Source organism: Peromyscus maniculatus, chromosome 15 (genome assembly GCF_049852395.1).
Source record: "Peromyscus maniculatus bairdii isolate BWxNUB_F1_BW_parent chromosome 15, HU_Pman_BW_mat_3.1, whole genome shotgun sequence".
Classification (NCBI taxonomy): Eukaryota; Metazoa; Chordata; class Mammalia; order Rodentia; family Cricetidae; genus Peromyscus; species Peromyscus maniculatus.
The window spans coordinates 8,831,690-8,967,500 of NC_134866.1; the positions used below are offsets into that span (position 1 = coordinate 8,831,690).

The window sequence follows — 135,811 nt, forward strand, 5'->3', positions numbered from 1 at the left end:
TATGATTAAGCCACTCCGAGGACAGGTACAGGATTGCCTTTCTCGTAGGCAGTGTGCAGAGACGATCCCAAGGTCAGAGTTTTGGATATGGCACAGGCGTGAATATTCTCTCCACCTGAAACACATTTTAATGAGCTTCATTTCCACCCAAAGCATCCCAAAGGCTGTGCTGTGGCCAAGTGAATGAGTCTGTAGGATGTGTGTAGGAAGGCTGAGAACACATCAGAGCTTCGCAGGTCCAAACCTGCGCCTCCTTATGTCACCCATCTCACGTGGCATCCACGAGCAAGCAGCGGCAGAGACTAGATTATGCTGTGGGTGTGGGTGACTTGTGCCCACCAGTCACGGCCGAAGTAAGTCCTCACCCCATCAGTCTGCACAGGGTTGATCTGTAGGTAATTAACATGAGATCGTCCTGGAATAGAGTGGGCCTGATGCAGTCTGCCTGCTGCCCTGATAGAAAGGGGATGCTTGCACACACACACACACACACACACGATGCAGTGTAAAGGTAGAGACAGAGGTCGGAGAGGACAAACTAATGAGATCAAGTGAAAAAGTAACACTGTTCTAATCTCAACGTGGGATGGATGACAGTGGGATTAATCCAGTTTGAGGTCCAAAAAACAGTTTCAAAGTTTGTATATGGGTAATGAATTCATTAAAGGGCTGAGAGTGGCAGAATGATGCTCCCTCGCGAGCTCGAGAAATCTTCCAGGTAGTGCACTATGCATCCTATAATGATACAGTCATTCAGTTTAAAACACGGTGGCACAGGCTTGGTTATTTGTTTAGACAGGCAAATACTTTTTATCAGGGGAATGGGTCTCAGGGGGTGGACCTAGGGCCTCACCGTACAGCTTGTCCACTGGCACAGCCTCCAGAACTCCGTGGCTTCATCACATCTGGAAGCTGTGAGGGCTGGAGAAGGTCTCCGTGTGCAGGGCTTTGAGGGCATCATCTGCTCAGAACCCAGACCCACTGTGGCTGGGGCTGCCACTGCGCTGGCTGGCTGGTGAAGTCACGCTCCCCAGAGTTTTTCTGTCATCAAGGAGCTGGTCATCCTTGGACAGCCGCTGCTCATCAGCGGCCACTTGAGGATGGCCTTGATGGTGTGCTTCAGCTCGAATGGGATGCTGGAATCCGTGGTGTCTGTGAAGATGGTGATCTTGTGTGCCGGATCATGAGAGACACATCCATCCTGGTGGCTACTTCTGGCTCCAAGCACCTGGTGGTAAAGGCTTGAAATCCTAGCACTCATGAGGCTAAGGCAGGAGCATCATGAGCCAAGAACAATTGGAACTACATGGTGAGACCCTTTATCAAAGAAATAAAAGGAAATGATGAATAAAGACACGCATTCCAGAAGGGAAGCTGTCTCCTGGTTAGGCAGGGACAGGAGATCCCGCTGGGGGAGGAAGCCCCAGGTAGCGCCCCTAGAGGACGCTGTGAAGGGCCTTGTTGGTCTTCATGTTTATGTGGCTCAGTTTCACTCACCTTCTCTTCTTGCTGCCATAAGGGAGGTGCTGCCTGGGCTTAAGCCGCCCAGACACAGGGAGAGGAAATCTGGTAGATCTTTTGTCTGGGCCCGGGATGTGACTGTCACTGTTTCTATGGCATTGAGTAGCATCCCCAGACTTCCTGGCCACTTATAACTGAGAAGATCCTCATTTGGAATAGGGTCTTTGGTTAAAATGAGATTGTACTGGATGAGGGTGGCTTCTAACACAATATGACCAGTGACCTTAAGACATGTCTTGAAGACATCTAGGGGAAGCCACCAACGAATAGAGAGAAAGGGCCCATGATGGCAGAGGCAGGGATGGCAATGACCCAGTCGGTGTGTCCACAGGGAACACAGAGGTGGGCCACTGAGGCCGGCCTTGTGGAAGGAGGCTAGGGATGGGGTCTTCTCGCTCCAATTCTGCAGGGTCCAGCGTCACTGACATTTGGAATTCTGGTGTCCACTACCCAGCTTGTGATATTGTGTTCTGGCATCTGCAGGACAGGAATACACGAGTCAGGGCCAAGAACCTCTGCTTGGTGCCCCCAGCTCAAATAGGCATGTGGGGATGCCATGCTAAAAGAAGCAACCCCCTGCCTCGCACTTGGAGAATGATTCTGTTCTGGCTGCGTTTTGTTAGCTGTTTGTTTGTTTTAAAACAGACTCTTCCAGCTCACCCCACAGGGACCCAGAACAGGAACCATGGCTGAAGGGTCCAAGCCAACTCAGCAGCCTCTTCCCGGGGAAGCGGAGGAAAGGGCCACAGAGCCACAACGTGGTTAGTTCCAGTGCCTGGGTGCGGAGCACAGTCCCCATGGCAGTCAATCCCCAGTCCCACCTGCTTCCCAGCCTCCACCCTTCTCACTGCAGCTCACCCCTTGTGTGGATCCCACACGAGCAGCCTCCCACCCTGGCCGGATGATCTCTCCATGTGCCGAGGAGAGGCCTCCTCTCTGACTGCTTAGTGTCCCCTCAGAACTAGAGCGGAGGGAGATTAAGGGTTGCTAATTTGGGACCAGGACTGATGCGCTAAAAAAAGCAAGGAGGCTTTGGGATCTGCAAGCCATTTTAGAAATGCATCCCACACACAGAAAGGATGAAGTCAGTGGGATTTGTCTCTCTCCTCACCTTTTCCTCTTTAAAGATCCTCCGGGCACCTTCCCTGAACCCTTCGTGCCTTCACTGAGGGCCCTGCCATGGAAGCTCTGGTCAGAGGTGACACACTCAGGCCTCTCAATCCAAGGCCAGCCAGCACCTGACCTGTCCTTCTGGGAATCTGGGGACCCAGAACCATGGGAGGAAATTGGAAGGGGCTTGAACGGGGGTGGCAGGGAAGTGACAGGTGGACGGGGGCTGGCCCTAGTGTGATGTCCCCACCCGGAACACTGGCATGTCAGAAAATCTTTAAGCTTTGTAGGGGAAGAGACACAGTGAGTGTGGTTCTCCAGTGGGACCCCCAAAACATCACCCTGAGTTCTCGCCAAGGGCGTTTTACCAAGCTATGACTTTCAACGCCCCCAGAGAGAGAGAGGGTGGGGCTGGGACGTCATAGATATCTCCTCTCAGTGTCAGAGAAGAGACGTGTAAAGCTGACTTGGCAGGGAACTTCTCTCTGTCCATCAGAGCATCACATGGACTTTGGAGGGACATGAACATCAAACTTTCTGGGGAAGTCTTTTTGTTTCAGCTCCAGGGCTAGCAGGTAGCTTGGGCCCTGGCCTTAACAGAGCCAGTTCCAGGTCTTCTGAAGAAATGCATGTAACATAGTTTTTTCTTTTTTCTTTTTTTTTTCATTTTGTATTTTTTAAATTAACCCCCCAAACTGTGTTTTCTGTTTTCCTGTCAACCATAGGCTACTTGGAATGGATAGCAAGCATTCCTCTCTGGAAGGCTACTCGCTTTAAAGAGACCCCTGTGAGCTCAGTAATAAATCCCAGGAAGTTTGTTTGGGGACATAATATCTGCTGTGTGGCTACTGAGAGCCGTTGTGAAACATACCCAGGATGGCAGGGAGAGAAGCCAGCACTCAGAAGAGACACAACCCTGATCATAGGTCACGACTTGAATCAGCAGGGAACCCCTGGGCTGGGGACCTCGATGTGGTAGGACCAACAGCCTCTGATGGCCCTCCGGAGACCTGAGGCTGCTCCTGGTCCTCTCTGACATAGGCCCAGGAGGGTCCTGGCTACGGGGTGGGTAGCACCAGGGACACTCCTGCACAGGCAGATGCTGTGGGGATGTGCTTATCTAATGCTATTTTATCTTAGGGATAAAGGTAGTGTCAGGCTGCCCATTAGCAAACCCAGTCTTCATGGGGAGTGGTGGGCATGACCAGGGTGAGATGCTTGACTCTGGAAAGGCTGCCCTATGACAGCCTGCTCTCCTGGTCTCTTACACTGAAGTGCAATTACTTTTGTGCTTTACATACTTTGTAGTGTCACACAATACTATACTGCGACAATAAAGTATGGGTAAAGATTTAGTTCAGTGATAGAGCATTTCCCTGGCATGTGTGGGGTCCAATTCTCTGCATCATAGAAACAAAACAAAAGAAATCAAATATGATATGAATAAAATAGTATAATGTCTATATACCTATTGTATATAATGTTAGTGTATAATGGTTGTATGTTTCAATTTATATAGGATAGCATAATTTATGTATTGTATATGTATCTTTATTTCTTTTCTCGTGGCTGTGATAAAATACCCTGATGAAGGTAATTTAAGGGAGAAGAGTTTACTTTGGCGTGTGGTCCCGTATTTCAGAGCATCATGACAGGGAGTTAGAGTGCCAAGAGCCTTAGGAAGCTGGTCTTGTTACATCCACAGTCGAGAACAGAGCAACAGATGCACTCAGTGTTAGTGCTCCACTCAGTTTCTCTACTTTCACACAGACTAGAATTCCTGCCTAGGGAATGCTGCCACTCACAGTGGGCAATTCTTCCTACCTCAGCTAACACAATCAAGATAAACCCCCACAGACATATCTGGAGGCCCATCTCCCAGGTGATTCTAACTACCATCAAGTTGACAATCAGCAACAACGTGACAGTATGGTATAGCAGTCACTGATTTTCTTGGGTTATAATAATTTATTTAATCCAAAATACTGAGAAGATTATCATTTCGATACATGACCAACATAAACTTATTAGCTAACGATACGTATTTTTGTTACTAAGCCTTAAAAATTCTCTCTGCATGTTCAGCGGCCAGTAGCTTTCTACTTAGAACAGCCACATTCCAGGTGAACTGTAGCTCTACATGGAAAGTGGCTGCCACTCAAAGTGTAGGTCCGATGCCTCTGACCTCTGACCTTGGGAAGGTGAATGATCCAAAGCACGTTTTCTATCAGAAATGAGAAAACATGCCCTCCCTCCAAGCATCTCTCCTCAGGATCAAGCAGGAAAGGGGCTGCAGAGGAAAGTCTCCAAAGTCAGGTACCACTTCCGCTTGCTACTTCACAGGGAGCCAATAATTGACTTTCAACCAATACAATCATGTCGCGAGGCTAATGAAGGTTTTAAAACGCGTCTTATGCTTCAAGCTGCCCCTTTGGAGGATCCTGCTCCCAGCACCGCCCCCCCCCCCCACCAAGACCTCTGACCCTATCCCAAGCTCTGGCTCTAGATCTCAAGGACGCAGCTTTTTCTATAATCATTTCCATCCTCCAGGTTTTTTATTTCTTTTTTTTGTTTGTTTGTTTTTCGAGACAGGGTTTCTCTGTGTAGCTTTGCGCCTTTCCTGGAGCTCACTTGGTAGCCCAGGCTGGCCTCGAACTCACAGAGATCCGCCTGCCTCCGCCTCCCGAGTGCTGGGATTAAAGGCGTGCGCCACCAACGCCCGGCGGTTTTTTATTTCTTAAGTTTAAATACATTAGCGTGCCCCAGCCTGACTTCATTATCATTTTGTTTGCCAGCTTTCACTGAGGCTGACCCCACCCTAGCATTTGACCATCCCCTTGCCAGCTGGCGGAGTTTCCTTTGGAAGTATGCGTGTGCCTGTGGTCTGTATGAGGGTATGTGCACATGAGTGCAGCTGCCCTTAGAGGCTAGGAGAGGGGATCATATCCCCTCGAGCTGGAATCAATGGTGGTTGTGAGCTGCCTGATGTGGCTGCTGGGGACTGAACTTGGGTCCTCTGCAAGGGCACTGTGAGCTCTTAGCCTCTGAGCTACCTCTCTCCCCCAGGTGACATCTTAATTCCCACTCATTTCAGCTTCTTGAAATGTGCTTCACAGAACCTTCTGGTGACTGGCATTCTTAACTAAAAAGAGGAGGTCTGCTTCTGATTTTAGATAAGACATTATTCAGCAAAATCCGTGTGTCACTCACCTTGTCCTCCTGAGCCCTGGCAGCCTTCATTGCCTTTGCCTAGGCACTCTGTGAGGCCTGGTGTCGTGATAATCTGAAGGGATGTGGTCTCTTGTCAATCACTGCCTGGTTCATGTGCTGGAGGAACAGAAAACAGGGTATAGCCATCTCTGCCAGGGTTTCTTTCCTTCTCTTTTTACATAAGTTCTTATGTAATCCAGCACCTGCTCTGTACGGGGCCATCGTAGCCTTCCCTACGTTAACTAAGAGTCCTACACGGAATGTCACAGCCACCCACGTTCTCACATCCTTTCTCATATATATATATATATATATATATATATATATATATATATATATATATATATGACCACAATTCCAGGAACACTCATGTGCACAATCATACTCTAACACACACACACACACACACTCACACACACACACACACACACACACACACACAGACTCTGTGTGTGTCTCTCTTTGTCTCTCTGTTCTCTGTCTCTCTCATACACACATCCCTTCCTCCTGGGTTCTTCTATGAAGGACAGTGTCTGAGTATGAATGTGTACAGTGTGTGTGTGTAAAAAAATGTGGGTGTACAAGTGTGGCTGAGTGTGTGTGTTTGAGAAGTGGAGAACAAGGGTGTGTGTGTGTGTGTGTGTGTGTGTGTGTGTGTGTGTGTGTGTGTCTATACAGCAGGGACCAACACCTTTGGATAATCTCTGAGTGTTTAGGTCCCTGGCACCTCTGTGAGGAATCAGCCTCCTTTCTAAGGCTTTTGGGGGCCTCTGATCTTGGTGGTGGCATCTGCAGGTGCCCCATACCCCTAGGGTGACTCTGAGCTACACACATCATCTAGGACACCCTGGTGCTAAGATGGGAACGAACTTCTTGCTAGAAGAACACGCTGTGCAAGATGGGAAAGGAACAAATAGACTCTCCCACGCCTCCCACGCATGGGGCTGCAGCAGGCAGAGGGATGAGTGCTGGCTGAGTCTTAGGCAGATGTGGGAGCACCCCCAGTCAAGGCCCCGCTGCTCCGAGGCTTAATTAAAGCTCTTCCTTATTATTTTATGTCAGTTTCCTTCCAATGAGTCGCTGCAAGCATCGCTGTAGGATCACTCTGGGCTCTCTACCCCCTACACTAACAAACATTCATTTAAAAATAGCCCAGTGGAATCCACCCCAGAACAGGACACATTTGACAATAAGCTTGGGGTGGTTGTATAAAGCATACATATATAGAATTTAAACAGGATGAATGTTGTTCATCCCTTGCACAGAAAGGATCTCATTGGGATGTGGCTGGGGTTGGGGCGATTGTAGTCAAGAATTCAGCGGACTCCACTGTGCTGAGGAGCCCACCATCTTCATACCCCGAGGTGATTCTGCAATCACCCATTCCTCTGCCTCCTGCAATGCCCACAGCCTCATCTCACGGAACTGTCACAGAACCGTCACCATTGCCCCCCCCCGCCCCCGCGCTTGCCTCAGCCAGCTGGGGGTGGGTGGGTGGGCTCCCAAGCTAGAGACCTCTCGTGGTGAGCTGTGAAGCCCTGGCAGAGGGAGCTCCGGCCAGCCAGGGAAGGGCTTTGCTGGCAGCGTCTTGGTTTTGAGGGTTCATGAGGTAGAGACAGAAATGAAAACTGAGACATCATCCAAGGGCAGAGCAGGGGCTGGAAGAAGAGCCCTGGGTTCACCAGGGTTCCACTAGTGGGATCCGAAGTCTCTGGCTTCTGCGGGCTCCATCACTCATGTGCACACCACACACACACACACACACACACACACACACACACACACACACACACACACAAAATAATCTTAAAAAGAAAACCCTCTGGTAATAAGTGTTGGGATGGTCAGCCTATGAACCAGGAGCTCCCGGGACATTCTGCAAGCTATTCAATCTCATCGTAATAATCCATTTTCTGCTTCACTTGGCTACAGTGAGTTTTGTCGCCTGCAACCCAGAACCTGGACGAGTTAATCCTTGCTGTACATGTTCACATCCAACATTTAAATACAAACAGCAAGAGACTCGGTGTCATGTCTATTTGCGTTTCGATTATTTTTGAAAGTCGGGCTAAGACGGGCGCAGTGCCTGGGCACAGGATCAGGATTAGTGAGGTAAGGTCTGCAGCATGGGTGATGCTCCCTGGGGCTGCCGAGAGGTGAGACCTGTGCATCACCATCATCATCATCACCATCATCATCATCACCATCATCATCATCATCACCATCATCATCATCAGCAGCAGCAGCAGCAGCACGATGGGAAGGTGCAGATGAGTGGAAATCAGTTCTATTACTCATTTCTTTCAAAATAGACAAATTCTATAAAAGTTAAAGCCCTTTCCTTTCCCCGCAAATCAAATTCCGGTTTGCTCTCTTTGTCAAGTATTAATATTCTATGACCGTCTGGTTATTTTTGGTTGGGCACCTAAGGCATCCAAATGACTTAGGGTTTCTCTGCTTCTAGATTCCCCAGTAGGACAATCTCAGAGTTCTTAACACCACTGCCCCTCCCCCAGCCCTTCCACACACAATACACCATATTGTAACATGAATCTTAAAAGGCCTTATTAACAGAAAACCCAGAGCCGGATATTGGGGTGAAAGCTGAAAGATCAGAGAAGCAGAACAGGATTTACCTCTCCGAAATCCTCAGCCCCGAGAGAGGGAGTTCCTGTTTCCTCATGCTTTATATACCTTTCTGTGTCCTGTCATCTTACTTCTGGGGATTAAAGATGTGTGTCACCACTGCCTGGTTCTGCTTCTCTCAGGTAGCCCAGTGTGGCCTTGAACTCACAGAGATCCAGACGGAGTGCTAGGATTAAAGGTGTGCGCCACCACGGCCTGACCTCTGTGTCTAACTTAGTGGCTGGCTCTGTCCTCCGATCCCCAGGTAAGCGTTATTGGGGTGCACAGCGTATCACCACATCACATGGTTTCCTTTAATAGTATTTAAAATTGTGATGTAAATGACACTGTGAGCTCAGCAAAGGTACATCTAAGAGCTGGGCCTATGGCACAGGCCTCTAATCCCAGCTACAGCCGTGGGACGCTGATGCAGGAGGATTAGAAGTTTAAGGCCTGCCTACTTACCTTAGTAAGATTCTATCTCAAAGCAAAACTATGCACTAGGAAGCTGAGACAGAAAGATTACTCTGAGTTGTAGGCCAGCCTGGGCTAATGAGTGAGACGCTGTCTCCCAAAACAAACCAAAAAAGTGCAGTGTTTGCATGTAACCTCTTTATATCCTCTTGCAGAGCTCGGATCACCTCTAGGTGATTTATAAAACATACTACAGGTCACTGCTCACAGCGACTGCACTGCATTGCTTAGGGAGCAAGGGCCGTGGCAAGTGTCTCCATGTGCTCAATGCAGACACCGTTTTTTCCTGAACAATATATTTTGATCATTTTCTTTCCCCTCCTCAACTCCTCAGATCCTCCCCACCTCCCTACCCACCCAACTTCATGTTCTTTATCTCTCCTTAAACCCCCCAAAACAAAAACCAAAACACAAAAATCAAAACAAAACTCTAGTTGTCTAGTTGGGGCATTGTCTCCCTCATTATATGTGGACTTCATTTCAATTCCTTTCGTATAGCATATATTTTAGGAAGCGTCTGGAGTAGTAGGTTTCTACATGGGTTTTCAAATGGCCGTTAGTGCTGTTTTCCCTCCCCATGTCCTTCTCTCCCACCCTCTTCCTATCTAATCCTCCAGTCCAGTCTCCCCCTCATCTCTTTATAATGCCAGATTCTATTTCTCCTTCCCTGGAATACCCCCTTTCCCTCAAGTTCTCACCAGCTCCTTAACCTCCTCTGTGGTTATTCGGATTGAAACACACATCTTTAAGTCTTGAAAGAAACAGTTTAATTTTCAATCTTTTCCACCCACGGGGAGTTGAACCCTCACTTGGCGTGAGGTGGATCCACATCCCTTGGGTGCGGAGCAGTCTATGCAGGTGAAATGGACTGGTGGCTGGAAAGGGTTCTCACTTCGAAGGGACCGTCGACCCGACAACCCTCCACAGTCAGATGTACCAGTCACGACTCAGTTATGGCTCACAGAGAGGGTAGGCTGGCTCATTTCACTCGGATCACTGCCAGAGCTGAAGTTACATTTTAAGTTTTAATCACTATGCCGAAGAGATCCATGAAACAAAACTGTCTCTGATCTGCAAGTCTCTTGCTCAAGATCCTGAAGTGCTGGAGGCTGTTGTTTATGGGAGATAACAAGCCACAAGTTTTCACTCCCCTAAACAAGTTTGTTTGACCTATCCATGCCGGATGTGCTTGGTCACACGTGGGTGCGGTTTCACAGGTAGGAAACACACCAGGATATACGCTTGCCCCTGACTAGATGTCGGCTGGAGTTACGTCAGAATGAATGCTTGTCCCTGATTGGACCTGATGGGAAATGCAGTGAATTATGAGTTTTCCTTCTTAAGCTGCTGCAAACCAAGACTCAGGGTCATTTTCCCAGGAACCTGAGTGTGGACCTGGCCAGAGCCCAGTATTTAATGAAAGCTTCCTTCAAATTTGGCTTAAAACTCTGGTAGTGGTCTTATTCTTGGTCGGTGGGATTAACACCACCTTCAGCCCAAGATGGTTCTTCTTCCTCTTATTCTTTTTTAACTTAAAAAATATCTCAAGAATTACCCAGTGTATTCTAGAACATTTCCTACCAAATCCCATAGAGCTATCACAGTGCACATATGGCCTGTTTCCTATGATATAATCAAAGGGAGCTTAATTAACTGTGTTGCAAGAACATAACCAAATATGCCAGTTTCTGAAGTGGAGCCTGATGGCAAACACATGTAATTCTAGCTATTTGGGAGGCTGAGGCAGGAGGATGGGGGTGTAAGGCCTGTCTAGGCTACATAGCTTGGTCAAGACTGCACAATTTAGAGGCGTCGCAGAATAAAAACGATTCTACTGATGTACTCAGTGTAAGTGCTTGACCAGTTCACAAGACTCCAAGTTCAGTGTCCATTACCATTTGAAAAGAACGGGAGGCCAGAAGACGCCATCATTGCTAGTCAAGGGATTTTAGCATTTAATCTAAAATTTATTCCTGGGACACACCCACCTCCTGGCACCAAATTCAGATTCAGCAAAATTCTTCATTTTTTCCCCCCAATGTTTTATTTTTGTTGCATGCGGATTCTTTACGTGGCAAATATTAGAGCCACTGTCAGCCCTGCCTGTCACTCTACTGTCCCTTCTGTACCTACAATCTTATCCCAAGCCCTTCTCCCTCTGAGGTCTGACAGAGTCACAGCCTCTTCCCCGTCTCACACAGTGGGAAAGGGTGGGCTTGTTTGCAGGGGCTGGGTAGAAAGGCTGGTCGACAGCCTCTGGATTGCACACCCTGTTTATCTCGGCAAGGATCCTCTGGAGTCCCGGCCCTGCCTGGGCTCCCCAGGGAGGAGGGTGTGAACTCAAATGGAAATCTAGTTAGGCAGAGGAGGGCAAAGGTCAATAGACACTCTCAGCAGGCCACCAAAGGGGACTTCGCAGTGACCTTCGGGAAGGCCAAACTTGGGAAATTCTCCTTGGAGACTTTTCCTAGCACAGATGGGGTAGCAGGGGAAGTGGGGAGAGTGTTGATGAACCTCAGAGTAGGGTGACAGCTGGAAATGCGCCCCCATATCAGCCTGGATACACATTCAATGAAAGGGCTCCCCCATCCCCCAACAACATTTATTTAAAGAACATTGTCTTTTAAGTTTTGAAGCTGAAAACGTACATAAAAGATAATTTTAGTAACAATTCCCAATATTCATGGCTCAGTGTGGGATCTGAATATGTTAATAGGGGTGTAGTTGTCTGATATAATACGGTGTATTGAAAAATCATGTTCAGGAGTTGCCAGCTGTCTGCCTTTTCTCCAGGATTCCCTGAATAGGGCGCCTGCCTCACGCAGCAGGTAACGATGTCCTTGGCCCTTTAACAACTGTCTGTGGACCAGCATTCTCCTCTGGCTTTCAGATCCCTGCTCAGCAAGGCCAGTCATGGGGGGGGGGGCTGACAGCTGCTCATACAATTGATTAACACAGCCCAGGTTTTGAATGAGAGCACCAAGTCGGATGCAGTGTGGACCAGAGGTGAGCACTTCCTTTTGGTTTTCCTCACTGTCTCTGCAAAGCCCAGCACTTCTGATGCACAGTCAACCAAGACTCCATTAGTGTGTGTGTGTGTGTGTGTGTGTGTGTGTGTGTGTGTGTGTGGTGTCCTTTCTTCCTCCCTCCCGTCCCTGTCCTGTTCCCCCTTCCCTCCCCTCTTCTCTTTCTGAAACTTCCTACTTGGTCAAGTTTATTTGAATAATGTTCACGTCACTTCAAAAACATGAGCTTTTGTGATAATCTCCAAGACCCAAGAAAACCACACTTTCCCCCACAATCCATTATCTGGGGCCACAGCACTTTGTGGAGCTCCTCCGTGTGGTTAACTGTAACAGTTCCCATAACTACAGTAATTTGGGCCCCGGAACTGAAATGACTCATGCGTCTAGTCTCTTGCCCTCCTGCTCCATGGGCCCCAGCAATGGCCAACTGGGAAAGATGCTTGTGGACCATCTAATGTCTAACTGACTGTTTGTTGGTTACCCCTAGCAATGGCAAAACCTGGGGTGAAAGGGAAACTTCAACCCCCTTTCTGCTTCTGCCTATAAGCACCCCAGATGGTGAGCACACAGTGGGCTCTGAATTTTAGGGACCCCCCTCAGCAAGGTTTCCCCCAAATAAAGGCTAGGATTATCCTGTCAACTGCTCTCTAGTCTCTTTTCCCTTCTTGATGACCGTTCACAGCCTCTCTCTGTCTCTATCTCTGTCGTTGTCTCTGTCTCTGTCTCTCTGTTTCTCTATCTCTGTCATTGTGTGTGTGTGTGTGTGTGTGTGTGTGTGTGTGTGTGTGTGTGTGTGTGTGATGGTAGTGGTGGTGCTGGGGTTCAGACCTATGCCCTTGCCATGCCCAGCAGGCCCTTCTCCACTAAGCCGTATCCCAAGTCCCTCTTTTCCAAAAAAAACTTCTGGGCTTTGGTACCAAAACAAATTCAATGCTTAGTTTCCTTTATTGTTTTTTTTCATCCTACATAAGAGAAAAGGAAGAGGAGGTGATTTAATCTTTTGCAAGACCCAAAGCTTCCTGTGGTGAGATAACTGATCGAATAATTATTTGATTGAAAATCTGGACTGGCTAAACACCTGTTTCAGCTTTCCGTCTGATCCCTCTCCAAAGGACTTTGACAGTTGTCAGAATGCAGACTTTCAGAGTTCCTCTGCCAAGACAAATGGCGGCTTTCGTTGTTGGAAACTTGGTGCCGGGAAACAGCTGAATCAAGTAGAACCTTCTACACTTTGCAGGTGACAGATCTCATGTTCCAGTTCTGTCCGACCTCACATGCTGCCGAGAATGTGTGTCTTCAGGAAATACAAACTATAAACACACAAAAATTCTTCTTAAAATATTTTGACTCAAGTATTACTTAAATCAAGAATTTCTGGCATAATTGCACAACATACACTAAGATAATCCATCCTTTTGCATGAATCCATATATGACAAGAAACAGTGTCAAAAATTGTTGATGCTGTCTTCAACGCCCTCCTCATGTTAATTTTTTCCCCAGTGCTATAACAAAATACCTGATGCTGAGCATTTACCAATAAAAGAAGTTTGGGGCTGGAGATGGAGCTGTTGGCGGAGTGCTTGTCTGGCAAGCAAGAGGACAGCAGGGGATGGTGGTCACACTTGTATTCCCGTGACTCAGGAGGAAGAAGTGGGAGGTTCCAAAGCTCGAGTTCAAGGCTATTTATTCTCTGTTACAGAGAAGTTTGTAGTCAGCTTGAGATACCTAACACCTCTAAAAGCAAGAACAAAACAAAAGACAATAAGTTAAAAGAAGGAGGTTTGGGTAGATGGTACAGCTTGGTGGTAGAGTGTAGGGGTGTGGTGCCTGGGTTGGCTCCCCAGAAACACACACACGCATGCATGCACGCATGCACACACACAAGCACACACACATGCACGCGCACACACACACACACACATGCAAGCACACACACGTTTTGATTTGGTTCACAGCATATACATGGGCATCAGTGTGGCTCTGTTAGGAACTAATAGTGGATGGTATCAAGATGATAGGGGATCACTTGAGGGGAAGAGACCACACCACAGACCGGAAGCCATCCAGCTGCTGAGCAGCATGTCGATTCTTTATAACAAAATAGGATAAGAACTAACTGGGGTCCGTGAGAACAACTTCACTCCCTCGAAGGGAGATGCTTCCACAGCTCCCCTGGACTCTGTCTCATCCCTACACCTCTGCAGTGGGACCAAGCCTTTGTGAGACACTCTCAAACCCCACCATCACCCCTGTTCTCGTGTCCTCTCTGAGAAGACCATGAAGATGGTCAGATGCTGGGTCCTACCTACATGTGTGGAATCGTGACAACCTGACGCTAGTTCAATTGGGAGTTTTCAGCACAGCAGCTGTAGGGAACGGATGTGCATTCTTCCCTGGAAATGGCTTGGAATTGCCATCTCTCCATGGGCTGAGCATGAAATGGCCCTCCCTCACGGGGCTGGGAACTGCAGCAGTGAACCAAGACTCAGAAGTGAGCAAGCGAACAAGTGAGCGGTGCTGCTGAGCTGGGTGCTGCTGGGTTAAAGGGCATTTTCACTGTATTTACCTTACCGTGGTGGGTACAGAGGAGCATGGTGACCCCACCGTAAATGGAGGGGCGTGTGTGTATGTTAGTTAGCTAGGGATACTGACTATGCTTCATCGAATTTCTCTTGCTTGTTGTCCATACTCTAGCATGCCCCCTCCACACACACAGGACGTAAGGAAGAAGGCGCATTTGGGACGCAACAGCCTGGCAATGAGTCTCGTGGAAACAAGAGTTAGTCTGTGAATCTCAGTAATGCTGCTTTTCCAAGAAGGAAGTGAAACCAAAAGGTGAACGTCTCTCAGGTTATGAATGAAGGTGCTTATTAACGTATAATTGTGAGACATTTATTTGGAATGTGGAATTGTGTCTCCATCAAACAGTTACAAGCGATGGCTCACCAACCTCCCACATACAAATGAGTTAAGTTCGGAAGTCAGCAGGCTCAGGACATGTACACACTCCTGAGAGAAAAACCGGCCGTTTGAATGCTGGGGACAGGGAAGCCTACTGTGCCTCGGTAAAACTCTGCTTTGGGGGTAAGTTGTGTGCTTCCTTACCACAGCAGAAACGCCCGGTTACCTGACTCCAGGCCCTCAGCCTCACTTCTGAGCTATTTCAGATCTCAGTGAATAATGGGTAATTGTCAGTTTCCCGGGTTACCATACCACAGTGCCAGAAACGATGTTAGATCCCAGATACTACCCATCTCCCAGCTTCAGAGACCACGTGTGTTCCGAAGGCTGAAGGGAGGACCTCCTCGCTTCTCTGACTCCCAGCACACTCTTGCTGGAAAGCATCACGCTAGCCCTGGGCTGTGTTTGCAGGGCTGTGTTGGTGAGGGTGTCTGTTGCTGTGATAAATACCCTGGCCAAAAGCAACTTGGGGAGGAAAGGGTTTCTTTGAAAGCTTGTAGTCCCATGCAGGGAGGTCAGGGCAGGAATGCAAGGCAGGAACGTGGAGGCGGGAGCTGATGCACAGGTCATGGAGGAGTACCATTTACCAGCTCACTGGCTTGCTTCTCAAGGCTTGCTCAGTCTGCTTTTCGATACTACCCAGGACCACCTGCCCAGAGATGGCACTGCCCACAGTGAGCCGGGCCCACCCACATCCATCATTAACCAAGAGAACATCTTGCAGACTCGCCTACAGACAGATCTTATGGGGGTATTTTCTCAGGTGAGAGTCCCACTTCCCAAATGGCTCTAGCGTGTGTCAAGTTGACATAATGCTAAGCAGGGCCAGGACCTTCTCCAACATGTAAGCATCTGTGTGACGTCGTCCAAATGGTCCTCTTCTTGTGAAGACACCAGTAACGGCAGGTTTAGTGCCTGTCCTAGCCCAATCCGCCTCAACCTCAGTATAAAAAGGGATGTTACAGAAGGGGATGGAGCCAGGGCACTGTCACCTCAGGCAGGGAGGACAGGTGACTTTGCTACTTCATTTGTTTGTTTATTCTCTCTTTTCCTTTCCTTTCCTTTCCTTTCCTTTCCTTTCCTTTCCTTTCCTTTCCTTTCCTTTCCTTTCCTTTCCTTTCCTCTCCTCTCCTCTCCTCTCCTCTCCTCTCCTCTCCTCTCCTCTCCTCTCCTCTCCTCTCCTCTCCTCTCCCCTCCCCTCCCCTCCCCCTTCCCCTCCCCCTCCCTCCCCTCCCCCTCCCCTCCCCTCCCCCTTCCCCTCCCCCTCCCTCCCCTCCCCCTCCCCTCCCCTTCCCCTCCCTCCCCTCCCCTCCCCTCCCCTCCCCCTTCCCTTCCCTCCCCTCCCCTCCCCCTCCCCCCTTCCCCTCCCCTCCCCCTCCCCTCCCCTCCCCCTTCCCTTCCCCTCCCCTCCCCCTTCCCCTCCCCTCCCCTCCCCCTTCCCCTCCCCTCCCCTCCCCTCCCCTCCCCTTCCCTTCCCTCCCCTCCCCTCCCCCTTCCCCCTTCCCTTCCCTCCCCTCCCCTCCCCTCCCCCTCCCCTTCCCCTCCCCTCCCCCTCCCCTCCCCTCCCCTTCCCTTCCCTCCCCTCCCCTCCCCCTCCCCCCTTCCTCTCCCCTCCCCTTCCCCTCCCCTCCCCTTCCCCTCCCCTCCCCTCTCCCTCCCCTTCCCTTCCCTCCCCAACCCTCCCCTCCCCTTCCCTCCTCTCCCCTGTACCCAGGCTTCACAGGTCTGTTTCCTCATGGAACAGCTTCACTTTGCCTCTCCAGTTTCCTCCCGCCTCTGGATGCTGTGTCCTGAGGGCTCCGCGCAGATGGAGAAGCCCTCAGGGGCATCTTCATGCCCAGTGCTGTTCTCTGTGCTCAGTGCACTGCAGGGAGTCTGAGGGACACACGGAGTGGGGATTCCTAACCTGGTGTCTGGTTTGAGAAAGGTGAGGGTAGAAAAGCCATGGGTCACAGTTACGGCTCAGACAGTTACGGCTCATTCCTAGAGGAATGACTAGGTGGTCCCATGACAGTTCAGGGAACCCTCTCTGCGGGGGTCAGGGACCTGGAGGGGGTCCTTCTGAACTGCTCGGTGGGATGGAGGCACCATGCTCCCCAGAGGCTGGGGATGCAGGGGGAACAGTATGATGGGGGGCCACGGTGGCTCTTGGAAGGGCAGGCCTCTGGCCATGGAGACTGAAAGAGTTCAGAGTGGGAAGGAGCTTGGCTAAGTACAGCTTAACTGCCCAGATGTTTACTGAGTACTAATTAGTAGCAGCGACTCATCCAGTGCTTAGTGAATTATGGGTTTCACCCTTTACATGCACTGTCCTTCTCAGCCTCCTTTGACAGCTCTGAAAGTAGAGACAGGCATGAAAGACTAAACCTTTAAAAGCTGACTGGAAGTGTCACATACTTCAGAAAAGCCACCAGTGCATAGATTGACAGTTGTCATCCTGAGCTCAGCTGCATGACCGCTGCTCAACAAATCACACATTCTCAGGGTTCCCTAAACATCCCTGTCCCAGTCACTTCTACCTCCTCTGAGGTAGACACTATTGGATTACTAATACTAGGTTTTAGTAATCAGAACTAATTAGTAATCAGAACTATTATACCGAGTATTCGTTCTGATTGAGTCCCTAAGTGCTATGCGAATGAAATCATGCATTGCGTGACTTTCTGTGCTTGGCTTTTTTGGGGATAAACTTAGGATGGTGGCATCCATTCACGTCGTGTGCAGCAGGGCTCATCCATTTCACTGCTGCATAGTGCTCCACTATATGAACAGGCCACAACTACCTCATGTAGTCAATGGTTAAGAAAACATTTGTTCTCTCTCCCCAACCACATTCCTCACCACCACATGATGGAACTTCCATGACTATTCCATTTCTTGTGTTTTATGGGATGCACACAAATCTTGGGCTGGGTATGTGCTGCAGTAGAAACTCCAAGGCCCATGGATGAGAACACGGTTCTGAACCTTGATGTGCTCATGGTGATAAGGTGTAGAAAGGGGTGGGTGGTCACTATGAGCCCCGGGAGGGGGGATCTGTAGGTGGAGCCACTCCCCAAATAACCACACAGAGAGTTATCAATTATAAATGCTCAGCCATCTGTCCCCACAGACCTCTGTGGCTAGATCAAACTGAAGCCCGTCTTTTCCACATCCCCAGGAACATACTGGTGCTGTAGAATACCACCGTCTTCATCTTCAAGTGCTGGCTGCTCTGGGGCAGGCAGATAATTCACTGGCACCAGAGAGATGGATGAGCGGCGGATGTAAAACATCCAGTCTTGACAAAGAGTGTGTGTGGATGCATGTCTGCATAGGTATGTTTTCATGCATGTGCCTGAAAGACCTATTTCTTTCAGATGGTTGGGAGAACTTCACTAAGCTCTTTGGAGACTGGTGGGGGGTAGGGGAGGGACAGCCTGCTGGCCATCTGTGACAATAGTCGTCCTCTTAGCCATCCTCAGCACCAGCATCCCTGGGGCACACATATTAGGCCTCGGTGAAGGTAGAGGAGGCACGGGATTGACTTGCGTATGTTCTGACTCCGATGGTGGCCAACTCAACCAGCCAGCCAGCTGCTGTCCATCTGCCTCGCCTCCTCCTGGAGTAATAAAGCCCCACCCTGCCTGGCTGGTCTTGAGATCGATCTCAGTAACACTAGTTCTCTACAGGGCTTTACTGGGGCCCTGTTCTTTTCAAGAGCATTCTCCCTCTTGAGGAAGACCTGCCAACGCTCCCTGTCTTAGGGATACGAAGGTGCAGTGGTTCTCAGAATTCTAGCTACTTACCTCGGGAGGAGGCTGCAAGCTCAGACAGCTTCCACCCTGAGCAACTGTAAGCAAGGCATGCCGGGGCCACTCTTCCATCCTCCCCTGCCTGCAGTGGACACTGGAAGAAAGACATAGACGATAAATCAGCGCTTAATTAATAAGAGTCGCGAGGTGGCTGCTCAGGAGGGAAAGGAGTATAAAAGGTCTCCCTGTAATGCAGAGCCAAGTCTCAAGGGGAGCCAGTCCCCCAGGCATCCCTGCAGGCTGGGAGGGCCAGGGAGCCAGCTGCCTGCAGGGAATGTGGGAATGAGTCACTGAGGGAGGGAGAGCGAGGAAATCAGCAAGGAAAGAAATGTGCCGGGGAGAGGGGACGGTGCATCTGCTGTGCTCCAAAGCCGGAGTGCTTACAGATTAAGAGATGGGAGAATATAGATCGTGGGCATATTTATCTTTATTGATGGGATATTTTTGGTCCTCAAAATAAAACGCAGGAATGTTCTGGTAAGTTGTTCAAGAGATCTTACGGGCATAAAATGAGAAGCCACTGTGCAAAAACAAAGTTCCAACCCAGAGTTGTGAGTTCTCAGTCTGTCTCCTGTCTCAAGCTAGGACACTGGTTCCTGAGTCCCAAGAATTCTCTTTTTTTTTTTGGGGGGGGGGTTCTGCTGGCCTGCTGGGTAGGAGGGCAGGTTGCTTGAGAAGGTGGAATTGCTCAGCTGTCCCTTCATTACTCATTCATTGGACATTTCTGAGTCGGGGCCACACACACAGTCGGGGCTGTCGACACTCAGGAATCTGGGAAGTCGCTATCTAAGCCAAGATCGGCAGCCATGCTCCTCTGCAGTCCTGTGGGAGGGAATGGACCGGTTCCCCTCTCTGTCAGGCGACCTCAGGACAACAGGAATATTCAGAGCCCCAACAGAACTGGGTGACTGAAGCATGGCCATCGGCCTGAGTCCAGATGACCTGAGTCTGCATTTTTCTCACTGTTCAGAGAGACAAGGGGGGCTCGGTCAGTGTCACACAAGGCTCCAAGCTGGAGATGTGCACAGAACTCACAGAGTTGAACCAAAAAGCAGCTTCGGGCTTCCTGGGGAGCCGTGGAGGGGACAGAGGCGGGCAGCAGGGCGTGAAGCAGCCCCAGGTGCAAAGGGCGAGGGGAAGACTGTTTTTGTTCTCTACAGACCGGGGCACTTGCTAGGGTCCCCCGAGAAGCAGGGAGTACTTTCACAATTTTCAAACATATTTTTAAATAAGCAAATGAGGGACGGGGTGCAGCTTGTGAGGCATACCTGCTCACGTGCTCTGCATGGGGCTGGCTGCATTGGTCTTTGCCTTCAAACCGGACCTGTTTTTCCCCTTCTCAGAACCAATAACAGAGTGGAGCACCAACTGAGCCATAAGGGAGGAGGGAGGAAGAGGAGGAGCAGGCATAGGAAACAATGGTGGTTACAGATACAGGCTAAAAAGAAAATGAGGGGAACCAGACACAGCAGCTCCCTCTGGCAATCCCAACACTTGGGTAGGCCAAGACAGGAGGATTGCCATGAGTTGAGGCTAGTCTAGGGAGGGGATAGGTTAATAAAAGCGAAGGCTAGTCTTGTCTTTCTGGGTGTACGGAGATTTCCTGGAATGAAGGCTCTGCTTCTTTTCTTTTTAATTTCTTTTTTCTCAGCCACAGCCTTGGCTGTTGTCTTGGACCACGGGGTTGAATTGTTTATTATGCAGATGGGATCATCATGAAGTTAAGAGTTTGTCTGGTATCACTCTGGCAAGCCACCAAAGACCCAAGCAGTTTCAGCCAGCCTACCTGAAGAAGGACTTCAGGTCTACAGCCATTCTGTCCTCACAGATAAACAAGATCAGGGAGGTGGACACTCATTTGGGCTTGTCCGTATGCTACTCTGGTTGAGGTAGGGAGAAGGCGGAAGTGGAGGCTGTCTCTGGGCAGTCTGAGTGAGTGGCTGAGGCAAAAGGACCCCGAGGAGGGGTGAGTGAAGCCAGCCAGAATCCTGAGGGATTGGAATTCAAGAAGGGACAAAGGGCAAGGCTTCAGGGGACTGTGGCAGGCCTGAGGGGACTCCAGGTGTTCACACAGGAGGCCAGCCTCCACCCTCTCTACATACCAAGAGGAGGATTCAGGGGAAAGGGAATTAGGTGGGAGGCGAGTGGGACCTTGTGAGAAGGCCACCTTGGGAACCGGCAGCAAGGACAGGCTGTGGGAACCTGTGGTACAGGAGCTGAGGTTGTTTGGGGAAGAGGCCAACAGGCTTGGGGCCAGAGAGAGGGATTAGGAATAACTCTGCCCACCTCCAAGGATGGACTTGAAGACAGGGGTGGGGATGGGTTGGAACTCCTGGGCCAGCATGGCTTGCTCCCATCTTCTTTAGGGTCTTGATTCTAAACTCATCTCCTCCATGGCACCTCCCCTGACTTTCTCATCTAAAGCCTCACCATGGACCTCCTGCTTTCTTTCCCTGCACAATCCTTCCCTGGGCATGTGGCATTACTCAGCACACTGTGTATTTCAACTGGAGTTAGGAGCAAGCTTTGTATAAAGGCAAGGTTACAGGCCCAAGGATAACACATCTACCTCCTGGTGGAACCAGAAGTCATTTCCTAGACCAGGTTTTACCGTAAACTCTGCCTAGTCGATGGGCTCAGAACAGAAATACCAATTGTGTGGATTCGTCACTTCAGGCAAATTTGCTGAACAGCCTTATTAAATAAAAACCCAGAGCCAGATATATGGATGAAAACCTGAGAGTCCAGAGGAATAGGAAAAGCCACAAGCTAACCTCACCTTACCGATACCTCAGTTTCAAAAGAGAGCTACTTCCTGTATACCCACACCTATATGCTTTTCTGTTCTGATCTCCCATTTGCTCTCTCAGCCCAGGTACATCACTTCCTCTTCCTGTCCAGCTCTGTCACTTCCTGTCCGTCTGTACAGACCTCCAGACTTCTTATCGTTAGTGCTGAGATTAAAGGCGTGTGTCACCATGGTTGGCTCTTTTCCCAGTGTGGCCTTGAACTCATAGAGATCCAGACAGATCCCTGTCTCCCAAGTGATAGGATTAAAGGTGTGTGCTACCAATGCCTGACTTCTATGTTTACTATAGTGGCTGGCTTTTTCCTCTGATCCTCAGGTACATTTTATTGGGGAACACAGTATATTGGGGGATATCATACTTCACCACACATCACCATGCCAGCTGATCTCAGCCTTTGCTCTCTTCTTCATTGCCTGGTTCTTCCTCCCTGTTGGAAATTTTCACTGGGCTTCCCTGAGCCTGCGCACTCCCACCAGAGCCAACAGACAATCGGTATTCTCCATCTACATTCACATTAGCCAAAGAAGATCAAATTCATATCAACTCACAATTTACATATGACTGGATCCAGGCTTCTATGAAACACATAAAAGAATGTACTTAAAGCCAAAAGTCAGAAGTCAACCACCCTCAAAGAAAAGGCAACAGCAACCAGCTGCTCGTTTTCAAGTCCCCCTCCTGGCTGCAGGGAACTGCTTTTGTACTTTTCAGTGAACTTCGCAGGCCTGCCTCTCTTCTGCAGTCCTCCCTCGTCATTCATGAGTGTAAGATGTCACACGTGATTCTGACTCAAGAACTCAGCAATTAATGATAGACCATCTTTTTACTTAAAGGTCTCACCAACGCGGGGCCGTAGATGGGGACTGAATGGAAATATCAATATTGACACTCCAGGGGCTGGAGAGAAGATGGGTCCGCAATAAGAGCTTGCTGCTCTGCAGAGGACCCAAGTTTGGTTCCCAGCACCCATATCAAGCAGCTCACAAAAGATTGTAACTCCAACTCCAGGGACTCTGACGCTCTCGGGGCACCTATGCACATGTGTGCATACACACACACACAATACATATACCTGCTGTGTGACAAAACATTTTCCTGGGGAGATGCAATGCACATGTGAACTCACAGATGGGGACCCATGAGAAATCCCCCCCCCCAAAGTCCAACTTGGAGAATCAATAAGTTTTATTGGGGTTCCTTACAGGATATGGATAAAGGAACAGAAATGGATAAAGGGTTAATTACAGGAACAGAAATGTCTCAAAGACAGCGGCATCACCAAGGCCCACCCCGGCATGGGAGACGGCTCACAGAAGCTGGAAACCTGGAACACACTGCATAGTCTACAGGTAGCTCAACAGGTTGGACAGTGTCCTTTCCAGCTGCCTCACTTGGTCTAAGCCTCTTCCTATCAGCTCAGCTGGTTTCTGCTTCTCCCAGGATGCAGCTGGTCTGGTCCCTGAGTCTTCTTTGAAGCTCTTTTTCTATTGCTTACTCGGGCAGGGTGAGGGCCTAGTGAGTTTGGTCAGTTTCAGGAACTTCCTGAAGCTATTGGGATTTGTTTACCTTCCCCGCTTAAGGAACTTCCCTGCAGGATGGAATGTTTCAATCTCAGAGGGAACTGTTACACAGCAACAACAGCCACACGTAAAGTATTACATCTTTAAAAATTAACGTATCAAAGAAGCCAGTTTGCTGAGGAAGACTGAAAGCCTTTCCCTACCTGCGCTTCATCTAATGAACGGAGCTAACACATGGGAAGGTGAGGATTATGGGGCCCTATGGAGTGCTGTTTCCTGAGTGGCCACATGCCTTGTGGGCTCATTCCTCAGCTCACTAGCCCATGTCCATCTTGGGAGTGCTTTTCCTTCCTTCCAGTCTCATTTCTGTTTTCCTAGTGCAATCCTTTGCTCGGGTTTGGCAGTACGCATGCCGTCCCTGACATCCTGGGGTCTTCTAGCGGTTTCTCTGAAAAGCATGACTCTCTCCATGTCCCTCCTCCTGGAGCCTGCCAGGAGTTTTAGTTCACCTGTACTATTGTTTTTCTCTCGAACTCTAATAAAATTGCCCTTGAACTTCCTTCTGGGTCCTATTTTAAATTCTTTTTTAACACAGCCGAGAATACAAAAGGGATCTTCTGGTTTGTCCATTGAACACCAATGGAACGGGAAACCTTCCAAAAGCAGATGCTGTGGGTTCAATTGTAGACTTCCCATAGTCGTGTTCTATCCCAACTTCCTCCTCAGAGTGTGGCCTCACTGGGAGATAAGCCTTGCAGTCACCACTAGAGTGGACCCATCCTGCCTGGCTGGAAGGGGAGATTGGACACAGGCACACAGGAGGAGCCCACATGCAGAAGAAGGGAGAGATTGGGGCGATATTTCCACACAGTCATGGGGCACCAAAGGTGGTCAGCACACTGCTGTGGAGAGAGAGGGTCCAGTCCCTCTCAAAGTTCTCAGAAGGTATAAACTGGGAATGCCCTGATTTTGAACTCTGAGACTCACAAAGAACTACAAGACAGTGGGTTCCTATAGTTTAAGGCACCCGTGTGTGGGTGTGTGGTGTTTCATTAGGGAAACCCCAGACAGAGAATATGGCAGAGAATTTAAATTTTATTTCATATCTTCCAGACAAGATACATTAGGTTATGGAGAGGTCCTGGAAAGGCCAGGAAAGGAGAGTGTACATCCAGCCAAGCATTTCCCATCTTGAGTTTTGTCTCCATGGACACATTTTGATTTGAAACTTACTCAAGAAAGAAGAAGACAAATTTCAGTCCACAGTGGTCAAATTCTGATGAAGCCTGACTTTAGTTACTGAATTTATGCTGTTAAGGGAAAAAGACCCGGGGTGATTTGGAGCGGGTCTCACCCTCCTGGGGTGTTAGCCTCAGCACTGGGTGATGCCCAAAGCCCTTAGGTTTGTCTCCAACAGTGGCAAGATATGAATCTGACTTTATAGGGAGCCGCTGGATTTTAGAAGTGGTCCCACAATCTGGGGTAACCCCAGGGCACTCTCTCTTGCTAGTTATGGTGACAGGTTCTAAAAATATTCCTGAGGATCCAAAGACTTTGAAATGTAAATGGACAAAGAAAGGCTGTGTTCCTAATCAGCTGCTCTGTGCTGCACGGGGTACAAATCTGTGAGGTCCCCAGATGAGGTACAGGGGAGGAAGTGGTAGAATTTAGGAGGCATCGTCTTTTATTTTGTCCAGCTGGGACTTGTGAGTATCCACCAAGATGGCGAATTAAGGGATGGGGAAGCTACTGGGATCGGTTTAACCTTCCCGCTTAAGGAGCTTCACTGCAGGATGGAATGTTTCAATCTCAGAGGAAACTGTTACACAACAACAACACATACAATATTACATCTTTAAAAATTAACACATCAAAGAAGCCAGTTTGATGAGGAAGACTGGAAGCCTTTCCCTACCTGCGCTTCATCTACTGAACTGAGCAAACACATGGATGTGTGAATTTATGCTGTTAGGGGAAAAAGACCAGCGAGTGATTTGGACCGGCTCTCTCACCCTACTGGGGTGTTAACCTCAACACTGGGTGATGCCCTAAGCCCTTGGGTGACGGAATTAAGGGAAACGAGTGAGACCCGGCCACTGTATTCGGTGAAAAGAGAAGACAGTTCTGCACAAAACCATTGAGAAAACGTGTAAAAAGAACTATTACAGAGCTGGACCGAAGCGCGAGGTTGGGAAAGGATGAGGAAAGGGCCGACACCCCGAGCCCCGCCCCCTACCCCATGCCCAACCCCATTCTTGGAGGCGGTCAGGGAGAGTCTCCTGCTGGTCATAACAGGCTCCCACTTTGCTCGAGTCAACCTAAAGTGGTTTTGAAATCCTCCTTGATTCAGACAGAGGCGAACCTTCTGTCTTGAGAGGAGGTGGAATTCTCCGGTTTGGTGCACGGGTGACTGAGGCGCCCTGATCCTCCTGCCTTGTTGCTTCTTTGCAGGCAGCCAGAGCCTGGGGTGCTCGTGGTGGCATCTGGGAGGGTAAGGAGAACCTCCAGCCCCATCTTCTGAGAGCTGAGGGGAGGTGAGTGTGAGAGAGTGGATGACCACCTTCCTGAAACCTAGCTCCAAGGTCGCCTTCTCAGCCAAGTCCCCCTTTTCTTTTTTGATGTCCAGCTTCATAGACTGACCCCTTTTCCTTGCTTTTAAATTAGACCACTGCTCAGTTCATTCCTCTAAGAGCAGGGCTAGGCCTCGCTGCACGCCTGGCTACCAGCCTCCAAAGGCAAGCCAATGGCTCCTTTTCATGTCATTAAAAATTAATTATTAATTTTGCAGCGTGGTGGTGGCAGCAGCGGCGGCGGCGGCGGTGGCGGCGGCGGCGCACGCCTTTAATCCCCGCACTCGGGAGGCAGAGGCAGGCATATTTCTGTGAGTTCAAGGCCAGCTTGGGCTACAGACTGAGTTCCAGGAAAGGACCCATAGCTACACAGAGAAACCTTGTCTCAAAAAACAAACAAAAAAATTATTAATTTAGAAATGAGTTGTGTTTGTGTGTGCACAGGCACGCGTGTGTGCCCACATGCATGTGGGTGCCTACAGAGGCTAGAAGCGGGTATCAAGTTGCCTGGAGCTGGAATTACAGTTGGTTGTGAGTTTATAACGTGGGTCCCGGGTGCTGGGAGCCAAATGTGGGTCCTCTGCAAAGGCAGCAAACGCTCTTAACTCCTGAGCCAGCTGTCCGGCTCCTCTCTCCTCCTGTTTTCATCCTGATACTCATTATTGTAGCCAAGCTGAGCTTGAACTCATGGCAATCCTCCTGTGTCAGCCTCCCAGATTCTGAGATTACACGTGTTGAGAACTCCAAGGTTGGTCCTTTTTGTTTAATTTCCGCTCACCTGGAGGTGGCAGGGTTGACGGAATGAGTAGGCAGGCTCAGCTTTCTCTTGGTCCACAAGCCGTCCGCCTGCATTTGGCTCTGAACCAACTCCCGCTAACATGCCGCACAAGGAATGTTTTTCCAACAATTGTTTTCTTCCCCCATTTGGCTTTTAAAAATCATTGCTAGAAATGGAAAAGCAGCCCTGTCCAACTGAACAACAAAGGAGCGTGTTGGATGTGCATCATCTCACGCGATCTGCTGAGGGCTCACTCTGTCAGGCTTCCTACAGAGTCCTTACTGGAGTCTGGTTACATCATTTCAGAACAGTGTGAAGCACTTATGACGTCACCACCCCCGAGCCTTCCAGTACCCTAGTCTTTGACTCACCATTTCAAATGTAGCAATGAGCAAAATACTAGAGGTAAAGCTAGGCTTGATGGTACACATCTGTAACTCCAGTGTTCCTGAGGCGGAGGCAGGGGGATTGCTAAGAATTCAAGACAAGCCTAGGCTACACAGCAAAACTCGATCTCACAAAACAGATAGCCACTTTCTGGTTGGATTTAAGTCGTGGGGGGCAAGTCCACTACTGTTATTCTGCTAGTTGACATAATGTTAAAACGACATTGTTTTACCTATAGAGCATCTCTCAACCCTCATCAGGGAAGCTTCTATTTGCAGTAGATGGTGATCAGCATGGAGGCCCACAAACAGCCAAGGTGTGGAGAATGAAAGCCTTCAGAGGGCTCAGCCCTAAGAGGAACCTTTACTGCACCCCCTCCTCCTAAGCTTCAGGGATCATTTTGGAATAGGAAGCAGAGACAGGAAGAGCCAGAGGCAGAGAATGAATTCAAGGGAACAGTGTCCTTTGGATAGAGCAGGGCAGCTGCACATCTGAACTCAGCAGTTAGGACAGCATGCACAAGCCCCATGCAATTTTGCACATAACCAAATCCCGCTGGGAGAGGAGAGGTGGACATAAAGTCCTACCCCTCGCTGAGGGACTACTGGTAATTGATAACTGCTGGGAGGTGGAGGGTCAGTTTTCTTGTTGTTTGTTTTTTTCTAGACAGGGTTTCTCTGTGTAGCCCTGGCTGTCCTGGAACTCACTCTGTAGACTAGGCTGGCCTCAAACTCAGAGATCCCCCTGCCTCTGCCTTCTGAGTGCTGGGACCATCGCCTGGCCAGAGAGTCCATTTTCTTTAATACTGTAATCCATCCAAGCTGCATAGAAAGGTCACATATCCATGAATAAAAAATGCAGCACAGATTGGATTTGGTGGATGAGGAAAACAAAGACACGGTTGAGTGGGTAGGGAAGGGGGCATTGATTTGGGAGGAGTTGGTGAACATGGTCAAAAATTTAAAGAACTAATTAAAAAGAAAAAAGAAAACCAACAGTGAAATCCAAACAAACAGATCGGGGTTTAAGGAGCCCGAGCCACTTCAGGTGGGATGTTCTTCAAAAGAAACCCCTGGAGAATCGTGTACACTCTGGAGAACGCTAGCAACACCTTGAATGTCAGCAGTAGGCTCCTTGTTGGTGTGGTGATGCATGCCTGTACAACCAGCCCTTCAGAAATGAAGGCAGGGAGGTCATGAGTTCAAGGTCAGCCTCAGATACCTGAGACCTGGCCCTGCCCCCTGGAATGAGTAGGAGATTTAGCCAAACAAAAGATGCAGACTCACAGTAACAGATGTGCAGAGACTCCACCTACTGCTGAAGGCAGGAAGGTCATGAGTTCAAAGTCAGCCTCAGATACCTGAGACCTGGCCCCGCCCCCTGGAATGAGTAGGAGATTTAGCCAAACAAACGATGCCATTTCACAGTAACAGATGTGCAGAGACTCCACTATTGCGCAGCAGCTTAGCAGTGGCTGGTGCTACCTGGGAGCCAGGCTGTCTGGTGGCGTGATGGGCTCTTGGCCCCAGCCAAGCTGCCTTCTGTAGGACAACATAAAAAAGATTTCTTATTGACTCTAGTGGGATGCTTTTCGTCAAATGAACCAACCGACTTGGAGAATATAAGGAGAAATTCATGGAGTCTGTTTAAAGGGCAAAGAATTTATTAAGGGAAAAAATGCACAGTACAGAACAGAGTTGACACAGGTTCTGGAACGCTGTTCTGGCCGCCTGAATCAGTCCCCCATCCAAGTCCCACAAAGGGACTACATACATCTCAGGTCTTAAGGGTCTCCAAGAGACCACACCCCGGGAGCATGTACTTCAAGGTCATAGCTAGGTACCTGCTGCATCTCTAGGGGTGGTGCTTCAAGGTCATAGGCAGACCAGCTATCCACTACATCAGAAGGCTTCTACAGAGTGACTGCCACCGTCAAGGAGGATGGACATTTTAATCCTCACAACAGCAAAGTGAACCCTTGAAGGTAAGGCTAAATCCAGATTAGGAACAAAACTTTAGAGGCTGGTAAGTGGTCATTATTATTTTTCCATTTTAATTTTTTCTGAGACAGTCTTATTCTGTAGCCCAAGCTGGCCTTGAACTCCCAGCAAGCCTTTCGTCTCAGCTTCCCAACTGCTGGGAATACTGGAGTGTGCCACGATGACCAACCAAGTCTGCTCCACTGTTAGTTTCCTCCCCCCATCCCCCTTCAAAGAAAGGGGTGAAGGGCAGTACAGGGGGTATGTAGCATGCTCAGCATCTTCAGGGATAAAACACATTGCCATTTTAAAGACATTTTAAATTTGAAAAAAGGATTTATTTTTATTTTACATGTATGAATGTTTTATCTGCATGCATGTGTGTGCAGCATGTGCGTGCCTGATGCCTGTGAGGTCGGAATAGGACGCTAGCTTCCCAGGAACTGAAATTACAGGATGACTATAAGCCACCACGTGACCACTAGGGACCAAACCCCAGGTCCTCTGCAAGAGCAGTAAGTGCTCTTAGCCACTGAACCATTTTCAGTCCTAAGGATTTTTTTTTTTTTTTTTGTATTTTGAAGTGTGTGTGAACGTGTGAGTTTGTGCTCATGAGGGCAGCGTCCATGGAGGCAAGAAGATCGTGTCAGATCCCTTGGAAGTGGAGTTACAAATAGTTGTGAGCTATTCAGTACTAGTGCTGGGAACCAAACTTGGGTCCTCTGCTAGACAAGGACATGCTCTTAACTGCTGAGACACTGAGCCATCTCTCTGCCCCCTTTTTTTCTTTTTTGGTTTTGGTGCCTGTCCTGGATCTCACTATGTAGACCAGGCTGGCCTCGAACTCACAGAGATCCACCTGCCTCTGCCTCCTGAGTGCTGGGATTAAAGGGGAGTGCCACCACCACCCAGCTCTTTTTCTTTTTCTTTTCGAGACTGACTTGCAACAATCTCTTAGCCTCGTATGTGGAGGTGCATCGCCATGCCCAGCCTTACCCTACATTTTTGCATTTACTTTTTTGTTTGTGTGTGTGTGTGTGTGTTTGCGTGCAGGCTTGTGTAGGGGTCAGAGGACAGTTTTCTGGAGTTGCTTTTCTCCTTACACCACGTGTTGTAGGAATTAAACCCAGGTTGTTAAGCTCAGAGGCAAGAGCCCTGACTGAGCCGTCTCACCAGCCCTGCATTCTAAGTTTGAAAAGCCTGATAGAGAAGTCTTACTAAGGTCGTGCTGAAAATACTTCAATGTTATAAAGACAAATTATTAAACTACATGGACAAAGTGAATATATATATATGTGTGTGTGTGTATATACATATATATACACTATATATGCTATGATGTGACACCTTTGAAACTCAAAACAATTCATTGAATGAACACAATTCCCCTCAATATTATTGATTTAAAAATGAGCTTATGTCTATCTCGAGTTTTGGTAAGCTGTTCCCTCCTTCTCACATAGATTTTGTTCACATAATATAGAAATGTTGACTTTGCAAAAATTAAAAATAAAATCTCTCTCTCTCTACACACACACACACACACACACACACATATATATGCCTCACTTTGATTTTGTTTCTTTTTCTCCATCTTCTCAAAGATGAAGACTGTCGTCCTTGTGATAAAGGGGTGCGTATATCACACACATACACATAATTGATCTTTGAGACTGAGTCTCAAGTAGTCCAGCCTGGCCTCAAATTTGCGGTGTAGCTGAATATGACCTTAAACTGGTCTCTCTTCACTGGCCTAGTACTGGGATTTCTTATCGACTCCAGTGGGAGGCACAGTGAATTCCAGGCTGAATTCATACAATAAGGATATGCTTTTAATAACAGGGGGAAAGCAATTAAAAAAAATCAGGACTCATTCTTTGGAGTTGTCTTATTTATTCCTCCCACCCTTCAAGTGCTGGGGACCAAACCTATAGCCTCGGGCATGCTAGGCAGGCACCTTACGGCTGCGCTATCCCCCAGTCCCATTCTTGTTTATCTTTATGTGGCAAATGATTCTAGCTCTAGTTGGACCTAAATTTCTGAGAAAGAAAAGAGGAAGTGAAAAACCAACAGTCCCCTTCCCCTTCAGTGGTGATAAGCTGCAGCTGGCTTGAGGGCACCCCCCACCCCCCAAACACACACACAAGGTTGCAGTGCGTTTATCTTCTCCCCCATCCTCAGAAACAGCCCTGTTCCCCCGAAGTGGTCCCATGGGCTTGGGGTGGTGGTGGTGGTGGATTCTGAATTTAAAACCCCTCTGCCAAGCTGGGAGGAGAGTAAGGCCAACAAGCCAGGACCACCAAGCCTCCTGTGGTCCACAAGGGGTTGGGGGGCGGGGTCAACTACCCTTGTAAACCCCCTGAGTCCCTGTAACAAAAGTCGGCCTGGAAAGGGGAAATTCCCAGTGGGAATGTACACAGCTGAGGACAAGTTACAGACACGGAGAAGTGGAGCCGTGATTGGGTGTGTGTGTGTGTGGGGGGTGGTTTTCCGAAAGAAAGTCCCGAGGACACCAGCTCCTCTGACCACGACAGTGTGACTGGCCCCGGTGGGTGCGGGTGGTGCCAGGCACCGCTCTAGTCTAGGACCTCAAGGGGCAAACGTCTCAGTCTACAGTGCCAGCCAGGAGCATACTGCATGTGCTTTTCCACCGTGCCCTTCGACTTGCCCGCCTGCGTCCAGGGGCTGTCTTGTGCCCCATGTCTCAGTTTTGTTCATCTTTCGCCGCCCCCCCCCCCCCGGCTGGTGCACCTGGTGGGCACGCTGCCAGGATCGGTGGAAAGGAAGAGAAGGAGGCAGTGGGGTGAGAGAGAAGTGAGGGGGTCTCTCCTCGCCTGCCTCTTAAGACACAGGCGGGATGTACAGGGTTTCCCCTGGAACAGGGCCACACCACCTTCTTCTCTCCGAAGGGAGGGGCTCCAGGTGACAAATCTTTAACACACGCTTCCCGACAAACAGATGCGCAAGAGCGGTCCGGTGCTACTGGTGCTTGGCGGTCTTATAGGCCAGTGGTCGAAGTTTCCGAAGCGTTTGGTTGCAGCCCTGGGATCAATCCCTTCTCTTTCTCATCTGTCACGATCCATTAGATCCCCCCTAAGTGACAATGGCCAGGGGTGGGGAGAGTGGAGCCCCCCACAGCTCTGGCCTGGTGCCGTAGACGTCCTCCTCAGGTAGGCGTCCTCCCCTGAGGTTCCTGATCACCTTTCCATCCATCTCTCCAAGATCTCTTTTCCGCCAACCAGCCAGGCACAGCCTGCTCAGGTTCTGTCCGACTTGGAGACTGCAGACTCCGCCCCCTCTTTGGGTGAGTCTTCCCAAATCAGTCTCCAGTCCCTATCTGGATCAGGATCGTCGCTAGGGCAGGTTCTCTCCAAGGTGGAGTTTCCTCCAAAGTGGACGGCTCCACCTCCCGCCCCAGAGTGGACGCCCTTTTCGGTGCTCCGAGAGCCTGCCCAGGCCGTCTCCGGAGGGCAAGTGGCCTTTGAGCTCAGGCTGCCCGGGAGGTGACCGGTCCTGCGGCTTCAGGAGAAACTGCCCCTCCTCTCGCTCCGGGGCTGGTTACAGTGGACCGTGGGGAGTGGAAAGGGGGCGGGTCTCCAGGGGCCGGTACTTTCCGACGCTGGAAACGCGCTCGGCCCTTGGCGTCCCGGGACCCCATTAACACCAGGGTCCCCAGGGAGCGGCCCAGGGAGGGGCGGGGCGCCCGCCGTCCCTCACGTTGGCTCTCAGCCTCTCGAGTTACAGCTTCGGGTTCTCCCGCGGGTGCCTTTCCCTGCTCCGGGACAAAGCGGCTCGGTGGCAGTGGCGCGGTCAGGAGAAGACCCCCGCTGCGCTCGGGACTCCTGCTCGCAAGGCGCCCCGCCCGCCGCCCCGCTTCCACCCCTCCCGGCAGCGCAGGGAAAGCCCCCGCGGCTCCTCCCACCCCAGGGGCTTTTCTCCAGTCGCCAGCGACTTTGCTTCGGGAGCGCAGCCGCCTGGCGCCGCTTTCCGCCGGGCTGGAGCGCACGGTGCCCCTGGCTCTTCTGCGGAACGCCAGGGGCAAGAATCGGTGACCTCGGGGCGCGCCCCGCGTCCCGGGTCCCCTAATCGTCACCTCGGCCCCCGGCCCGCGCCTAGGCCTCCAGCATGGTGCTGCTGGCTGGGCCCGGGCCGGAGGGCGGCGGGACGCGCTGCTTGTCCCCGCAGTCGCCGACGCCACCCCGGGGCGCGCAGACAGGGGACGACCCGGGGGACTACGAGGAGTACGAAGACTTCTCGAGTCTGCCGGACACCCGCAGCATAGCTTCAGACGATTCCTTCTACCCTCCCGGAGGCGAGGAGGAGTGCGGCGCGGCGAGCGCGGAGTGCGTCCCGGAGGGCGTCCCGGAAGCGGCGACCCTCCTGCGCGCCGCCTGCACCAACGACGTGGGGCTGCTGCGGGCGCTAGTGCTGCGCGGTCCGAGTTCCGAGGAGGTACAGGAGACTGACCGCAACGGCCGGGTAAGCTCGGGTGTGGGTCCCCTCCGCTCTCCTCCCTCGTCCCGACTCCCGTACCACCCCAAGTCTGGGTCTGCTGCCGCCCAGAGCACCCATTTCATTCCTTCTGTGTGGCGTATGGTAAAGGGACACCATTTGCTCCGCTCAGGTGCGGAGCCGGCGGGAAGGTGGCCCAGCTCGGCTTCCTAATGCATCCCGGTTCCTTTACCGCCCCGGGGATCCCTGGTTGTCCCTGGAGGCTTGCGCTGGAAAAGTGTTGACGTCTTGGGGCGGAGGGGTGTCCTTTCTCTTCACTGCCTCACTGACGGCTTCATTTCCCCAGGCCCCAGGTAGGTGACGGTCTCTACTCCCCTGCAGGGGGGCCACCTTTTCCTACCGTCACTCTCCAGTCCATTTGTCCCCTGGCTCCTTCCGCTGCCCTTGCCTAACACGTTGGTGTCCGAATTAGGATTTGGAAGCTACAGTTCCTTTCCTTACCCAAACCGCTCCGTTTTGCCATGCTTCCCCTAGTGGCCCGCGCTGCGGACCAGCCAGCCTCCTCGGCGGTCACCGCTGTGGGTCGAAGCCTAGGAGCCCTCACAGCCACCCTTCAGGCAGGCCGGGTGTCGCGCCGCACAGTAGCAGCAGCACACACTGGGGGCCGGCACACAGCGAGATAGCGAGGCAGTCTCCGTTAATCGTGCCGAGGCTCAGAGAGAGCAAGGAAGTTTCAGAACAGAAAAGAAAAAAGTTGGAGAGCTGTTCCCCCTGAACACGAACCCGGAAACTGACCTCTGTGCCCGTGTCCCCATTAGTCTCCGCTGGGTGGACAAACAGCCTCACCTGATTTCCATGCTCCCGGAGGCCCCATGGTTTCTGCAGACTCAGCCCTGCACAAATTAGGGCTTCTGCTGGAGAGTCACAGCTGACGGGGTGAGGGGGGAAAAAGCGCTTTACTATAGGGACGTGGTGACCCCCGTGCCTTTGGCTTATCTTGTATGTGTGCCGTAGTTTGCCCCCCGACTGCAGTCTGGGTCAGACTTAGGCCAGTGTGTGGCTTTCTGCTTTCTATAGCCCGGCAGCATTGAACTTGGAGAAATGGTTTGTGCTGGTGATGTGTCAGGGAGACCTATGTGATGAAGGCAGCAGCACCACCCTGGTACCCTGTCGTGGCTGCTCCAGCTGGCGTGCCGGAGGAGGAAAGGCTCAGGGGGCTATTTCTCTGCTCCACATTCAGCTTAACTAAGCGAGCTTTCCGGGTCAGGTGTTCTCAGTAGACACCTCTTCTTCCTGAGCAAGCATAGCCGCCGTGGCTGGAGAGGATCGCCACTGACAAAGGCTTTCGCTCCGTGTTTGGGAGGGTCTTCACTGGAAGCCTTCACCTGTGAGTGGCCGCTGGCCTCCTGGGCTTTATTAAATTTCCGGGGGGTGGGGTGGTGGTGGTGGCGGTGGAGGACGGACGCACAAACAATCCAAGTTGGAAGGCAGCAAGGAAAGCTGAGAAGTTAAACCATCCACCGAGGCTTGAGCTGGACCGCTGTAGAGCCCCTCCCCCCGCACAGAGGCCGGGAAGGGCCCGGTGGGAGCCTCCGGGCAGGTCCTGTTTTCCTCTTGTGGAGCACCCCTGCAGGGACAGTCCCTTCTGCGACGTGTGTGAGCCTGAAGTGGTGTCCTGCCCTGGAGCCGGGAGAAGCCCGGCACACATGGCCCTCATTTGCCATCTTTCTCTCCATTACTCCCTCGGTTGCTCCCATCGTTCTGAAGAGAACGTGGTCCAGCCTTGTGCCCGGTAAAGGTTTCTCTTGCTCTGGTTTCCCCTTCCTTTGATTATGAAGATAGAGACTGACGGACCTTTGTTCTGCTTTGTACCCATCAGATGACCCTGGGGACCCGAAGAAAAAGGGTCCTGGGCTTTTGATCTCTGGATCGGAGGACTAGGCCTATACTTCGCGAGCCCCGAGGGGAGAAAGCAACAGACTACGTTCTGATCCTTAGCTATTAAGGAGAAAGCAAGAGACTTAGGGAGTCAGGTGGCAGGAGACTTCTGGTCAGGCTGGTGGACTCAAGGGGTAGTGGCAGGTGCAGTATGGTTTGGTCATGGCCTGGAGTGGCGAGGAGGGGCTGGGGGAGCCGAGGCTAGAAAGGTCCACTCAGGCCAGGTGACGAGTAGCCAGCCACCCCTAGCTGGCTGAGAAATTCCGGGGATTGGGAGCAAACGAGGAGTGCCAGCTTGCCAGTGACCCTTCTGGTCTCTAGTGCTTCTGGTGCCTTCGCATGGTCACATGACTCACTTCCTCACCACCTGCAGGTTTCTGTCTTAAGAGTACTTTCTCTGGAAGGCCTTTCCGCCTGTCCCTGTCTAAGCCCAGAGCCGGCTAAGGGTGTTGAGACACCGATGGCTGACTGAGGTGGTCCGTAGGATGCTCGGTTCCCAGCTGGCGTCCTTTGAGCACAAGGAAGAGCCTTTAGGCAGGGAGGTGGAAAGTACAAAGGTTCTGAGGCAGGAGCAGTGTCCCGGCCAGGCCACAGGTTGATCATTTGCCCTAATGAAAACCTCGGGGCAGGCAGGACCAAGAGCTTTGGTGGACTAATAGTGAGGTGTTTGCATTAACAGCAGGTGATGGCGGGTGAGCACCTCTGCTTAGGGCCAGCTTCCCAGGAGCCTCTAAAGCAGCATTTCTCAGCCTGTGGGTTAAGACTCCTTTGGGGTCAAAGGACCCTTTCACAGGGGTCACATATCAGCTATTTATAGTATGATTCATAAGAGTAGCAAAATTACAGTTATGAAGTAGCAACTGAAGTTTTTATGGGTGGGTTGGGGGTCACCACAACATGAGGAACTGTATTAAAGGGTCACAGCAGCTTTGGGAAGGTTGGGAACCACATCTGGAGAGGCTTTTGAAGTTGCTGTTACGCTGAATAGCTCACTTCTTAGCAGGTCCAGCCTGAGCCACAGGTAGCTGAGGATCACCCGTGAGACTAGGGGATATGGCTGACCATACAACTTTGCTGCTGAATCAGTGTGTTCTGGAAGGATCTCGGGATTTACTGTGTGACACTTAGATATTTATCACATAATTTTCCAGTAACCCTGACCACATGCTCTCCCCGTGTGTTTGGTTCCTCACATTAAAGGATGTCGAAACCCTCCAGACACCCTTTTCTTCACACCTTAGCATGTAAGTCAGGTTGACTCCTGCAGCCCTGGTGTCTGCTGGAATCTCAGGAACTTTCCCAAAGTCACTGTTCACCCCAGCATGGGCTGCCTCCCCTCATGCAAGTACCCCATTTTACAGTTACTTGGGTGTGAGCAACACATTCCCGAAATACAGTTGAGAAATTTGTGGCATATTTTTTAATGAAAGATTTATTATGAATGTAGGAGTCTCCTCTTCTTAAAGTGAGGGTCATAGTGTTGGAATTCATACACAACCCTCCTAGACCTCGCATATCCTGTGGAACCAAGAAATGGGCTTACTCCAGCAGAGAAGCAGAACTTTCAGGTCTTTGTTAGTTACTATGGAGAATGGGCCCTGGCCTCCAACCTCCAATGCTTGCCAAGGGCCAGTGCCCAGGGAGATGTTGCTTTGCTGTTTAGGAAGATGAGTTCATATGTTTTTTCCCCTCTTCATCTCTCTCTCTCTCTCTCTCTCTCTCTCTCTCTCTCTCTCTCTCTCTCTCTCTCTCTCTCTCTCTCTCTTTCTCTCTCTCTAGGCAGCGAGGGGGGGCAAAGTGGGTGTGTGACTGAAAGACCCCCGGCTGAGATCTTTCTCCGGGAGAGACCCCAAACCCAAGGAACACACCGAAACCACAGATCAGATGCAAAAGCAAGAGGGTTTATTTAGACCAGGTACCTGGGGCGAAGTCTCTTGGAGGACTTGCGCCCTTTCCTAGGGCAAGGGGGACTTTTTATGGGATCCCAGGGGCAGAGGCGCGGTTACAGAAGCGAGAAGCATAGTTACAGGGTCCCTATTGGTTGTTTCAAAGAAGGCCAGGGTGAACTTGGGGTCATATGTGTGTGGCTGATTTGGCCTTGTCCAGGCCAGCTGCTTATTCCTCAAGGCCAGGGGCCCGCCATAAAATATCAACTGTCTTACTCCCAAGGCTGCTGACCACAGTTATCTCTCTCAAGGCTGGCCATAGCTATCTCTGTCAAGGCCGGGTAGCTGGCTATGGCTGTGAACTCCTGTTTTTCTGATTCCTGCAGAATGGCGTTTCTAAGGCCAAGTTATAGGGGGGGGGCGCATTTCATTGGCCCAAAGCCCCATGTCCTCATAATGGAGCGGGGGTCTTTCATTCCCCCATTTTCTTTTGTACCAAATGAAATCTTTCATTTTAGGATGGAGAATAAGGGGTTAGCTCTATCTCTGACTGTCTGAGCCTCTGATATTGCTTGGTTAGGATCAAAGCCTGGGCAACAGAAACCTTATCCTTGATGAATTGTACCAATCTGTTGAGGATGTATGACCCAAACAATAAAATGAGCAGGAGGATGATTAGGGGCCCATAATGGTGGAGACAAGGGTCATAAACCACGGTGACCTTTGGAACTATCTTTTAAATCATTTTTGTTGAGCATGGCTACTTGGAGCTGTCTGAATTGGCCGGTCTCTATAAGGGCTGCAGTCCCTGTATCTACCCCAGCAGCTATTTTGTTTATGGTAATTTTTTTCAGTAACAGGGCCAGCGTCAGGGAAACAGGCTCTCTGGTGATGTCCCTCCTTATGTCAGGAGGACTATTAGGGGGATCAAGGGGACCCCCGGGTGAGTCTTATCTTTAGTGGGTTTGGAGAGCGTTGAACTAGATGTCTCGGTGCCCTCAGCTTCGTCGGGTTTCTTGGCAGCCTTTACATGCGACGTGTGGACCCAAGCCGCTGTCCCGTCAACCTCGGCTCTAGGTTCCTAGATTGAGGGCGTCGGACCCAGACAGAGTCCCCAATCTTGAATGGGTGAGGCACCACCGGGCGGTTCAGTTGTTTTCGGCAGGCAGGGGTTTTTATACCGTCTTTTGCATCAGTTGGAGGGCTAGTGGCAAAAGAGGAGATATCAGAGTAAAGGAAATTTACAATTGGTGGGGGAGCCCCATACATGATCTCGAACGGGGTTAGGCCATGAGGCCCAGGAGTGTTCCGGGCTCGGTAAAGGGCTAGGGGGAGTAGGAGCACCCAATCTCTAGTGCCAGTTGCAAGCGTTAATTTGGTTAAAGTCTCCTTAATGGTTTTATTTGTACGTTCTACCTGTCCTGAGCTCTGGGGGCTGTATGCACAATGAAGTTTCCAATCGATCCCCCGTAGCCTGGCCACCTCCTGACTTACCTGGGAGACGAAGGCGGGCCCATTGTCTGACCCCAATATCTGGGGTATTCCATACCTGGGAAAGATGTCATCTAGGAGTTTTTTGGTTACCACGTTAGCGGTCTTTTTTTCTTGGTAGGCAAGGCCTCTGTCCATCTATGATGTAAGCTTGTCGCTCGGGGCTCCATTCCGCCCCCATTTTCTTTTGTTAGTTCCTGGTCCTCCGGGCTTCCGCCATCTGGAGGGCCTGGGTCAGCGCGATCAGCTCTGCCTTTTGGGCCGATGTTCCAGGTAGCAGTGGTGAGGTCCAAACTATCTCCGATTCGGTGGTGACGGCTGCTCCGGCCCTCCGTTCTCCTTCTTGGAGGAAGCTGCTCCCATCCGTGAGCCAGGCAGCAGGGTTGCGGGGTTGAGGGAGACAACTGGTCTGAACATCACTCGGTCTGGGGGCTGCTGGACCAGAGCTTTCACCGCATGGGAGGATAACACAGTTAATGGCTGTCCCAAAGTCAGTTTCCCTGCATCCTTGAGCAAAACAGCAATGGCTACCACATGTAGACAGGGGGGCGGGCCATCCTGCAGCTACCGGGCTTTCATGGCCCCAGTCTCTGTATCAACATTTCTTTTGCAAAGCCTGAGTTCTCGTCCACGAACAGTTTAAAGGGCTAGGACTTGTAGGGGGCTCCCTTTGGGTCCTGTCCAGATGTCAGCTGAACCTTTTTTTTTTTTTTTTTTTTTCCTCTGTGTCTCTCTAAGTCCTTTTTTTAAAAACGCGCTGCCGGCGTCTCTTTCTGGTAACCTGAGCCCAATCGGTAGGGGGTTAGAGCCCCTGGAGACCCGCTAAGAGCAACTGGCCAGAGATGTAGGTGTTCCCTACCTTCGCTGCTTTGTCCCGCCTTCCTCGTAGGCGACCGGCAATTGGGGAGGAAGCAGGAACTTTATCTTTCGCTGTTTGGGGGCCGCTGCAGGAGCCGCCGGTCCCTCCGGCGCTGTCGGGGGGGTTGTAACACTCGGGGCGGGGTGACTCGGCGTCCATGGGTGACGCCGCCCCCTAGTCACCTTCCCCATATTGGGCCGGAGCCGGTCGTGGCACATCGCTGTGGGTCGCCGGCCAGGGGGCGGTCCCTCGCCGACCCCATCCCCGGCCCCGCCTGCGTGTCCCTGCCACATCCCGTGTCCGCCTGCGCCGCCGCTGCCGACTGTGCCGCTCGGCCGCCCATCGCGCTATCCACCGCCCCTCCAAGCGAGCGGCTGTGGGGCGTTGCCGGGACCGAGGCCGCCTGCGCCGCCGCTGGCTCCCCGCCGCCCGGGTCCGGCTGGTCGCCGGCCCCGCCCCTGGCCCCGCCTGTGTCGCCGCGGGCCTCCGCCGCCCGGGTCCCGGCCAGCCGCGCCGGGGGCCACCGCGCGCGCGCGCGCGCGCCGCCGGAGGGCAGGTCCGAGCCCGAGTAGGCGCGGGTGCGGCCGTTGGCGGCGGGGCCACTCTGCTTGGTGCCCATGTCCGCGCCGCCCCGGGCCTCCGCGATCAGATTCCCCTGGTCTGCACCAGCTCCAAGTCCGCTGTTAGGCGCCACGCGGAAAACCACGGCCCGGCGGGGCAGACTCCTCCGCCCGCACGGGAGACATGGACAGCCGGGGAGAGCGGGGAGTGAGGGGAGCCCCCCCCAGCGCCGTCCCGGACCCCCGCGACCGCGCCGCGGCCGCGCGGACGGGAGGAGGCGCGGGGAAACCCCGGCGCCCTCCGCCGCCGCCATCACCGCTGACGGCCTGCGGGGACTGGGCAGGGGGCGTCCCGGCGCCCTAGCTTCCCGGCGGCCCCGCCTGCGCGTTCTCTTCTCCCGCACCCGCTTGCAAGCCTGCCCGCGCGCCCGCCTGCGCCGGAGCAGCGGCCCGCGGGGAGAGGAAAAGACTCGCTGGTGTGGGGTTAGGGAGGAACAGGGAGTGGGAGGGATCCGCCGATCTGGCTTCCTCGGCCCCGGGATTCGGCGAGCGCTGCTGCCGCCGGGGGGCTGAGGGGAAGAGAAACGGCTTAACCTATGGGGGAGGTTCTGTTGTCAGGAGTCTCCACATGGCAATGTATGGGACCTGGTCCGGGTGGCCATGGGGACTGGAAGCAAAAACTTTTCCCTCCACCTGTGAAATAAGACTGAGGTTAAAGGTTTCCTGACGAGGCCATCCTACATCCATTTTAACCCAATTGGCCTCGCAAAGAGTGATCTATTTTTTTTTTTTTTTTTGATTACGACTCCTTTGTTGTTGGCTCGTGTCTTTCTTTACGTCTGACCAGTGTTTAAGCATGAGGCTCAAGGGGGTGATGACAGTCTGTCCTATGGCTGTTTTTAAGAGGAGAACGGTTAAACAGAAAACAAAAAAAAAAACGACAGACCAATATAAATAAGACTAACACTCGCTGCGCGGCTTCGGTTCCAAACCGAAAGCAAAACCAGAAAAACCGTGCCCCCAGAGGGGTCTTCAGACCGTGCCACAGAGGGCACTTCAGATGAACCGTGGAACGTCTTCCAGGTTCCCAGATTCCCCTAGGACGTCTCCCAGGGTTCAGTGGCGAAGTCCAGACCCGTCGGTCCCCCTTTCAGATCCACTGACACAGACAGATTATCAGACGCAGGCGCGGAGACAAACAAACAACATTTAACACTCAGACAAACAGACAACCCTCAGACTGGACAGGGATGACATAAATCAAGGCCGGCCGGCTTACCTCCTGATGGTGGGTCGGTGGTCCCAGGGAGGGGTCTCAATCCCCGTACGGGCCACCAAATGAAAGACCCCCGGCTGAGATCTTTCTCCGGGAGAGACCCCAAACCCAAGGAACACACCGAAACCACAGATCAGATGCAAAAGCAAGAGGGTTTATTTAGACCAGGTACCTGGGGCGAAGTCTCTTGGAGGACTTGCGCCCTTTCCTAGGGCAAGGGGGACTTTTTATGGGATCCCAGGGGCAGAGGCGCGGTTACAGAAGCGAGAAGCATAGTTACAGGGTCCCTATTGGTTGTTTCAAAGAAGGCCAGGGTGAACTTGGGGTCATATGTGTGTGGCTGATTTGGCCTTGTCCAGGCCAGCTGCTTATTCCTCAAGGCCAGGGGCCCGCCATAAAATATCAACTGTCTTACTCCCAAGGCTGCTGACCACAGTTATCTCTCTCAAGGCTGGCCATAGCTATCTCTGTCAAGGCCGGGTAGCTGGCTATGGCTGTGAACTCCTGTTTTTCTGATTCCTGCAGAATGGCGTTTCTAAGGCCAAGTTATAGGGGGGGGGCGCATTTCATTGGCCCAAAGCCCCATGTCCTCATAATGGAGCGGGGGTCTTTCATGACCTCTGTGTGGGTATGCTTGTGTGTGTGTGTGTGTGTGTGTGTGTGTGTGTGTGTGTGTGTGAATGTGGGCATTCTCACTATGGTGCTTATGTGGGTGTCAAAGGAGAACCTCAGGGGTATCCCTCACCTCCCACCTTGTTTGAGTCAGGGTTTCTTGTTAATCTGCTTCGGCATGTGTCAGGGTGACCCACGGACTTCCAGAGATTTTCCTGTGTCTGCCTTCCATCTTGTCCTAGGAATGTTGGGATTACAGGACTGGGATTATAGGCCTGCAGAATGGAGTTTGGCTTTATGTGAGTCCTAGGGGTTCGAACTTAGGTCCTCATGCTTGTGTGGCAAATGCTTCATCCACTGAGCCACCTCCCTGGTCCACTGTGTTTCTGGTTTCCTCCTCTAGTGTGGGGAGGGAAAGAAGGGTGCATTGAATAGCATTGCCCTGGGAACTCCAGGAATTGTATTCAAAGAGAATCGGCTCGCCTTTTGGAACCTCTTCCCCATGCTGGGATGCCTCGCCCATCTTTGATGCCGGGAGAGGAGCTTGGTCCTGCCTCAACTTGATATGTCATGCTTTGTTGACTCCCAAGGGAGGCCTGCCCTCTTTCTGAGCAGAGGAGGAGAGGATGGGGGAGGAGTAGACAGGAGGTGGAGGGGGAGGGAATGGGAAGAGAAGAGGGGGGGGGGTCTGTGGTTGGTATGTGAAATAAATGAAAAAAAAAAATTAAGTGAGTCAGCTCAAGTGAGCTTGGGAAGACTGGGCCTGTGATAGGGGGCCGGCTTTTCCTCTTCTGCTGACCTTGGGGGTGTGCCCAGGCCTAGCACTGGTAGAGAGGAGCTTATGTTTTAGGTAGGAGGATATCAGTTATCTGGGGCTATGTGGTGTTATGTGTGTTAGTCAGTCCTGTGCACCTACAACAAGAATAATTGAGATAATTGATTTATAAGAATGTATTTGTGTGGGTTCATACTTACGCAGCAGCTTCCCGCCCAGGCCCGAACAGGACTATCAGTTTTTGCCTCTGGGTGCTGGATGGCCGTGGCTGCGTGGGACAGGCAGTTGCTCAGCTTGACGCAGCCGCAGACCCCTCAGTCTTAAAGTCTCCTTTGAGGACACATACATACCTCTTGGGATCTGAGAACCTGGTGCTGGGCCCCATTTTCTAATAGTTTGACCATTTCTTAGGAGTCCTACTTTGGGAACCAAGCTTTTAAGCCAAGGGTCTTACTGGACGTTTACCTGAGCCATACCGTGTTAACTCACACCTAGGCATCCCCGGGGGTTCAGTAGTCGCCTCTCTGCGGAGGGTGGCCAAGTGCAGCCTATGGAGGCTAGATTTTCCATTTGTCTGCACTCAGCTGGTGGTGAGCTGCAGATGGTGAGACCAGGATGGCCTGGGCTGATGACTCATCTCGTGACTGTTCATCCCCCAGCAGGCTGGTCCTGCTGGCTTTCTATGGCACATGCAAGGTTCCAGGAGGGCCATTGTGGCCCAGGTTTAAGTCCACTTCTGCTGAAGTCAGTCACGGGTCAAGTTCAAGTGGAAAAAGCAGGCTTTCCTCTCAGTGGGGGGGCTATGAAGTAGGGGTGGAGTGGGGAGAGATTTCTTTCTGTCAAGTATACCTGAGGGACGATGAGGCGAAGTCTAGGACAGAGACAGGCTCTCCCCTGGGTGTCTCCGTCAAATTCCAGGCCTTTGTATGTTTAGCTGTTGAGGAGTGATAATTTGTGTAGCTGTGTCTGTGGGAGCTCATGGGGAAGTGCTTGGGAGTCAAGGGGTCCTGGTTTGAGGGCAACCCTCTTTGATAGGTTGTGCTGGTGTGGTTTGCTCTCTGTTGTTTTTTCTGAGTTGTTTGAATGATGCACACACACTCAGCCTCCGTGTCTACGGGATGCTTGGGACTTCTAGGTCACTGAAACAGCCTTTGATTCAGAGTTCAGCTCCCGGGAGGCTGTGATGAGAGGGTGGTTATTTCAGAACAGGTGAGGGGGTTGACCAGATGGCTCAGCCGGTAAAGGCGCTTGCTACACAAGGCTAACTACCTAAGTTTAACCCCAGGAACTGTCATAAGAGTGGGAGGAGAGAACTGACTGGAGAACATTGTTGTCCTCTGATCCTCTCCACACACATGCTGTGTGGTGTGTGCACCAGTGAACGGTTTCAAAGGTTTTGGTTCACAGTCACTTGGGCCTGTTGTGTTGGGTCTGTGGCTGCACAGTACAGTGTGGTGGGAACATATGACAGAGGAGACTTCATGGCCGTCAGGAGCAAAGAGAGAAAAAGAGGTTGAGATACTATTATTCATTAAAAATCTTGTCCCTAATGACCGAACTTCCTCCCAGTTGGCCCCACCTCCTAAAGGTTTATCACATCCTCATAGTGATACAGGCCTTCAACACATGGACCTCTGAGCAACACTCAATGTCCATTTTATAATGAGTTACTATATAGACCCTTTTCGTTTTATAGCTGGTGACAGTGGGGCCCATGGGGCAGGCAAGAAGGCTCAGAGGAGAGAGGCACTTGCTGCCAAGCCCAGTTATCTGGGTTGTCCAACATACAAGCTCTGGGTCACACATGTACCAGCACATGAAATGCCAGGTATCAATGCTCTGTTGGATGTGTGGCTGGCAAAGGTTTTCTCTCATTTTGTAGGTTGCTGCTTGACTTGGTTGACTATTTCTTTTGCTGTACAGAAGCCTTTGAGTTTCATGTGGTCCTGTTTTCAATTGTTGGCCTCATTTCCTGAGTAATTAATTGGGTTCCTATTTAGAAATCCTTACCTGGGCTTGTGTGTTACCGTGCACTCTCTGCTGCCTTCTGCAGCAGTTTCAGGTTCTTCATGGAGGTTTTTGATTCACCTGGAGTTGAGTTTCATACAGGGAGAGTTAAGAGTCTAGTTTCTTGCTTCTACATGTGGACATCCGGTTTTCCCAACACCATTTGTTGAAGCTGTTGTCTTCAGTATGTGTATCTTTGGTCTTTGTAAAGAATTAGGTGGCGGTAGCTGTGCAGATGTAAATCTGGGTCCTCTTAGTCTATTTACATGTCTGTTTTTATGCTAGTACCATGTTCTTTTTTATTACTGTAGCTCTGTGGTATTAGAGATCGGGATGCTAAGGCCTTAGTCTTTTTGCTTAGGATTGCCTTTAGCCCTCCCTTGTAATTTCTTGTGGACCACTGTTTCAGCTTATTGGTGTAGCAATTCTAAATCACAGCCATAGGGCATACATAAGTCAAAACAATCCCTTATGCAAAACAATATGTTGTTATATTTTTTTTTATTAAAAAAGAGTAAGAAGAAAATAGAAGTTGTTGAATTGAGTGAAGGCAATATGTTTCATTCAAGAAAGTGGGAAGTAATTCATGTAACCAGTCTGGTGTGTGTGTGTGTGTGTGTGTGTGTGTGTGTGTGTGTGTGTGTGTGTATGTGTACATGTGTGTATACATTCTCACACATATGCACACATATAATTAATGCCATTGTGATATTGCTCTGGCCTTCCCTTAACTTCCTGATCTCCATGGAAAGAATTCCAATGAGGTACACAGAGTATGGTGTAGAGAATAAGTGGAATTTATTACTGAATAAATTGCATCATTCCCAGGGGCTAAGGTTGCCCAGTGGCCGAAGAGACCATTGCAGAGCAGAATACTCTTCAATGGATGAGCATGGGCAATGGCCAAAGACACTACTGTGTAGGGCACTCTTACTGGGTGAGCAGGAAGAGTGGCTAGAGAGGCCGTTTTCCAAACTTACATTTCAGGCAGGTTTTACACTATTTCAAAAGTCTCTGGAACAGCCTTCCCAGTGGTCATTTTCCTGTGAGGTGATTGACAGGCATGTTTGGATTGGCTCTTACAGGAAGGAGCAATGGTATGTAAAGTCTCCTGTTAGATAGCAATCTTGAAGGAGCCAGAATTCCAGGAACCAGGGCTAGCTACTGATCAATTGGTTACCTTCCTTCTAGGAAGTCCAGAATGTCTCCTCCCAGGACCAGAGATAGAACCCAGGTCCCATTCCTTTGACTGGTCATTTGAGTCTTACTGCTCCAGATCTTGGTTTTCCAAGTTATTGATAATGAAGGAGTGGTCCATACACGATACCTGTCAAGCCTGCCGATACCCACCTGGACACCTAGCAATACTAAGAGAAGGAACTGAGCAAGGAGAAGGGTGGTGGGTGGGAGCCACAGTGACCCAAGTAATGGGGAAAGTCAGAGTGTGAATATGACCACAGAGCCTTTTTGTAGCTCTCAGGAGGCTGCATTTTAGATGAGGTAAGATATTAAGAATTTGCAGCTAGAGAGATGGCTTAGAGGTTAAGAGTTCTTTCTGCCCTTCCAGAAGACCCAAGTTTGGTTCCCACAACCCACATCAGGCAGATCACAAATGCCTTTATCTTTGGCTCCAGAGGATTCAGTGCCCTCTTCCGGCCACCATGGGCACTTATACACACACACACACACACACACACACACACACACACACACACACACACACATAATAAAATCTTTAAAAAATGATATTAAGAATCATGGCTGTCATTATGTATATATGTGTGTAAGAATTTGAAACAGTTTTTGGTTTGTTTGTTTTTGAGTCAGGGTCTCTCTGTGTAACTCTAGCTGGTCCTGGAGCTCACGTTGTAGACCATGCTGGCCTCCTACTCAGAGATCTGCTTGCTTTTGGCTCCGAAGTGCTGGGATTAGAGGTGTGTACCACCACTGCCCACTGTCACGGAACAGAAGGTTTGTAAATGGTGTTTTTGAATTTAAAGAACCGTTGAAAGTGGAACTGACTTATTTCCATACAGTCAGAGAGAAGAAGATACGGTGGACATGGACTCCATGTAACGCCTGCCTTCATGGGAAATTGGATTAGAGCGGTGGGATTTGAGAGCAATCCCCAAGTAAGAGCAAAATCAACACAGGCTTCCAAAGGCATATTGATGTCAGAGCCAAATACGCTTGTGCCCAAAGCAGGCACTCGATGAACAGGGGGTCAGCATTTCTGTCCAGCTTCAGCTAGCTCTTCAGCTGGAGGCGACCCCTGTCCTGGGATGTCTCAGCTGAGAGAGGCATAGACGGGTGTGTGGATGAAGAGGTGGTAGTATCCATCTCATTGTGCTGGTGGGAAGTGTCAGCTAAGGGTGTTAAATTTATAGTCCTTATTCCCCCAACAATATGTATTTATTGTTTGTTCATTTATTTAGTTAGTGATGTTGAGGTTGGAACCTCAGGCCTCATATATGCTAGGAAATTGTCCTTCTGTGAAGTTGGTTAAAATAGAGAAGTTGGGCCTCATGGTGCAAACCTATAATCTCGGTTACTGAAAAAAAAAAAACTGAGACAGGAGGATCAAAAGTTCAAGGCCAGCCCGGGCAACTTAGTGAGACCCATCTCAAAATAAGAAGTAAAAAGAGAGGTGTATCTCAGTGGTAGTAGCTCATGTAGTGTGCGTGGGGCCCCGGGTCCAGTGTCCTGTTCTGGGGGTGGGGGAGGAAGACAAGGAAGTTATACTGAGTGAAAGAGTCACCGAGGACGGCAACACTTTGAATAGGGCAGCTGTAGAGACGGAGGGTGACTCAGGGTTGGAGAAAGCAGAGCTGCTGTGGAAAGACAAGAGGAGGAGCCCTGGGGATGGAACAGTTCTGCGCCTTGCTTGCAGTGGCTATGAGACGACATATGTGGGTTAAAGTGCAAGGAATTAAACACAGGCGTGCACATGCCCTCACACACACACGTTTGTGCACGCACCCTCATACACAGGCACGCACACACCCTCATACACAATGCACGCATACATCCTTACACACATGTGTGTGCACACCCTCCCACGGATGCACACACACACTCCAGTACACATATGCATGGACACACCTTCACATACGTGTGTTTGCATGTCACACATGCATGCATACACCCTTAAACACACACACGCTCACCCCCACACGTACGTACGTACGTACTTGCAGTGCAGGTACAATTTGAATGCATCCGTGGTTTGCAGCAGCGTCAGGTTCCTGGTATTGCAGTTGTGTGTCATAAGCAGGGTAGGGACATCAAGGATGAGCGTTGGAGAGTGCCGTTTCCTGTGGGCCTGCTAACTATCTGGAGACCCTGATGGGGTTTCCCCCTCGATGTCACCTTCACTTTCTACTTGAATTTACCTTTGGTGATGCTGTTGCAAGGAACCTGGCTCAGGACTGGGACCGGCCAAACCCCTGGATGTGTGTTTAAAGAGAGCATGGGCAGCAGGAGCTTTCCTATGCACAGGGCCTGCCTCGGCTGCTGACTCAGGAAACGGTCTCCTGAGGTGGGAGGGCCACTCCAGCCCAGACTGCTGGATCCCAATGCCGCTGCTCTAGGTGCCCTCTGCCACTAGGTGCCAGCCCCCTTCGCGTCCTCGCCAGCTGCCATGACTGTTGTCTTTGCTCGATGCTATACTGTGCTATGCGGGCTCAGAGCAGGAGTGAAGAAGCCACGGTTGAGTGCTGGTCTCCATTTTTCCAGTGTATCCTTCTCCTACCCCCTTCCCAGATCTTCCTTCTGGTTGCGTGTGGGGTGGTGCTCAAAGGCAGCTATCTGCTCTTTTAATATATATATATATATATATATATATATATATATATATATATATATTGTTTTTTTCGAGACAGGGTTTCTCTGTGTAGCTTTGTGCCTTTCCTGGATCTCACTCTGTAGCCCAGGCTGGCCTCGGTGCCACCACTGCCTGGCTAAAATATATTTTTAAAGATTGATGTATTTTACTATTTTGTGGGTGTGAGTGCTTTGCCTGCACATGTGTATGTGCACCGTGTGCATGCCTGGTGCCCTTGAAGGTCAGGAGAGGGCTTTGGATTCCTTGGGGCTGGAGTTTCAGGTGGTTGTAAGTCATCATGTGAGTGCTGGGAATCAAGCCCAGTCCTGTGCAGGAGCAACAAGAGCCTCTAATGCCTGAGCCAACTCTCAGGTCGTGAAGAATACTTTTTATACTTACGTATTTGTTTTCTTTGTGTGTGTGTGTGTGTGTGTGTGTGTGTGTGTGTGTGTGTGTGTGTGTACACGTGTACTGTGGTGCCCGTGTGGGGGTCAGAGAGTGGCATGCAGGAGTCAGTTCTCTCCCACTTCTGTGAAGTCCAGAGACGGAACAGGACATCGGGCTCAGCAACAAGCGCCTTCACCCACGGTGCACCTGACCTCCTGATCTTGTTTCCTGTAGGTCTGAAATGGACAGGCCTGTGAGACTAGCAGCACCTTCCCATGCTTCCCCGGGGATGGATGCACGGGTTCCTTAAATCGGAAGCGGTAGACGTTCAGTTGGCAGCCACGGCTTCTTTGGGTGAATGAGTACCAAAGTCACTTCTCAGTGCTGCCAGCTGTGCTCTGGCCATGGAAGAAGGCAGAAGCAAAGCAAATGTTTAAGCAAAAAGGGGTAATTAAGGAAAAGGAGCTGGTTGTGGTGGCTTATACCTGTAATCCCAGCATTCAGGAGGCTGAGGCAGGAGGATTGCCTGCTGTGAATCTGAAGGCTATAGTGTGGGACACTTTCTTTCGAAAGAAAGAAAGAAATTGAAGCTGACGTGGTGTGTGCTGCAGAACCAGCGCTTCGAAGGCAGGAACAGGAGAACCAGGAGTTCGAGGCCACCCTCGGTGACACAGAGTGTGGAGTACACGCACAGCTACACTTCTTCAAGGACTCTCGTCCTCTTAGAAGGGGCCACTGTGGGGAGCGGAGGAATCAGCCGTGGCACGTGTCTGGGTGCACCCCAGCTCGGAGCGAGTGGGCACTGAGGTGTTGCTGTGGTGAGCGGAGGAGAGGCAGGCGGGCCCAGAGGCCGCCAGAAGCATCCGGACCCCCAAGGGAGTATCGCCGAGGGACTGCAGCCATCCTGTCAGTGACAGCCACAGCTTTTCCTCTTCCCTGAGTATAAGTCAGAGCAAAAACTCCTGCTTTGGGGGGCAGTGGTGCCGGCCCATCCTGGGTCTGATGTTGGGGTCAAAAAGCAGCTGTGGCAGATTTCAGAAGGTCCCTTCAACTTCTGAAATTTCACTTCAGTGTGGGCACAGCGCCCACAGTTCTAGAGAACCCTCCCCTCCCACTCTGCTGCTTCCTGCCAAATCTTCAGCACCGCTACTCGCTACTCGACAATTCAGGGGACAATAGTCATCTGCTAAAAATAGCAGGCGCTGACCTGGCTCCCCCTCCACGTCGACTTGGAGTGGCGCTAGCTTCTTTTCTTTGGTTTGAGAACATGGGTGGGTTTCTAGGAAGTGAGTTCCGGGTGCAGGAAAGTCAGGCTCACTCACCGAGTTAATAATTGAACCCCGTTTGCGAAACCGTGGCGACCTTCTTTTCTCTGGAGTACAAATGCCATGAGCAGGCCGGGGGGGCGGGGGGCATGTTTTCACTCTAGCACATTCTGTCATCTGTGTGCCCTCTGCCAGTTCCATGGTGGGCTGGCTGGACCAGACCTTGTGGATTGGTTGGCTGTGATGGTGGGGAGGGCCCCCCAGAAGGAACCAGCTGGCCTGGGCATTCAGCATACACACAAACTTGTGTTTACCTGTGTGCATGTCCATGTGCGTCTGTGAGTGTATGCTTACTGTGTAGGTGTGTGTGGAGACTAGACGTTGATGTTGGACTGCCGCCTCTGATCACTGGATCGCTCTCCACGTTAGCTTTTGAGCCAGGGTCTCTCACTGAACTCAGAGCCCTTCATTTCAGCTAGACTGGCTAGCCAGGGAGCCCAGATCCACCTGCCTCTGTGTGCCCTTCATCCTTCCAGCACCAGCTTACAGATGTGCACACATCATTCCTGATGTTTACGTGAGTGCTGGGGATCCAAACCCAGGTCCTAATGCTTACATAGCCAAAGCTGTATCCCCACTGAGCCATCTTCCAGCCCTACACAGTGCTCTTCATCACCTGAAAGCCATCATGCAGCTGGGGTACACAGAACAGAGGCGTCTTCTTCAGGGGGGCGGGTCTTTGGGAGGTGGAGAGCCCTGGATAGAGTAGGGAAGGAGAGTTAGGGCTTCCAGCTCCCCTGATGTGCAGGAAAAGTAAATAGATTCTCTAAGATACTCAGTTACATAAGACACACTAGAGAAACTGGTGACTTTGTTTTTAATAAAAATAATCATCTTTAGTCAGGCAGTGGTGGCGCACACCTTTAATCCCAGCACTCAGGAAGCAGAGCAGGCAGATCTCTGTGAGTTTGAAGTTAGCTTGGTCTACAAAGCGAGTTCCCGGATAGCCAGAGCTGTTACACGGAGAAAACCTTATCTCAAAAAACAAAACAAAACAAACAAAAAATATCTTTAATATCCTTTTGTGGATAAACGAATCTGAATCCTTTGGGTTCATTTGCAAGGAGGTGTGGAAGTATTTGGGGTGATTCAAGAAAGATCAAGCCTACTTGGCTGTCACTCAAAGAGTCCTATGTCCTGTGGGCGATTTTATTGGGGTCTTCAACACTGAAGACACTCTGTTTCTTCCTTAGCCTTAGCCCAGGCTGGGGACCTTTCAGCCCCTTGTTCATGCTGACTTTGTCTGCTGTGGGTTGGACTGTATGTGGTGTGCAGATCAGCATATGCAGGAAGCCTCTGCCTTTCTCAGTGACATGGAAAAAGTCTCTGCTGAGTGATGCCGTTCCAAAAGAATGGCCATGTTCCCAAGCTTCTGCTATGGGAACAGCATCGAATGCAGAAGGGATAAGGAAAACAGCCTCGTGTGTTTTGAGTGTCTCCTGCAGAAGATGTCTGCAGTCTGAAAATACATGACTAGAATTATATGCTTTCCAAGGCATCTTTCTTTCTTTCTTTCTTTCTTTCTTTCTTTCTTTCTTTCTTTCTTTCTTTCTTTCTTTCTTTCTTTCTTTCTTTCTATCTTTTTTTTTATTTTTTTGAGATGGAGTTTTGCTTTGTAGTACAGACTGGTGTTGAACTTACTCAGTAGTCCCAATGGCCCCAACTTTGAAGTGATCCACTCGCCTCAAGCTCATGAGTGCCAGGATCACAAAAGTGTTCTACTCTGCCCATCTCTGAAAGTCACTTTTACTTAGAACAGAAACAAATAAAACCTAAACCCAAACCAACCCCCAGAAATGGTCTGGGTCAGAAATTCTGTCCCCTGCAGCTTCCGTCTGTCTGACAGCCTCGTGTCTCGCTTGCCTCCCCACTCGCCCGCTTCCTGGCCCTTCCTGGACCACCTGGTCTACAGGCCTTCAGCTCTTCTTCCCACGGAGGCACTTTCCCCAGGCCGGTCTCTCCTTCCTGGGAAGGCGCATTTTCTGAATCAGCTTGGCTATCTGTAGTAGAGATGCAGTTACCCTAACACCAGTCTAGACATTGCTTTACAGGGACTTGGGAGCTGTGGTCAGTATCTGTAGTCAGTTGACTTTAACTCAGAGAAGTCACCCTTCATAACCTGGGCGGGCCTCATCTGATCAGTTGGTGCGTATACACAGAACTAGAGATTTTTCCGAAGAAGAAATTCTGCCTCAAGATGACGGTGCTGGAAGGTATGATGGCTCTAGCCTGTAATCCCAGCCTTTGGGAGGCTGAGGCAGGAGGATTTGGGCAAGTTTATATGGAGTTCTAGGTCAGCCTGAGTTAGAGTAAAACCCTGTCTCAAGAACAGAAACAAGAGCAGGGCTCAGGGGATGGCTGGGTGAGTAGAGGGCTTACCACGCACGCGCGGACACTTGAGTTCAGACCCAGCACCTGTGTGAGAGCTGGGCATGGACGGTGAGTGTCTGTCACCTTGGCAGCTCCCTGCACCTAACTGGCCAGCCAGCCTAGCCAAATCAGCGAGCTCAGTGTTTAATTAGAGAACGACACCTTATATCAACCTCTGACCCCCACCTGCGTGCACACACATACCTCTGTGCACTCTCACCCGCATCCACACATGCCTACGGGAATATGCACACACACCACCCATAACATAACACAGCACAGACGGACAGAAACCCAGCAGCATCCCTGCGTGAACTCCTGCCCATCCTCAGCCTCCAGGGCTGCCCTGTGGATTTTGGACTTGGCGGACCTAACAATCATGTGAGCCAATTTCTTAAAATAAATCGCTCCGTGTCTGAACCCTCTATTGGTTCTGTGTCTCTGGAGAGCCCTGACTGATTTCTGCCTTAGCAGTATGATCTGTTGGCCAAGCCTCTGAGTGTCCAGAAGCTGCCAGCTCAGCCCTGGCTGCTGTCCTGAGGGTCTCACTGGCCGTTGGAGTAGCAGGATTCCTCCTGTCATGTTTCTCCATTTCTATTTCCCACGTTGCGGCTGCCTCTAGGCTGAGGGTGATCTGTGCACACAGGCCTGGGCTCACCAGGACCTCTGGGCTGGTGCTCTGCTGTGACTGTAGACATTCTTTTTTTGTTTGTTTGTTTTGTTTTAAAGATTTATTTATTTATTATGTATACAGTGTTCTGCCCACATGCATGCTTGCAGACCAGAAGAGGCCACCAGATCTCATTATGAATGGTTGTGAGCCACCATGTCGTTGCTAGGAATTGAACTCAGGTCCTCTGGAAGAACAGCCAGTGCTCTTAACCACTGAGCCATCATCTCTCCAGCCCCGACTGCAGACATTCTTCATGATTTTGGCCTGGAACCTCCTTGCTGTCTCCTCTTCCTCTTCCTCCTGTTCCCTCCTTTCTTTTGTAGAGATGGGCCTTCATTGTGTAGTCCGAGTTGACCCCAAACGCACGGTCTTTCTGTTTCAACTTTCCCACATGCTGGGATTACAGACCTGCACCACAGTGCCTGGTGGGGCTGCTGCTTCATCTTGCACCAAAGTGTGCATTTGCATCTGGTTCTGATTACGTCCCTGCTTCTGTCTGAAACCCCGAAGATAGCCCCCCTTTTGTCATGTCCCACAAAGTCATCTCAGCATCTGGACTCCCATGGTTCGATGGGCGCTCACGTACGTACATGCTCTCTCCCTGGTCTTTGATCTGACCTCCCTCCACATCTGGATTCACCTGCACATTCACCTGCAGCCTTTGCCAATGGGACTGTCTTTGGAGTCTCTCCCTTCTAGGCCGTGGTCTAGTGTTCACCCAGCTTCCCTTCCTGCCACAGAAGTCGGGTGGTCTGTCATTCCCCCCATACACGCTTGGTGCCAACTGTTTTCAGCCATGGGACCCATGCCCTTCCTCTGGCTTCTCTTTGCAGGCACCCTCAGATGCCCCCTTTCTGTGAATGCTTCTGGGTCCTTCACCGGACAACTTCCCTCTGACCTTGGACCCTCTGCACTTCGGCTTTCATTATGCTTTGCTTATAAATAGGGGTTGGTCAGTTTCTTTTCCTGGAAAGCACGGCCAGGAATACCCTCGGTCCATTCAACCTGAAGCCCAGCAGAGCTTGGTGCATGCTCTTCCTGCTTCGTATGTGTTGGCCTAAGAAACTTGGGGCCCTGTGTTCTGCTGTCTGTGGTTCTTGCTTTTGCAAAACTCTCCTTAGTATATGATGAGGTCCCGTATGGTTCACCCATCACAACTTTAAAATACCACAGATTCAAGGGGCATTTAAGCCAGGCATGGTGGCTCATGTGATCTCAGCCCTTGGAAGGCAGAGGAGGAGAGGACTGCTGGGTTACATAGAGAGGTCTAGACCTGGGCTACCAATATGACTGTGTCTCAAGACCCCCATCTCCTCCCCCAAGCAAATGTATTTAGTACACCTAGCCTGCCAAGCACCTCAGTGTAGTAGCATGCATTTGAACTGCTAGCCGTTTCTGTCATGGTCCTGACTGTAGCATGCTGCTGCTGCCCAACAATGAAAGGGAAGATATTACTAGCCTGGGAAAAGACTCAACTCAAAACCCAGAATAACTTCTTCTGCACATGTATCACTCTAACATCACCATGACGTCGCAGTCTAAGTCACATCGTTGTAAGTCATGGGCTGTCACTGTTTAACAATAGAATAGGATTTCCCAAGCGTCCACAACTTTGGCGGGAAGACCGTCCTCTGAATTGTAGGATGTTTAGTAGTGTCCTGACACACCCGTGTTAGATGATAGGATAAACTCTCTCCCCAGGGGTGACAGCTGAGACTGTCTGGACACTGTCAAGTGTTCCACAGGGACACAGTTACCCTGGGGTGGAAGTCCCGAAGCTAGAGCAGGTAGGAGGGTGGCTCTCAGGGTGAACTCGGTCTCAGGTGCAGGGGCTCGCTCCCCCCTGCCGCTTCCTCAGCAACGGTTTGGTCAAGTGGTTTTTATTTAGAGATTCGTTCTTTTGGGGACATCCTCCTTGGTGTGCTTTGTTTCTTGAGACATGGTTGTGTGTAGCCCAGGGCGACCTTGAAAGTTAGAGAATGTCCGTGCCCTTGTGGAAACCTGCCTCCTGGCTTCTGAAGGACACTCCAGTCACAAACTCCCACAACCAGGGCTCCTGTAAGCCTTGCTGCCTGCCTTTCTTTTCCTTTTTCTGATTTGCTTTTAAAAGGTGTCTCACTATGTAGCCCTGGATGGCCTAGAACTCTGTGTAGACCAGGCTGCCCTCAAACTCATAGAGATTTGCCTGTCCCCCCCCCCCCCCCCGCCCCCCCAGTTCTGGATTTTAAAGGCATGAGCCACTGCACCTGGCTCACACACCTGCTTTCTATTTGGAATTTTTATTGTTTGAATATTGACACTGGACTGTAGTTTCCTCTTGGGACTGTCACAGAATAAACAATTTGCAAAAAGGAATTAGCTCCAGGAGGCTTAAAACCTCTACTCTTAATTCTGGAAATTGCTCCAGATTTCCTTCTCACCGTTCCATATTTATCCAGTGCTTGCTGGGAGGGACATGAGGACAAATGGAGGCAGCCAGCTTGTGCTCAGTGAGGACACAGCTCACCAGGGAGCTGGCCAGAAGCTGGAGGTGGCCAGATTCATCCCTACTATAATTGTGTGATCTGCAGTTTACCAAGAAAGCTGCAACCTTACCATGCATGTGCGCGCGTGTGTGTGTGTGTGTGTGTGTGTGTGTGTGTGTGTGTCTCACTATGTGTGTGTGTGTGTGTGTGTGTGTGTGTGTGTGTGTGTGTGTGTGTCTCACTATGTAACCCAAACGACCTTTGAAGTTGCGGTCTTCCTCCCTCACCTTCCCAAGTGTTGGGACTACAGACATGCACCACCATCCCCGGCATACATTATTCTTTTTATTTTTTTTTCAAAGGGATTTTTAATAACTAGTAGTACTTGAAGCCAAAAAGGACCTGCATAAACACACTAGAGTTTTCATACAGTTGCCCTTTGGGTTTAACGTATTTATTTTTTTTTTCAAATGCTTTTGAATGTGTGTACCTGCGTTGGGCAGTTCTGGTGGGAAGGGTGCTGAGCAGAGGGGTGCTGGCTGCTCTCACCAAGTCTCTGTGCTGTTGGGAGAGGAGTGACTGCTGAGATGCCTAAGTAAAGCGGGAGAGCTGCTTCCTGGGGGAGGGTGCCGAGTTCTCAGAACAAAAGATAAGCAGGAGGTGACAGGGTCTCACCGTGTTTCGTTCGTGTTGAAACTTCCCCTCTTGGCCGAGGAAGAAACCCTTGATTAAAGACTGAAGCTAGAGAGAAACCTACCATGCTGTTCCAAGTCTAGGGAGAGACCATTTTAGAAGGAGTCGGCGGGAGAGCTTGGGCTTTTCTAGAATGATAAGGAGGTTAGAGGCGCTAGTACGGAGGAACAAAGGCATCTCTCGGTGGTGTGTGTGTGTGTGTGTGTGTGTGTGTGTGTGACTAGGGATTCACCATGATAGCAGCTTCCAGCAATGTGACCATTGCTGTGGGACATATGAGGGTTCGGGTGTGAGTGTGAATGAGGAGGCTTCACTTGTTTTGGGGAAGGGAAACTTGTGGAAACCTGAGACAAGAAAGCCCCGTGTGGATGTCATGCCTTCCTCAGCCCTACAGCCTGCTGCCCCAGGGCCCACCTGGCTGCTGAGTGCACCAGGCCTGCTTCACGAGTGCTTCCGTGGTGTCCCCAGAGAGAGCCTGAGCTGTGGCGTGTGATAGGTGACAGCCGCCTGGGCTAGGTGACCACGGGGGTGTGTAAAGCAGAAAAACAGTTGTAGGTCTAGCCTCACCATGTAGTCCAACAACCCCTCCCCCGTCCTTCCTGGAAGCAGACAGGGCATCCATCTTCCTCCTAGCCCGTCCCTGTGACGACCTCAAGCTCTGTGATAACGTGGCTCTATGTTCAAGTGGCTCTTGGCGTTCCTCCGTCACCTGTGTTCATTGACATGTGTGCCTGCCGTCAGGGGACAATATGGAGTCACATAGTTGGACGAGGAGAAGAAAGGAGGAGGGTGACGTGGGTGCCACAGCCAGGGACCCCTCCTTGCTTAGAAACCACTGTTTGGATTTGATGCCGTGTTAGTTTCCTGTGAGGCACTGGAATGCATAATTCAGAAAACTGCTGTCTGTCTCCTGTAGCCTGAGCCAGATTCAAATGTCAATCTTTTCAGGGTAAATATGGGCCTTTCCCAATACATTTACATTCCCAGGGCATGACTCGCATTTCCTGGTGTTTGACTTAGCAAATGTGTGCCTCTCCCCATACATTTACATGTACCAGGACATCGTCCACGTGGTTGATGGCTTTCAACTCACTAGCAGCACGTGCTTGTCTGAGGACCTGGGAGATGCTCTCTCTTGCTGAAATGTATTTGGGGGTATGTGACGTTTTCATTACAAGAAAAGGCTTCTGATTTTAATGATTTGAAAGGCCTTTCAGTGTGGTAGAGATTCTTTAAGTTGTGACTCCTGAGGGACCTTGTGGGGTCCCAGTCATGACCCCCACCTGAGCTTCATCCAAGCTTATCCCTGTCTTTCCCTTCAGGGTGGGGCATGTAGTGTGAACAAGAAAGAGACGCCTGTCACTCCATTGTCCCCAGCACATACTGACCAAGACAGTACATATGACAGACTGCCTCCCGGGAAAAGGGACCACTGTGCTTATTATCAGGACTCTCATTCAGACCAACACTGCCTCGGTTGTAGATGCAACCAACCGTCTTATTAAATAAGAAACACAGAACCAATGTAAAAGAGAAAGCCGAGAAGTCAGAGCTCAGAGCTAAAATCTCACCCTTCCTCCTGCGGTGGTCCTAGCTCTCCGAAAGAGACCTATTTCCTGTGTGTATGTCTTTTCATAGTCTTTTTGTTCTGCCTTCTCATTGGTTATAAACCCAAACACGTGACTGCCTCGTCACTGCCTGTATGTACAGCCCCCCAGGTCTTAAAGGCGTATGTCTCCAATGCTGGCTGTATCCCTGAACACACAGTGATCTACCTAGCTCTTCTACCAAGTGCTGGGATTAAAGGCGTGCGTCACCACTGCCACACTCTTGCTATGGCTCTAATAGCTCTGACCCCTGGGCAACTTTATTTATTAACATACAATTAAAATCACATTTCACTACAAATAAAATACCACCACACTCGGTATCTGTCCTCTCTCCCGCCCCTGCCTTCCTACCCTTGACCAACATACGTCAAAGCTGAGTTTGTTCAGCTCCTACTTTCATGGTGTAGAAAGAGAAGGTCCTGTTCCTTGGGCCCCTGTGCACATCACTCCTGCTTTAAACCCAAGGAGCCCAGGACACAGCTAAAGTTTCTGAGATTTGTCTTGTGCTTTCTTTAAAGGATCGGGTCCATTTCTGTCAAAGCACCGAGTAACACCGTGGATCCCAGGTCACTCTGTTAAGTGTGCCTTTCCTGGGTGGCTCCTCCCTCCTCATTGACCCTGCAAGGGGGCACCACCCTCTTCTCAGGTTCTGCGAGTAATAAACTTAGCCTTCTCATCATCCCAGCCGGAGTACCTCTCCCCTCCCCTCTCCTGAGTGCATCAGACCTGTTCGATATTTTACGTAATGAATCACAGTGTATCTCTTAGCCCTTTTTCCTACTGGCTTTTTCTCGTCTGGCCATTTTTGGTTAACCAATCACTCTTTTTCACTACTCTTCTCCTTGACCTAATCTTCTATTGGTTTTTTTAAAAATTCTTTTTCAAAAGTTGTTTTTGACTGGTACATGGAACATCCAAATTACGCGTAGTCATAAAAGCAACATTTTGCCGCCTGCATGTAGGGGGTGATGTTCAAGTATGGGAAAGCCTCCCCGTCTCTTCCCATAGCTATCACGCCTGTATGACAAATACTGCGAGGCCGCTGTCTTCTGACTTTCTGAAATGCGCTGTGTAGTCACTGTAGTGGCGCCACTGTGCAGCAAACAGGCCCTGAATTGCCTATCTTAGGACCCACTGGCCGGCCTCTCCCCATCTCTCCCGCCTGATTTTAAATCCTTACCTTCGCTTGTAGATTTTATCTATAGCACCTTCCTCCACTTCCTTCTCCTCCTCCTTGTCACCCTCCTTCGTTTCCCCCTTTTCCAGTACTGGGCACTGAATCTTCTAGAACCCTGTGCATGCCGACAAGCACTCAACCACTACGGTATCTTACCAGCCCTTACCTGGTTCTCTCTTTCTCCTTTTGGTTTCAGTCTTTGCTAGAAAAATGCTTTTTCCCATTTGTTATCAGTTTTTCTTTCTTTCTTCTTTTTTTTTTTTTTTTTTGGTTTTTCAAGACAGGGTTTCTCTGTGTAGCTTTGCGCCTTTTCCTGGATCTCGCTCTGTAGACCAGGCTGGCCTCGAACTCACAAAGATCCGCCTGCCTCTGCTTCCCGAGTGCTGGGATTAAAGGCGTGTGCCACCACCGCCCGACTCAGTTTTTCTTTTTTTAAATGTAAGAAGTTATTTTAAAGTCTAACGGTTTCAATATATGGGACTCCTGGAGGTGTATTCTCTTGGTCTTGTCTCATGGTACATCTGGTCATTTTTTCTGTATTGTATTGTATTGTATTGTATTGTATTGTATTGTATTGTATTGTATTGTCACCCTGGATGGCTGACCCGCCTCCAGAGAGTTGCTCTGGCAGACAGAGCAGGGCAGACAGATTGTTGCAGGCTGGCTGGTGGTCATCGGACGTCCATGCTCCTTCTGGTTTGCCTTGTCCTTAGGGCTGGCTTTGGATTTTCCTACAGTAACGGCATGCTTTGCAGGCCTGCTTTCACTGGCAGGCCACATCCTCAAATTCTTCCTGGCCATTAATTCCATGTTGGTCTGCTTTCCTCAGTCCTTTTCCTCACTTCCTGCTTGGTTTCTCTGCTTTGGAGCCTTGTGAGTAAATAGTTGTTAAGAGTGGAGCATGAGCCAGGTGGCGGTGGTGGTGCACACCTTTAATCCCAGCACTCAGGAGGCAGAGGCAGGCGGATCTCTATGAGTTTGAGGCCAGACTGGTCTACAGAGTGAGATCCAGGACAGGCACCAAAGCTACACAGAGAAACCCTGTCTTGAAAAACCAAAAAAAACCCAAAAAACAAAAAACAAGAAGAGGGGCCCATGAAGGGATTTCACCTGGGGACTGGGCCTTCCAGTCCTGCTTGGCTGGAGGGTGGATGTCTCCACTAGAGTTTTGTTTTGTTGAGACAATGTTTCATGATGTAGCTGGCTTGGCTGCCCTGGAACTCCCTGTGTAGACCAGGTTGGTCCATCTGCATCTGCCTCTCAGTTAAAGGCGTGCACCACCACACCAAGCTGTGGCATTTTTAGAAAATATTTAGTCATCTTGATTTAGGACAAGAGAGTCTGAGTGGTGCCCTCTCTCGCAACCGAAACCGGCAGTTTCTGGTTTGTTTTGCAAGGTCGTGCTGAGGAGAATGACATTTTCATACAACCAGAGTCAATCCTTTTTTTTTTTTTTTTTTTTTTTTTTTTTTTTACAGTTTGGGGTTTGCCACTAAGTTTCAAACCACCTGTTCTAAGTCAAGTCTGTAGAAGGAGTCATCTGAATTTCCTCCCAGTGTCCTGATGGCTGTATGTCTATTGATTCATTTTTGGGCTTAAGATGCTAGGCAAAAATCCAGCCTTGCTTTTCCCCAGAGGGGCCGGGGGTGGGGCATTCGCCCAGCAACGGCAATGGGATGACGTGATTCCTGTGATGATCTGATATTTTATCTTTACTGTTGAGAACTTGTTGTCTCATCAGTGCTTGGATTTATCTTCTCTGCCTGCTGATGAGCTGGTGTGCAGCTCACCCATGCTCATTAGCTCTTCACTGGTCTTTGGTTATCCTGTTCTTTTACCCATTTGGATAATTATAATTATAATATCATAATTATACTGTTGGTACTTCAGGCTGATATTTAATATGCTCCTGTAGATATTTAAATAAGCCCATGCGCACTGTGCATTTTGATTGCTGTTCTTCGATGGCCTTTTAATTTTGCTTTTGATGTTTTTATTCAAGGGAATATTATAATTTTTTGTCTAGTACACTTATACATTTGTTTAATTCATTGTTTCCATGCTCTCAAAACACTTCTTTGTTTCACTGATAAATAAAACTGTTTTAGGATATATTGTATATGTAGATACATATAATACATACATTTATTTTTGCAAACATTTACTTCTGTTTGTTTTTGTGTGCCTGTGGCGAGGGGGGCGGGGTGCACGCCATGGCGTATGTGGCGTGTGTGTGTGTGTGTGTGTGTGTGTGTGTGTGTGTGTGTGTGTGTATGTCTGAGACAGCCTGCAGGGACTCCATCCTGTTTTTCTACCACGTGGGTCCTGGCGATGGAACTCGGGTAGCCGGCTTGGGCAGCAAGGACCTCTACTTGATGGACGGCCTTACTGAGCCCCTTAAATCTTTTCACCTGCTTTGTGTTCTGAGCTAAGGTTTACTGTGTAGCCTAGACTGGTCTGCAAGTTACTGCATAGCGCAGGCTGGTCTCTAACTGCCAGCGCAGCCTGTCAAGTACTGGGATTAGAGGCATGGGCTCCCATGCTTAGTGTGTGCGCGTGCGTGTGTGCGTGTGCGTGTGCGTGTGCGTGTGCGTGTGCGTGTGTGTGTGTGTGTGTGTGTGTGTGTGTACCAGGGGTGGAAGGTGATAAGCAGAGGCAGCATGGTCAGATCAGTGTGTGTGTGTGTGTGTGTGTGTGTGTGTGTGTGTGTGTGTGTGTGTGCATGCATGCGTGAGTGCGTGCCAAGTTCTGAATGTCTATCCTGGGATACCCTAGAAAAATACCACTCCTGCTGCCTCCTTTTGGGTGTTGGGATTGCACCACATCTGGCTTGAAACATGGTTTTATCACTCAGTTATTAACTTGCCCAGCAAAGTTGCTTATATACTCAGTCCATTGTCCAGGTCATTTAAAAAACAAAACAAAACAAAACAAAAACAAAACAAAACAAAACAAAACACTTAACTTTAAAGGCAAAGGGCTCTTTCTGGGTCATCTGCTCTACCCAGTTCCCCATGAATTTGCATTTTTAGTCCTGTGTTTTGTTTTATTTCTCTCTCCCTAACATGCATTTAGTAAACCATCTAGACGCCCAGGAGCTTGTTTTGGACAGTGTTGGTTACCCGCCCCAGACCTCTGGCCTGACGGCTGCAGAGAGTAACAGACCTTTCCCCTGGTTCTCTCTCTCGCTTTCACTTTCATCCCAAGGGCTGACAGACAGCTCTTCTGGCAGGAAACCCCCTCACTCATGATGAGTCTTGATTTATCAGTTTGGGGTGACGTTCGTGACTTGCTGCTGTGGCAGATGGAGTTTTTTGTTCCTAGGCCCCTTTTCCCCCACTCCTGAGTCAGACCCAGCTACCCATCTGCATTATTTCATATGTATTGTTCTCATTCCTTGTATAGTGTGTGTGTGTGTGTGTGTGCGTGCCTGTGTGTATCAGGGACATGTTTGTAGCCTGTGTGACCCAGGCTAACTTCAAACCTGAGATTCTCTGGTGTCAGGCTCCAGAGCACTGAGATCATAGATGCAAAACACCATGCCCGCCCACCCTTGCTGTCCATACCCCTCAGTGCTGGCTGTTTTTTTTTGTCCATTCATTTTGTTTCGTTTTTTGTTTGTTTGTTGTTTTTGGTTTTTTTTGTTTTTTGTTTTCTGTTTCTCTGATGGTTAAGGACATTCTTAATCCCTCCATATCTTCCCATGTCCACCTCTCATTCTGTCTTTCTGACAAGATTAGTAACATTTTCCTGACTTCATAACCATGCTCTTGTCTCAACTTTCTAGTTTGATTTTACAAACCGGAAGTAAGCAAAATTTGTACTGTTGTAACACAGCCTGGCTTTGCTGACGATCCTGGTGAGACAGGATCCCCTCTTCTTTTCTCCTTGGTGATACACTTTCATTTACTGCAGCATGTATTTTACTTGGCCGTTAGTCCTTGTTTTGGGGGTAAAACCTTAGCTGTTAAATCATTATTCTTTACAAAAAACAATTAAAACTAGTCTTTCACAGCTCTAGTCTGGAAGCTTCCTTAGGTAAGACACTGCTTCAGGTATTAGAAAGCAAGTGTTGGAGGCATGTGGTCAACCCCCCTGCGCCTGAGTCTACTGTAACCTAAGGGGCACATGTACCTGAGTGTTACAGCTGGACCTGAGTGAATCTGACACAGCCGAAGGTGTGACGGTACCTCAGGGGTTCACTGTCAGCTTGTGGGTAAATAGTTCTTGAGTAAAACTCTCTAAACAGTGAGTTAGGGTCTTAGACTAAACAAATGGCCAGTGTGTGCATATCATGGGTACATGTGAGGGTCAGAGGGCAACTCAGGTCATCGGACTTGGTGGCAAGCGCCTTACCCTGTTGATCCCTGGCATCTCCCCGATGGTCTCGTCTTCACTTTCCGTTAGTTGTTTGAAAGGAGGCAGCGTGTACATGACATTTGCCGAGTGTTTGCCCTGTGTGTTTCCTCAGTCAGCAGCTTGTCCCTCTTGTTAAATGTTCGCCCAGCCTTCTGGTAGCTGGAGGAAGGAAAGGCACGCAAATGACTAAGTGTTTTGAGTACAGGCGTGTGTGGTATAGTCAGATTTTATTTTTTTGCAAATGTGCCAAACAAACAACCTACTTTTACAACAGGTGCCAGTGACAGGACCCCACCCACCATGGGGGACGGAACCTGGGAGCCTGGGAGATGTCTCCTTTTCTATATACTCATTGAGTAAATTACTGTTTTTTTTTTATTTGTTTATATTTTATGTATGACAGCTCTGCTTGCCAGCAGAGGGCATCAGATCTCATTATCGATGGTTGTGAGCTACTATGTGGTTGCTGGGAATTTGAACTCAGGACCTCTGGAAGAGCAGTCAGAGCTCTTAACCACTGAATCATCTCTCCAGCTCCATTGTTTTTTTTTTTTTTAAAATAATGATTTTTCATCTTTTTTTGGTTTATTTTATGTATAACTGATATATTTCTATTTATTTGAGCCGATCAATTTATAAATACTTGTGTTTAATATTTATATTGTCCATGACGGAAAAAAAAATCTTTGACTGAAGAAAGAGGGTAGAATGTTTTGGGTGTCTACTAGAAACAGTAGAATTTCCAGGGTCTGAAGCCTTTCTCTCTCAAGGTCTTGTAAGCCCTGAGCAGCAGGCAAAGCCGCGCATCTTGCATGCTGGTACAAAGAGAAGTAAGGGCAGCTGTCAGGTACTTGTGAAAGGTGGAGGAGTGAACACAGGCACCCGCGCCCTGGTGTGCAGAGGGCATTCGGACGATGGTGAAATCACTTCTGGAAGCAGCCTTGTCTAGTCAGTTAGTCTTGGAGAGTTGTGTTCACAGACACAATTTCTGTGTTGCGTTGAGGAATACGTAGAACTCGCTGTTTAACCCAGACTGGCCTCAGGCTTATAATTCTCTTGCTTCTTAAAATGCTAAAATTTACAAGACAACTAGCCGACGTCTCTCTTCCTCTTCCTTATACATATTTATCTCTACAATAGTTTTCCTGGTGTCGAGAATGAAACCCAGGGAACCTGGGGACCCTGGCCAATCTCCCACTCACTCACCTGTGCTCAACCTCCTCATCTTGCTTACCTCTAGACCCCAGTTCTGTCCCCTGCTGCCTCCTCCAGTCACCCCTCTTCCCTGGCTCACACGTGACCCTGACAGAATGCCTCCAATCTGCCTCCAGTCCTGTGAAGCCGCCTTCCCATCCCCCACCTGTGGTCAGCTCCTGCTCACTCTGCACCCTCCCTTCCAGGCCTCTCCGCTGCCGATCTCCCCCAGTCCTAGCAGCTCTGGGTTCCTGGCATCCATCTCCGAGTGAACTCCTTTCCTGTCACCTCATTTTCTGCCAAGAAGTCATTCTTTTGAGCTTCCTGTCTTACCCTACCCAGTAGAAGAAACATCTCTAGGGACTTGGGGAGCCCACACATCCCCTGGTGGCTCCCGAGGCCTTCTGGAGTTCATGGGGATGAAGAACAGCATTGAAGGGGCGGACAGACAGAAGGATCGAGAGTGCTTTTAAAAAACGGCTGTCTCTAGACCTGCCCTCCCTCACTGAGAAACGGTGTTCGCAGGCTGGCCCTGTTCGCAGGCTGGCCCGGGTGAGAAGGGAAACCCTCCATAGTGCCGAGGCCCCTGGGGGTAGACGCCCACCATGTGGTCTGCCAGCTTTGTTCTTGGAGGGGACTTGTGAACAGATTACCTGTCATCACCACCCTGCTGTCACTCCTGTGAACCACACGATGATGAACAACCACACTTAGACCTGGGACTCCCTGGTCTCAGGAAACTGACTCACTGGAGATGAGCAGCCCATACATGGGAGGGGCTATAGAGGAGGTGTAAGCTGCAGTGTGAGTGTGTGTGTGTGTGTGTGTGTGTATGTGTGCGTGCATATATGTGTGTGCATATGTGTGTGTGTGCATATGTGTGCGTGCATATATGTGTGTGCATATGTGTGTGTGTGCATATGTGTGCGTGCATATATGTGTGTGCATATGTGTGTGTGTGTGTGTGTGTGTGTGTGTGTGTGTGTGTGTGTGTGCGCGTATGGGTGGTCTGTGAGCCCACAGAGGGAGCTGAGCAGTGGCCTGGGATGGAGGGCTTGAAGTAGGAAGTGGGGAAGGGGGGACACCCTGAGCATGACGGAAGGAGAACTAAGGAGTCAAGGCTAGCCTGGTGCCGGGTGGCGGGGGGCACTGGTTCCTGCCTCTCTCCTGTCTCACAGACTGGGCCTGTAGTCTGGAGGTCAGGAACCCAGGCGACAGCAGAGCCACGCTCCACGTCTCCTGGGCACAGCTGCTGTGCCTCTTCGTGTCCCTAGCATAGCCAGGCACTCCTGGGTGTGGAGTGGTGTTGCTCCAAAAACCACCCCCATTTTCCTGTCGTTTTCTCTCCGTCTCAGACCTCCTGGGTGACCCCCCTGCCCCCGAGATCTTTAGGTTTTCATCCACCAAGGTACTATTTCCAAATAAGATCACTTCATGGATACCAAGGATTAAGACATCCCCCTTACGCCATATGAATGTCTATTTTCAGTCCGCATCCCACCAGGGAGCCCATGTTAGCCTCGAACTTGGGATCCTCCTGTACCTGCTTCTCCAAGGCTAAGGCTGCCATTTGTGCCATCATGCCCTGCTGCAAACGTCTGTACTGCTACTCCAGACAGTGGTAACTGGAGGAGGGGGAAGCATGGCTCAGAAGCCTGGTGCTCAGAACCTCAGGAGCAGGGTATGCTCACACTCCTCAGGGAACTGCATGCTTTCCCAAGGTTCTGCCGTCGTCGACTGGGAGACCCTACCATGACAGTTCCCTGTCTTTTCTGGTCGTCACCTTCCACTGAAGTCACTGGTGCCAGTCTGAAGCTGAAGAGCTGGGGGGGCGGTTGGAATGTGGTCGAGGGGTGCGGGGGGGGGGGGGGGGAGTCCCCTTCCTGGAGCGGGAAGTGCTTTCTTAGGGAAGTTCATCCAGCGCATGGTGGAGCTGCTCTGGCTGACTCAGAAGCTGGTGACTCCATCTTGGTTGTGCCTGGGGTAATCTACTGTTCCTGGAATGAGCTGGACAGCCTGTTCCAGGCAAGGAAGAAAGCACACCAAAGCAATAGTATGACGTCATTATGTGTGTACTTGTAATCCCAACATTCTTTGCAATTACTTACACTTGCTATTATGAAGCCATACCTCAGCTTGGTGCTAATATGAATCTATACTTCAAGCTGATATGTGTTGAGTGTGTCCATGGGCATTCTTCTAGTGGTTTTGGAATTCTGGACCTTCGTGTGTTTACAGAGTGCTAGATTTTTGCCCTCAATGTTTCCTTCGTGAGGGGCCCAGTCAGATCCCTCTGCCTTCTGCTCCCCACCCTCCTCCCTCCCCCCTGCCTCTCTTCCTTTAGTTGCTTTCTCTCCACCCTGAGGAGATACTGCCTTCTCATTCGGTGGCCACAGCGCTGTTAGCTCCAGCTTGTGACCCTGCCCTGACAGCTCTGACAGCGCTTGGCTTTCCCCATCCCGTGCCACGTGAACAGCGCTCCCCGGAGGTGCGGCTTTCACACAGCAAAGTGTCTTCATTCTACAGCCAGATGTTCTCCACAGGTTGGCCGTGCCTTGCTAATGCAGGGAAGCCCTCTGAGAATGAGTTGTTCGGTGAGGTCATACTGACACCGTAGACTGTGCTCCTGAAAGCCTGTATGGACCAGTTCCTCAATGGCCTCTTGGTGCCGTAAAAGCACCAGGCAAACTGGGGACACGAGGCTGCTGCAAACATAGTAGAACATTCTGTTTTACTATAAAAAAATTTTTTTGCTATTAAAATGATACACTAAAAAAAAATAATGGTCAGAGCTTTAGAGAGAGCCCAGTCTCTGCATTAACTCTCCATAGCCCATATTCGAAAAAGCCAGGCGTGGTAGATGGTCCTGGTGTTGTGAGTAGAGACAGGTAGTTCCCTGGTGCTCACAGGTCAGCCAGCTAGCCTCCAACAATAACAGGCCAATGAGAGATCCAATCTCAAAAAACAGCCGTCTGAGGAATGACTCTGAGGCTGTCATCTGTCTTCTACAAGCATGCACAATATGTGTGTGTGTGCACACTTGTGCAGTTTCACATTCATGAACACACATGTGCATGCATACATACACACATACAAAAATAAAAATGATGAAAGGAATAAGGTAGGAAATACATAATCCAGCAGCATACTCATATATTATTGGTATCAGATACGGTGTGCCGAACAACGCTCCTTATAACTGTCAGCGTAATAAATTTACTCACAACAAATTCATCATAGATATGACATGTCAGTGAGCGGCAGGACATGGCACGGCCATCTCTTGTGTGTGGTGGATCATCAACCAGATGTCATGTGGCATGCGACTGTGTCCACACCTGTATGGTCATCTCCCTTGCCAAGATTCGGGGGCTTCTCTTTGCCCCCTTTCTAGTCAGTCCCTGCCTATCAGAGGCAGCCTCTTCAGGTCAGTTATAACTGTGGATCAGTGGAGCGGAGGCAGGAGCCTCTGGAATCACAGCCTTGCCCTGTGACTGGTTTCTTTTCACTCATCACAAAGGGTTTTGAGATTTATCTGTGTTCTGCAGACCTCTAAATTGCCTTTTCTTTTCATTAATTTTTTTTAATTTTTAAAATTATGTATATACATATGTATGTAGGTAAGTGTGTAGGGTGTGTGTGTTTGTGTGTGTGTGTCTGTGCTCGTCTGAGTGAGAAGGAATCGGATCCAGTGGAACTGGATTTAGAGGCAGTTGGGCTATTCCTGACATGGGTGCTGGGAACTGAACTCCAGTTCATGCAAGAATAGGAGGAGCTCTAACCCACAGGTCCGTGTCTCCAGCTCTTTTCCTTGCATTGTTAATAGAGCTAGTGAGAAACAGTTCCATGTTCTTTGTTGTTGCTGCTGCATATTTCATTGTTTTTGGAAGCTGTGGTGGATATGTGTAACAAAACAGGTTCCTTTCACCACTGTTGCAAGAGTGCTACTTAGTGGCATTCATTACTTTCACAACACTGTTTCCAAAGATTCTCACCAGAAACAACCCCCGGAACCACGAAGCCATCACCAGCTTCCTCTTCACTAGGTGTCCTGCTCTCTAGCTTACTCCATCTTTTTTTTTTTTTTTTTTTTTTTTGGTTTTTCGAGACAGGGTTTCTCTGTGTAGCTTTGCGCCTTTCCTGGAGCTCACTTGGTAGCCCAGGCTGGCCTCGAACTCACAGAGATCTGCCTGGCTCTGCCTCCCGAGTGCTGGGATTAAAGGCGTGCGCCACCAACGCCCGGCCAGCTTACTCCATCTTTATGGATTTGCTCATTCTGTGTTTCAATAGACAGAATGTAGAGCTTTGGATGAGCAATGTCCCCCACAGGTTCAGGTGTCTGGATATTTGTCGCCAGTTGATATTTTTGGGGGATGTCGTGGAATCTTTAGGAGGGTCAGCCCTGCTAGAGAAGTACGTCCCTGGGACTGGGCTTTGAGGGTTTATAGGTTTATAGCCCATTTTCAGTTGGCTCTCCCAGCTTCCTGTGTGACAACATGGGATCAGCCGTTGGTTCCCGCTGCCCACTGCCCTGTCCTCCTTATCATTAGAGACTTCCCCTTGGGAACCATAAACCAACAGAAACCCCGACTTCCACAAGTTTCTTTCCATCATGATATTTTTTTTCTTTTAAAAATATTTTATACAATGTATTCTGACTATATTATCCCTATAATTCCACCCACATGCCCCTTCAATATCTCCCGAATTTCGTGTATTTTTTCTCTCTCTCTTTTTTAGATAGGGTCTCTCTATATAGCCTTGGCTATGCTGGAACTCATTATGCAGACCAGGCTGGCCTCGAACTCACAGAGATCCACCTGTCTCTGCCTCCTGGGTGCTGGGATTAAAGGTATGAGCTACTACACCCAGTTATAGTCTCTTTAAAAATAACCCATTGAATTATCGTGATAGGTTAATCCCAGCAATGAAAAATAGCGAATGCACAGAGGGATATATGTGCTCTTTTGTGCCTGGCTCATGCCACTTGCATAACCTTTTCAGGGTCTGTTTATGTTGCCGCATGTATTAGAATTCCATTCCTTTACTGAGTGGGGGAAATCGTCTTATATGGGTACACCACGTGTTGCTTTGTCACCAGCCAAAGCCTTGGGAGCTCTAGCTGTTGTGATAAGGCTCTCTCTTGGAGTTCCTCCTCTGACCTTCCCTGGATGTGCACCTAGGGCTGCAAACACTCCTGGGGGGGGGGGGACGGGGTTGGCTGTTTTGTTCAATGGAATATTCGAGATCAGTCAGTGTCATTGCACGTAGCAAGATTTTGTTCTTTTCTTGTTAAGCATGTTTTTGTAAATTTGTGTATTTCCAGGTTTACTTGTTCAGCCTTCTGCCTCTTTCACTTTTCTTCTCCTCTTCCTCCTCCATGTAGCCCAAGAAACAGGACAGCAAGCATGGGCTGCTGTACCCAGCTTTGCCGGGTCTCTTGATGATGAATGGTTCCACTGTTGGCTGTTTGCGGCTGTGAGTTGTGAATCAGGCTCCCAGCGTTCTTATTTGTTCATTTGAGCACGGACGTTACTTCTCCGGAGCGTGTCCGCCAGTGGCACTGCTGTGTGGTGAGGTGGGCATGTGCGAAGAAGCTTGAGCAGGAACTAGCTTTCCAGCGGCGCCTCCATTCCACACCCCCATCTGCCGGGAACGCGAGCGCTCCACACCCTCGCCAACATTTGGTATTGTCAGTCTTTTTAATTTTAGCCGTTGTGGTGGGTGTGTGGTGCTGTCTCTTTGTGGGTTTTAATTTGCATTCCCCTGGTGACTAATGATATTGAGCACCTTCACATTTGGAAAAGGTTATAATTTAAATCCTTTTACATAAAGAAATCATCACATTGGGAGGCATTAACGAACACCTGAAAGCACAGACGTCCCTAAGCCCAGAATGTCCCATCCAAGTCATCTGCCCTGACAGTTATGAGTCAGACAGACAGATGTCAGTTTCAGTTACATCTGACATCACAAATGAGTTGGCAGCTTGGTTTAAAAAAAAAAAAAATCAGGGAGGGCCATGTGTTTAAAGACTATTTTGAAATAAAAGAAAATGGAAGGCTGTCTTTCCTTTTCGCCTCCCACACTGGAGAGCCAGGCTTTTAGGAGCAATGTCTGATTATATTCCACCGTGTGAAGACCCTGCCGTGGTTCTCCCTGACTTAGTCGCGGGTCACAGCCTCAGCCCGCATTGTGACCACATGACCTGGGCATGGTCCTTTCCCTCTGGTGGCCTGGCTAAGGAGGTTCTGCCTGCACTGTGCCAACCCCTCCCCAGCATGGGACAATTTCCACCCGCCCTGCCTCACCCACTGTCCCCTGGGGCAGCTCACATTGCACTGTTTGCTTCCTGGGCTCCCTCCCTAGACCCAGTTTCCCCAGAGGAAGGACCATCTGCATCTGTCGACTTGGCTCCTCTTCCGGTTTCCACTCCCTGCCGGGTCCTAGCCGGCTACCGGTGCCTGCTTGTTGGTGGTGGATGAAGATGTTCAGGAGGCAGCGTGACTCTCCTCCCTGGGGCCTCTTTCTGTGCATATTTGATTAGTGACCCCATTCTTAGCGATATAACTCTGCCTATATATGCTTAAATCTAGAAGACAAAATACCAGCCACCATTTCTTGCCTTTCTTCGTGGCCACTGCAGCAGGGGCCATCCTGTGTTCTCAAGGAGGCAGTCTGCTGGCAATTTTATCATGTGGGAGGCATTTGAGGGTGACTGTGGATACCTGGGCTGGAGATAGGTAAGAATTTATTAGGCTACACCACAAGAAAGACTGGCCAAGTCAAGAGAATGGGTGTGCCTCTTCATTCAAAGAAAAAAAAAACCCTCACCATCAGAGGAGAACAGAAAAGTGAGGTGAACTCTATGCCTGGCATTGTTGACGGAGGGAAAGATGTGTGGACCCGGGTTCTGGGGCAGTGTGAGCAGCTTCACTGCCCCGCCAAGAGCCTCGCCCACCCAGCACCCTTGCCCTGAGTCTTCCTGCCTCATGCCCCACAGGCCACTTGGGAGCTTATTAAAAAGTATCAGCTCTGACTCAGGAGACTGGCGCTGGGGCCTGAGGTTTGCATTTCTCTCCAGCTCCTGGCAACACTGATGTTACCGGTCCAGAGATCTCCCTTGAGCGGCTGGGGCAGAGGCTGAAGCCAGCCGGGTTAGTCGTTTGAGGGAAGCATCAGCCAGCTTGTTCACTCTCCACCCTTGGCACTGGTGGAGAATTTTGCATTGAATCATGTCACACTTCAGGTGGCGTGAGCTAGCATCTGTGTGTCCAGCTCAGTATTTGTGAAAACAGTCTTTTAAAACAATGTGGGGAGTAGGGGGGCTGGGAGGTGGCTTAATGTATAAAGGGTTTGCCAGGCAGGCATGAGGACCCACGTTAGGATCTCCAGCACTCGCCTCAGACAGCCGGAAGTTCTGAGTGTGGGCAGGTCACAAATGGGATTCACTGACCAGACAGTTTAGCCAACCAGTGAGCTCCATGTGCAGTGAAAAGACTCTGTGCCAAAAGTAAGTTGGAAAGGGGCAGATTTAGACATGTGACGTCAATCTCTAAACTGCACGTGTGCATACATGGGTGTTGGTGCACAAGAATGCACGCACATACACACACACACACATAACTGACACACACGTAGACAGTCATACACAGACACATACAGATACCCACACAAAACACACAGACACAGACGCACACGCACACGCACACGCACACGCACACGCACACGCACACGCACACGCAGTAGGGTTTTATTCAACACTACGTAGCACGTGTTGATGTCCGAGGCCTGCAGTAGACCAGCCGGGAGAGGCTACAGAAGGGGGAATGCTTACAGATAACCTGAAAATGTTCAAAGGGCTTCAGTTCTTTGAGTCTGACACTAGTGAGCAATTTAGATTCCCATCTTGAGTTGTATGGACTTTTCCCCCCGCGGGAGATCCAGGAAGCTGATCTAAGCTGTGGCCCTTGGGAGGTTCAGCTTGTTCTTCACTGACTGACTGATGGCTGGTGTGGTGAGCTTCTCGATACCCTCCGTATGCCTCCTGTGGGACAAAAAGCAGCCATCTCCCTCCCCCACTCCCCCAACCCCCGTAACCACAACCTGTGAACTTGCCTGTGTGGCCCAAGGCACGAGGTGGAAAGCTTTGCTGAAATTTTTTTATTTTCAAAAAAAAAAAATAAGTTTTTAATTATCAAATAGTACCAATCATTCGTTACGTAAGAATGAGACTTAGAAGAAAAACGTCATGTGTGGATTAGCTGCCTTTCCGTGTGATAAAACATCGTGTTCCGTGGAGCAACCTGTGGAGGGGTTCATTTGGATTGTGGTCCCGGAAGGGTAAGAGTCCATCATGAGGGTGAGCCTCAGCAGCAGACATGGCAGCGGGCGGCCTAATCAAGAATCCAAGAGAGGACATCTTCCACCACACAAAGAAAACAGAGAGTGAACTGAAGTAGACTGAAGTGGGAAACTGAGAGCTGGTCCCAGTGACGTGCTTCCTCCAGCGAGGCTGCACTTCCAGAAGGTTCCATGACCCCCCTAAACTGTGCCACCAACAGAGAAGTTAGTTTCAAATACCTGAGACTGTGGGGGACATTCTCATTGAACCCACCACAACTAGTAAGTGGCCTTATCATTTAGACCAGTCATGCTGAAATCCTGGTGATTTTCTTCCCATTTTTTTCCCCTCAAACATTGTTAATAGTTAATTTTTCAGAGTTTTTTTTAATAAAAGTTTATTTTTACTTTTACTATTTAGTACTTTCCTTTTGATTAAAGTTCTTCATATATCTCATTTTAAATGTTTAATGAGATTATGCAATAGAAAAATTGTTCTTTATCTCTTTGTCCTAATTTCAAAAGAAAGAACACTTTTCTGGGGGAAGAAACAACATTGCTCTCATGTCTCCTAAACATATGGAAAATCCTGATTGAAGCCTAGAGGGAAATTTTCTGAACTGATAAGTAGCACTAGTTATAGGTCTCTAACCACAATTAATATATAACATCTAGTAATTTTTATGATTGTGGACAACAACCATTATGTATTTCAGTATGTTAGTTCTTCTTATCACGGCTACCAAATATCCCACAAGAAGCAGCTAATGGGAGAAGGAATTTGGGCTCGTGGTGTGGGGAGGCCGTCCATCTAGACAGAGAAGGACTGACAGAGACTGGGTCATGCCTACTGCGGGGAGCTGCTTGCTCACATCTGAGCAGATTAGGAATCAGGGGAAAGCATTGCTGCTGTTCAGCTGGGTTGTTCCCTTTTTATTCAGCCCAGAACCCCGGTTCATGGGATGGTGCCGCTTACATTGAGGGTAGACCTTCACCTCTCAGTTAAAGTTCTCTGGAAACAGCCTCACATACAAGACCCAAAGTATATGTTGTTAATGCCCTAGGCCAGCTGTTCTCAACCTGTGGGCTGTGACCCCTTTGAGGGTTGACTGAGCCTTTCACAGGGTCATGTGAGACCATCAGAAAAGATTTATAAGTCATAACAGTAGGAAAATTATAGTTATGAAGTAGCGATGAAAATAATTTTATAGTTGGGGGTCACCACAACATGAGGAACTGTATTAAAGGGTCCCAGCATTAGGAAGGTTGAGACCCAGTTCTTTAGGTGTTTTTTACTTATTAGTCATACACTGTTCTATCTGCCTGTTTGTGAGAAGAGGGCACCAGATCTCATGGCAGATGGTTGTGAGCCCACCATGTGGGTGCTGGGAATTGACCTGTCAGGACCTCTGGAAGAACAGCCAGTGCTCTTAACCTCTGAGCCATCTCTCCAGCCCCCCTTAGGTGTTTCTTAATCCAGTTGCCCATCAAATTAGTCATCACAAGCCTACTTTTTGTCAACTTGACATCCAAATGCATCACTTGAAACCATAACATTCTGCCTCAGGGCTCTAACGTCTCATGTTGATCTCAGTGCAATGTGCATTTAGTCCATCGCTAGGATCCCTAAAGTCTTAGCCATCCTAACATGTTCAAAACTCCAAGTTCAAAGTCACCTCTGAGACTCACGGCAGTCTCTTAGCTGTCAGCTCTTGTGAAAATCAAAACCAACTTGGATACTGTTGTGGTTTTAGTGTGAAATGTCCCTGTAGGCCAGTGGTTCTCAGCCTTCCTATTGCTGAGACCCTGTAATACAGTTCCTCATGTTGTGGTGACCCCCCAACCATAAAATTGCTTTCGTTGCTACTTTATAACTGTAATGTGAATATCTGATAATTCCCGATGGTCTTAGATGACCCCTGTGAAAGGGTCATTTGACACCCCAACCACCCAAAGGGGTTGAGACCCACAAGTTGAGAACCATTGCCATAGGCTCTTTATTTGATGTTATTTATTTTTGAGAAGGGTTATCACTATGTAGCTCTGGCTGGCCTGGAACTCACTATGTAGACCAGGCTATCCTGGAACTCACAGAATCTACATGCCTCTGTCTCCTGAGTGCTGGGATTAAAGGCAGGTGCTCTCATGCCTGGCTTGTAGGCTGTTTTAGCTGATGGTTCCTGGCTATGGAACCCTTGAGGTGTAGCCTCGTTGGAAGAAGAGGGTTGCTGGGGGCAGGCTTTGAGGTTTTAGAGCTTGTCTCTACTTCCTGATGTCTTTCCGCTTCCCGACTGCAGGTCACGGTGGCCAGCTGTGTCCTGCTGCCATCATGGCTTCCCCCACCACAGCTGATTGTGTCCCTCCTTCGACTTGAAGTGAAAAAAACCCTCTCCTCTGAAGTTGATTATTGTCAGGTGGTTAGTTACAGTGGAAAGAGAAGGAACTAATGCATGTACTTTCAGTATACAAAGGTGCAGGGTAAGCATTCCCGATCCAGAAGGCGGTGGGCAGAAGGGTTGTGAGGATGGAATTAATTGACTGAAGCAAGACCACCAATGTGCAGCTCCGTGTCTGTCTGTCGGGGCTCATCTGCCATCATCTGGATTCCAGTGGGCTTGGGTAGCTCCATGTCTGTCTGTTGGGGCTCACCTGTCATCATCTGGATTCCAGTGGGCTTGAGTAGCTCCGTGTCTGTCTGTCGGGGCTCACCTGCCATCATCTGGATTCCAGTGGGCTTGAGTAGCTCCATGTCTGTCTGTCGGGGCTCACCTGCCATCATCTGAATTCCAGTGGGCTTGGGTAGCTCCATCTCTCTGACAGTGTTGCCTGTGGCACCTGTGGTGTCTCTCTTGAGGCACTCCACTCTGTCTGCAGCTTGCCTCATGAATGTCCCATGTTTCTGGCATCTTCGATATCCTGGGGTCGCCATTGGAACTTGGAGACATTCCTGAGAATACTGTATTGACTGTTATGTGGTTCAGAGAGAAACACTGGGCAGCGTTTTACTTCCTGCTACTTGTTTTGCTACTAGGTTCTGTGAATCCTCTTGTTTATAGTGTGACAGTATTAAGTCAGTGACTCTGAAGAGCTGTGTCCTTTGTCCCTCCCTAGGAGATGTAGAAAACGCCTATGCCTGGCCACCTGAGTATCCTCCTGGGCTGTCCTCTCATGGCTTTGCATGGTTTACTTTTTCCACTCCTAATATGATTTGATTTAAAAAAACAAAACCCAAACCTTGGTCATTGTGTTCCTACGTCTCCTTCTGCTGTAACAAGTTAGTGTACACTGAGTAACATACAAACATCAGAAGCGTGACTGGCTTTGGGAAGCCATGAGTCTAGATGAAGGAGCCGTGTCCAGCAGAGGTTTTCCTGCTGTGTCATGCTGTGGCCGAAAGAAGACATACTAAACAGCCTGCATGCTTGAGCAAGCAAGAATTCAACTTGCTGCCTTCATATAACCAGCGCCAGGCCACACTCGAGAGAGTGTCCCACTTCACCCTGTCACTTTGCACATCAAGTTTCCAACACGGTCAAATCTTAGCATGTGTGGAATGGCAATTTTGAAGTAGTGTGAGAGCGAGGAGGAAGCAAGACTCCGGTGTGGAGTCAGGATTGTCCAGGGGGCCGAGAAGCACTCTGGCATTTGTGTGATGCTGGGACATGCCCGAGTGTGGTGTTATTGACCAGTGGAGATGAATTTGTTCACAAACTGTGATGACAGAGTTGGCCTACCATGTGGAGGAAGGAAAACCAGATCTGTACAAAGGTCACGTATAGGAAATGAGGCAACAGTGGATCAAACCTAAAAATTTGAAAGTAAACTCTGAAACTTTCCAGATGAAGTATGAGTATCTTGGTGGTGCTTTGAGACAAAGGAGGTGTTTTATTTTTATTTTTCATTAGGTTTTCGTGTGACTGTGGCTGGCCTTGAACCCCCGATCCTCCTCCTTCTAATTTCTGAGTGCTGGGAATACAAGAGTGGATACCATGCCCAACCAGAAGGGAGTTCTGTCTTTAAAACGTGTGTGTGTGTGTGTGTGTGTGTGTGTGTGTGTGTGTGTGTGTGTGTGTGTGTAAGTGACACAGCATGCATGTGGAGGTCAGGGGACAACTTTGTGGAGTCAGTTCTCTCCTCCCACCTTTATGTGGGCTCTGGGGAATCCGGCTTATCGGGGTGTTAGGCTTCCGTGGCAAGTGCCTTTACCCACTGACTCATTTCTCCAGCCCAGGCAGGGTTTCTTAAATCACAAAAAGCATTACCATAATGGGAAACACTAATAATTTTATTACATCAAAATGAAAATTTTTATGGCAAAATATAAGGTAAATAGGAAGGAGGAAGATAGGCCCCTCCCTCCCCCCATATTGATTGCTGTTGAAATGGAAATATTGTGGACATATTGGGTTAAATAAAGTGCACTGTCAGGATAATTGCTTTTATCAATAGGGCCATTAGAACATTTTATACAACGTTCACTGGTGGCACCCATTCTATTTCTCATGGACAGTGCTGACTTTGAATACAGAAAGAACTTAGACTGAGCCGGGCCTGGTGGTGGTGCATGCCTTTAATCCCAGCACTCGGAAGGCAGAGGCAGGCAGATCTCTGTAAGTCTGCAGCCAGCCTGGTCTACAAAGCGAGTTCCAGGACAGCCAGGGCTGTTACACCGAGAAACCCTGTCAAAAAGAACTTAGTCTGATCAATGAGGAAAAGGTGAAGAAGCCAGCCAGCAGGAAATGGACAAAGGATATAAATAAACTGTTTATTAGATGGAAATGCAGATGGCCGACAGACATTGAAGATGTTCAATCTTATTCTAAATTGGGACAGTGCAAACTAATGTAGCTGGAGTTTTCTCCAGTCCCACCCAGGGCCACAGCCACTCAGACCCAAATAAACACACAAAGGCTCATATTAATTAAAACTGTATGGCCTAATGGCTCAGGCTTCTTGCTAGCTAGATCTTACATCTTAAATTAACCCATTTCTATAAATCTATACCTTGCCACGTGGCTCGTGGCTTACAGGTATCTTTATATCTTGCTTCTTCTGTGTCTGGCTGGAGACTCCCGACTCTTCCCAGAATTCTCTTCTCTGCTTGTCCTTCCTACATGTCCTGCCTGGCTATTGGCCAATCAGTGTTTTATTTATTAACCAATCAGAGCAATATATTCACAGCATACAGAGGGATATCCACGGCAAACTAAAATCACAATAACGTGGGGGCACTGACACTCTTCAGCCAAGACAGGATCTAAACAAGTTAAACACGAATTTTTTTTAAAAAAAATTATTTTTTATTCGTTGCGAACTTCAGTCATGTTACAATGTCTATTAGCATATCCACCCTATAGCTCCTCCCACCTTTCCTACTCCACCCCCCCTCCCAACTTCGTGTCCTCTTGTTTCGTGTAACACCTTGAGCTGCCTCATGTGCATGGAGGTAGGGCCATCTGCGGGGCCCAGGCAGCCCACCAAGGCCGACATCCCTGAAGAAAACGGGCTCTTCTTCCCCAGAAGCCTTCAGTGATCAGTTGCTCCTCAGCTAGAGGTGGAGCCTCATGAGCAGCTCCCCATTCATTCTGGAATGTGAACTAGAGTTCCCAATGTGGCTATGCTGGCCTTTGGACCAGTGCCCAAGAAGGTAGGTGATGAAGGTCTTGATTTTTGCAGTCACCAAGGCTCTGGGGCAGAAGATGGGCGTCATTGCTTCCTGTCTCCTGCTGTTTCATCCCGAACCCCTGTGTTTAGTCACCCCCTTTTCTCTGGCAGTCTTCATTTGTGACCAAACATCAGGCTGCTGTCACCCAAGCCTGTTTCCTCTGCTGGGAACTCTTCTTCAGGGGGTGGGTGGAACAGACCCCTCAGTGTTAGCATCACGGTGACAGTGGTCCCAGGAGAACGAGAGAAGGGCTGGTCAAGACCCAGGGACCCCAAGAGTCATATAACCACTTACGGAACTGGAGTGCTTACAGGAGGAGGATCCTGTTGGGGCCAGCAACGACAGCTGCCACCTAGGACTTCTCTCAAGGGCAGTTGGGTTGTGTGTACAAAGCCGGTAGTCTATCTGTTCCTTTAATCCAGACATGCTGCATGGATGACTCTTAGGAGCATCAGCTTCCAAGTGCAGCAAACCTTAGGCCCGCAGACATCACCAGGTCCTATATTATATACTCCTAAAGGAGAAGCAGGAGGGCTTTGTTCAGTAACTGAGTGTAATCCTCTAGACTCACGAGTTGTTTTCAGGGGTGCTTTTGGTGATGGAAAAAGGCCAGAAGGTATGGCAGAGAATCTTCTTTTACTTTGAAGAAAAACTCTGTGTGTGTGTGTGTGTGTGTGTGTGTGTGTGTGTGTGTGTGTGTGTGCATGTGTGTGTGTGTGTGCATGTAAGCATGTAAAGAGGAAGTTACAGCATGTGCAGTACATCTGATTTCTAAATCAGGAAATTGTCAGATGCTAGAGCGATGCTTCGACCCAGAGATGTTCGGGATGAGTTCCAGGGGCTCCCAGGTGGTGCCCAGAACATTCCAGCTCATTTGTGCGGTGGTGAACTGACGGTTGAGTGAGGAGGACAGAGAAGTCCGTGCAGTGACCAGGTCGGCAGGAAGACTGCCAACTCCAGCACCTCGCTCTTCTAGCCGCCCCTCTGCAGCGCTCTGTGCTCTTTCTCTTTAAAACTAAAGAGCTGAAAAAATTTTACTTTATAAAGTATGGATGACCTATTTCAAAAACCGTATCAGCCAGAGAGTATCAGGCAGCCTTTATGGAGCTGATTATGCTGTTGTATGGACGTCAGTTCAAAACACCAATATTATTTCTTAGAGCTTGAAACACGTGGGCACCTGATCTAATATTCTTTTGGCAGGGCAATTTATTATGATAACAGGAAAGGTACCTTATGAAAATTCATTCTTTTTCTGTAGTTTTGAATTGGTTTTGCCCTGGAGCTCAAGCTGGCTTTGGGTTTGAGATCCTGCTGCCTTCGCCAAATGCTGAGATACAGCAATATGCCACCATGGCCAACTCATAAGTAACATTTTTATTGAAAACCTGGTTGTAACAGCGCTGGGCCACTGTGGGATTGCTCTGAACTTAAACTTGGCGCCCTCCATACAGCAGAGCATACCTTAGCTGTTCTGAGAGAGGCTTAATCATCAAATCTGGCTCCCGAGAGCCTGCATTGGGTGACTATTAATCTGTGCGTCAGGGAAGGTAACCCCGAGTCTTTGCCATTAGAAGTATTTTGGTCAGCTGAGGTTGCTGTAACAAAACACTATAGACCATATGACTCACGAACAGTGGGAATTTCATCCTTTGCAGTTTTGTAGTCTGTGGAAGCCAGAGGTCAGGGTTTTAGGGGGGCTTGGTTCTGATGAGGGCCTCTTCAGGTCTCAGATGGCCACCTTCTCTCTGTGTCCTTGACTGCTGGAAAAGGATCTGGAGAGTTGTCTGGGGCCCCTATTCTGTGGGCACTAATCCCATTCATGACAGTGCCGTCCTCGTGATATGTCACCTCCCAAAGGTCCCACCTTCTGATGCCATCACACTGTGGGTTACAAGTCCACAGGTGACTTGAAGGCAGAGTGCTGGTGGCCATGTCAGAAGAGCAGCAGACAGGCAATCTGTCTATAGCACCAGTCCCCCCAGGTAAAGCCTTTGGGGACAAAGAGGTGTCTCCTTGAACTGGAGCTCACCTTGGTGCTTTCTTGAGTTGCCTACTTAATACATTTCTCCAAAGTGTGTGTGTGTGTGTGTGTGTGTGTGTGTGTGTGTGTGTGTGTGTGTGTGTGTGTGCGCGCGCGCGCGCGCGAAGATGTCATGCCTGGATGTTTTGCTTATACATTTTCAAAGGGCAGCATGGAATCCCTGCTCTTTTAATCTACCTCTCCCTTGGTCTACTGACGAAACCAAGTCATGGTTTTTTAATTCTTCCTGAGAGAATATCACTGAGTTCCAAAACTGGAGTCCTTTCCTTGTGAGTCACAGACCTGGGAGTCATAGATCTGATGGTGACTCTAGCGCCATGGTGGTCCAGTGGATGCAGCAAGTCTGTGAACGAGTTAAGAACCTTTCCCTCGAAACTGCCACACACCCATTTCGAACTGATGTTAGCTATTACCTCCCGGAGCAGCGGCAACAACAAATCCTAAGAACAGCAATAGTGGACTTTGCCCCCTGAGTGGAAAGTCCAGGACCATCTAGGCAGGGAGACTGGATGCAGTTGCTCACACTGCACCTGACAGCTTGGGCTCTGGGTCTTCGCCTTGGTGGAAGCAACAGCCTTTCCCCTCCCAGGGTCACAATGGCAGTTAGACCCTGTGCCTCCTAATGCCCCTCCCCCCCAGCTACAACCAAGTGCCATCTGCGTGCTGCACCCACTCAGCCTCTCTCGTCTCTCATTGGGCCTGTTAGGTCACATGCCTCTCCTTGGTGAGGAGGTGGTTGGCCCAGACCCCAGGGACTGGGGACAAGCTTACTCCCATGGAAATGCACAGGGGTGGCCAGGTGCATGAACTCCCTGGAGAATAATTGTGCTAAGTGGACTTGAAAGGACACAGTCGGGAGACCGCAAACGGCCCCATTAAAACTCTTCTCCAAATTTCTCCTGCAATGAAGTGGTAATAGCCACTCAGAGGTAGACATTTCTCCTGCACCATGGCGGTCACCGCCACAGCCCTAGAAGAGAGGTGACACAGATGTACACCTCAGCTCTCCCAGGTTAAGTCTGGCCTTATATTAGCTTTGGGTAACAGGGAGTTATTGTCTTGCAGTTTGGGGGCCCAGCACTCTGGAACCGTGGTGTTGATAGAGGCTGCCCTCTATCCTGCCCCTTCCAGCCCTGGTGGCTTCCAGGGGTTCGTGGTGTTCTTGGCTGGAAAGCTCATCACTCCGGTCTCTGCCTGTGTTTTCACGTGACCCTCTCCCAGGCTGTTCCTCTGTTTATAAGGGCGTCCACCATAGTGGATTTGAGTTCATCCTACCAGTCACATCTACAAGGACCTTGTCGGCTCTGTGGGCTGTATTCTGGGGAACTCATGGTTAGGATTTTGACATTTCCTCCTCCTCCTCTCTCTCCTCCTCCTCCCCCTTGCTCCTCCTCCTTCCTCCCTCTCCTCCTCTTCCCATTCCTCCTCCTGCTCTTCCTGCTCCTGTTCCCCCTCCTTGCTGTGGGTGGCAGAGGCCATTCTGTAAGAGCAGCCTTCCTGGGGCCTCCTTAGGTTCTGGCTTATTTTAATCACAGGCTGGATGGTCTGTAGCCTGGTGGCCTGGTGGTTCCATGTTGCTACTGCTTTGGCTCCCCAAAGATTTCAATGGACTCTGTGTGGAGAGGGCTGTGGCCCAGGGCCCAGTGGGAAAAATTAGAATCATGGTCCATGGGCTCAGGAGGGACCTGCCCCAGGCAGGGAATGGGTTAATTCCCACTTACAACACATAGCAGCCCCTTTCCCTCATGACTGATGGCTGGGACACCGGGGACTTGAGAGCCAGCATATAGCGTTGCATTCCACCACTCCGTGTCCCTCTCCAAGTAGCCTCTCCAGGAAGGTCTTAGCTGCAGGCATCAGTGTTCATCCTGTGAAAGTAGGCCATGGGTCTGTTCGCACAGGGCTGGTGGGATAGAGCATGCAGATGTAAGATGCCCCGGCCTGGCTTCAGGATGTCTGCACTTGCTGTTGCTGTTGGAAGCACATCCTGCAGAAGGACAGATCTCTCCACTCCCTCCTTCTCGTCTCACCTGCTGTCATGGAAATGCCAGCTGGTCAAAGTGTCCCTCCTCATTTTGCCAGAGGCCAAGGAGGAGCTCGGATTCCTGGAGTGGACCTCACCACCCACCTACTTACTCAACAGAGGTGCTGGGTAGCAACTCCAAATGCTGTCCCCTGTTAGGACCAGAGGACACAGGGACAGTTTACCCATGTCAGCGTGGTGAATTTGGTAGCTATATAGGTCATTAATGTCATATACTCTTTGGAGAATTTTTTCAGTTGACATTTATTGAGCACCAGCTCTGTGCTGAGCCCTGTTACCCTCTCTTGCCCACTTTCTGACTCCACAAATGGTCTGCCTTCTGCATTTATGTCTGAGATTATATAATGTATGTAATTAATGCTATTGTAATCTTTATATAGATAGGTTCTGCATATGAGAAAAATGCAATATTTGTCTTTCCTATTACTTTTCTTCTCTCCCATCTCCCATCTGTCCCTTTAGGGTCCTTTCTGCTTTAATTGTGTGTGTGTGTGTGTGTGTGTGTGTGTGTGTGTGTGTGTGTGTGTGTGTTTATTTGAAACCCAGATTCTGCATATGAGAGAACACATACCGTAATGGTCTTTCTGAGTGTGGTTTATTTCACTTAACATGATGCTCTTGTCTTAGTTTGGGTTTTTGTTGCTGTGAAGAGACACCGTGACCACTGCAACTCTTATACATGAAAACATTTAATTGAGGGGTGCTGTGGGAGCCCTTCTTGGGTTCTTTGTGGCGTTACCCAGCAGGTCCGCATAGAGGATGATTAGGACCATGGGCCTGAGTGCAGGTGTCTGAGATGGTCTGCACTTGGCTGTGCTGGGGGATGGTCTGTATGTCAAGTTGTTCTGATTGATCAATAAATAAAACCTGATCGGCTGTGGCTAGGCAGGAAGGATAGGCGGGACTAACAGAGAGGAGAAATAAAAGGACAGGAAGGCTGAAGGACTGGCTGCAGCCGCCGCCATGACCAGCAGCATGTGAAGTCACCGGGAAGCCACCAGCCACGTGGCAAGGTATAGATTTATGGAAATGGATTAATTTAAGATAAAAGAACAGTTAGCAAGAAGCCTGCCACGGCCATACAGTTTGTAAGCAATATAAGTCTCTGTGTTTACTTGGTTGGGTCTGAGCGGCTGTGGGACTGGCGGGTGACAGAGATTTGTCCTGACTGTGGGCAAGGCAGGAAAACTCTAGCTACAGAGGGGTCTCACAGATTCTGAGGTTCAGTCCATTATCATCATGGTGGAGAGAATGGCAGCGTGCAGGCAGACACAGTGCTGGAGCTGAGAGTCCTGCGTCTTGACTCAGAGGCAACAGGAAGTTGACTGACTGTTACAGTGAGGGAAACTTGAGCAAAAGAGACCTCAAAACCCACCCCCACAGTGACACACTTTGTCTAATAAGGCCACACCTCCTCATAGTGCCACTCCCTTTGGGGGCCATTTTCTTTCAAACCACAGCTTCCAAGTTCTATTTTTTTTTCAAATGATGTATGTTTGTTCCTCTTTATGACATTTTCTTTCTATTTAAAAGATTTATTTCACATGCATGTATGTGTTTGAATTTATGGGAACCATGTATGTGTAGAAGCCTCCAGAGGCCAGAAGAAGGCATAGAAGCCCCCATAACTGAAGTTATGGGTATTGTGAAGGGCCACGTGGGGGCTGGGAGCCTTATTAGCCATCCATCTCTCTAGCCCCTGTACCACATTTTCTCATCTGTTCCTGGGTTGATGGGTATGTAGACTAGGTCCTTGTCTTGGTTACTGTGAATAGCACTGTGCAACACAGATGTGCAGAGATTTCTGTCAGGTGCTGATGTCGAGTCCTTTGGGCATGTACCCAGGAGTGGTTACAGCTGGGTCAGATGGGATCTCTGTTTTTAAATCTTGTGAGGAACTTATGCACCTATTTCCATTGTGGCTGCAGGAACTTACATTCCCACCAGCAATGGAGGAGGTTCTTCTTATTATTATTTATTCTTTTTTGTTTTGTTTTTGAGACAAGGTTTCTCTGTGTAGCCTTGGCTGTCTAGGACTAGCTCTGTAGCCCAGGCTGGCCTTGAACTCACAGAGTTCCACCTACCTCTGCCTCTGGAGTGCTGGGATTAAAGGTGTGCGCCACCACTGCCCAGCTTGTATATTCTTGATAATCTGGCAAATATTTGGTCAGTAATCTCCAAAATCACCCTGCACAGACCTCTCTCTGGTGCTCCACAGTCCTCTCCTCTCAGATGCAGGGTGCTGTGGTCGGCATGGCTGCCTTTTAGAATACATGCTGTCCCGAGAGCCTCCTCCTGGTTTGGTGGTGGACATGCCCACTCAGTTGTTCAGGGTGAGATTTTGGTGTCATCTCCGTTCTTGTGTTCCTCTCATTCACCCGGAGTCCATCCTAACAGCAAGTCTATCTTCGTGATAGAGAGTCCATACATGTCTCCTACCCATGGCTCCACTGCGGGCCGCTGTCCCCTGCTCAGCCTCCACAGCACATTGCTCCTCTGGTCTCCTGGAGCCAATTTCTGCCCAGCATACATAGTTAATACTGAAAACGGACCACCAACTGTCCAAAGTGCTCCAGCTCTTGGCTGCCCCATGGGCTTGGGTACCACCCCCTCAGTTCACTCTGCCCCAGCCTCTGGGCCACCTGGGAATCCCCTCATGGACACACCTAGGTCTGGCTTTGCTCCTGTCATTTTCTGCCCAGGTTGTCTCCTGTCCTTGTTCTGCTGGCTTGTGTCCCCTTGTGTCCTTCAAAACTGGGCGCAAACACTCCGTGTGAGTCTGCACAGACCCTGGATCCTGCCGCACACTCACATCCTGTGTTGCTCCACACTGCCATCTAATGTACATGAAGCTGGCAGTGTGTGTGTGTGTGTGTGTGTGTGTGTGTGTGTGTGTGTTGTGTGCGTGCGTGTGCATGTGTACACTTTCTTTCCCATCAGAGGGAAACACTTCTGAGGGCAGAGTCCAGCCGTTCACCGATGTCCCTACACATTATGCCTCATGGGGATGGACTCTGCTCATGTGCAGAGTTGAACATTCTGAGACCTGGGGACTTGAGGTGCTTGCTGCCTCTCCTCCAGCTTCCTGGAGGACAGCTCCTCCCCTCAGGGTCCCCAGAGCTCACTGACGACGCTTGGGCGGTGTGCCTCTGACCCATTTCCCCCCTTCATTCCTAGACTGGCCTTATTGTGGCGTGCTACCATGGCTTTGTGGATACCGTGGTGGCCTTAGCAGAATGTCCGCACGTTGACGTCAACTGGCAGGACAGTGAAGGGAACACGGCCCTCATCACAGCTGCACAGGCAGGTAAGAGCTGGCCTTCGTCTCCCTCCAGGGCGGTGCTGCGGGCAGGGCGGGCTCCCGTGGCTCCTGGGTGTATGCCACCAGCATGGCAATGGATCTGCCACTAGCAGGTGCCAGGAGGGGGCGGACTGAAATGCGGGAGCGCACATCTTCTCTGTGCTCTTGGAACGACAGCTTTACCCACTCCTGCAGGGTTCAGAATGGAGCTGTCACCCGCCAGTGTCTCCACCGTAGCTCTGCCTCAGGAAGGCAGGCTTGCCTGCCGCTCAGGGCACGGACACCCTCCGAGACTGGGTGGCACGGTGCTGGTGGGCAGGAGTCACAGTCACATGCTTTACTGACAGTTATATAATTAGGTACATTGAGAAGGTGACCTTGCACTTTACCTATAAAGAAACGCCAGGGACAGCTCTCTGAGCTTCAGAGAATTCATGTAAGGGACTGAGACAGAATTAGTAAGAGTCGTGTGCATGAGGTTCCAAGTGCGTGTCACGGTCATCTCTGGAAGTTAATACGCGCACCCCACAAATGCGCGGCGGCTCCCGTGGATTTGCTTGCACTGCGTTCAGAGTGCCAGGGTGTAGCTCAGTTGGTAGAATGCTTGCCCAGCATGCTGAATGCCCGAGTTCAACCCCAGCACTGGCCAAGCCAGGTCTCCGCAGTGCTTATCTGGGATGTCAGCACTCAGGAGGTGATGCAGTGGGGTCAGAAGCTTAAGGTCACAAGGCCATCCTTGGCTATATCTGGAGTTAGAGACCAGCTTGGAGTATGTGAGACCCTGTCTCCAAATAACTAGCTAACTTAATAAGCAAACAAACAAATTTAAAAAAATATATGCATATACATATATAGCCTCTATAGCTCACCGTCAGCCTTTTGTATCCTGAGATTTCCCATCTGCAGATTCAACATTGGTTAAAAAAAAAAAACATTCTTTTTTTTAAAATTTATTTTATTTGTTTTATTTTACAATACTATTCAGTTCTACATAACAGCCACAGATTTCCTTGTTCTCCCCCTTCCTGCCCCCTCCCCTTCCCCCCAGCCCACCCCCTTTTCCCACCACCTCCAGATCAAGGCCACCCCCGAGGACTGAGATCGACCTGATAGACTCAGTCCAGGCAGGTCCAGTCCGCTCCTCCCAGATTGAGCCAAGCGTCCCTGCATAAGCTCCAGGTTTCAAACAGCTAACTCATGCAATGAGCACAGGACCTGGTACCACTGCCTAGATGCCTCCCAAACAGATCAAGCCAATCGACTGTCTCACCTATTCAGAGGGCCTGATCCAGTTGGGGGCCCCTCAGCCTTTGGTTCATAGTTCATGTGTTTCCATTCGTTTGGCTATTTGTCCCTGTGCTTTATCCAACCTTGGTTTCAACAATTCTCGCTCATATAAACCCTCCTCTTTTTTACTAATTAGACTCCCAGCGCTCCACCTGGGGCCTAGCTGTGGTTGTCTGCATCCAGATTCCTCAGTCTTTGGATGGGGTTTCTGGCACAACTATTAGGGTGTTTGGCCATCCCATCACCAGAGTAGGCCAGTCCCGGCTGTCTCTCAACCATTGCCAGCAGTCTATTGTGGTGGGCCACAAAAAATACATTCTTGAAACTGGATCTGGAACAGGGCTTATAAAGAGCTCAGTGGTAAAGTGTTTGCTAACCCAGTATAAGGCCCTGGATTTGATCGTGAGTGAAACAAACAACAGCAACAAAACCCACTCCAATAAAAATAGTATGTCCGCACTAAAACACATAGATATTTTTCCTTGTTGTTATTTGCATAAAATACAGTGTAATGAATATTTACATTATATTTATACTGCATTAGTTATTGTAGGTAATGTGGAGATGTTTTAAGCACACAAGAAGATGTGTGTAGGTTATATCCCAATACAACACTATTTACAAAAAATTAAAAATCATTTTTACCTTATCTGTATTTTTGCCTGCTTGAATGTCTGTGCGCCACGCACATGCAGTGCCCATGGAGGCCAGAAGGGGGCGGTAGAACCCTTGGGACTGGAATTACTGGTTGTGAGCCACCATGCCGGTGCTGAAAACCAACCTTTGTCCTCTGGAAGAGCAGTAAGTACTCGTAACCTCTGAGCCATGTCTCCAGCCTCTCCTACATCATTTATATGAGGCACTTGAGAACTTTGTATCCACAAGGGTCCTGGAACCTGTCCCCAAGACACCAAGAAGGACATAAGTCACATTCTTAGTGTAACACAGCTGCCTATGGCTAAGCCAGGAAGAAGAGGCCCGTGTGTCCTGAAGGAGTGCCGGGCAGCTTGGGTGGCGTCTTAGGGTTACTACTGCTATGATGAAACACCATGCCCAGAACACCTTGGGAAGGAAAGGGCTGATTTGTCTTAAACTCCTATACCACTGCACATCATTGAAGGAAGTCAGGACAGGAACTCCAACAAGGCAGGATCCCGGAGGCAGGAGCTGATGCAGAGGCCATGGAGGAACACTACTTGCTGCCTCGCTTCCCCTGGCTTGATCAGCCTGATTTCTTATAGAACCCAGGGCCACTAGCCCAGGGATGGCCCCACCCACCATGGACTGAGCTCTCCCACATGAATCACTAGTTAAGAAAATGCCCTGCAGGCTTGCCTACAGCCTGATCCTATGAAGGCATTTTCTCAACTGAGGCTCCCTCCTCTCAGATGACTTTAGCTTGTGTCAGGCTGATGTAAGATTGTTCAGCGCAGGTGGGAACTGGACTCAAGGCTCTGAGGCTGGCGAGAGTGCCCCAAGTGTGGTGATGTTGGCAGAAGCGTCTGCGGCTGCCCCGAGGAGAAGAGACCTCTGCTGCCCCTTTCTTGCTTCCCAGGCTCCGTGTCGAGTCCACTCTGGGTGGGTCTCATCAGGGGACACGAGGGAGCCCAGAAACACTGGCACTTGCTCTCCCGTCTTTCTTAGTGGGGCTAGTCTGTGCACCACATTGGCCAGTCCAGGTACACATGGTGGAGAGCCTCCGGAGATCACCAGGGCCAGGGACTGTGCCGAACCCCCCCCCCCCCTTTTCCTCTCCCAGTTCTAGAGTGGGCACTCGATCTCCATTGTTAGGATCCCAGGCTTTGGAAGACCATGTCTCAGCTCCCAGCAGCAGGCGTATGAGTGCGCCTCTGTCCTCGTTTAATTTCTGCTCCTGTGATAAAGTACCAGCAAAAGACAGCTTAGAGGGAGGTGAGATGCTTTGCTTTAGTTCACAATTCCAGGTTACGGTCTGTCATAGCAAGCGAGTCAAGAACTGAAGACCGTTGTATCGCAGCCACAGGCAGGAGCGGAGAGAATGATGCAGGCATGCTCTTCAGTTCCGTTTATCTACTTTTATACGATCCAGGACCTACATGCAGGGGGTGGTGCCGCCCACGGTGGACTGGGTCTTCCTATATCAATCAACATAATTAATTATGTTAGTTAATCATCCCCCCACAGACATGCCCACAGGCTAGCCTGACCTAGACAATCCTTCATTGGGACTTTTCCCCCCAGACGATTATAGATTGTGTCAAGTTAACAATTACAATGAACCGTTTCAGCGGTGGTAGGTTTGGGTGATCGCAACCCTCATACAGGAGATCCTGTGGGCCAGGCACTGTGTCAGGGATCAGGGGCTCAGAAGTGAGGGGTCACCCTGCCTTGACTCATTCTCCAGCTCGCAGGACAGAGAAGTAGACACAGAGCTCAGCACTGACTGCTCAGGCATTGGGGAAGGGTGTGCTGTGTGTATGGAACGGGGACATTTCATCTGGCCTGGGCGCAGGGCCAGGGCTCAGAACACATGAGCTTAAACCTTAGCTAATACGTCTCAAAGCCTGGGGCTGGGGTGGAGGTACAGGAGTGGGTCTCAGGAAGGAGGGGACCAGGGATGATGGTGTGGGTCCTGTGGTTTGGAGAGTCCTGCAAGGAAGGTAGGGGCTGGGCCTCTCAGTGCCCAGCAGGGTGATTCCAAGTGACATAATGCAGGGAGAGTCCACAAGGGAGGAGAGCTGGGTGCCCGGAGCGGAGCTGTCGGTGGTGGTGCTGTGGGTGATGAATGAGGTAGAGTCCGGGCTTTCGGGTGTCTCGTCAGGGGCCAGTACTGACTGTGAAGAGTGAAAAAGCAAGAAACAGGGAGCTGGAGAAGCATTGGTTCTGTTTGGAATGCTGGGATAACCAACAAGGAGGTCCCGGCACCAGAAACACACGTGGGGTTGATGGAGGTTAAGGATAAGCGGGGGAAGGACGTGGGCGAGACTGTGAAGAGGAGATGGCTTCTCTGATTGATTTGCATGCCAGTGTTTAATGCCCGTGGGATGCTCTCTGAATTCTTGCCTGTTTAAAATGTTTCTTCTGGTCTGTATACCTATGAGCAACAACTTGACTGGGTATAATAATATTGGATGCCCCTCCCTCCAGCTCTTCTCCCCTGGCTTCTCTCTTCCGCCCTCCTCCCTCCCTCCCTCCCTCCCTCCCTCCCTCCCTCCCTCCCTCCCTCCCTCCCTCCCTCCCTCCGTCCTCTCCACTTTCTTCCCTCCCAGGTGTTGGAAGGAGTAGTTGGAGTCCCACTGGCTTTTTTTAGTTTGTTGATACCTGGAAATGTCATCCATCCTTCACGCTTGACATTGGAAACCAAGATACAGTTTCCAGCACCCACATGGCATCTCATGACTGCCTTTCACTACAGTTCTAGGAGATCTGGCACCCTCTTCTGGCCTCAGTGGGCACCAGGCATGCATGCAGCGCACATACATGCACGCAGGCAGATAAAACAGTTACACACGTAAACTAAAGAATGATAAATAAGCCTTTAAAAAGCCCACAGAAACTTACTGTTACCCGTCCCAGCTCCTCCGTGTGCTTGTTTGGACTCCTCCTGGGTGCGTGTTTACTTCAGGAGACAGTTTCCAGCTGCTTCTGGAATCTCCATCTGCTGGTGTTGTTCTCAAGCCCTCCGGCATTCTCTCTCACCTGTGGAGTGGAGCAGCAGCCCATCCTTCTCCATCCATCACCCTCTCTCTGTGCGCACGCGCGGGGAAATGCTTCATGGTACCTGCATTGCACTCTTTTGTTTTTGTTTTTTGTTTTAATGCCGGTTCCCACAGCTCCTGAGCTGGCAAGGGAGTTCTCCCCAAAGCTTTATTGTGAGAAATCCAGAGCAGTTCAAAGCAAAGAACCGAAGACCTGGTGGCAGCTGGTGATTCTGCCGGTTGCCTTTTGTGTTTTCTGACTGCCCATATTATTAACTCTTCTCACGGCTGTGACAAACTGCCCTGCAGAAGCAACTTCCAGAAGGAAGGATTTATTTGAGCTCAGTGGTTGGAAGGTGCTGTCCATCACGGGGGGTGGGGGGTGGGGGGTGGGGGAGGGGAGCACGGGGTGGAGAGCCTCTTTGGCTGTGATGGCGGGGACTTGGGTCACTGGTCACATTGCCACCACAGTCAGGAATCAAACAGCTGACACTTATCTCTCTTCTTATGCAGTCAGGGTCTCTATGTAATAGAGGGGTGCTACCCACATTCGGGGTGGGTCTTTTCTCCCCAGTTAAAACTCTCTGGGAGCATCCTTACAGAATAGCCAGGGGTGTGTATCCTAGGTCACTCCAAAATTAGTCAAGTTGACGACAGAGATTAGCTCTCACCCCATCTGAAAGTCACCCACCCCCATGCTTCAGCAAGCATCTCCCAAGACAGGGCTGTGCCTATCACTGCTGCACCCAAGAAGCATAACATGGACACAGCTGGAGTATGTGCCCCCAAACTGAGATACAGCATCCCCATGGCCTCCTGTACATCCTTATAGGCAAGGGCCGTATCCCTAATAGTTGTGTGATGTTTAAACCAGGGCAACATCAGGTCCACACCTTGCATTTAGGTGTCACATCCCTTCTGCTTGTCGTCAGAAAGGACAACTATGGTCTATAGCCACTGGGATGTCCGACTTCCCGGGCTGCACGCCCTCAGGTCCTGGGGACACAGCTGAGGTTCTGCTGTGAGTCCCATTGTCTTCCTGCCAACCAGAGGGTTCTTCGTCTCTTCCATAGGGACCATGCTTGGCCTCTACTGCTTGAATTTCCAGATGACCTGGCTCCTGAGAAGAGCTTCTGGAGCTGTGCTCCAGGTCAGGGGATATAGTGCGATTTGCTCAGTGCCCTGGGCATTCTCTTTCCTGCTCCGCTCCCCATTGCCTTAGCTCTTTCCTTTCTGTGGTGTGGGGTCTGCTAGGACTGAGGTAGGTAGAGCCCACCTTTTGCCTGGGGTGGTTGGTACCTGCTGGCTTAGGAGGGGCCTCTCTTCAGACAGCCTGGGAATACTTGCGGGTGGGCTGGAGTGGCTGCCAGGTCCCAGAGGATCTGAGTTGGTCACATCCACTGACTCTGACTGGGTTGAGCAGGTGGAGGGCGATGAACTTGACTGTGTGAGGCTCCCCGCACAAGGCCTGGAGGATCTTGTGTGCTGTTTATGTAAGTGTGCTGCCCAGTGTTTGGAAAGAAACGTAAGCAGTCAAGGGGTGAGTGGGAACAAAGAGAACTCCTCTCCCAGCTGCCCAGTTCCCAGAAGGAGCGTCCAACCTTCTAACATTGCAACATGAGCTATTGTCTGCAAAGTTCACATTCACACTTGAGACTGGATGTCTGCAAGGGGAGCAGTTAAAGACACACACACACACACACACACACACACACACACACACACACACACACACTGAAATGGCCACTCCATGGTTAAGGGGACAGGTTTTTTACTGTAGATAACAGAGATGATAGCAGCATCTGAGGTAGGGGCTGCCCTGGCTACGTTTCAGGGAGAGGCGAAGACTGGCAGTTGCCAGGGCTACGGCAGCAGAGAGGATAGAAAAAAACGGTGGGAAGAGTCCTGCCAGTCGTAAGGGGAGGAGGGCAGGTTAGCTGGAACAGCTTGGGAACCAGTGTGGGGCTCAGGTCTGCTGGAGGCTTGTTTGAGTGAATAGGGAACTAGATGCCCCCTCTGGAGGTTGGGGGGCTAGAAGGGCGAATAAGAAAGTCATGGCTTTTTCTGGTGAACAGAAACCCACTTTACAAGGTTTCCTCGGAATGCCGAGTGTTTATCTGGTCAGAGTCCAGCCTCAGCTGAGACCGAATGGTCATCTTGGAGGATTGGGACCTGACACTGACCGATTTAGTCACAAACACCCCAAAACCAAGCAAACAGCGACCCACCAACCCAAGGCAAACCACACAAAACAACAGTAGACCCCTTGTAGTGTTTCCAGGGTGTCTGCAGATTCGTGTTGGCTGTACTGACGGCTGTTCTTGACCACAGATGGTCCATGGTCTGTTCGACAGCCCAGTGGAGGCAACAGTAGTTAGTGCCTGATGGCTGAATAACGAACGGTTTCTTGGTTTAAAAAAGAAAATCCATTCTTTATCCTCCCCCCCTTCTGTTATTGCACCCTGATCTCCCACCTCTGCCCCACCCCCTGCCCCACCCCACGTCTGCCCCACCCCCAGGCCCCCACATGCTGCTGGCAGCCCAGGCTTCTCACTCTGCAAATTGCCTAGGAGGCAGCAGGGAGGAGGCATACACAACCGTTCAAATGTAAATTGAAATGCTTTTCCTTGGATTGGCCGTCTCCCCATTCCCTGCCCTGTTGGTGCTGGGGGTGACCCCAGGGCCTCCTATGTGCATACCAGGCAAACCCTCCACCTCTGATCTCCCTAGCCCCCCTTTTTTGTCTTAATTGTCTCAGCTTGATGAAGATTTTCTCCATAGTTGGTTTTGGAAATGCCAGAGGCTGCCTAAGCCCCATGGCGCATTCTCAGCCTGGCTCCTGCCTCTGCAGAACTTGGGCTTGTTAATCCACCCACAGTTTAATACAGAGCTGGTTAAAACACTGACTGCAGAGCCCAGGGCTGGTTAATCCACCCACAGTTTAATACAGAGCTGGTTAAAACACTGACTGCTGGGCTCTGTGCTGGTTAATCCACCCACAGTTTAATACAGAGCTGGTTAAAACACTGACTGCAGGGCCCTGAGCTTTGAGTTTGTGTTTTAACAGTCTGGGCCTGTCACCAAGTGTCATATGCTAGTGTCCCGATTAGGGGACCCACTCTGAGGGCCTGGGTCTCAGAGGTTCTCCTAGCAGATGTCATGGGGACCCCCCCCCCCAGGACCCACTCCAGTGGCAGCACCACGGACCCCCACAAGATGACTTTAGAGGGGTACAAAGGCATTGCGAATTTCAAGGTAAAACAGGAAAGTGAGGCTGTCTTGGTTTTCCAGGGAGGCCAGAGCATCTTATCTGCTTGATTTCTTAATTTCAACCATTGTCTAGAAATTGCTGCTGGCAGTGTGTGTGAGAGAGAATTCCCACCCTTAACACATTTGCTAATCTGCACTCAGCAGGTCCCCAGGGATCCTTGGTCACCATGCCATCCAATCTCAGGCTTTATTCTTTATTCTCTGCCCTTTGCAACCTCAAAGCCTGTCCCCAGGGACACACCCCCTCCCACAAGGCCACACCTCCTAATCCTTCCCAAACAGCTCCACTAACTGTGGTCCAGCATTCAAATACACGAGCCTCTGGGGGACCGTTCTCATTCAGACCACCATACATGACCAGGACGACGATGTGGAGATTGTGACCTTAACCTTTCCTCTTGGTCTGGCTGCAAGCTCTTTCTGTGGAACTTCCACAGCTCTACACGGTCCTCATGGCGTACTGGGCTCACTTCCATTTTCCACCAAGATGTCAAGTATGGAACTAGTACAATGGCCAAGTTTGTCAGCGTTACACAATCTAGAACAGTGGTTCTCAACCTGTGGGTCACGAACCCCTTAGGGGTCACATGACCCTTTCACAGGGGTCCCATATCAGATACCCTGTATATCAGCTATTTACAATTCCCATTCACAACAGTAGCAAAATTACAGTTACGAAGTAGCAGCAACTGTGTTGAAGGGTCAGAGCATCAGGAAGGTTGAGAACCACGGGTCTAGAATCAGCTGAGCCAAGAGTCTCAATGACGGGTTGCCTAGGTCAGGTTGACCTGTGAGCATGTCTGGGAGGCGGGTGGGCGGGGGTTATTTTGGTTACATTAATTGATATAGGAAGATCCAGTCCACTGTGGGTGGCACCATTCCCTCGGTGTGGGTTCTGAAGTGTGTAAATGTAGAAAGAGAGTGAAAGCATGAGTTGAAAGCATGTATTCATTCTCTCTGCTCTTGACTGTGGATGTGATGTGACTAGCTGCTTGAATTCTGGCCTCGATTTCGCCTCAGTGATAAACTCTGACTCAGAATTGTCAGCAGAATAAACCTCTTCTCCCCCAAATTGCCTTTTGCCAGGGCATTTCATCACAGCAACAGAAATGAAACTACAGGGTGGGACCCTGGTGGGTGTGGACTGCCTGACATGGGTGTTGGGAGCCTGACGTGGATGCTGGGAGCCAGACTGAGTTCTCCTGGAGAGCAGAGTGTGCTCTTAACACCGAGCTGTTTCTCCAGCTCCCCTGCCCTTAGGAGGTGGAGAACTGAGGAAGAGCTGGAGGGTCACTGTGCCACACCCACAGCCCTTTTGTTCTTTGGAGACATGGTCCCACTGCATTGCCCAGCTGACCTTCACCTTAACAGTTGTCCTACCAAAGCTTCTTGAGCAACCAGGGTTGTGGGCTGGTTCCACGAAACCCAGCTCTTCATTTGCAAAACACATTTATTTTCAAGTTATGTGTTTGTCTGGGGGAGGGGTGGGGGATGTGCACACAAGTCCAGGTGCCCATGGAGGCCAGAGACATCATGTTCCCCTGGAACTAGAGTTCCAGTGATTGAGAGCCACTAGATGCAGGTGCTTGGGACCAAACCTGGGTCTTCTACAAGAACAGTACAAACTTTTGATCAGCCATTCATCTTTCCACCCCTATTTAAAAAACAGACTTCCTTTTATTATTTTAAAATGGTGTGTGCATGCATGTGTGTGCATGTGCGTGCGTGCGTGCGTGCGTGGGTGTGTGTGCATGTGTGCATGCATGCATGTGAGTATAGGCCAGCCCTTCATTTTTAAAACAATTCGTCAATTACCTCCAATCATGAAGATCTTGTTTTACCTTGACTTTTATGAACAGCTTGTTTCCTCTCCACCCTCCATCCTTCTCTCTCCTTCTCTCTTTTATTGTTTTAAAGGAAAGATTAGAATTTTGGTAAGCCTTTGCTTTCCTAGCCTCATCCTGCCTCTTCCAGTAAACCCAGCTTTCAGACCTGTAGCACACTACAGGGGCAGTCAGGCAGAGCAGCCCCAGCCAGTGCTCTGCTCTTGTATCCCTGAAGACAGGATGGGAGGCTTGCCTTCCTCCAGCCTGCTGCCCCAGCTCTGGCGCGTCTCCTCTGCTAATTCAGATTCCCACAATCCCTGCACGCCTAGCAGGATGCTGAATTTCCAAAGCCAACAGTTCCCTCTACTGGCGATTTGGAGAACTACAGTGAGTCGAACCAGACAAGACAATAGACAACCCAGATTTCCATTTCGAAAGCAGCTTTGAATAAAGGAAGACATTTTTCACCTGTCCCTGTTCTTAGTGACAGCGAGACTCAGCCATAATTGGTGCCTGTGACAATGTTGAATGAGTCGGTGATTAATTACTGTGGTGGCCATTTAATCTTAAACGATGGGGTCCGTGGCTTGATGATCATGAAGTGTCTGATAAGGGAGCTTCTCCTGAGGGAGAAGTGGACACGTTTTGACCTTCTTATTCACTGAGCCTGGAGTCTGCAGCCAGTTGGAGGGCTGTGGCTCACCTTGTCCCACTGGGCTCAAATCCTGTTGCAAAACCAGGGCAGGAGTGTTAGAAAGGACAGTCCATCAGGTAGCCAGGAAAGGGAGGCGGCTGGATGTTCTGGGTGGGGTGTATACAGAGGCCACAGGTTAGAGACAGGGTTCCTGGGGGAACAGGAGAGCTGTAGACATCTCAGGGATGCTGACTTACCGGTGTCTATGGTAGTCCTGTTCATAGTAGCCAAGGTATAGAACAAAGCTCGGTGTCCAGCAACTGGGCTGTATAGAGAAATGTGATAATGGATTTTTGCATAATGGATTTTTTCTGCATAATGGATTTTTTCAGCCATAAAGAAGGAAGTTATGTTATTGGCAGAAAAATGGATATGGCTAGAGAAAAGTTTCCAGAAAGACAAATATTGTGTGTCTTTTCTTGACTGTGTTCCTTATTCTATATAGCAGCTACATGATTATGTACACACACACACACACACACACACACACACACACACACACACAGAGAGAGACAGAGAGAGAGACAGAGACAGAGAGAGACAGAGACAGAGAGACAGAGAGAGAACACCAAAGTAGAAGTAACTCTAAAGAGATGGTTCTTAACCTGTGGGTTGAGACCCCACAGGGGTCCACTATCAATTATCCTGCATATCAGATATTTACAATTCATAACAGCAGCAAACTTACAATTATGAAGAGCTGTGAAGTAATTTTATGGCTGGGGGTCAGCACAGCACAAGGAACTGTAGTAAAGGGTCATGGCATTAGGAAGGTTGAGAACCATTGCTCTAACGGAACAGAGAGGACTAATGGGAAAGGGGAGGGGGTAAGAAAAGTGAGAGCGTGTGTGTGTGTGTGTGTGTGTGTGTGTGTGTGTGTGTGTGTGTGTGCATGCGTGTGTATGAAAGCTTGAAAGAAAGCCCGAACCATAACACAGAGGCCAGCCATGAGGTCACCGGGTGGGGGAGAAAGGCTGTGGTTGGGGGACAGAGGGTGAAGAAGAGACACTCACCACAGAGGTGAACTGTTGTCCAGGGTGCACAAGCCACCGAGGGTTGTGAGTGGCTGCTGTGGTCAGAGCGGCTTCTTCCTGGACCACACATGCTCTAGGTGGAGGATGGGCAGCCAGGGAGGCCAGGGAGGCCAGGCATAGGAGAGGCTGCAGCCGGAGGAAGTACCATAGCCCAGATCAGTGGGCAGACACGGGCAAGAAGACGCTAGGACAGGACATGCTGGGAGACAGGGAAGAGGGGAGATGGGCAGCATTTCCTGACTGGTGGCGTGTGGGAGGTGGGGAGGGTTTGGGATGAAGCCCAGACTTCTGGCTTAAATGTCTGGTGCTATCCATCAGTCCTGGGGGAGAGGAGTGGGTCAGAAGGGAAGGTGTTTGGGGGTTTGATGCCGTGGTTTTGGCTTAGTTGTGGGACACCCAGGATAAATACCCAGTAGACAGATATTTAGGTGAGAAACTAAAAAGAGGACAGAAGTAGATGTGGGTGAGTGAAGATTGGGAGATAATAACTGAGCACATGGGTGATGGAAGGAGAGCGTGGGGGATGAGGAGAGGAGAGCAAGGAGAGTGTGGGGGGGTGAGGAGAGGGCTTGTCCGTCACCCAAGGAGCAGCAGTGTAGCATGAATCTTAAAAAGTTCTTATTAATAAAATCAAACCCGAGGCCAGTTATTGGGGTGAACACTGGAAAATCAGAGAGCCAGAACAAGCCACAGCTACCTCACCTGGCCGGATCCTCAGCTGGTCTTGTCTCCTCAGACTGGAGACCTCTGAGTCCTCATCCAAAATGGATCTCAGCTAAATTGCTGCTCAAAAGCCTAAAAGCTTAACCAGCCAAATGCTTCTAGTTTCTGGTCCTCACGCCTTATATACCTTTCTGCTATCTACCCCACTCCCTGGGATTAAAAGCGTGATGAGTCACCATGCCTATCTGTATCCTTGAACACATGGATTTCTGCCTCTGGAATGCTAGGATTAAAGGCGTGTGCTACCACTGCCTATCCTTTATGTTTAATATTGTGGCTGTTCTGTCTCTGACCCCAGATAAGTTTATTAGCGTGCACAATATTTGGGGGAATACAATACCACACAGCAGCTTTGCAGGAACAAGAAAAGCAGAGAGGTGGTAGTGGGGGGGGGGGTCAGAGGGTGAGCACTGGAGGATTCTGGGGAGACAGTTCTGTGAATGAGGCAGGGGCAGTGGTCCATGCTGCGGGGGTGTCGAGTAGCAGAATGACCAGCCATTGAATTCATCACAAGGTGCTGATGGAGAACTCTTGGGAAGGTTCAGTCAGAGTGGGAAGAGTGTTAGTGTCAGGTGAGCACAAGACTGAAAGGAGTAGAATGACTAATGGCGGATGACTGTGTGTGAAGACAGCCCACGTGGTTATTGTTGGAAATACATGTTTTCTACTTTTAACTATGCATGTGCGTGTATCTGTGTCCATGAGCGCGGGTACCCAAGGAGGCCAGAAGAGGGCATTAGACCCCACAGGACAGGAGTTACACGTGGTTGTGGGTCACTGGACATAGGTGCTGGGAACTGAACTCAGGTCCTCTGTAAGAACAGTGGAGCCATCTCCCTAGCTACAGAGAGATGAGAGCCTTGAGCATGCCAGCCACTGCTGGGTGACCCTCTGCCCCTGCGGAGTCAAGCTTCGAACATTATTCCTGTACACCTCTGTGTACGGGCTGGAGATCCACAGGTCTTGATTTTATGGCTCACACCCATGGTTAAACTAGGGACCCTGTTCTTGGACACTTTATCTAGGGCATCTGTTTCGCTAGCATTTCTTGTCATGCTCCTTGTGGGAGCAACGAGCTAGCTGGAGAATGATCTTCTTAGGGGGAGAGCTGAGGCCCCAGCATGAGAGAGTCTGGGTTAGTACATTCTGCTGGCTTCTTACCTACACATGTCCCATGGAGCTGAGCTCCTTGTGACACAGGAGCCATGATGTCACACGGCAAGGGGCAGGGTGAGAAACCCTGGGGGAGTGTCGCAAAGAGGGTGTGATTAATGAGCAGAGGCAAAGGATGGCTCCATATTCCAGGAGAGTGGGCACAGATGGCTCTCACGCCCAGGAGGTGTAAGGTGACAGGTTGGCATCGTTAGTTATTATGTTATCCCGGTCGTGGCTCTTGTCGCTACTGTGGAGTTGGGAAGGTGGCATCTTTGATTAATGTTGTTTTTGCTGAGAGAGACGATTCAGTTGTTCAAGTGTCTGCTGTGCAAGTGTGAGGACCAGCGTTCGGATCCCCAGAATGCACGTAAATGCTGTGTAGGTGTGATGATCCACCCGTAAGTCTCTGCTCAGAAGGCAGAGAATGGGCTCTCTGGAGCAATCAGTTAGCTGAATCAGTGAGCTCTGGATTCAACCAAGAGATCCCATCTAAAGACATAAGGTGGAGGGTGATTGAGGAAGACTTCCAATGTCACTTTAACCTGGGGTGTCTACATATACACCCACACATGCACACACCATCACACCACCACATATGTAGCTGCATATATGCATTTACCACACATAAATACACATGAGAAAAGAAGAAAATATTATTGTTATTATCGTAGTGTTGGTGGGGGGCCTTGGCAACTTTAATGGGAACAGGGTCATCTGAGTTTTCAGTAAGAGAGAGGGAGCAGGAACGGCTTGTGAATGTGGGGAAGTTTTGGGGGTGTTGTGGGGAAACTGAGGGGTTCCCTTCCTGTGATTCATGTTCCCTGTGAAGTGGGAGGTGAGTCTTCTCAGGACAGAGCAGCTGACTTAGACAGTTAATAGTTCTGGGCTCCAGAGATGCTGAGTCTGTAAGTGCAGGAGGACCTGAGTTCATAGCCACAGAACCCACGTGAAAAGAGCAGATGTGGCAGAGAATGTCTGCACCCCCAGTTCTGGGGACATGGGGACAAGAGGTTCCTTGGCGAGCCTGTGTAGTCAAATTGACCAGTGCCAGGTTCTGTGAGAGACCCTGTCCCCTAAGATGGAGATGACTGAGGAAGATACTCATTATTGCCTCCTGGTTTTCTCAAGTGCACCCACATGTACATTCTGGTGCACCTGCACATGTATACCCCCCCCACACCCACACCCACACACACACACCCACACACACACACACACACAGACAGAGAGAGAGAGAGAGAGAGAGAGAGAGAGAGAGAGAGAGAGAGAGAGAGTTGGAATTTCCCCAAATGTAGTTTGGAGGTAGTTGGCCAGGACACACAGACTTGAGCCAGGATGAGCCCATTAATCTACCTGCTCACGTGGAGATGCTGTTCCTGTCTGTCTAGACCCTGAGCACGGGGGTGGGGTGGTGGAGGAGGTGGGTTGACATGTGGATTTGTGTTGCATGGAGACCTGCCCACTCAGTTCTCAGGAGTGCTCTCAAGCATCTCCCACTCTATTCCTTTCCTGGTGGTCCAGACCTCATTCCATGTTCAGCACAGCTTCCCGGACAAGTGTTGTTGGACTTTCCGTTGGCCACCAGCTCATAAAAGATGACACAGAGACTTCTTATTCATTATGAAAGCTCGGTCTATAGCTTAGGCTTGTTCCTAACTAGCTCCTCTAACTTAAATTAACCCATTTCTATTCATCTGCATTATATCATGTGGCATTATCACTCTTTTGTCTTGCAAAAGAGGATCCACACCAGGCGGCAGCCACAATTGCTGTTCCTGTCTTGCATCCAAAACAATAGCTCAGACTATGTTCCCTTGATTAATTTAAAATAAACTTCCAATTTTAGACTAGTTTGGATATAATAGAAAGACAGCAGACTTCACAGAGAATTTCTGCACATGGCTCACTCAGTTTCCTGTTAAGATCTTGCATTAAATATGACTGACAAAGTGAGTGAGCCAATATTTACACGCTGTGAATATCTTAGGTTTCTCTTGCTGTGATAAAATAACATGACCAAAAGCAACTTGGTGAAGAGAGGATTTAGTCAGCTTACATATCCAGGTCACAGTCCATTGAGAGAAACCAGGGCAGGAACTCAAGGCAGGAACCCGACAGCAGAAACAGACCCAGAAACCACGGAGGAACACTGCTTGCTTCATCCTCATAGCTTACTCAGCCTGCTTTCTCGTACACCCAGGACCATTTGTCCAGGAGTGGTACCACCCACAGTGAGGTGGGAGCTTCCACATCAACCACTAATCAAGAAAATGGCCTGCAGAATAGTCTACAGACCAATCTCATGGAAGTGTTTTCTCCATTAAGAGTCTCTCTTCCCAGATGACTCTTAGTTTGTGTCAAATTAGCATAAAACTAAGCAGGGCAGTTACTGACTAAATCCCTTCTTTGTTCAGATTTCCTTGAATGGTCCCTGCTGTCATCCCTGCCCCCAACCCCCTTCCAAGACAGGGTTTTGCTATGTAGCCCTGGCTGTCCTGGATCTTACTATATAGACTGGCCTAGAACTTGCACCAATCCTCCTGCCTCAGCCTCCTCAGTGCTGAGATTACAGGCATGTGCCCCCACACTTGGCCTCTAATGTCCTTTTTCTGTTCCCATCCACCTGGGATTCCATCTTGCAGTTCTGTGTCTCTGGGCTCCTTGGCTGTGACACTTGCTCGGCTTGCCCTGGTGTTTGACGATCCTGATAGATTTGCACACAAGTTTTGTGTATTGGAGGACGTCCCTTATTTGAGCCATGTCAGGTACTTTCCTGGTGACTGGATTGCAGCTAGGAGTTCTTTGTAGGATCAGCATGCACAGGGCCACCTCATCCCATCTTCAAAGGGCATGTGCTACAAGCACAACTCTGGTCGCCTGGCTCAGGAGTGGTGGCATTTTTCCACTGTGAAGTTCCTCTCCCTACTCCCCTCTCCCATGTTCTGTATGCTCTGGAGAGATGTCTCCAGGCTCAGCCCTCAAGTCAGAAATAAGGAGTCCCTTATTCTGCCTGGTGACAGTGGAGCCCCTGTTCAGGGTCTCCAGTTTCTATGTGAGGTTTGCTTTTTTGTTTGGTTGGTTTGTTGTTTGCTTTTTTGAGGCAGGGTCCCATGTATTCCAGACTAGCTCCAGACCTGTTACGAAGCTGAGACGACCTTGAGCTTCTGCTCTGCCTTGCACATGCTGAGGAGTATAAGTGTGCACCAGAAACGTTACGTTTGCCTTGTTTTGCTGGGAACCTTCTGCACACCTCCAAGGCTGTGCCTTTTGTCCTTGTGCGTCGAAACTATCTCCCTATTTTTCTAGACACAGAAAAACTGGTTCCCTTCTCAGGACCACTTGGGATTTTGAGGGGCAGGGCTGGGAATTGAACTCTAGTATTTCTAGAGCAAGCTCTCTTAAGTATAGTGGTGACCTCTTAGTTATGTTGGGCACCACTTGGGCCCTTTTCTTGGGCAGAGTAAGGCTCACTGGGGGGAGGTAGGGAGTCTCACACACACACACACACACACACACACACACACACACAGAGAGAGAGAGAGAGAGAGAGAGAGAGAGAGAGAGAGAGAGAGAGAGAGAGAGAGGAGAGGAGAGGAGAGGAGAGGAGAGGAGAGGAGAGGAGAGGAGAGGAGAGGAGAGGAGAGGAGAGGAGAGGGAACATCTGTTGTTTACCGGTCATGGATCCTCCTGGGGGATTAAAGCAGGACCTCTACCATGGCTGTCAAGTGTTGGATTGCTACATCCGTGAGCTACCCCCCACTCCATCCCAGACTCCACTTGCCCAGCTTGTTAAGGAGAATAGTTAATGTCTTTAATGTCTACTGAACATAGCCATCTACATGGTCGGGGTGCTATTCTCCCTTCTGGAAAAGCCTGGGGAAGAGGAGAGACTCTTGGATCATCAGAGTTCCAGACTGCAGTCGGGATGCAGGATTCCCATGCATCCCACAATATGCATACAATATCTGTACAGTGGGCAGTTTGCTTTAGAGATTTTCTGTTTTCTTCACTCTGCCCATTCAACTTGGCAAGGATGTGGTGTGTGTGTGTGTGTGTGTGTGTGTGTGTGTGTGTGTGTGTGTGTGTGTGTACAAACAACACCCGCTGCAAATTGTGACATGCAGTGTCACATTTTCTTTTAAAGAAAAAGATCGAAACAAATCGCAATTCGTTTCGCTGAGACCTGGTCTAATCCTGACTGGTGTAGCACGTGTTCAAGCGGGACACAAGCTAACGTGAGAGCAAAGGTCTTCTACTACCCCACCAGCTTTAGAACTATTGAGCTACCATGGTCTCTTGACCCCCAGCTTCATCCTGACCCCTTCACACAGAGGAGGCCAAGGAGTCAGTGAGTCCAAAAAGCACCATTGCAAGTCGGAACCTGTGTGTAATGTGGCCTGGAGTCACAGCCTGGTTTCGTTGGCTTCGTAACAGTCAGCTAGGCGCTGACCCACCTTTTCACAGCCGTGGCTGAGCTCGGTGGTAAGCCTTAGCCCTGCTTCTTAAGAATCAGAACTCTAGTCTATGTGGCTTGTTTATTTTTAAATTTTAAGTGGCTGACAGGCCAAGGATTCAATTTGGACAGCATGGACAGCAGCCTGGAGTATAAAATGTCCTTCTCAAGGAATCGCAGAGGGTCCATCCTGGATATCTGTGTCACTTGGGTGTGGTTGGGCTGACTGAAGCCACTCAGTGTATTGGGTAGATTTAATACTGTGCTCACACAGTGGAGGGTCTGGCCAGTGGAATGAAGGCCGAGGACATATGTGCCTCCTCTGCTTTCCGCCTCCATCCTGAAACCAGCTTGGCTGGGATTGCAGCCACAGCAGGGTGACAGATTCTCCGAGCTGCCACCAGCTGCAGACTTCTCAGTCTGCGGCAAGCAGGAGAGCCCCCAAGCCCCCAAAGTGTTTCTTGGTCCAAGGTCCTAGGTCGTACCACCCATTCGACCTCCGCCCCGGAATCATGCTGGGAAGGGGGACTCTGGGCCAAAGGGATCTGACTTCTGTACACATAAAGGTAAAGGGCAGGGTGCTGTAAAGTCCAGAGAGGGTGGGAATGCCCGAGACTCTGTACCTGTGTGTCTCACATGGAGTTGAAAGGAGCGTGGAGAGAGCGGGATTATGCCGGGAGACTGAGACAGCCTGACCTGCATAAGACTGGGATGGCTCTGGGCACCCAGAACCTTCCCCCAGGGCAGAGGAAGAGAGGCTTCTGCAGTCTCTCGTTGCCCAGGGCTTGCTGGCCATCTTCTGCAGGGTCAGGATGGAGAGAGAAGCTCAGGGGAGGGGCGCATTTGAACACAGGGAGGTGGCAAAGGAAACTTTTTTGTCCCATGTGGATGGTCCGGAAAGAGTGAGAACAGTGGAAATGATCTTGCATAGCCAGCCCCCTTCAGGGAGCAGGAGGTCATGTCTAGATACTTTCTTGGTGGTCAAGGGCTGGGGGAGGAGTTGGTTGCTCTTGTGTTCTAGGGGTACAGGGCCAAGAAGACTGCTTGCCAGATTGTGGTGTGCAAGCCAGCCCCATATGGTTATCCAGCTCCAGCGACAAGGCTGCTGTTACTGGGGCCCTGGTTTTGATCACGGAGGGTGGGTGGGGAGGAATAAATCACAGAAGGACTTGGGAAGGTGGGCTAGGTGGCCGAGGAGTGCCTGGGGCGGTAGATTCAGCCGCCATCTCTGCTAGGTGGGCAGCTGGTTTCCTGTCGGCACCTGTGGTTCCTGCCAAGAGGCCCCTAATGCGAGTGCCTGGCATTTAAAAGCCCCGGGAATGAGCAGAAACCATATTCTGTTTGTGAGGAACAAGGTGAGAAAGGGAAGATCTGTGTTCTTAAATGTGGGTTTTCCCCTGCTCAGGTTTTATGGCCGTGTGTGTGTGTGTGTGTGTGTGTGTGTGTGTGTGTGTGTGTGTGTGTGTATGTTTATGTGCATGCACATGAGGTGGTGTGGAGCCGGAGTTGGGAGAAACAAAGGGAGAGAGAAATACAACATATTTTAAGTGGTAACTGGAGGTGCCCAGCATGAATTAAGATACATTCTTGCTTCGGTGTGCCTCTCCACCGAAGCTCCATACTTGGAAATGTTTCCCAGGCTCCTTTGCAGCCTGGCTTCTGTTTGCCGGAGCGACTCCTGCTGGGAGTTGAGTACACCCTGCCTGTGGGGGAGTGGACTCACTCTCCCCATGTGGCAGTGCCGCCCACCTGTGCCCCTGCCTCACCAGAGAGAGACGGAAGGGCCACAGATGAACAGCACTGTGTGTTCCGAGCAGTGTCTCCCGCTTTCCTCTGCCCCCGTGTCCAGGAGAACTGTGTCGGGATTTAAAGAGCACACACACACAGGTGACAGCCAACACTCTTTGATGATGAACAGTGTCTGTCTTTCTCTGCCACATAGAAGTGATCACCTTTGTGGGTACGTGAGTCTACATGCGTGTATAATTCTCTTTCAGGGCATGCTACCATCACCAACTACTTGCTGAATTATTTCCCTGGTCTGGACCTAGAAAGGAGGAACATATTCGGCTTCACAGCCCTCATGAAAGCAGCCATGCAGGGCCGAACGGAGTGTGTGCGAGCCCTGATGCTGGCAGGTAAGCTCACCTGTCCTGTGTGGTCTCCAGGCTCTAGAAATGCCAGGGGGCTCTTTTTAAAGAATGCATCTTAAGTAGACCCATGCCGCTTACGGAAACAGTGGCAGTGAGGAATAGATTTTTTCCCCCCTGAGCTGTATGGCTGTCGTCCTTTGAGTTTCTTTGAAGAGGCAAAAGTAAGCTGGGTATATAGCTCAGTCAGCAGAATGCTTTTCCAGCATGCACAGAGCCCTGGGACTCAGTCTTAGCACAGCACAAAACTGGGTGTGGAGATGCATGCCTGTAACCCCAGCACTCAAGCACAGAAGCAGGAGGATAAGGAGTTCAAAGCCATCCTCAGTTACATAGCATGTCTAAGGCCAGGCTGAGGAGATATGTGAGATCTTGTCTACATCTCTCAAAAGCAAATGACGTCAGAGCTGGCCAATGAGGATTAATCACAGCACTGGCCCTTCCCCGAACCCCTCATTGCTCCCTGCTGACATCGTCCCTCACCTCTCTGTCTATAGACTCTGTAGCTGTGCTCAAATTTATTCTTCAAGAGTGCATATTCTGGGGGCTGGGTGGATGCTTAGTGAGTAGACTGATGCCCCACGTGCCTGAGGACTGGAATGGGCATTCCAAGAACCCACATAAATGCTCAATGGACATGGCAGCCCGCCTGAAATTCCACACTGGGAAGATGAAAACACTGTTATTTATTAAGCAGTGCCATGTTATTTATTAGGTGGTGCTGTTTACTGTGTGAGAAAAGCCACGGGGCACAACAAAGCCCCCTATAATGCACATGTGCTTATGGGCTTATGTAGCTACACCATGCATGTGCATACATTGCGTGACCACGCTGGGTGCAAATTATGTGATCACGCAGTACACGGATGTAAGGCCCTAGGATGACTAAGCATCTTGGACAGCACACATGCAGTCATGTAGCTTGGGGAATGGTAAGGAATTCTAACACTAAGGAGATTTCAGGACCCAGCTGGCTAGTTAGACTAGCTGAATGGAGGCGCTCAAGGGAGATTCCTGACATCAGCTTTGGGCCTCCACATGCATAGCTACTTATGTGTGTGTGCATGTGTGCATAGGCACCTGAGCACACATGTGCGTAAGGAGAGGTGTTCCTTCTGGCCCTGCCTGTGTCTTGAGGATGGCAGTGTTGATGACGACCCAGATGGTGGGGACAGGGTTTGGGATGGGCTGCTCCTACAGAGCCTCCATGGGGATACCCTTAGGCTGCAGCTGGATCTGTATGACTGTGTACTTACTCTGTATGTCCTCCTTGACATCCCGAATACTCCCCTGTCCTCCTCCTTCTCTCCCTCCTCCCCGAGGACGAATATGATAGCACTTCATAGATGTTTGATGGACTCCCATGTGACAGTCCTTGTGACTGATCATCTCAGTTCTTTTCCTGACCTGAACCTGAAAGAATCATTGCTAGGACAACATGAGCAAGTTTCTCTGAGAATTAATTGAGAGAAAAAAAAAATGTCAAGTGCACATAAGAGTGGGTTCAGAGTTAGCATCTAACACCACAGAGGGTGTTGCTGTTACTTTGTGTGGTTGTTTTAAATAATTTTTGTTCTGTGCTCAGCGTGTATCCAAGGCTTATGAAGAGTAGCTATGTGCTGTTCTCAGTTCTAGAGACTGGGAAGCCTGACATAAAGGCACCAGCAGATGTGATGTCTGCGAGGATTCAAGCTTTCTTGTGTCTTCATATAGCAGGGTCAAGGTGTCTCCCTTAAGACTTTCTTTACAAAGGGCACTGATCCCATGTGGGGCCTTGCTCTCAGGACAGGGCATGTCCTGACAGCCCCAGCTCTTATTTCTGTCACAATGGGTACCAAGTTCCAGCATATGAGATTTTGAGGACAGAGGTCAGATCACAAGGCTCCTCTGGTCCTAGTTACCCAAGGGTGGTGACATTGTTCTAGACATCGGTCCTTCCATGAATGCCCTATTTCTGCTCTGTGTTCCCAGCTGGCGCCCACATGCGGTTCCCGTGTCCTCCATCTCCTCTGGTCTGTGACAGTTGTCTGTCTTTACCGGTTGTTTGTGGTTTGGCAATGTGCAGCATCTTTCCACCTTGACCTTGTGATTAGTCTGGAGCTGTGGGGTTCACAACCTTGGATTTTCTTTCCTCCCACTTTAATCTACATGTCTTAGGAAATACTGTAAGAAAAACACCCCAGATTTAATGAGCAAGGAAAGAAGCTTGGGAGATAGAAAATGTTCTTGGGGGGAAAAAAAGTCATCATTAGAAATGACTCCTGGGACTGATTTAGATCCCAGGACCCATATGGTGGAAGAGAACCAGTTCCTGCAGGTTGTTCTTTGACCTCCACATGCCAGCTGTGGCATGTGTGCATACACACATTCAATAAGCACATACATGTTAAAGTATATTTTAAAATTAATCCCACCATTTGTGCCTTTCATGCAACCAAATTTAATTTTTAAAAGCTAGATAATGGTTTCTGCAAAGGTAAGGCCCTCCTGTCCCATTTCAATGAGAAATAGTCATTCCTAATTAAATGGTGATTATCTGAGGCTCTGTCTGTTCGTTTTTAGGGATATAGTTATAACTACATGTGGATCTTGACCGCTTTATGTTCTTCCGCCCAAAAGTTAGGGTATCAGCACCTCGAGTGCATTTCCCCCAATTAATTAATTTGAATGATTAACTTTTTTGGGCAGGGGGTGAAATCACTGTTCCTGTAGTGTCTTCTTCCATCTCCTGCTGTCTCAGGCATCAGCTGCAGCATTGACAGTTTCTCAGAAATGCCTTCCGTGGCCCCTGGAAGATGAGGCCGCTCGGGCTTGGTGTTAACATTGCTCCTCCCACCCATGCCTGCTGTTTGCTTACACATTTGACGGAAGGTCTACAGACTTACCTCTTCCCCACTGATCCCCACCACCACTGCGAGCTTCTCCCCTCTCCACTGAAGTCTAGAATAATCATCGGGAGTGCATGTCATGGTCAGCTGTGTTCTTCAGAGTGCAGCAGAAACAAGCCCAAGGCCAGTACAGTTTCCTGTGCGGCCTGCTACTTACCCATATGTGGACCAGTCACTTAACCTCTCTGGGCCTCACACAGTGACAAAGGACTGATGAGAGCCTTATCACAGGGACTTGTAGGTGGGATTTTGTTCATATGAGGAGAGGGTGCGGCCTTGGAGGAAGTTGTCAGTACGTGCTGGTTACAATCAGCTTTCATTGTTGATACATTTACAGGATCAGGAGTTGTCAGTACGTGCTGGTTACAATCAGCTTTCATTATTGATACATTTACACGATCAGGAGTTATTTGTGAATGCATGAAAAACAGTATATTTTTTTTCTCCTTGGAAATTATCCTTGTCAGATGAGGTGTCTGTGCTAATAAACACATAACTTCTTGACATTAGCGACATGTGGAGCTAGCTCAATCTCTGTGGAGGTCATCTTGCCAATGTAGGGCATTATCAGCTTCCGTGGCTTCCACTTGCCAAATGACTGGAGTACCCTCCGGTTGGGACACCCCAGAATGCCTGCAGATATTGCCAAATGACCCCCAGCTATGTGATTGTCTCCTACCAAGAGCCACAGAAACAATTAATTGAAGTGGGATACAATTTAAAAAAGGGGTGGGGGGAGAGAGAAGAGACCTTTCTGATTTTGGACACAGTCCTCCTTGGTCTGCTCTGCTCCGGGCTACACCGACTTTGAAGGGTCCATTTGAGCTCCCTAAGAAGGTTTGATGGGAGCACTTAGCCTCTAGAATATTCTAGGTTACACCTGTCTTCTTAGCTTATAATTATCAGGAACGTGAGCTTCGTTTTCGTTTCAGAGTAGCTGCATTTTAAAAGAAACCAGTGTGTAAGTGAGTGGCCTCCCTGGGTTTGTGAGGCAGTGGTAAGGTTGCCCATTGAGATATTTTAAAAGTTTACACCGCTGTTTTGATTTTTCATTTCCATTTAAATACAATAGTATTAAGAAAATGGAGGTATTCATAGGTGCCAGTTGCCTGTGTTTTTCTTGAACTTGACCCCTCAGCATAGAGTGCACGGATGTATGCTGGAGGACAGTGATTCAATAGCTGACTCCAGAATGGTCATCTATGATTATCATAAATGCAGAAGGCACGTGCAGTACTACATATTAGTGTAAAACACGTGTATCTTGATCCATTTTTTTTTTTTTAACAATGCAGGACTTCTCAGTTCCTGAGTGCTTTTAACACCAGATTTGAGTTTCTGACTTGCAGTTTTATTACGTTCGGTTGGAACCACTTCACCTAGAATGATGAATGATTGAATTGGCTGACCCCCCCTGAACCCTTTAGATTTTCCCACAGTCGGCAGCACACAGGCACATGTCAGCCCTTATCTGCATTGTCATGTAGAATAAAATAATGTTAGGATTATCGGAACTCTGAATTTAATGGCAAATGCAGCCAATTCTGCAAACCGACCTGGCGGCTGTTTGGATCAGGCTTCCTGATACTGTCAGCCATTCTGATAAGAATCGAAAGGGACATGCAGCACCTTGTTAACCCGGTGGAATATTAATGCACCAAAGTGACAGGTCTATTTCCGTAAGTGGCTCTGAGGAGCTGTGTCAACGATGTGGTTTCTTTTTTCTTTCTTTCTTTTTTTTTTTTTCATGGAGGTTGCCAGGTTCCAGACTTGCTTAACAGAGTTCACTTTATTCCTGAGGTGTGATGTAATTGCGGCAGCCTGAGCCTAGCGTCCTCCTGTGGTTCTGAGGAATGGAAGCGATAGAAAGGGAGGTGAGGAGCTCACACAGACACTGTTCCCTGCATGCCTGCTCTGCCTCAGACAGGCCTTCACGACACGCTTCTCAGAAACCAGGTGATTTGTGTCAACACAGCAGTTGCTTTCAGTTTATAAGGAAGACAGAAATCTCCTGTTCAAATAATGAGCCAGAGAGATGCCCACAAGCAGGGAGTCTCCACCGAAAAGACCCAGGAGTAGTTTTTGTAGTCTGTGACCTTAGGAAGGGGCTTGGTGGGGAGGGAGGTGAGAGTGACCGTGTTCTCTTGTGGCCACTGGACTGCAGTACGGCCTCTGAGAGACTTAGACACAATGGGAATGCCAGCAGAGGGCCCAGGTGAGCTGAGGCCCAGGTGAGCTGAGGCCCAGGTGAGCTGAGGCCCAGGTGAGCTGAGGTGAGGCCCAGGTGAGCTGAGGCCCAGGTGAGCTGAGGGCCCAGGTGAGCTGAGGCCCAGGTGAGCTGAGGCCAGGTGAGCTGAGGACCCAGGTGAGCTGAGGGCCCAGGTGAGCTGAGGTCCAGGTGAGCTGAGTGCCCAGGTGAGCAGTGAAATCCTGCTGATTTCCCAGGAGTGCCGGGTTCCTACTTGCTGAGTCCCACAGGAGGCTGGCCATCCCTGCTGGGTTGTGGCCCTTGCATCACAAGGCTGTACTTTCAGGGCCTGAGTTATAGGTGAGGGCAGGCTCGATGGTGATGATGTCAGGGATGGTCTGCGGTGGCAGGAGGGAGGCCTGGGCTGGGTTTTGTAGGATAGGTAACATGGAGGGTAGCTGCTGGGACAGGAGAAAAGGGAAGTGACATAATTCTGCTTCCTTCCCCGTCTCCTTCTCATAGGCCCTCTGGGCCTGGGTCTTCATGCCTCCCAGGGGAGAGGATAGAAGGTCCACCTGTTCTCTTCAGCACTTGCTCTGGATGGCTCCAGCGACAAAAACTTCCCACCCTGGGGATGATTTAAAGAAGGCAGACAACTGTTTCTCTCAGCTCATTAGAAGCCATGGGGTGGGCAGATCCTACCCAGGGTTGACCTTGGCTCCATGACGTCACAGACCCTGCTTGTCACCTGTGTGTGTGTGTGTGTGTGTGTGTGTGTGTGTGTGTGTGTGTGTATACTTACATGTGTGCACATTGGTGTGTGTTCATACGTGTTTGTACATTGGTGTGTATCTGTGTGTGTTTCCATACGTGTGTACACATTGGTGTGTGTGGGTATTCACATATGTGTGCATGTTAGTGTGTGTCTGTGTGGGAAATTTCCAGTACTTTCAACACTGAGCAACCCTAGGTTAGACCAACCATGATGCATTGTGTGTAGTTGAGTATAATGCTTCCTGGAGTGTAGTAGAGCATTTTGTGTAGGCAACCTACAGCGCACAGCATGGCAGCCAGTAGGCACAACCATGAGAACCCAAGTCATGTCTCCAGTTTTGTTCAGTGGGTGCAGTGGTGTGGGCTGCAAGTGGGACCCCGGTGATCCACTGTAAGGAGATGGGCTCAGCAGCATTTCCCAAGCTCTTGTTACTCGGTTATGTTAATTGGTATGAAGTGCGTTGTGAATCATCTTCTAGGATGGTAGAGTATTTGCCTGGGATGTGCAAGGTCCTAGGTTCAATCCCCAGCACTGAAACAAGTTCTTCCAGCTCCATGTCTTAAGAGTCTATATCTGTGAGTTCATCTGGCTCTGATAGATCTCTCTCTCTCTCTCTCTCTCTCTCTCTCTCTCTCTCTCTCTCTCTCTCTCTTTCTCTCTCTCTCTCTCTCTCTCTCTCTCTCCATGGACAGACCTTTTTTGTTGCCATCCCCTAAACACAGTGTAGCAATGATAGAGAGCATTTGTATTGAGTTAGGATTATGGGTAATCAGGAGCTGTTTCAGTATATCGGTATATAGGGTGATGTGCATAGGTTCTGTGCAAATGTACCATTTTATATGTGGGACCCAAGCCACCTCAGAATTTGGTATCCAGTGGGGGTCTTGGGCCCAGTCCCTTGTGGAGGCCAGGGACAGCTGTGCTCATCACTCATAGTTCAGTTGCTGTCGTACTTAGCAGTAGTTTCTTGAGGAAGTGGGTCACTACCTTGGAGCCTGGTGATTTGGAGTCCGGGGCTGCTGTAGAAGGATTGGCTCGTCTTCTTGATTTACACATTTGCTTTCTGGTCATGTGAAAAGGTAGGAGGAAGACTGCTACTCTCCGGACGGCCGTTCCTTTCATTTTTCATTAGCATTTGAAAAATGTCTCTTTCATGCCGTGTTCATTAAAGTTTTAATTTCGCAGTTTGTTCCCTTTTAAAGTGACATGCAATTAATTAAGGTTTAATGTGTCATCTATTTTTGCAGTGGCATTTTTACTGCCCCCTTTTCCATTTTCCCTAGTTTATAAATTGTGCTCTAGCTAATGAGTTCCTCCTGAATTCCAGTTCCAAATAATTGCCACTTTCCTAAGACGGGGATTCTTTAATGTGTCGTCGCATGTGGGACTGAGGCTTTGAGCAGGTGAGCTTGGGGAGGTGGTCTTCCCAGCCACGAGACTACTGTGGGCCTGCAGGGCAGGGAGGTGCCTGAGCCCCACACTCTTGGCTCAGAACAACTGATCACCCACCATGCTCTACCACGTGTGGGTCTCTGTGAGATACAAATGAAGGTGCCGCTGTCGGGGGGGGGGGGTCCCTGGGGAGCTCACAGACTAGATAATTGCCCTAGTTCTCCCGGATGCTTTGCCAGCGGAGAGTCATAGGACTTGAACTCCTGCATGATTTTTAACTACATTGGCCTGAGATTGGACCAAGATGAACTCAACAGCAATTCTGCATCCATTTGAGAAGGCGGAAGTTGGCAGGTACTCAGATCTCAGCTGAGTTGGGGTGTAAGTCTTCAGTGTCTTTTGCAGAAGGGGACATGGAAGAGAGATTTTCCAGGAAGTAACCCATATAAGGAACATAGGGACGTCCCTGGAAAGTCTCTAAAGAAACAGCCCACGGGGGACATAAGTAAAGCGGTTCGTTTTAAAGAGTTGTCCTATGCAATCGTGGGGATTCAGGAGTCTGAAATTTGTAGAGGGTATGCAGGCTGGGAGCTCCAGGAAACCTGTGGCTGCTCTTACGGCCTGCGGCTGATTGGATGAGGCTCACACATTTAGAAAAATAACCCTTCTGATTTAGAGTCCAATCTCTCTAGGCTTGTGCCCAGCTCAGGGTTTAGTCAGACCACTGGGTACTCTGGCTGAACCAAGTGAATACAAAATTAACCAGCATGACTGTCCCAAATTCTACCATCATTCTTTGCCCGTGGAAGAGCCTCCTGGTCATCCCGACCCCTGATGCATGTATGTTTTTGTTTTTCAGGGGCAGATGTTCAAGCGAGGGATCCCCGTCGTGGCATGTCACCACAGGAGTGGGCTGCATACACTGGCCGAGTGGAGGCTGTTCGTGTCATACAGAGGCTTATGGAGCGACCGTGCCCAGAGCAGTTCGGAGACAAGTACAAGCCGGAGTTGCCGCTTCCCCCTGAGGGGCTCTTGAAGGCCCCAGGTTCCAAAAACTGCTTTCAGAGATTCACCGAGTTCCTGCGGACCGCTCTGAGCTCCCGCTCAGGCCAGAGCCTGGAGGATGGAGGCGTCCTTGATCACATGGTCAGGATGACCACAAGCCTCTATAGCCCAGCTGTTGCTGTCGTCTGCCAGACCGTGTGCCCGGAGAACCCTCCCTGTGTGGGGAAACGACGCCTGGCAGTGCAGGAAATCCTAGCAGCTAGGGGGAACCGGGACGCCTGTGCTCTGGATAGCAACAAGGTAGAGGGCTCTGACCCGCAATTCCAGACTTTGGAGGGTCCCAGAGCCAGCCCCTGGCCATTCCAGTCCTCTGGGGCCCCAGGATCCACCCCTGCCCCTGTCTCTCGGAAGGCCAGCCTCCTGCCGTTGCAGTTGCTGCGGAGGAGCAGCGTGCGGCCAGGTGTGGTGGTCCCCAGAGTGCGCATCTCCAAGGCCCCCGCGCCCACCTTCCAGCCCGAGCGCGCAGCGCCCAAGGGCAACACCAAGGACAGCATCCACCTGCAGATCCCCAAGTGGCGGTACAAGGAGGCCAAGGAGGAGAAGAGGAAGGCGGAGGAGGCGGAGAAGAAACGCCAGGCAGAGGCTCAAAAGGAAAAGCGGGCGCCACGCTGGAGGAAAAGGACGTGAAAGGAGGCTATGATGCCCACTGCGTGTGCGCCTGGTGTGGGGAGGCTGCGCTAGGATCCAGCTGGGAGGCTGCGGGTGCTGTAGACCGCGCCACTGAGACGAGACGGGTGCCTCTCTCTGCCATGGGGTGCATGCTGTATCACACAGCCTCTGCCTGGGCCGTACTCCTTTCCCAGACCCACGAAGTGGGGTTCACATTGCTCCCAAGACAGAATTGAAAAGACTAGAGATGGTTTTTGCTTAAAACTAGTTCCCTGAGCAATCTATACACCCAAAGGGCAGTTTGCCTAGAAGTCACCCCTCAGAGGACCCCAATTAAGAATTTAAAAACTTAACTTATCAAAGGGCATTTTCGCATACTTTTGTATTTTGTTATTTATGAAAAATTGCAGCATTTTTCGAATGGCAGGCTCTTTGTAAATTAAGGCAGTTTTAAGACCCTTTGTTTAAAAACGCCGTCTCTAGCAATAAATACTTGTAATGGCTGTGTGAATTACACAGGACTCATGGGATTCTCCCCTTTTGCCATTTGGTTCTGGCCTTTGCCTTCTCGTGTCCCATGGACACACCTGTGCACTGGCTTTTCCTTTGAACTTGAGTGATGCCAAATGCCTGTTTCTACTTGATGAAGGCACGGACTGCTATTCAAAATGATCAAGTGGGATGGAAGTCTTACTTTCGTTTCGTTTTTAAATTCTTTTGTTCCTATCATCATCGTCATCATCATCATCATCATCATCATCATCATTGAAAGTAATATGGCATATTGCAAGAGTGTATATGTTGCTAGGACCAAACTCATTTAAAGCAAAGGGCTTGGATAGACCATCTTCCAGAGGATTTGAGGAAAACAATTATTTAAAGGGGGCAGATTTAACAAATGAGTGGTAGAAACCAAGTCATATGTGCTCAGAAAAAAAACCAAACATGGATATCCTTAAAAATGTCCAAAGCTGCAGAGGGTAAGGGATGCTGCAAAAATGCTGAGAGGCAGACAGGTGACCGTTAGAACAGGTGGTACACCTTGGATGGTGGACAGTGGTTTGGGGAAGGTTTTCTTGGAGCGAGCCACACTCTCATGGTGGCCCTCTCCTCCAGAGAGTCCCTTGTGCGTTTTGACGTACAGTTCCCCTTTGATGAGCCCCAAGGTTTGGCTCATTCCCATACCAACTTTGTAGAACTTCCAGTATGTGGGGACTTTGGTGGGGATGGGATTTACCTTGGGTGCCAAACTGTCAGTGAAAGTTTTCTTTCTCTTTCTTTCTGTCTTTCTCTTATTTCCAAAGCATTGAAAAAAATCCCAGCTGGGTCTTAGAGTATCCGTATCATGCACTTTATTTGAATATTTAATGTAAATACTTGGAAGCAATAGATTCAGAATACTACAGGCTGATTTGGAAGCCCTTTGCTGAGGTCCATCCCACACTGTGGGTGCACGTAGGAGGGGGCACTGGTTTAATCTTATTCTTTTCCTCCTCCATGCCATTAGACATCGAGCAACGAGAGATCTCATACTAGCCTCCCCCCAAACTCCATAAAATAGGAGTTTTTTTTTGGTGTCACCATTCAGTGTTTATAAATCATATTTAGTAAGTTTCTCTTTTACCCTAGAAAGGTACCAAGGTGAATGCTGGGGTCTTGACCCTCCTCTACAGCTGTTGATGTTAGTTGGCTGGGTTCACCCTTGCAACCCAAGACTTTGTTTTGGCTACATCTCCTTGGGGGCTGTGAGGACCACAAGCAACCTCAGTTATCTTTTGGGGCCATCTTCCCTGTCTCTTTTGGCATTGTGTGTCTTCCTGTCGTATACGTATAACCTGCAGTACTAGCTAGCTTGTCATAGGCCCCGCCACTGTGAGCCAAGGCAGTGCCAAAATGCTTGCAATCCACGTTCCTCATGCTGTTTGTCCACAGATAAAACACTAACCGTTTTATTCCATTTCCCTGCTTCAGAGGGGGAGCTGTATTCCAGTGCAGTGGGAAGTACCAAGGTGACCACTGCTGAAGTCACTGGAACTGTGACTTCTCAGCAGGGGCTATAGGAAGCCCCACTGCTTTTAGGGGGCTTTTCCTGGACACCCAGCTTGAGCTCCCACAAAGGTCCTGTTTTTGCAGGTTGTCTGGTTGTCTCCTGACTTGGGAGAGCAGAGGAGCAGGCCTGGGGATCTGCTTGCCTTTGTGTGTATTAACTGTGAATAGTGAATTCCAAGTGAACAGGTGTCTTCTCAGGGATTTATACATAAATAGAGTTAGGGGAAAAGTTGAAGTGTATTTTAAATCTTTTTGATGTTTAAATCAATTAGGATTAAACCGGACAGAAGAAATATTTCCAAGATAGTGCCAGAGCTGCTGTTTCTAAGTGAGATCTTGGGACTTGTCTCAGTGGAGATTTATGGGGACCACGGCAGTGGGAATGGCTGTGGATATGGCTGTGGCTGCGTCTGGGTGTGACCCTTGTGTTAACAGTTACCTCCAGATAAGCAGAAGTGACTGACACCGAAATGGATAATCCATAACCCCCTAGAACTGTTCACTGCACCCCTGGTCTTTTTGCCTTGCTTTCAAGGATGAAATATCCACAGTCATTCTCCAGGAAGCCACAGAGAGCCCCAGGAAAGATCAGGGAGCCTTGCACACTTGGTCCGCCGTGGCCTCCATGGCAGTGTGCCTGCTGCCCTGGAGCAGGACAGGAGGTAACAGGAGGGACTTCACACCTTCCTCAGCCCCTTCCAGGCTGCTGGGCCACACCCGATACCTCTGAAAATAAGTCAAAATGGCCAGGGGTTTTCCAGCCCAGCTTTGGATTCCCCTGACTCCTCTTGTACATCAGGAAAGGGAGGGTTCATGACAATGGCTAGAAAATGGGTTTTTATAGACTCAGAGAGGGTGTGCCAAGAGGTCATGTCCCATTCCTTCCCAGCTGGGACCAGGTCTCTGGAATGGAGCTAAGATTTTCTAGAGAAGAACAAGGCTTGTGGGAAGGGGGCTGGCTCCAGTCCCCAGGAGTCGGGAGGCATCAACAGTTATTTCCCATGCTGCTCAGAGTGACGGCCTCTCACTGTAGACTCCATCCTGCTGTACAGTGAGGGGGCTTTTCTGTTCTAGTGGTTGGGAAATTCCAGCAGGGTTCCCGTTGAGTTCTCCAGTGCTGGTCACAGTCTGGATTCTGGTTTGTGCCGCCAGCCCTTGGTCCCTTTGAGCTGGACAACAATGTGGAGGGAGGGCCAGGACTTCTAGAGAATGAAGGAGGGAACACTGACCATGATGGAATCTTAGAAAACAACAAAGTCACCTTTATAACAGAAGGATACTTGGGACCATCAGACCAGGGTAGAGTTAGCCACACAGAGTGAAAAGCCACTTCCTAGTCACCCATTACCAGCTCTGGACATTTATGTAACTCGAGTCAACGATTCATTTCTTTGCCCTGTATTCACATATTTATTCCTTGACATTTTAGATAAGTGACTGAAAATTCCTCTGCAGGCTTTATTGTATTTATTATTATTATTTAAACGCTCAACAGTGCTACCTGGGTTGGTCTGGCTGGGTTGCTTTGGCTGGTTTTCAGGTGTTGCCATTGAATGCTACCTGCTACACATGGGGTTTTCACACTCTGCCCTGGCCTGAAGTAAGACTGTAATGAAAGGTGAAGCCACCATTGTGCGTTGGCCGCCCTCAGCAGCAGGCTATATTAATGGGGACCGACCATGTATGATTTTCACTGACATGTGCAAACTGAAGGGCCAGAAGTATGTGCTTGTAAATGTACTAGCTACAGTGGCTCACAGTGAACCCCCAGGAGTGTCTCTGTGACCTGTTTTGAGGTGTGGTTTCAGGCAGATTGCAAGGCCTGAGGGTCTACCTGGAGTCCCCAAATAATGTGAAAGCTGACATGGCTGGAGTCTTTACACCCTAGGCTGTGCTATTAGAAGATGGTGCTGACCCAGGTGGCTAAGAGCAGATAACCCACTGCATCTGGGTTAGCTCTGGCTTTGATGTGCCTCAGTTGCACGATGGGCCCAGACCCGAAAGGATCCCCCAGAAGAGCTCTCGTATCCTCCCATAGCTGCCCTTCTGCTTGGAGGGGGTATATTCTGTGGGACTTGACCCAGGTGGACACCCTAGAACAGCATGTTATCTAAGGGAGTTTTGGGATACCCCAGTCTGCCTCGGTATTAGATTGGCTGACTAGTTCTGGTTTTGAAAACATTCTCTGGGCTGTGATGTGACTTCCGTTGTTTTAAAAGAAAATGTAGATGGGAGAGAAATGAAGCTGGCCATCCTCGGCAGAGCAGTAGACTGTGTTTATAGACTTGAAGAATAGTAATCAGGCGCCTAACTAACACCAGTTAGGAAGTTCTAGAAACTGGTTCAGGATGGTGCGACTCTGAGTACACTTGACGGAGAGTGGACACATGTGTCCAGAAGTGGCGCCAGCTTGGGGCCTGCTACGGCGTGAGAACCCAGTGCTCCATTCAAGTGACAGCACAGTCCGCTACAATGAATTTTCTTGGTCCAAATGGTAGTTTTAAAAAGCAAACAAGAGCAAGACAGGAGTTGTGCCTAGAATTTGCTGGGTGTGTGAGAATCTGCAGCGGAGACCGACGGGTGAGGAATGGAGCAGACTTCTGCACAGCCAGGGGTCAGGTTCTGCCTTCCTGGTTGGAACTGTTTCCAGAGTGTGAAGCGATTTCCTTTGTCATTTCTAAAACTTTTCTGAATGTTGTAAAGATGTTGACTATGGCTATAACTGTAAATTCCAGAGCGTTTTATTTTGAGATGAGAATTTTGCTACAGTTTATACAGGATATTTTCCTATTTAGACCTCAGGGCTACCTTGGGACCCACTAATAAGTGTGACCCCCACCCACCCACCCCAGCAGCTTCAATTCTGGATAGACAAGTTATGTAACTTCTAAATTAAATGTGATATTGTTCACTAAGAAGAATGTGTTTCTCTCTTTTAACTTCTGACAAATTCTGTTTTAAAAGTGTAGAAAAAAGAGACACTAGAAAAGAATAAAACAATGGTAAAAGAATTAAAAATCACCTGTAAAATAAATATTCTCATGGTATAAAATTGTGATATTTGAATAAACTTATGTGCATAAATTATTTAAAAATACTATGAAATGTATGGCATTTTCCTGTCGTTTGTTTTTATTGATATGGTTTATACATTTTATTTCCACGTACTTCTGCTTTAATTTTCAAGGGTCAGGGTCTTTAATGTGGTGTTTCTTATGAGTGTTTCCTCATACCTCACAATGATCTGCCCATGGTCCACCCTTCCAGGAAGGAGCACCCCTCAGACAGAATGTACCTCTGTTTTCTATGTCTTCCTTGGTCTGAGTGGCACACCATGATATGGGTTATCATGAGGAATTTTTTTCACTAATTAAAATGTCCTTGTGGAGTTTTAAAAATAATTTAGAAATGTATTTTTATGTTTATTAACTCTGTGTGTGTGTGAGTGTGTGTTTGTGTGTGAGTGTGTGTGTGTGTGTGTGTGTGAGAGTGTGTGTGTGAGTGTGTGAGTGTGTGTGTGAGTGTGTGTGTGAGTGTGTGTGTGAGTGTGTGAGTGTGTGTGAGAGTGTGTGTGTATGTGTGTGTGCGTGTGTGTGAGTGTGTGTGTGTATGTGTGTGTGCGCGTGTGTATGTGTGTGTGTGTGTGTGAGTGTGTATGTGTGTGTGTGTGTGTGTGTGTGTGTGTGTGTGTGTGACATTTGACATTGGTGTGGTGGATTAGAGGACCACTGTGGAAGCTGCTCCAGTCCTTCCACCTTGTAGATAGTGGGGATCAAACTCAAGTCATCAGGCTTAGCAGCAAGCCCCTTTGCCTACAGAGCCATCTTGCCAGTCCCAAGGTGTAGTTCAGGTTGGTCTCAAATTTGTGATCCTCCTGCCTCTGCCTCTTCAGCATATCCTGCTTCCATGCACCACCACAAGTGGTTTAAAATATTTAAAAAAATTAGTTTTAACAATAACAACAACAAAAAAGATTGTAAACACGAGGAAGGAAAAAAAATAAAGCCCCAGTGAAGGGTCTGTGATGAACAGTGACTCCCCTTCCCTCGAGGCTGTCTCCAGAGCAGCTCCTTATGATCCTCCTAGAACTGGATCTTTATTCTCACTTTTAATTAAACATTTATTTATTTTATTTATGAGTGTTTTGTATGCCTTGTACCCTCAGATCTTCTGGTACGGGTTACAGATGGCTGTCAGCCTCCATGTGGGTGCTGGGAATCAAACCGAGCTCCTCTAGAAGAGCAGCCAGTACTATCCAGCCCTGTATCTTTATTGTTAAAAACTGTATTTTATGTATAGTAATACAAATTGTATGTCAAATAACATTACAATATGATCGACACAGTTTTAAACAGAAGAAAAAAGAGGAAAAAAAAGGGTTACAAAACTCCTCCCCCAGAATGAATTAAAAATTAAAAATCACTTTCCTATGTTGGGTCAGTATGACCAGTCATGTCTAATTCCTATTTCATGAATAGTCAATGGAATTAAAGAAAGCCCAACTTCTACACTCACCGGCTCAAAAGGAATAGCACATGCTGGATTCTTTTAAAATACAAAATGATTCTTGCTATTTCAATACACAGAACGTTGAATTTACATGTCCACAATGAAACTAGGAAAAAAAATTACCTTTCTGTCCTTCATGTCCCACATGTACTCTGCCTTCTTCGTCACCTACTATTACCCTCTCAGTCTCCTTCCTAAACGTTGGGACTTTACCCATACACAGATTTATGTATATGTGTGTACACATTGTAAGCCCATGCTCTCACTTATATGTAGACACTGCCTTACCATATATAGAGCTGAGGTTTTAATTTTTTAAAGATTTATGTATTTTATGTATGGGTATGTAGTTGTTTAAAAGAAAGTGGCTCCCAAAGGGAGTGGCACTATTAGGAGGTATGGCTTTGTTGAAGTGGGTGTGGCCTTGTTGGAGGAAGTGTGTCACTGTGGGGGTGGGCTTTGAGATCTCCTGTATGCTCAAGCCACACCCAGTGTCTGAGACCACTTCCTGTTGCCTACAAGTCAAGATGTAGGACACCCGATTACTTCTCTAGTTCCATATCTGCCTGAACACTACTGTGTCGCACCATGATGATAAAGGACTAAACCTCTGAAAATGTAAGCCACCCCAATTAAATGTTTTTTCTTTGTAAGAGTTGCTGTGGTCATGGGGTCTCTTCCCAGCAGTAGAAACCCTATGATGGAGTGTTTTGTACATCTGAATTATGTGTGTGCCTGTGCCCTCAGAGATCAGAATATGACATGATGGCCCTTGGAACTGGAGTTACAGATGGTAGTGAGCCACCATGTGAATACTGGGAATCAAATCCAGGTCCTCTGCAAAAACAGCAAGTGTTTTCTTTTTTCTCCCTCCTTTTTTTTTCTTCAACAAGTGTTCTTGATAACTGAACCAGCCCTAGGATTGTGTCTTTGTTGTACAACAAGCTCCCTGTCATGGACTATGTGGTTTTGTGAACACACTGCTTGGAGGGAACATTTTAGATCCTCTCCATTCTCTTTACTGTATAATAGTCCAGAGTGGAAGTGAACTATGATTGGTCAACTATCTCCTCTTGATGGACTGGTAAATGCTCTTGGATATTACCATTTAGAGATAATAAAATATTCTCTTTGTATATACATATAATAATATATATGAATGAAGAAACAATATTTGTTAGGTGGAAGGAAAATAAAGCATTTTCCTTTCTCTCTAATTTTTTTAATTGAATTGTTTCCATACTGTAGATTTTGATTGTATTCTTTCTCCCCTAAGTCCTCCAGATCCTCCCACATCTCTATCCACCCAACTTCATGTTCTTACTCCCTCTCAAAAAAACTCAAAGAAGGCAAGGAAGACCAAAACCTGAAAATCAAAACAGACCAACTTAAAACAAGAAAATCAGTAAGACAAAAAGCAAACCAAAGCAATACAAAACGAAAAGTACATTAAGAGCGTGGTTAACACACACAGTGGCACGCTATTGGAGAAAGCTAGTTTTCCTTTTCCCAGCAGCTTTCAATGGCAAATATCACTGGTTAGGAGCAGGATTTGGTGCCCACTTTCCCTTTCCAGTGCTGGGATCTTGTCTGGTTTGAACCTGCACGGGCCTTGTGTGTGCTGTCACAGTCTCTGTGAGTTCATATGTGTCTCAGCCCTGTTGTGTCTGGAAAACACGGTTTCCTTGAAGTCATCAATTGCCTCTGACTCTTAAAATCCTTCCGCTTCCTCTTCCTCATAGATCCTAAAACCCGGAGGGGAGGAATCTGATGAAGACATTTCATTGAAGGCTGAGTGCACCAAAGTCTCTTGTTATTCTTTGCAGATAGTCCAGTTGTGGATCTCTTTGTTAAGTCCTATTACTTCAAGAAGAAGCTTCTCTGGTGAGGGTTGAGTGATGCTCTACTCTCTGGGTATAGAAATGAGTCATTAGGGTTCTGTAGCATGAATTCTAATTGGTCTTAACAATAAAAAGCTGGAGCCAGATATCAGGGTAAATGCCGAAAGATCAGAGAGACAAAGGAACAAGCCACAGCCACCACTCACCTCACCAACTCCTCAGCCAAAAGGACTGAGCTCCTGTCTCTTCCCACCTTATATTCCTCTCTCTGCCTAGCCACATCACTTCCTGTCTCCACCTCCCTAGTGCTGGGATTGAAGGCATGAGATTCCCAAGTGCTAGGATTAAAGGTGTGTGCCACCACTGCCTGGCTCTGTTTCTCTTAGACTGGATCAGTCTTGTGTAGCCCAAGATGGTCTTGAAATCACAGAGATCCATCTGCCTCTGCCTCTGCCAAGTGCTGGGATTAAAGGTGTGTGCCTCCACTGCCTGGCCTCTATGGCTAACTAGTGGCTTAGCTCTGCACTCTGATCTTCAGGCAAGCTACATTTGTTAGATCACAAACACATTAGCAGCACAGGATTCATTTTTTGCTGTGTTCTTTAGCAGAATAACTGGTAGGTTTTCCCCTAGGCCCGTGACCTACATAGTCTTGAGTTCTTGGTCACTTTAGCAGTGCCAGGTATGGGTTCCATCTCATGGAGTGGGCTTAAATACAAGTTTTAAATAGTGGTTGGTGACTTCCTTAACATCTGTGCCACTATTTCACCAGTATATCTTGCAGGCAGGTCTCTACTGGATATCATAGGTTGTATAACTGGGTGATAATAGTGATGACCTTTCTCCTTTAGCTGCATGCAAAGTACCTTCCAGCACCATGAATGCTAGCCAATAGGGGTGATGCTTCTGGATGGGAACCAGCTCAATTTCTCTATATTCACTGACAGAAGTACGTGGAATCTTTAGCAATAGGGTCTTCCCACCAAGTTGTAGAGAGTGACCAATAGCCTTGTCAGTAGCCTGTGCTGTTTGGTGGGGGGTGTTGAAGGGACCCATTTGGCCAATGACTCAAAAAGATGCAATCCATTTCTGGCACTGGAGGTTTTATTTGGTGGCATCAGCTCTCTATCACTGTCTCCTTCATTATACGCCCACTCCGCTTAAATTCTTTTCATGTATGTGTGTGTATATATAATTTAGGAAGCTTCTATGACAGTGGGAAACGTACTTTCTCTTTTGAACTGTAAAGTCATAGCCATTTCCATTCAAAATTCTTTGACTGTTCATACAATTATATAATGAATTTTAGTCTTTTTCACGACCTATTCTTCTCTCTCCTTGTCTCCTTGCCCCCCTGTCCCTGTCCTGTGGCCCTTTCCATGGATTCTGCCTCACTCTCAGCCATCGGCCAAGGGTGAGAAAGGCCATGCTCTGCCATCAGATCCCATGACTGACACACTATGTTCAAGCCTCTTTTCATTTGCACCGTTCTGGGGGAGGGGGTTATGATTCTTGTGTTTTTCACTCATTTATTTCCTGTTTAGTTCTTACTGATGTTTGGTTTTCAGTTGCTTTAGGTTTTACTTTTTATGCCATTTTAGCTGATTTGTAAGCATTTGCTCTGAAGGCCACATGGTTTTCTTTCACATCTTTTTTGTTTTTCTCCCATTTTACTCACAGATGTTTCAGGTGAAAGTTTGAGGTTATTTAATCAAACATTTCAAGACTGACTTTTATATCTTAATTTATATTTAAGAAGGTCTTTTCTATCCTCTTAGCTCTTTTTTCCCCTTAGTTCATCATTTAGGTTGCTTTAGACAGTGTGGAAACATTCATATTACACCTGACATTAGTGACCCGAGGATAGCCCATAGAACAGCTGACATTAGTGACCCGAGGATAGCCCATAGAACAGCAGCACCAGCCACAGGTGGTCTGTCCGAGAAAACTGCAGGCTGTACTCCTACCGTCCGCCCCTCCACCCACCGTAAGCTGGTGGTGACGTCTTCACCCCTCCCGAGTTGGCTTAGTAGCAGTTGTTCCACTGTGTCCGCTGTGTCCACCGGCCGTGAGCAGAGTCCAGCTGTTGTCCAGGCTGGACCAGCGGTTCATGCCTTTCAGCTTTTCAAAGGACAAAAGGTAGACTCTGCTCATGGCTCAAACCTCAGCTGGAAGGCCCAGACCCACATCAGAAATCCAGAACATGGCTTACTTCTCCTCTAGCCTGTGGGCCTCATGGGAATTGTTGCTGGAGGGCTTCTCTCCAGGTTCCCCAAGCCCTGCAGTCCCACAATCCACATATAAAATAATCACTCAGACGCTTATATCACTTATAAACTGTATGGCCGTGGCAGGCTTCTTGCTAACTGTTCTTATATCTTAAATTAACCCATTTTTATAAATCTATACCTTGCCACGTGGCTGGTGGCTTACCAGAGTCTTTACATGTTGCTTGTCCTGGTGGTGGCTGCAGTGTCTCTCCCCTCAGCCTTAGATATAAAACCTTAAACTCACAAATATGATAGATAAGACATCTTCTTTAATATTGTAACTATAATTCTTGCTCGGTAATTGTTTTGTTATATGTAATTTTACCATGTTAAAGTTAAAACCTTACTTTTTAAAAAAAGAAGAAAAGGGGAAATGATGTGGATATCACTCTATATAAATAAAACACTGATGGCCAGTGACCAGGCAGGAAGTAGGTGGGACAAGGAGAGAGGAGAATTCTGGGAAGCGGAAGGCTGAGGAGAGACACTGCAGCCACCGCCAGGAGAAGCAGCATGTGAAGACGCCGGTAAGCCACCAGCCATGTGGCAAGGTATAGATTTATAGAAATGGGCTAATTTAAGATAAAAGAACAATTAGCAAGAAGCCTGCCACGGCCATACAGTTTATAAGTGATACAAGCGTCTGAGTGATTATTTTATAAGTGGATTGTGGGACTGCGGGGCTTGGGGAACCTGGAGAGAAGCCCCCCAGCAACAGGAATCCCTCACCTCCCACTGAGGCCTCCATGGCCCTGCTCTCTTCGGTCATCCTGATGCCTTCTAATCTCTCTGGCACCCAGCACTGCCAGCAGAAATCTCCCATCATTCCCCGCGGTGAGCTCCCATCATTCCCCACGGTGAGCTCCCATCATTCCCCACGGTGAGCTCCCATCATTCCCCGCGGTGAGCTCCCATCATTCCCCGCGGTGGGCTCCCATCATTCCCCACGGTGAGCTCCCATCATTCCCTATGATGAGCTCCCATCATTCCTCGCGGTGATCTCCCATCATTCCCCGCGGTGGGCTCCCATCATTCCCCGCGGTGGGCTCCCATCATTCCCCGCGGTGATCTCCCATCATTCCCCGCGGTGAGCTCCCACCATTCCCCCGCGGTGATCTCCCACCATTCCCCGCGGTGAGCTCCCACCATTCCCCGCGGTGATCTCCCATCATTCCCCGCGGTGATCTCCCATCATTCCCTATGATGAGCTCCCATCATTCCCTGTGGTGGGCTCCCATCATCCCCCCCCCACCCCGCGGTGATCTCCCATCATTCCCCGCAGTGAGCTCCCATCATCCCCCGCAGTGAGCTCCCATCATCCCCCACGGTGGGCTCCCATCATCCCCCGCGGTGACCTCTCATAGGAGGCACCCATTGAGGGTCTGCCTACCCCTTGACCTAGGCGTCAGGCAAGGCCTTGCCGTCCATTCCCCGGGTTTGGTGACTGTCCTGTGAAATGCCCGCCTGGACACTGCAGACCGGTCCACGTTAATAAGGGCGCTGGCGTTTTGACAGGAGAACGTTGGACAATCATGTAAACCGGCTCAGTCAGCTCAGATGAAGACACAGTGTGGCAAACACCCAGCTTTATTAGACCCGGCCTGGCTCTTCTCCCGGAAAGGCACACGGAGAAGATGCTTGCCTTGCCTAATTAAACCAGATGACACTATGCGTATTCTAAGCTGTGTAAGGAAAGTCTTTGGGGGCAGACAGACTGGAGGTCAGTCCTGATGACATTTTTCCTCTGTGATATGTGTTTTGTTAGTGAATCCATAAATGCTGAACCCAAGCTTGAGCCCCAGGGAGGAGCCTTCTGGGAGTGACTCTGAGCATAGACTCAGTGTCCAGTCTCTTCAGAGCCCGCAGGGATTCCCCAACCCTCCTCTGCTTCCAGGCCCTTCAGACCATCAGGGATATCTCCCAAGACCCCCAGTAATTCCTGATGGATAGTAGAGAAGCAAAATACGGCCTGCAGGGAGCATAAGAGAGATGCGTGTTTTAAAGGCTTCCTGAATTCTAATCCCCTGGGAAGACAGAGGCTAGACCCACTCAGTATCAGCCCTGTGTGAACTCTGGTGTCACTGAGTTGCTCTGGACTATTTACCTGCAGGTGGAGATGTAACGTTGGCTTATCCTCAGGACCACATTGCAGTCATGGTCCAGGGGGCTGTACACTCCACACGTTGTGTATCAGTGGCAGTATCCTCAGGACCAGAGACAGCATCCCAACCCTTTGAGCCAATGTCTTCCCAACTGTTTTGAAAGTCAGGAAGGGTGGCTGATAGCAGAGCCTGTCATTTTCCCATGCTTCGTGTGGAGCTTGGCTGAGGGCTGGCTTTGGACCTTCTGAAAGGAGGGGCCCCTCTATGTGGGGCCACGTTGCTTGCCTGCTCTTTGCCATCCAGCTACTTAGAACAGGGAACAAAGCCTGGTAATAAGGAGACATGGCCTACTGTGAATAGGAGAGCCCCCAATCTGCTGAGACACAGCTAACGTCCTAACCCGTCGGTCCTGCTCACTAGCCCTGCCAGATCCTGAGGTTAGAGCCAGGCGCTGCTTCCAGAGAGTAACCAGCAGACCAAGTGCCCACCTAGTTTGCACCTTGTTTTCCCACCTATAGGCAGTCAATGCTCTTATTACTTTTCTAAAGAAGCTTCGGACAGCTAGGATGCTACTGAAAGAAAAAAATACGTTTTACATCGTACCGAGACACAGCCCATGTGATTTCCCATGCCTACCTCCAACTAAAGAGTGCATGAGAAAGTATAATTCATGACCCCTCTATAGAGTAAGCACAGAGGAGCCTCCTCTCCCTCAGGACCTGAGTTGGTCTGTCTTAATTTTGCCTACGCTGCTCTAATAAAACACTACAGCAAGCACAACTTAAGGGAGAACGTGCTCATTTTTGTTCACAGTTCCAGTGACGGTCCACCATGGTGGGGAGGTAAGGAAGCAGGAAATTAATGGAGCTGGCCATGGCCACAGCGGAGAGCAGAGAGAGAACGCATGCACTCAGGCTTCCCCTCGGCTCTCTTTCTTTGCTCTTGTAAAGTTCGGGACTCCCTGTCTAGGGAGTGGTGACACCCATGGTGGGCAGATCTTTCCACTTCAGTTAACACAATTAAGACAATACCCCACAGATACACAGACCAACCTGGTCTAAACGCTCCTTCACTAAGATTCTCTTCCCAGGTGGTTATAGATTGTGTCGAGCTGACCAAAGAAGCTGCCATATGGCCCATGTGTCCATCTGATGCCCAGATTCTTATCACTGTTTTGAACAAGGATTATGAGTACACCTGGTATCCAGAGTTAGTGAGTTATGAGGTCCATGTCCTCATTCATTCTTAAAGCTGCTCTCTCTTTGAATAACAGCTGCACACAAAGTGGTTGTGGTGATACCAAAACTGTCTTCAACTTCAGAAACTTTCTAGAAGGACCCAGAAAAACAAAGCAAACAGCAAAGGCCATCTATTCTTTGATCACAGGCAAAAAAGAGAGTGGGAGTCAACTAAAGAAGGAGGTTCGTGGGCAGAGTGTGGCTGAGTTCCCAATGTGCAGTTTCTGTTGTCTAGGGGATGCCTTATCTTCCCACCACCGATGTGTGGCAGTAGGCACAGAGTGTGGCCTTCAGGATGCAGCACCACTGCGTTGGAGTTTCCTTACCTAGACATGAAAGGCTCACTGTGCATGATGGGACAACTGACATTCCATTATCCAAACCTTGTGGTTGATCTGTTCTGTATTTCCACCCCAACTCTGAGATTATGCTATTAGGGCCCTGCGCTAAGACTGGTGTGGCCCACCTTTGCCATACCCAAAGTCTTGCGGGCCGCAAGAATGTATATAGAGATTCATCTGTGTATTAAAGCTGAACTTTGACTGGCCAAGAGTCTGTCCAAAGGCAAAGCCATTTATTATGAATATTTGGTGTTACCCAGCCTTTAATGTTTCAGCTGTTTTCTGCTATGAAATCCTTGCATGCCCAGACTAATTGGTAAACAGTTCAGCTCCTCACACCTGCTGAACCTACTAAGTTACTAACTGCCCTGCTGAGCTTAGGAGACAAGATGGCTGGAGACACATAGCTTTGTTTCCTATGCTAATGAAGCTCAGACCATCCCTTCCCCTTGAGGAGGCCTAGTGGTTCTCCAGAGCATTTTGAGAACAAAAGAGGTTTTTACATATCAAGGTGAGAGATAAAACAACATTCCTGAGGAGGCAGGGAACCACATGCCCAAGGAAAGAAAAGGCAGGTGATGTAGACAGAGAGAGAACAGCATGGAGAAGAGAAAAGAGAATGGAAGAACTAGACAGGTAAGAACTTGAGAGGAACAAACTGAGATGGGGAAGAACTAGATTGAAGGGCTAGAAGAGAGTACTAGAGGAACGAGATGGAAGATGAGGAAGAGCCAGATGGGGAAGAACAAGATGAGGAAGAGCCAGATGAGAGAGGAGATGGGAGAGGAGCTGATAGGGGAAAGAACTAGATGGATGAGAACCTAGAAGGGACAGAACTAGATGAAGGAATTAAGATAGAACCTAGAGGAGACAGTAGATAAATATAGAGAGAAATCAGCCAAGAAAGGAGCTAGACACGAGAGCAGAATAAAAGCTGTGTAGAGAGAAAACTATCACAGAATAACAAAGTGTATGGACTAAGGAGTTTCGTGTACATAGATTTATTCCTTTTTATCAAAGATTAATTATCAGCTGGTTGTAGATTCTTCCTGGACCCTGGGAGGGGACTATCGAGGGGCTGGACCCCCATAGTCCCCGATACCAAAGCCACTCTATCAGGTATGACATAGGCCATCTAGTGCAAAGAGACACAGCAAGGCCCTTCTTTGGGCCATTATTCCCTCTACATCTGGCTTTATGTTGAAGGAAGAAGAGATTGCAGGAGGCCATCTGATCTCTTCAAATCACACCCCAAGGTCAGGATGTGGGAAGAGAGCAAAGGAAACAGCAGAAGCAGGAGAACATGAAGCTGCACTCACACCCTGTGATGAGGAGCTGGTGCAAGTTTAGGGGATGGGGGGGTGTATGTATGGTGCATGACAGGCGTCACCACAGCCACATCACCAGCCATTTCTCACTGGCCCTGGCTCCCCACAGCCTCGTCCCTGACCCTTAGACTTTGGACCTCCTTTTTTTCCTCCTTTCTCTTGCACACCCTCGAAGATCTTCTCATGTGAAACTGGACAATCTGTGGTGGAACAGGTCATACACCAGAGCATCCTTCTTCCAAGTAACCTCTGGTGGGTTTTCCTCGTGGTTCCACGGAGAAGCTGAAAGGGAATAAGGAGGCAGCAAAATCTCCTCAGTCTTTAAATGGAAATTTGGGCTTTGTGAACATTTGTATCAGGCATGGTTAGGGCCAATTCCATGAAATGGATAACAACAATATAGTTACAAAGTATCTTCTACACATACCAGGCAAGGCCTATTAGCATCCTGAAATACAGGGACTGTTACTATTCTTATCTTACAGATGGGGAAACTGAGAGACAAAGAGGACAAGTACCTAGGAGGTCTTGGTACTGATAAGAGGAGATGCTGAGATACTGTGGTGTGTAGATGAACAGTCTTATTAAATAAGAAACACAGAGCCAAATGCAGAGTTAAAAGCCCAAGAAGTCAGAGCAGTAGCTGAGAGCTGAGACTAAAAAAAAAAAAACCTTTCTTACCCTTCACTGCCGCTGCCGTCCTTCCCCTCAGAAAGAGACCTACTTCCTGTGTATCTGTCTTTTTATTGACTTTCTGTTCTGCCTTCTCATTGGTTGTAAACCCAACCATATGACCTCCTTGTCACTGCCTGTCTATACAGACCTCCAGGTCTTCTATGGTTGGTATTGAGATGAAAGGTGTGTGTCTCCATGCTGGCTGTATCCTTGAACACACAGAGACCTGCCTGTCATGTGATCAGGATTAAAGGTGTGCACCACCACTGCCCAGCTTCTGCTGTGGCTTGCTATTAGCTCTGGCCCCCAGGCAACTTTATTTATTAACATACAAATAAAATCACATTTCAGTACAAATAAAATATCACCATAGTGGTGCTGGACAGCTGGGTGTGGTGGTACATGCCTATAATGCCAGCATTGGGGAGGCTGAGGCAAGAAAATCAGTGTAAGACAGATAAGCTAAGCTGGTAAATTTGTGAATTTGAGGATAGCCTGGGCTAACATGACACCTTGTCTTGAGAGACAGGGAGAAAAAAAAGATCGGCACTAGAAAGCATAGAACTTAGTGTCAGATTAACCAGAGCTTTGCTACCTGTTTACTTCACTAAATTTTATTTTTCTTGTCTCCGAAATAACAATGTGTAGCAAGTAAAGCTGCTGGGAAGGCCTGGTACTTAGTAAGTTCAATACACGTGGGAAGGTTGTTGAAGATGGCGATGATGAAGATGGAGATCCACTGTTGGTGGTATGAGGGTTCTGATGATGATGTTAATGATGATGGTGGCAGTCGTGTGGTTGATCATAGTGGTGGTTTAGCCCCAGACTTTCCTCCAAGGGATAACTGTCTAGTTCAATGTCTCTGTGATTAATGAAACATGGTGCTGGTGATGTTTACGCAGTTTAAACAAAGCAAATAGTGCAGTGCCCACCATTTATCATTACCTCATTATGTTCAGGTTAACTAAATGTCCTTGAAGAAAATACTTGTTCACTGAACTCCTGTCAGGTCTCCTTCTTAGATATGCTAACTGTTTTGTGCCCACAATGTAACCGTCTTTTGGCTTTGTTGTTGTTTGCTGGGCTAACTTAAAAAAAATTACTCTGTGTGTGTGTGTGTGTGTGTGTGTGTGTGTGTGTGTGTGTGTGAGAGAGAGAGAGAGAGAGAGAGAGAGAGAGAGAGAGAGAGAGAGAGAGAGAGAGAGAGATGTGGGCATGCATGCCGCAGGTCACATATGGAGGTCAGAAGACAACTCTGTAACATCTGTTCTCTCCTTCTACCTTTAAGTGGGATCTGGGCATCAGACTCGGGTTGCCAGGCTTGTTCAGCAAGTGCCTTTACTCTCTGAGCCATCTTTCCCACTCTCCTGGGATAACTGGGGATTTTTTTCTTTGTGATAAGAATAGCCATAAGAACAGTTAAATAATCTAACTTGCTACAGTGAGGAAAATAAGTATTAAAGCTGGGAAAGAACTTTTTTGATGTGATACCAAAACAGTCAGTTTTGGAGGGACAGTCAGCTGTCATCAGTTATTTTGGCACCCCCAGGGAGTGTTAAATGAGTAGGAAGGCCATTGCAAGTCATTGAAAGGACATTGCAAGACATTCAAAGAAGGTTCCTTAGTACCCATTACAGAAATGTGGCTCTAGATTTCACTTGTTTTTGACAGTTGTTCTTGTTTCACAGTCCTCTTTACTTTGAGGTTCTGAGATGAAGCACACCTCAGGATGGAGGTGTCCTGCACTGGCTTCCGATCGTGTCAGGTGAAGGTGGAGGCCACATCATGATAGGGAGTAAAATAGGTGAGAAAGCAGTAGACATTTACAGTTGGCTTGGTGTGGTGCTGTGGAGCTTGTCTTTTACAGCTGTGTGGACTTCCCTAGCTGCATTTGTTGCAGCTGAAAATAGAACAAGTTTAAACGAGAGAGAGGCGTATCTTAGTGCGACCTACAGTCTGTTAAGGGGGCTCCTGAGATGTAGTATTCATGAGTGGTACCCATGCTTGGGTTGACTTTCAGTGATTCTGCTGCCAAGTCAGCCATGCACCTGTGAGGAACCCTCACCCATGCACCTGTGAGCAGGCCTTCACCCATACTCACCCATGCTCATCCATGCACCTGTGAGGAAGCCCAGTAAACTCATAATTCACCAAGCCAGACTTGGGTGAAATCATGTCTTTGGTCTGTCAAAAGTGCCCTCTCAGGGGTGGTTAGGGGTTCATTCATATTTCTCCAGTTCATGAATGGTCTTTGCTCTTCAGGACAGAAATGAGGGTGTGTTGAGGGCTGTGACAGGTAACAACTGTGCTAGAAGACAGGGATACAAGCCAAGGCCAAGGTCCCCTCTACCAGCAGGCACTCTACCTACTCAGGTGTCTTTCCCAGCAGCCCATTCTACAGAGAGAGGCCCGCTTTCTTCTTTAGCCACTTGTCTTTTTGCAATAAATCCTGGTAGCCCTGAGGTTAATCAGCTTGCGTGCACACTGTTCACTGTGGAAAACAGGCTGCGACCATTCAGAAAGAGGTTCTGAGACCTTTCTTAGAGAGAATTTAAATAGCTGAGCCAAAAGCCTGTAAGCTTGTCCCGGCTGCCCTCTGTGAATTGGCTGGGGAAGCCACCAGGGGACATTTATCTCGGTTCTTCTTTGTATCAGCATCGGAGAAAACAACCGTTACACTGTAGCTCTGCTGCACGCTCTCCCAGAAGGAAGAGATTTTCTCTATCTAACGCGTCCAGGAGCGAATCTGCATCACGGCAATTTGCTCTACTGTGCTTTGAGGGCTGCGAAGGCTTACGAGCGCAGGCGGAGGCAGCCGCTTCCACTGAACGTGCCTTCGTCACGGAAACATAGGTTATGTGTTTTCAAGATTCCAGATCGAGGGGAAATTGCCTTTGACTGTTTAGTTACATTATAATAAACCAAAGGGTTCTAGAACAGGGCAGGCACATACGACTTTGATGGTCTTGGCTTTGTTGACCTTTTGAGTGGGACTGCTCTTTGAATGGGGGGGGGGTGCTACCAACAGCTCTTCCCTCAGCTTCCCAGCTGTGACATCAAAAAATGTCTCCAGACTTTGCCAGATGTTCCCTGTAGGATGATATCACTCCTAGGTACCAACCACTGTTCTTGGGATAATGAAAGTCCTCATTGATTCTCTAAACACCTTCTGTAGTCCCAAGGATCTCTCTGGAAGAGCGCATGAAGGGTTCTTGTGATCTGCGTGAAAAACTGAGCCTTCTGCCTTAGAATGCTGGCCTGTCCCTCTCACAAGACCTGCAGTGGTGCATAACGACAATGCCGAAATGTAATAAAAAATCTCATTTAGGGCTTCTGAGTAGAGTCCCAAGTCCTCCCGATGATATTAGTTTATTTTATCAGATGGTGTTGGGTTTTTTCCAGTTGACAAATTGGATTTTTTTTTAAGGCATGACAGTTGGATTTATCATAATATTTAGGATTAAAGGGGAGGAAGAGGGAAAAGCATTTTCTCTTGTCATGAATGTACTTAATTGAATTTTAGAATGCCTGTTTGGAAGAGCAAGTTAAATGCTAGACAGAACATTGCAGAGACTTTGCAGGCATGTCGGGGCTGTCAGAGGGAAACAGATCCAAAATGCTTTGAGATTCAGACGAATATGAGTTGTGGTGATTTCATGTTGGTTAATTTTCTGTGTCAACATGCCATGGTATCCAGATATTTGGTGAAACATATGCTCGCTGTCTATGTGGGGCCTTTTTTGAATATGGTTTAAATTGGTGGACTTTGACTGAAGCAGATTGTCCCCGATCATGTGGTTGAGTTTCAAGCAGCCCCTGCTGTGGATATTGCTCTATATAAATAAAACACTAATGGCCAGTGACCAGGCAGGAAGTAGGTTGCCAGGCAGGAAGTAGGTGGGACAAGGAGAGAGGAGAATTCTGGGAAGCGGAAGGCTGAGGGGGGAGACACTGCAGCCACCGCCAGGACAAGCAGCATGTAAAGATACTGGTAAGCCGCCAGCCACGTGGCAAGGTATAGATTTATAAAAATGGGTTAATTTAAGATAAAAGAACAGTTAGCAAGAAGCCTGCCACGGCCATACAGTTTATAAGTGATATAAGCGTCTGAGTGATTATTTTATACGTGGATTGTGGGACTGCGGGGCTTGGTGGAACCTGGAGAGAAGCCCTCCA

At 49.2% G+C, this 135,811-nt stretch overlaps 3 protein-coding genes across 10 annotated transcripts; 1 reads left to right on the forward strand and 2 right to left on the reverse strand.

Moving 5' to 3' along the window:
* Positions 1 to 12,892: 12,892 nt before the first annotated feature.
* On the reverse strand, positions 12,893 to 28,194 carry LOC121822697 (uncharacterized). Of its 3 annotated transcripts, XR_006063875.2 has the most exons (4): positions 26,402 to 26,779; positions 18,718 to 18,817; positions 13,503 to 13,702; positions 12,893 to 13,276 (listed from the first exon to the last, which is right to left on the reverse strand). XR_006063875.2 is itself a non-coding variant. In XM_076551690.1 (3 exons), the coding sequence occupies exons 1-3, from the start codon at positions 26,501 to 26,503 to the stop codon at positions 16,676 to 16,678; spliced, it is 369 nt and encodes a 122-aa protein (XP_076407805.1). In that variant the 5' UTR covers positions 26,504 to 28,194; the 3' UTR covers positions 16,635 to 16,675. The 3 variants fall into 3 exon arrangements, 1 of the variants encoding a protein (XP_076407805.1); XM_076551690.1 differs by lacking the exons at positions 12,893 to 13,276; positions 13,503 to 13,702 and adding an exon at positions 16,635 to 16,842 and having other exon boundaries at positions 26,402 to 28,194; XR_013044672.1 differs by lacking the exons at positions 12,893 to 13,276; positions 13,503 to 13,702 and adding an exon at positions 16,927 to 18,164 and having other exon boundaries at positions 26,402 to 28,194.
* A 3,778-nt stretch (positions 28,195 to 31,972) lies between these two features.
* On the forward strand, positions 31,973 to 120,732 carry Ankrd33b (ankyrin repeat domain 33B). 4 transcript variants are annotated; one of them, XM_006979979.4, is made up of 4 exons: positions 32,168 to 33,246; positions 85,973 to 86,102; positions 106,213 to 106,353; positions 114,468 to 120,732. In XM_006979979.4, the coding sequence occupies exons 1-4, from the start codon at positions 32,893 to 32,895 to the stop codon at positions 115,298 to 115,300; spliced, it is 1,458 nt and encodes a 485-aa protein (XP_006980041.1). In that variant the 5' UTR covers positions 32,168 to 32,892; the 3' UTR covers positions 115,301 to 120,732. The 4 variants fall into 4 exon arrangements, 3 of the variants coding, with proteins under 3 accessions (XP_006980041.1, XP_076407801.1, XP_076407800.1); XM_076551685.1 differs by lacking the exon at positions 32,168 to 33,246 and adding an exon at positions 34,165 to 34,606; XR_006063874.2 differs by lacking the exon at positions 85,973 to 86,102 and having other exon boundaries at positions 31,973 to 33,246; positions 114,468 to 114,604.
* LOC143268627 (uncharacterized) lies at positions 37,038 to 41,838 on the reverse strand. 3 transcript variants are annotated; one of them, XM_076551687.1, is made up of 2 exons: positions 39,394 to 41,838; positions 37,038 to 38,980 (listed from the first exon to the last, which is right to left on the reverse strand). In XM_076551687.1, the coding sequence occupies exon 1, from the start codon at positions 40,265 to 40,267 to the stop codon at positions 39,572 to 39,574; it is 696 nt and encodes a 231-aa protein (XP_076407802.1). In that variant the 5' UTR covers positions 40,268 to 41,838; the 3' UTR covers positions 37,038 to 38,980; positions 39,394 to 39,571. The 3 variants fall into 3 exon arrangements, with proteins under 3 accessions (XP_076407802.1, XP_076407804.1, XP_076407803.1); XM_076551689.1 differs by having other exon boundaries at positions 37,038 to 38,247; positions 38,593 to 41,838; XM_076551688.1 differs by having other exon boundaries at positions 37,038 to 38,247; positions 38,538 to 41,838.
* Positions 120,733 to 135,811: the final 15,079 nt, after the last annotated feature.

Coding starts and splice junctions, on each gene's coding strand:
- LOC143268627 (XM_076551687.1), bottom strand. CDS start 40,267: ATGGCGGCGGCGGAGGGCGCCGGGGTTTCCCCGCGCCTCCTCCCGTCC.
- Ankrd33b (XM_006979979.4), top strand. CDS start 32,893: ATGGTGCTGCTGGCTGGGCCCGGGCCGGAGGGCGGCGGGACGCGCTGC. Junction 86,103..106,212: donor CATCACAGCTGCACAGGCAG/GTAAGAGCTGGC, acceptor ATTCTCTTTCAG/GGCATGCTACCATCACCAAC. Junction 106,354..114,467: donor GCGAGCCCTGATGCTGGCAG/GTAAGCTCACCT, acceptor TTTGTTTTTCAG/GGGCAGATGTTCAAGCGAGG.
- LOC121822697 (XM_076551690.1), bottom strand. CDS start 26,503: ATGTTAGCGGGAGTTGGTTCAGAGCCAAATGCAGGCGGACGGCTTGTG. Junction 18,818..26,401: donor GTCAACCCTGCCACCTCCAG/GTGAGCGGAAAT, acceptor TCTTTCTTCCAG/TGTCCACTGCAGGCAGGGGA. Junction 16,843..18,717: donor GCTTGCAGCCTCCTCCCGAG/GTAAGTAGCTAG, acceptor TTCTCAAACCAG/ACACCAGGTTAGGAATCCCC.